Source organism: Falco biarmicus, chromosome 4, assembly GCF_023638135.1.
Source record: "Falco biarmicus isolate bFalBia1 chromosome 4, bFalBia1.pri, whole genome shotgun sequence".
Classification (NCBI taxonomy): Eukaryota; Metazoa; Chordata; class Aves; order Falconiformes; family Falconidae; genus Falco; species Falco biarmicus.
In genome coordinates, this window is record NC_079291.1 from 62,767,169 (window position 1) to 62,907,107 (window position 139,939).

At 52.1% G+C, this 139,939-nt stretch overlaps 6 protein-coding genes and 1 long non-coding RNA gene across 7 annotated transcripts; 1 reads left to right on the top strand and 6 right to left on the bottom strand.

The window, feature by feature from the left end:
• Window positions 1–6,083: 6,083 nt before the first annotated feature.
• Window positions 6,084–57,192, bottom strand: LOC130147366 (acrosin-like). The gene is made up of 5 exons (XM_056334379.1): window positions 57,042–57,192; window positions 56,536–56,736; window positions 7,509–7,774; window positions 7,077–7,222; window positions 6,084–6,611 (listed from the first exon to the last, which is right to left on the bottom strand). Exons 1-5 carry the CDS (start codon window positions 57,128–57,130, stop codon window positions 6,270–6,272), a joined length of 1,044 nt encoding a protein of 347 aa, XP_056190354.1. The 5' UTR covers window positions 57,131–57,192; the 3' UTR covers window positions 6,084–6,269.
• Window positions 57,193–62,856: 5,664 nt separating this feature from the next.
• LOC130147615 (acrosin-like) lies at window positions 62,857–64,861 on the top strand. Its single transcript, XM_056335053.1, has 4 exons — window positions 62,857–63,017; window positions 63,356–63,621; window positions 63,890–64,053; window positions 64,520–64,861. The coding sequence occupies exons 1-4, from the start codon at window positions 62,857–62,859 to the stop codon at window positions 64,859–64,861; spliced, it is 933 nt and encodes a 310-aa protein (XP_056191028.1).
• Window positions 64,862–77,024: 12,163 nt separating this feature from the next.
• Window positions 77,025–78,182, bottom strand: LOC130147377 (uncharacterized). The gene is made up of 2 exons (XR_008821226.1): window positions 78,019–78,182; window positions 77,025–77,552 (listed from the first exon to the last, which is right to left on the bottom strand). It is a non-coding gene; the product is annotated as an uncharacterized LOC130147377 (long non-coding RNA).
• A 146-nt stretch (window positions 78,183–78,328) lies between these two features.
• On the bottom strand, window positions 78,329–79,548 carry LOC130147616 (acrosin-like). Its single transcript, XM_056335054.1, has 2 exons — window positions 79,054–79,548; window positions 78,329–78,716 (listed from the first exon to the last, which is right to left on the bottom strand). The coding sequence occupies exons 1-2, from the start codon at window positions 79,212–79,214 to the stop codon at window positions 78,329–78,331; spliced, it is 549 nt and encodes a 182-aa protein (XP_056191029.1). The 5' UTR covers window positions 79,215–79,548.
• Window positions 79,549–91,870: 12,322 nt separating this feature from the next.
• LOC130147367 (acrosin-like) lies at window positions 91,871–94,036 on the bottom strand. The gene is made up of 4 exons (XM_056334380.1): window positions 93,746–94,036; window positions 93,143–93,408; window positions 92,711–92,856; window positions 91,871–92,244 (listed from the first exon to the last, which is right to left on the bottom strand). The coding sequence occupies exons 1-4, from the start codon at window positions 93,904–93,906 to the stop codon at window positions 91,903–91,905; spliced, it is 915 nt and encodes a 304-aa protein (XP_056190355.1). The 5' UTR covers window positions 93,907–94,036; the 3' UTR covers window positions 91,871–91,902.
• An 11,957-nt stretch (window positions 94,037–105,993) lies between these two features.
• On the bottom strand, window positions 105,994–106,894 carry LOC130147617 (acrosin-like). The gene is made up of 2 exons (XM_056335055.1): window positions 106,720–106,894; window positions 105,994–106,381 (listed from the first exon to the last, which is right to left on the bottom strand). Exons 1-2 carry the CDS (start codon window positions 106,878–106,880, stop codon window positions 105,994–105,996), a joined length of 549 nt encoding a protein of 182 aa, XP_056191030.1. The 5' UTR covers window positions 106,881–106,894.
• Window positions 106,895–126,548: 19,654 nt separating this feature from the next.
• Window positions 126,549–134,560, bottom strand: LOC130147618 (acrosin-like). Its single transcript, XM_056335056.1, has 8 exons — window positions 134,391–134,560; window positions 133,787–134,052; window positions 133,355–133,518; window positions 132,554–132,889; window positions 130,347–130,428; window positions 129,924–130,039; window positions 127,055–127,147; window positions 126,549–126,662 (listed from the first exon to the last, which is right to left on the bottom strand). Exons 1-8 carry the CDS (start codon window positions 134,549–134,551, stop codon window positions 126,549–126,551), a joined length of 1,332 nt encoding a protein of 443 aa, XP_056191031.1. The 5' UTR covers window positions 134,552–134,560.
• Window positions 134,561–139,939: the final 5,379 nt, after the last annotated feature.

Sequence of the window (139,939 nt, forward strand, 5' to 3'; positions counted from 1 at the left end):
GGATGTTTATTAGGCAACTCACCTTAAATTTGAGAGGAGATTTAATGATTACAGTGGCTGTAGGAACACGGAGAAAAACCCAGTAACCTTTTTAACTGACACGGGAGCACAAATCACTGCACTGATGCATAGTGAGGTGGAGCAATGTGGAATTTTGACTTTGTATAAAAACCTGATTGTCTTAAATGCTTTAGGGAAAACTCTGTCAGTACCTATGGCCTTGGTAACATTATGGTTGCCTGGGGAGGCAGAACCAGTTAGCACCAAGGTTGCAATAGGCCCTTTTCTGACAAATCTTTTGGTCATAGATATATTGAGGGGCAGACAGTGGTATGAGCCAGGGGAATTCATGGTCCTTTGGCATTTCTCAGATCAGAGAATTAGCTGAAACGTCCTGGGCAGAAGTGCGCCTGCTGCAAGCAGCACCTACCCTCCCCGCTTCCAGGATGACTAATGTGAAAGCCTGTCCCTTGCCATTAGGGGCCCAGGAGGGGATAGCTCCTGTGATCGAGGATCTTAAACAGCAGGGCATTTTAACACTCACCCTCTCCCCATACAATTCCCCAGTGTGGCCAGTTCGTAAATCAAAGGGGAAGAGGAGACTGACTGTAGATTATCCTTGACTTAATGCAGACACTGGTCCCTTGACAGCAGCAGTGCCTAATGGAGCTGAGCTCACCTCACTCATTCAGGAGCAGGCTCATGCGGTGATGGCCACAGCTGATGTGAAAGAGATGTTTGTCATGGGTCCCCTGCAAGAGGAGGACCGTGATCGTTTTGCTTTCACATGGGAGGGACAGCAGTATACCTTTACTCGCCTCCCTCAGGGATATAAACATTTTCCCACCTTAGCACATCATGCTTTGGCATAAGAATGAGCCCAAACTCTTCCAGAACTGGGAGTTAGAGTTATCAATACATCGATGATGTTTTCATAGGAGGGGATGAAATTATTCCAGAACAGGTGACACAAGGAAAGATTATACGGCACTTAGAGTCTCTGGGACTCCAGGTACCAGGGGAAAAGATACAAATTGCTGCAAATGAAGTGAATTTTTTAGGGATACAGTGGAGAGGAGGTTCAGCCTGTATTCCTCAGGACACCCTCTCAACACTAGAGCAGGTAAAAGTTCCAGAAAATAAAAAGGAGCTGCAGCATGCCTTAGGCTTATTGGTCTTTTGGAGAAACCACATCCCAGACTTTGCAATAGTTGCACGGCCCTTATATGACCTGCTGCGAAAAGGAGCAGCTTGGGAATGGGCTCCAGCCCACAATGAAGCGTTACAGCTTTTGGTGTTGGAAGCAAACACCCACCAGGCTTTGGGTCCTATTCACCCCACTGACCCTGTCCAGACTGAGTGGGGGTTTGCACACTCAGGATTGTCCATTCATTTCTGGCAAAAGGGACCAGAAGGTTCTCCCGCCCAATCGAATTTTACTCCAGGAGCTTTAAGGATGCTGAGAAACGAGACTCTAATTGGGAAAAAGGATTGTTTGTAGTGAGTGTTGCTTTCAGAGAAGCGGAGCGAACCATACGCCAACAGCCTCTAATTTTAAGGGGACTTTTAAAGGTAATTAAAGCTATGTTAGCAGGAACTCCCCCCCTAACGGGGTGGGCCAAAGAGATACTGTCAGAAAATGTCATGCTAAGATTGAACGTATTTGTAGTGTCCTAACTGTCACTGAAGGCACCCCTAGACAGGTAAAGATCTGTGAGGAAGTAACAAATCCTCTGGAGGGGATACCCCTCCCCCTCCCGTATTAAAAGTCACTCCTGCTGTTTCAGAGGAGTTGCCTCTGTTAAGAGAGGAGATACCGAGCTGTAGCTATTAATGTAGATGCTAACAGAGAAATCATTACCAAAGGTGAGGGCAGTGCCCAAGTGGGAGAGTTAGTGGCAGTGTGGAGTGTGTTTAATAGCGAGGAAGGGGCTAAGGCTCCGGTGCACATTTACACTGACTCGTTTGCAGCATTCAAAGGATGAACGGGATGGCTTCCTTTCTGGGAACAGAATAACTGGGAAGTAAACCGAGTGCCAGTGTGGCAAAAGGAGAAGTGGCAAAAAAACTTAGATCTTGCCAAACATGGGGACTTTGTGGTAGCATGGGTACCGTCTCTGTGGGAAAGAGGAACTCTGGCAGGTGAATGGAATAACAGGGCAGATGAGCTGGCCAGAATTGCCCCTTTGCAGCAGGAAAATCAAACCGGGGAAAACTGGGACAGACTTTTGGAATGGCTGCAAGTTAAGCGTGCTCACTGAGGGTCTACTGATTTATACAAAGAGGCACACGCCAGAGGTTGGCCTGTCACTTGGGAATCTTGAAAAACCTCTATTTCAGCTTGTGAACAATGCAGACTTGGACTAGAGCCACAAGCCATGGAAGATTCCCCCCTTCATTTGAGAGACAAAAAGTGTCTCTGGGAAACTTGGCAGATAGATTATACGGGACCTTTCCAAAGGTCACAAGGGAAGCAGTACGTATTAGTAGGTGTGGAAGTGATTCCTGGCCTAGTTCAAAGTGTTTCCACGAGCGACTGGGGAAAATACAGTGCCAGCCCTGAAAATTTGGTTTAGTTTCCTCCTCAAACCTGATTCCATTCAGTCGGACAATGGCAGTCATTTTACTGCTGCCAAAGCCGGAGTGGGGGAGGGAAGAGGGAATCAAGTGGGGATTCCACACCCCATATTATCCCCAAGCTAACGGGACAGTAGAACGAACTCATGGACTCTTAAATCGATTTCTGAAACCTCACAAGCCACGTTGGGTGGAACGCCTTTGGGATGCAGTTACCCCAGTTAATGATCGCTGGGGAATAAATGGATGTCCCCGACTGAATGCCTTTTCTCCTAAACCCCCGACTTTGACCCCAAAGTCTCAGACTCTCAGTACTCCCGGAGAACAATTTTTTTCTCCTGGACAGCCTGTGTTGGTAGAAATGACAGCCATTGGAGCTGTTCCTCTCGTGCTCACTGGACCTCTTAATAAAGATGCTTGGAAAGCCAAAGATGCTCATGGAAAAGAATATAACATCAACACCAGGTGGATTACTCCATCCTTCTGCTTCCGGTTCCTTTGAACAAACCGAGTCTGATTTTCTTTTCTTTTCCGGGTGAGGACTCTGGAGCCTACCTGAGAAAAAAAACCACCCATATGAAGCTGCCGAATGCCTGCGTGGCTTCATCAGTATTTGCCTTGTTAATATTTTTAGGATGTTTGGCATACCATTGCAGATATTGTTTTGGTCGACCATTGTCGCCATGTTTAATAGCCAAGGAAAGTCCTGTGCCCCCCTCACTCTCAGAGCGTGGCAAAATGAATGTATAGCTTTAGGCCAGCAGGTGGCTGATGTCTTTGATCTGACTAATTGTTGGATATGTGGGAGTCCTTTAGGATTTAAAGATTGGCCATGGACATCAAAACCACTATCCCCAAAATGGCCCGTGAGTAACTGGAGTGACATAACCATCGGTAATAACTCATTCTACTGAAATGAAGAGCTAAATGCGGCAAATGAAGAGACGGGACGCAGCTTGATGCAAGCAAGTTGTCCGTTTATTAGTGATTTTCTTACACATATACACGTTTCTACCTTCTACATATTACACACTGATTGGTTAAATCTTAAGCGTAAAAAACACTGATTGGTTGATATTTAAGGCACACCGTTAAAACAATAGGAACTTATTGGTTTACCTTGACATAGCAACAATTTCTATTCCAAAATTAGGGGGCTTCTTTCTACGCGGCTTTCTTGATTAACAAAGTTACATATCGGCGCTATGCGTTCCCTTACCTGGCTACTTGTTTCTCTGTCCGTCTGGTTGCCTCCTCAACTGTAACGGCGCAGGGGTCTGCAGTTAGCTTGTTCCTTTGTTCCCAGGGCTAGTGCCCTACAAGTTCTAACAAGTCTCTGTTCATCAGGCTATCAGTACTTGGACTCTTGTCCTTGAGGCATTGTCCTACAGCTTGGTAATGTCCCCAACGCACAGTTTGCTATCCCAGCACTCCGATAGTCAGAGGTGTCACCGAGCCGAAGCAGCCACGGAGCCTTCAGGCTGAGCGTGGTCAGTTGTGGGCAGAAGGGGGTCTGCTGGCTCTGCGACAGGGATCCCATGTGGAGCAACCTGCGGTGATGCAGTTGGAGGCAGACTGAAAAAACACTATGTCTGCGTGGCTGGGTTTGGACAAAATGGACTTTCTTGTTTATACAAATTTTTTATATATCTTAGATAGTACATATGTCAGTCCCTGATAGGTTTTTGTGTTCGTCTTCTTGCTTGCTATTTGCTGTTGCTGTAGGTGCCCGTAGGCTGTGGTTCTAAATTCCAGTTCTTCACATCCTGTTGACATACCTGACAATTTGTGGCTGTCTTAGAGGTACAGGACTAAGTATTTGAAGTCAACTAACTTGTCTGCAGGTCCTCTGCATTCCCCAACATTTCCCCCTTTTTGTTTCTGAACAGCTAGTACCATTTTTGCCGTGTGCTGCAGGGCCCTTGCAAAGACGACGGCAACCAAGGCATTATCAAACAAAGAATACTGCCAATTGAGTGAATTGATGCCCCAAAGGATGACATTTTCTCAGATTTTGATAACGTGTTGCTGCAATGGGGTGCCTAAAATCCATGCAGCTCATACCATCACAATCCTCTCAGCCGTGTCCTTGAGCCAACATCAAAAGGGCAATAGTTGCTCTGTTTTGTATGTCATAGTGGCAAATTTGACTCACGTTCTTAACTGTAGAGGGATGTTTAAAGGACCGAGGACATATGTTACCATTGTCTGGGTTGGAGAACCCAGGCCTGTTAGTTGAAGCTGCAGAGCAGCTTTAACTTGTCCTGGGAACAAGCAGTGGGAGAAGGAAAACAAGCTATGCACAAACAAGAAGCCAGGTGCAGAGCAAGTCCTGGGAACCGCGAAATCAGAACACTCTGATCAGGCGCCTGCAGCATGCTCACCAATCAGGGACACGGACACCTACATGGCCCAGAGACTTTTATCCAATCAGCTGTGTGTAAAGTCGGGTGAGCGGTCGATTTAAGTTATAAAAATGACCTGTTTGTTTAATAAAGGGAGCACGGCATGTAGCCATATTGGTGTGATTGTCATGACTTGGCCAACATTCCACGAGGGACCCTCTTTGCCTAACAAACAAGGTGATTTAACTCTTGAATGCTTTCCCTGCTGTTGCTCCGGATAAGAGAAGAACCACCCCTAAACAGGTAAAGATCCGTGAGGAAGAAAAAAAATCCTCTGGAGGGGGATACCCCTCCCCCTTCCGTATTAAAAGTCATTCAGCATCTGTCAGCAGGTGGTGAGCAGTTGTACTGTGCATCACTTGGGTTTTTTTTCTCCTTTTCCCTTTTCCTTTGGATTTTACCCCTTTCCTCCACCTTTCCATCCTAATTGTTACTATTATCATTGTTATTACTGATGTTCTTACCTCTTTATTCTGTTTAAATTATGAAATTGCTCTTATCTCAACCCTCAAGTTTTACATTCCTTTCTGATTCTCCTCCCCAGCCCTCCGGATGAGGGGGAGTGAGCAGGCGGCTGCGTGGTGCTTGGTTGCCGGCCGGCATTAAACCATGAGACGAGAGGATGAGGCTACTGAAACAGAAACACAGCCTCACTCCCTGGATTCATAAGCACAGCGTGTTCGTAGATGCCTCAGATAGTCTAGTAATTAAGTCCATGTCATATGTGGGGCTCAAAGCCAAGGCTCCCTCACCAGTGCCTGGTGCAAGCCTTGGGTCTTTCTAGATCTGTGTTTCCTGGGCCCTGAGAGTCCACGTTCAAGTTCGCTTGCGCCTCATACAGACGCACACAGGGATCCCACCAGGAGCGGGCCTAAGGCAGTCTGTGCTTCCAGCTGCCATCCCCAAGGCCCTGAGCCCCGCAATGACCTGCCTTCCCTTGTTCCACTGCACCCTCATCCTTCTTGCTGAGCAGGCAGAGCTTCAGCCCTTTGCTGTGACCCTTTGTGCCCGACTTGTCTGCCTGCAGCCTGCTTCCTCCGGCAGGTGCCGGGCGTGGAAGTCCTGGCCTTGCACACGAGACTGAAGAGGACTGGCGCCTGGTTAGCCACAGAACTGAAACACTTTATTGCAGGGACTCAGCCAGCTGAGCTCTTCCGTTGAGAGGAGCGCGGGCAGGACAGAGCAGGCCTTTGACACTGAGGCTGCCTTTGCATCAGCAGGCATTGCCCCAGCGGGAAATGGTGGTGGTGCACTGCAGCCAGCCCTGGATCCTCTCCGTCCTGCTGATCAAACCTTTTCTCCTATTAGGAACTGCACCAACTTCTGCAGCCAAGAAAGGAAATCCCACAGCTTCTGCACTGGAAGTGGGCAGGGTGTAAACCTTCCTGCTTCTGTTGGTGTTGGCCTGTGAACGGGGGTGGAGGTGAAGGCTGGCTGCGGCCTTGCAGTAGTCGCTACTGCTGTGTGCAGGCCCATCTGTTCCAGGATCCAGTTGTAGAAGTGCTGGGTGGAGGTGTAGACTCCGGGCTTCTTTGCTCTCGCACAGCCCATCCCCCAGCTGGTCAGGCCAACAAGCCAGAAGTAGTCAGCGCTCTTGTCTTGGCACACAAGAGGCCCACCGCTGTCCCCCTGCAGCAGAGGAGAGAGGATGAAGGGGTTGTTGGGTGGCCACCGTCAGCCCAGTGGCTGGCTCCTTCCCTCTCATGGCACTTCCAGAGCTGTATTTAGTGGCCAGCCAAGCTCTGGAGAAGCTTTCCTGGGCGGAGGTGGCGGGCCTGTAAGGCAGGGCTCGCTCTCCCTGCAGCACAGTTGTCCTGCAGGTGCTGCAGAAGGATGTTGCACGTTTGGGATGGTGAAGCTCTGGGCTGCCAAGGGCACTGGGTGGGCTTTGTGGACATAGTGCCAGGCCTCTGGGACAAGGCAGGCAGGCCCTGGGCAAAGGCGTGCAAAAGGGGAAGGGGGGTAAGGCCCTCAGCAGTGGGGACACAGCAATGGGAGTGTGAGTGGCCAGGAAAAGCCCGTGACGGTGCAGGTTTGGGCGGTTGTGGCGGGGCTGCCCGTGCTGCCGGGGCTTGGCTTGTAGCACGCTCCTACCTGGCAGGTGTCGATGCCACCCTGCGGATAGCCAGCACAGATGTTGTGGGTGTGGATGGCCCCTCTGTACCAGCCGCTGCTGTTACAGACCCCGGCATCAATGAGGTGGACCTGGGCCTCCTGCAGCACATACGCCGATCCTCCAGCTGTGAAGAGCACAGAAAGGAATGAACTCCCAGCAGCTCATTGCCAGTTCTCCTTCCCTGCGTGACTGAAGCCCTATCCCGGGGCTTGGCTTTGCATGTGGGGAGGCGCTGGACCGCTCCTTCCTTTCTGCCTTGCTCTGGGTCAGTGGCTCACGCCCCCCTCTCTAAGAGGCATACGTCCCCACAGCCTGATTCTGGCTTTCGCCTCTGCCGTCAGGAAGAGCAACCTGCCTCCCCAAGCTGGCCAAGCTTGCGCTCTCAACGTGACTATATTTTGGGAGCTCACCTCTTGCAGTCCTGGCACCCCAGCCACTGACGTAGCACTCTGTCAGCTCCGAGACTCTCAGCGAGGCATCGGGCACGCAGGCAAGCTGTACATAGCTGTTGCACTGGACAGGCTGCTCCAGTTCCAGCAAGGCAATGTCGTTTCTCCACGTGATATTATTGAAGTGCTGGTGAACCAGCAGCTGCCTGATGTTGCGCACCTGGGCCTCAGGTCCCAGCTGGGTCAGCTGGGTGGCACCTACCACCACCTGCCACATGGTGATGTTCCTGGAAGGCAGATGGAGAGAGGGCTCAGAGGGAGCAGAGCCACATGCTGCAGCAGCACAGCAGTCGCCCTGCCTGCTGCTTGGCAAGGCAGAGAGGAAAGCAGTGCTTGGGAGGGTGCGACAGACCACGTGCTCCTTGGGCTCAAGCAGTGTCGAGCTGGAGGCTGCTGGGAAGCAGTGGCATGAGCCCAGCCTTCTCCTGAGCAGCCTCTCAGGTGGCTGCGGAGTGCCCAGGCACTGGGCGTACTGCAGGGCAACGGGACGGGAGCAGCACGTGCTTTTGCACTCAGGGCACCTGCTAGAGTGTGGGGCTAGCCCTGAACCCTGGTCCTCCTTACCTGTCCTCGAAGAAGCAGTGGGCTGCTGTGAGGACCCACTGTGGGCTGATGAGGGAGCCCCCGCAGATGTGCGCCGTGCCTCCTTCCAAGAGAGCCTCGATGCTGACGATCCAGGGCCAGGCCCCTGGCTGGGCATCTGTGCCACCCACAACGCGCGACATGCCGTAGTGAAAAGCCGCAGGCCGAAGGCCGCAGGTGCCTCTGTAACCAGAAACTCCATTCTGGTTAGCTCCATGGAAGCTTGTGCCATTCCGGCTAAAGGCCAGCTGTCTTCCCTCCCCTCAAGGCATGGCCAGAAGGGCCGAGGAAACCCGTGGGGTGTGTGCCCGCTCCCCTTTCCCTGCTTTCTGCTTCAGCCCGTAGACGAGTTGTGCCGGCAGCCTGGGTGATGGCAAGGAGCTGAGCCTCCCAGATGGCCTTCAAGAGCCACTGGGGTGGCCATGGGGGACAAGCAGGACCCCTCCAGAGAAGCTCACAAGGGTTGCCCAATGTCCCTCCCAGAGCCTCGGGCCACTTACCCACAGCTATCCCATGTGCCATGCACAGGACAGCACATGGCCAGCAGGACAACGAGGAGGAGGAGAACATCCATCACTACCAGCAACATGTGGCAGCTGCAAGAACGAAGGCTTGTCGCCACCCCTACGGCCACCGACAGAGTGCCCGCAGGATTCCCGTTCCTGGGGTACCCTTGGACACGGGGCTGATGTCACAGAGTGCCTGGTTCCAGGTGCTGGGCGTGGTGGCGGTGGGGGAGGGATGGGGGGCAACAGGAGGGGTTCCAAGCAGGACTGGAGGCGGAAGCTGGGATCGCACACCCCTGACAGAGCCCCACGCAATGCCCTGCTTGCACGATCAGGGTGGGCAGGCCCCGTGGCAGGCAGCAGCGCCTGGCTCCCAGCTCTGCCTGCTAACAGCTCACAGGGCAACACCCAGCGTGGCCTCGCAGCCTCTTTGGGGAGTTCCCTGCCGCCCTGCTCTCTGCAGCCCTGTGCCACCGGCTCCTTCCCAATAAACAGACACACAACAAAGAACACAATGACTACAGCAGCATGTGCGTGCTTGGGTGTTGAAGAGCCAATCTGTTGATGGCCATGGCACCAAGCAGTGCTCGGCAAGCCAAATAAGCCAAGCACAGCCCAGCAACGTCAACCTTCCTGCACAAAGCACAGTGAAATGCAGGTGCAGCACACTCCTCACTGGCCATGTCAGCCACAGCAACGCGCTCTGGCAGGTGTTGTATCCTTGCTGTCTTTGAGTTTGATTGCAGGTCTGGGCGCACACTGAGCATCCACTTGTGGCAAGGGCAATCAACGTGAAGCTCTAGAGAGAGAAGTATGCTCCTGCTCGCAGCCCAACGTGCCATCACTGTTCATGGCTTTGGTGAATCCTGCATCAGTCTTGTCTCATGAGTCTGCATTCTGCCGCTGACTGAAGGAGCCTTGCTCACTCTCCTGCTGGAGTGCAGGAGAGAAGCAGGAGCCAGGCACGTGCATTGCATTTGCACAGCAGGGCTAGGTCCCTGGAGGGTCGAGAGCCGTGGCTTGAAGGATGGCAGCCTCCAAGCTTGTGAAAGGTGCGGCAGCTCCCTGCTGCCATCCTGGCTTCTGTGGTGAGGCATAAGGCGCACAGCGGAGGGAGCAATCGGGTCCCGAGGAGGAGGACCACGCAGGCTCTGTCTGAAAGTGGAAGAGCTGCTCTCAAGGCCCTTGAGGTGCAGCAGGGCTTCCTAGGCCCCAGAACTGGCCTCCAAGCAAGCGGGCTCAAGGCTGCTTTGTGTTTTGAAAAGGGACCGGCTGCCGGTTCCCATGTGTCTGCTGAGAGCAGGCAGAAGGCGGCCTTGGAGAAGACAACTTGTCTGCTGGGGAAACCCTGCTCTTTCAGCACCAGTTTTGGCAGGTGGCTAGCGGAGAATGCCGTCAGAGGTGGCCACACTTCACAGATGCTTGAAGGAAGAGACTGGGGTCATTTGGCGGAGAGGACTCTGGCAGGGACAGCAGTTCCCAGGCAAGCTCGTCAGTAATGGCACACAAGTCCAAGGTGACCTAGCTAACAACACCCAAAGACCACGTGTGTTGACAGATGGGGCAAACCTGGGAGCAAAGGGGGGAAAAAATAACTGGGGTTGGCCCCGTGTCTGGGAGGAGAGCAGGGCTGAGAGAGGCAGGACTCAGGGAAGATGAGGGGCATGTATAAGCACGGCAAATGGAGAGAAGGGGGGATCAAGGAGCTGGTCACACAGAAGCAAAGTGCTGGCTGCCTTGCTTGCCTGAGCCCTGCGCCTCATCACCACAGTACCCACTGGCTTCTTTCGGAGAGCCACCCCAAAGCCCTTCCTGTGTGGTCCCATTCTGCACCTGCCACACGGTGGGTCCCCAGGCCTGGCTGCTAGCAAAGGCCGACGGCAAGACAGGCCACAGGCAGCCAGCACTTGGAAAGCCCCAGTGTCTCGGGCCAGCTGCTGCTGGGAGCCCTGTGCGCGTTCACAGCTCACTAGTGAACCTGAAGCTGGACGAGGTGACAAGCAAGAGGGGAGAGAGAGCCTCTCAGGCATGTGGATGGCCTGCGGTGTCAGCCGACGTGCCTGCTCAGCCCCAGCGTCCCCACCTTGCAAGAGGACCAGGCCTGCCAACCACTGGCCACCTCTCCACCTCCCAGAGGCAGGAAGGACTTGGAGGTGCTTGAGCATGCATGCCCTCAGCTGCTGCCCACCTAGGCATGCCCCCCCTGCGGGAGCTGCAGAAGGGCCTGCCTCTGAAGCTGCCAGGACCGTCCTCCTCTTGCTCTGTGCTTGGGCCCCGGCAAGCCATGGTGCTGCAGCTCCCAGCTCTGTTCCTACCCAGGACTGCAGGGCATGCCTCCAGCTGAACTGGGATCTCTGGAAACATGGGCATGCCCTTTGCTTCCTCTTGATCATGCAGTGAAAGGAGTTCTTATGGCTCTGCGGATGATGCTGGAGCATGCTCCCTCCCCAAACAAGTCCGGCTTTCTGTCCAGAGGCCTCAGGTGTACCTCGTAGCACAGAGCGCAAAGTCCACTCCCCTGCACTCCTAGCAGGCTTGGTAATGTCCCCAACGCACAGTTTGCTACCCCAGCACTCCGATAGTCAGAGGTGTCACCGAGCCGAAGCCACTGCGGAGCCCTCTAGCGTGAGCGTGGTCAGTTGTGGGCGGAAGGGGGTCTGGTAGCTCTGCGACAGGGATCCCATGTGGAGCAACCTGCGGTGACGCAGTTGGAGGCAGACTGAAAAAACACTATGTCTTCATGGCTGGGTTTGGACAAAATGGCCTTTCTTGTTTATACAAATTTTTTATATATCTTAGATAGTACATGTGTCAGTCCCTGACAGGTTTTTGTTTTCTTCTTCTTGCTTGCTATTTGCTGTTGCTGTAGGTGCCCGTAGGCTGTGGTTTTAAATTCCAGTTCTTCACATCCTGTTGACATACCTGACAATTTGTGGCTGTCTTAGAGGTACAGGACTAAGTATTTGAAGTCAACTAACTTGTCTGCAGGTCCTCTGCATTCCCCAACATTCCCCCCTTTTGTTTCTGAACAGCTAGTACCATATTTTGCCGTGTGCTGCAGGGCCCTTGCAAAGACGACGGCAACCAAGGCATTATCAAACAAAGAATACTGCCAATTGAGTGAATTGATGCCCCAAAGGATGACATTTTCTCAGATTTTGATAACGTGTTGCTGCAATGGGGTGCCTAAAATCCATGCAGCTCATACCATCACAATCCTCTCAGCCGTGTCCTTGAGCCAACATCAAAAGGGCAATAGTTGCTCTGTTTTGTATGTCATAGTGGCAAATTTGACTCACGTTCTTAACTGTAGAGGGATGTTTAAAGGACCAAGGACATATGTTACCATTGTCTGGGTTGGAGAACCCAGGCCTGTTAGTTGAAGCTGCAGAGCAGCTTTAACTTGTCCTGGGAACAAGCAGTGGGAGAAGGAAAACAAGCTATGCACAAACAAGAAGCCAGGTGCAGAGCAAGTCCTGGGAACCGCGAAATTAGCACACTCTCAGCGGCACACTAAGATCAGGTGCCTGCAGCATGCTCACCAATCAGCGACACGGACCCCTACATGGCCCAGAGACTTTTATCCAATCAGCTGTGTGTAAAGTCGATTGAGCAGTCGGTTTAAGTAATAAAAATGACCTGTTTGTTTAATAAAGGGACTACAGCATGTAGCCATATTGGTGTGATTGTCATGACTTGGCCGACTCCACGAGGGACCCTCTTTGCCTAACAAACAAGGTGATTTAACTCTTGAATGCTTTCCCTGCTGTTGCTCCGGATAAGAGAAGGACCACTGCAATACGTTCCCATCAGTTCCATAAATCAACCACATCATTACATGCTTCATCCAAAGTTATATTGTCTTTGAGCACATTATGCTTATCAACATGTTGACGTGTTGATTTGTGCGGGTGTCATGGTCCCATCATGGCCTCCTACTACTACAGCATCTACATAAAAACAACTATCAACATTCAAAGTGCAAACAATATCAACCTCTTTTGGATTAACATTATACAGAGGTAATCATCCCAAATAACAAGGCTTTCAGTAACATTCTCCGTTCCCCACATTCTTTGTCAAAATCTTACATTCACTTTTTTGCAACAATGTCTGCAAGTCAGTTTTGAGGAAGGGCACACCAAACAAGGACTGGTTCAGTAAGGAGACCACACATTAGTGTTTGCGTTGACTGGCGGCAGCAGTGCTCCCATGGTCTGGCACGCTAAGCCTAGGCCGCACACAGCGAGCAGGTATCCATCGCAGACCTTCAGCTGTAGAAACACAAGCATAACTCTCCCCCAAGTTAACAATTCACACAGTCCCAACCAATGCCCGGTACAAGGGTCTTTCATGCGTACTAAGGCGCCTTTGTGCTTTTGCTGCTTGTCACCAATTGACACCATGTGCTGCACAATGGGAGGCACTGCATGGTCAGCAGAGATTTTCAGAAAGTGTAAAACATAACATGCTTTCTCTAATCGTGCCTCTGGGGTCATTCCCTTCATTCCCCCTTTGCGTTTTCCAAGGTGGCATTTAAGAGTACCATTCATGCGTTCAGCGATGGCTTGGCCCCTAGGGGAATGGGGAATACCAAATTAGTGGGAGATCCCCCATTGGGAAAGGAACTGACTGACGGGCCTGGAATTATAGGCAGGTCCACGGTCCGTTTTGATTTCAAGAGGGACACCGAGCACAGAAAAAGCACGTTGCCAGTGCCGAATGACGTCACGACTGGTCTCACCTGTGTGGGCAGTAGCAATCATTGCACTAGAATATGTATCTCTTTTTACCATGGACATATTTTTGTCTGCCAAACTCACTGTAATCAGTTACATCTGTTTGCCAGAGCTGTAAAGCTTGAAGGCCTCTAGGATTAACTCCCTAATTTGGCACAGAAGTAACATTTTGACAGTGTGGGCAGGCTGCAACAATGCTGCGTGCAGCTGCCTCAGAGAGACCCTATTGGCCAAATTGATGATACAAGGATCGCCAATTCAGATGATAGAATTGGTGGGCTAACATGGCTTGCTGATGGACGTCAGGAACAGGCGCCGACAGAGCTGTAGGACAAGGCCTCAAGGACAAAATAGAGCTCTGCAATAGATTTTTTGCTTCTGGCACAAGGTCATGGTTGTGAAGAGTTTGAAGGGATGTGTTGCATGAACCTTTCAGATCATTTGGAATCAATTCATGCTAGCATCCAAAGATTAAAGGATGGAGTTTCTCATCTTCAACAATGTGATGCTTGGGATTGGTTAGATAAACTGTTTAGTGGTTGGGGCATTTCAGGATGGTTAAGCAGTTTAGTTAAGATGATTATATATGCTTTAGTTGCTTTTTTGTTTGTTTTATTACTTATAGCTTGTATTTTACAATGCTTACAAAAATTAATAACTTGTTCGATTTCAGGGGTTCTTTTTGTGCAACAGGAAAAGGGAGATGTAGGACAAGGCCTCAAGGACAAGAGTCCAAGTACTGATAGCCTGATGAATAGAGACTTGTTAGAACTTGTAGGGCACAAGCCCTGGGAACAAAGGAACAAGCTAACTGCAGACCCCTGCGCCGTTACAGTTGAGGAGGCAACCAGGCGGACAGAGAAACAAGTAGCCAGGTAAGGGAATGCATAGCGCCGATAAGTAACTTTGCTAATCAAGAAAGCCGCGTAGAAAGAAACTCCCTAACTTTGGAATTGAATCTGTTGCTATGTCAAGGTAAACCAATAAGTTCCTATTGTTTTAACGGTGTGCCTTAAATATCAACCAATCAGTGTTTTTTACGCTTAAGATTTAACCAATCAGAGTGTAATATGTAGAAGGTAGAAACGTATATATGTGTAAGAAAATCACTAATAAATGGACAACTTGCTTGCATCAAGCTGCATCCCATCTCTTCATTCGCCGCACAGAGCCACAGAAACTAGAGCATCAACTCTAGCATTGCCTTCAATTACAAAACCAGGTAGGGAAGTATGGCTATTAACACGCATAACATAATACGGAGAATGGCGTTTCTGAATCTCTTCCCAAACTAAAATCAAAATTGCAACAAGCTTGGGATTGTTGACATGGCCAAGGACAGCCCTGTCTAACTTGGGAAGGAGGGCTGCCACATATGCCGAATCAGTAACAAGATTAAGGGGGCCTGGAAAATACTGAAATGCCAAAGCCGCAGCCTGTAACTCTATGACTTGCGGGGATCCTTCCTGATATACAATTTGGGAATGCCATTGCCCATGTTTTTTCCAAGCGACTGCGTCTTTTCCCGTTTTTCCAGACCCGCCTGTGAACACTGACCTTTGACCGGTCAGTCTCTGCATCACCTTTGCATCATGATATACAATTTGGGAATGCCATTGCCCATGTTTTTTCCAAGCGACTGCGTCTTTTCCCGTTTTTCCAGACCCGCCTGTGAACACTGACCTTTGACCGGTCAGTCTCTGCATCACCTTTGGATGATGCAGATCACCTTTGACCGGTCGTCTCTGACTCCGTTGCCGTGGCTGCAATGTTAGATTTACAGTCATTTTCAAAAGTGGATGAGGTGGAAATGTGGTACTGAACTTGCCCTGGAAAACTGGCTAAAGCCATTTGAAGGGCAGTAGAGTTTAATAGCGCCCATTCAACATAGAATTGTTGTACAGGGATAATTACAGTTGGTGGATTAAGTCCAGTCAACTCTAAACATCTTTTTCGGATTTTTATGATCAAATCGGCAACAAGTTCGTACAATTCAACAGCACTTTTCTTAGGCTGCAAAGGCAGAAACAACCACTCAGGTACATGCAGTGGATCTTGCCAAGCCTGTTTCCGCTGCGCCAACATAGCATAAGGGGAAGATTGGTCCATTAAAATAAAACCACTTAAAGGAAGCGTGATATCTACACGCCACACATGTCGTGAAGAGATCAACTGTTGACTTCTTTCACAAGTGCCAAGGCTGCAGGCATTAAATACCTTGGGGCTAAAAGATCTGTGTCTCCTTTTAAAAGCTGCAAAAGAGGATGCATTTGTTCATTAGTAAGGCCTAAATAAGGCCGTAGCCAATTTAGCATTCCTGCAAGTTTTTGGACATCATTCAAAGTCTTTACATCCAGATTCAATTTGATAGGTTGTGGAGACACAGTTCCCTTCAGCACATTCATGCCCAGATATTTCCAGGGCTCTTGCCTCTGAACTTCTTCAGGAGCTACATTCAATCCAAATTCTGCTAAACTATGTCTGGCACCCTTCTCAGCTGTCTCCAGCAGCTCTTTGGACGGTGCTGCTAGCAAAATGTCATCCGTGTCATGATTAACAGTAAACATTTTGGTATTTGTCTCTCACTGAGCTCAGGGCTTGGGCTATAAACCATTGACAAATGGTTGGCGAGTTTCTCATGCCCTGAGGCAGCACGGTCCAGTGGTACCTTGTTGTGGGCTCAGAGTTAGTTCCAGTTGGTACTGTAAAAGCAAACTTTGCTTTCTCTTTTGGATCTAAAGGAATGGTAAATAAACCAATCTTTCAGATCAATAACTAAAATATCCCATTCCGTTGGTATGGTGGTGGCAGATGGCAGCCCTGGCTGCAAGGACCCCATAGGGGCCATCACTGCATTGACTTTACGCAGGTCATGCAACAATCGCCATTTACCAGACTTCTTTTTTATCACAACTACAGGGGTGTTCTACGGGCTATGTGATTCTTCAGTGTGGCCCGCGTCTAACTGTTCCTTAACCAATTCATGCAGGGCACACAGCTTTTCCTGGGGCAGGGGCCACTGCTCTCCCCATACTGGTTTGTTGACTCGGAAGGCACTTGGACACAATTTATACGACCAATGTGATCAAGTTAGTGCTGATTTATTAAAAGGCTTACAGCAATTTATACTCTTAACAAAAGACACACACGCCACGCATGCGTTGCTATTCAGAGGTGATGGGCTAAAGCTACTTGTCCACGCGTACTCTAGTCATCTATGATTGGTCCTGGCGTAGTGTCTACGTGCTGCTCTCTTGTCACGTAGCATCCTGCTTTATAACTCTCCTCGAGTTGTAGGGTACGATTCCACATGTCAACATCATGGACGTTACCTGTGGTAGAGAGGGGGCGGCTCACAGTGTGGGCACTGGGCACAAGGGATGGTCCATGTGAATAGTGAATGCTGTACCACTTATCTAAAGGATGACGCACCTATGTTTATTTATAGTTGGGAAATGTCCAAGGACCCTTATTGCCACATGACAATGCACAGACTAAGTCCTTGGGTTGGTTTTCTTTAGAAGGGACATTTTGGCTTAGATTCCTGTTGTACATGCAACGTGGCGAAGATGAAGATTTAAACATGGCCGCTAAGGAATAGAGTCTGCGCAGAGACAACTCCTCAAGGACATTGCGCAGGCACGAGATATGTAAATGAATTCTCTGAATAATAATGAATATGTAAACGACTACTTGGAAAACTAATGAATAGGTATGAGTAGCTTGTATAAAGGGGGGGACTGAAAAGTCCCCTCGGTGTGCGTGACTTTGGTGGAGTGATCCCCCATGCACCCAGCACTGCTGAAAAAAGATAACCTCTGCTCACTCGAATATTGGTGATTGATACTTTAAATCACATGCCACGGCCTGAGAGAGGAGAAACAGCACGAGGTTTGTCCCTGAGAGCCGAGTGGGAGAGGAGGTGCCAGGGACGCCCAGCAGCTGTGCCCCGTGCATGGCCACCAAGGGCAGGGACAGCCCCCCGGGCCTCCTGGGCACAGGGGCTGCCTCGGGGCCGGCACCCCAACGCCCTTCCTCTCAAGGGTGCTGGGCAGGGGCAGGGCTGTGCGTGTCACCCCATGTCACAGTGCCATCATTCAGCAACACAGCAGTCACAGTGCCCCGGGGGAGTATAAAAGGGGCATCATCTGTGTCCCCCGGCCAGTGCTGGCCTGGCACCAGGCTGAAGACACCTGAGAGGTAGTCCTTGACGGGCCGGTGGGATTCCCTGGGTGGGGTGAGGGAGGGAGACTGGAACCTGGATGAGGCTGCTGGTGGGGCCACATCCAAAGCTCAGCTGAGGTCTGGAAATCCTTCTCAGCTGGACAACCATGGCAAGGCCAAGGGAATGTCTTCTTGAGGAGCACGGCAGAGTACACTGTCCTCATCCCCTGTGAAGCCAGGGGCAGCAGCCATAAGTTATGGGATGCACAGATGCTGGTGGGATCCTAGAGCTTTGGAGCACCCACTGGTGCCCTCCCAGGTGCAGGAAGGATTCTGGCCCCTGAAGTCGATGGGACCAGGGATATTTGGCCACTCTCAGAAGCCCCTGAGATGGCTCTAGGTCAGAGGGAGAGGCTTGGCATCTCCCAGGAGGCACGACCAGCCCGTGGGACGAGGAGGCAGGTCTCGCTCACATGCTCGGGGAACAGCCCATCACCAGGGCTGGGGTCAGGAGGGAATTTTCCCTGGGGCACATGGGCACTGGCCCCTGGGGGTTATTTGCTTTCCCCTGCAGCACTGAGCACAACCGCTTGTCAGGGCTCCACGGGTCCCTTGGGCCAGGTCACCACCTGCTGCTCATGCCCCACAAAGATGGCCTCTCGTGCCCTGCAGCTGGAGGGAGGAAGGCTTTTTTTCCCCCGCGGTGGGCTAGCAAGTGTCCCTCCCCAGGGTTCCTTTGCCTTTCTCTGCAGCACTGAGTAGGGCCCGTGGCCAGGGCTGCTTTGGGCCATGCTGGCAGGGTGCCTGCTGCTCGTGCTCCAGGAAGGTGGCCCTCATGTCCCGCATCTGGGGGGAGGAACCTTTCGAGGCTCCCGGTGGGGCTGCCAGTGTAGCCCCCATGGGTTGCTGCTTTGCCTCTGTAGCACTGAGCACAGCCCCTGGGCAGGGCTCCTCGGGGCCCTTTGAGCCAGGTTCTCGCCCTCTGCTCTCGCACCTCTGAGGCACCATCGTGCCCTGGCGCTCTGGCTCTCTTGCCCATCGCGAGCTTTAGCAGGAGCGAGCTGTGCAAAAGTCTCATTGATATTCAACCTACAGTGAACGCCAGGAACAGAAGGGAACAGAAGTGTCACGCTGTGCGGTGCCTGGAGTTCTGCGTGAGAAGCTGTGAGCGGGGTTGGAGGGGTCCCTCCAGGAGAGCAGCTCTCTGCAGGGCAGGGCCCCGGCCCAGCCAGGAGGCAGGGGCAGGCACAGGCACAGCTACAACACGGCTCAGGCAGGGACTGAAGGGCCCCGGCTGAGCTGAGACACGTCCCCTGCACCCTTGGCAGGAGATGAGGGCGCTGGGGGTCCCAGGGGAGGCTGGTCCCAGCCACTGAGGCCTATGAGCACCCCCAGGACCCTGGCACCCGTAGACCTGCACTGCCCTAGGCTCTCTTTTAGGCAGTGCTGCCTGGCTGCTTTGGAGACGGAGTGTTGGGCCAGATGGACCACGTCTCTGAGGGAGCACTGTTGTTCTCAGGCTCTTGAGGTTTAGCTTGTTTGTTTGAGGGAAACACATCAGGAGTTACTAAAAATGAGTACAAGCAGGAAAAAAAAGTCCCCAGGGAAATGAGCAAGTACTCCTCACCTGAAAAGTTTGCAGCCCTTCAGCTGAGGAGCATGTCCTGCTTCAGACTGAAGGCTTGGTCTTTGAGCCTCCCTAGGGTCAGACAAGTGAGGGTTTGCCATCCTGTGGAAACCCAGTGAAACTGGATGGACACAGAACACTTTCAAAAGACACACTTTACACTTGCATTTTGCAAATTTCTGCAGATTGTCCAGTTCTCTTGAGTTGATCCACAACTCTACCGCCATCAGGAGATATGTGCCTCCTGCCCACAACCTGACAGAGGAGGCGATGCCTAGGCTGGGACGTGAGTGCCCATGCAATCCCTTCTGCTAGTGCAGGGCTGGAAAGAAATGTCTTCAGAGATTTCCTTGGCAAGTATTGGTAAGGAAAAGAGGAGGAAGGAAAGAGGAGAGCGGAGAAGAGGGAAGAAGAGAGAAGAGAAGATGAAAGATGAGAGTGGCGAGCAGGGAAGAGCAGAGAGGAGGGAAGAGGAAAGCAAATAGAGGAGGAGAGCAAAGAGGATGGAAGAGAGTGGAGAGTACAGAAGAGGAAAGCAGAGTAGAGAAGAGAGATGGGAAGAGGAGAGCAGAGTGAAAATTAGAATGGAGAAATAGGAAGAGGAGAGTGGAGCGGTGGTAGGAGGAGAGCGGAGAGACAGAAGAGGAGGGCGGAGAGGAGAGAAGAGGAGAGAAGAAAGAAGAGAGGGGAGAAGAGGGTAAATGAGAGTGGAGTAAAAAAGAGGAGAGCAGAGAGGGGTGACAAGGAGAACAAAGAAGCTGAAAAAGGAGAGCAGAGAAGTTGGAAGAGGATTGCAGAGAGGACGGAAGAGGAGGCAATAGGCAAGAGGAGGGAAGAAGAGAGCTTATAGAAGGGAAGAGGAGAGCAGTTAAGATGAAAGAGGAGAGTGAAGAGGAGGGAAACTGAGAGCAGAGAGGAGGGAAGATGAGAGCAGAGAGGAAGGAAGATGGGAGTGGATAAAAAGAGCAAGACTGTGGAGAAAATGGAAGAAGTGGAAGAGGAAAGCACAGATGAGAGAAGAGGAGAGCCATGTGGAGAGAAAAGGAGAGCAAAGCAGAGAGAAGAGGAGAGCGGAGAAGGTGGAAGAGAATTGCAGAGAGGATGGAAGAGGAGGCAATAGGAAAACAAAGGTGATGGAAGAGGAGAACAGAGTTATGGTAGGAGAGCAGAGAGAACGGAAGAGGAGTGCAGACAGGAGGGAGGAGAAGTGTGGACAGGAGGGAAGAAGAGTGCGGAGAAAAGGGAAGAGTAGAGTGGAAAGGAGGCATGAGGAGAGCAGAGAGGAGCGAAGAGGGAAGACGAAAGCAAAGAGGATGGAAGAGGAGAGCAGACAGCGGAGATGGATAACAGGGAAGAGGAGAATGGAAAAAGTGGAAAAGACAGGAGAGCGTAGAGGCGGGCAGAGTTGTACAGAATGAAGAGGAGATCGGAGCAGAGAGGAGAGTCGAGTGCAAAGGAGAGCAGAGAGGAGGGAAGAGGAGAGTTGAGCGGAGGGAAGAGGAGAGAGGAGATAAAAGTAAGTAGAGAGTGGAGAAGATGGAAGAGGAGATCAGAGAAGATGGATGAGGAGGCAAGATGGGTGTGGAGAGGAGGGAACAGGTATGCAAAGATAAGAGAAGAGGAGTGTGGAGAGGAGGGAAGAGGAAAGCAAAGCTGATGGAAGAGGTAAGTGTAGAGGAGTGAAGAGGAGAGCAGAGTGAAGAGGAGACCGTAGAAGAGGTAAGAGGAGTGCGGTAAAGAGGTAAGAGGAGTACGCAGAGGATGGATGAGGAGAGCATAAAATGCGTGAGGAGATGTGAGAAGATGGAAGAGGAGATAAGAGGAGATAGATGACGAGAGTAGAGAAGAGGACGGAAGAAGAGGGTGGAGAAGACATAGGTGGAGAGTGGAGAGGACGGAAGAAGAGAGCGGTGAGGAGGAAGCGGAGAGCAAAGCTGATGCAGAAAGTGTAGAGGAGTAAAGAGGAGAGAGAAGTGTAGAGGAGAGCGGAGAGGAGGGAAGAGGAGAGCAGAGAAAATGAAAGAGGAGAGCGGAGAGGAGGGAAGAGGAAAGTGGAGATGAATGGGGAGGAGAGCGCAGTATATAAAAGAAGAACGGTGAAGATGGGAGAGAAGAGCAGAGAAAATGGAAGAGGAGGAAAAGGAAAAGAAGAGAAATAGGAAAAGGAGAGCCATGTGGAGTAAATATGAGAGCAAGCTGAAGGAAGAGGAGAGCAGAGTGGAGGGAAGATAAGAGCGGAGATTAGTGAAGAGGAGAGCAGATGGAAGAGGTAATGGAGAATAGTGAAGTGGAGAGCAGATTGAAGAGGAGACAGGAGAGGAGGTAAGAGGAGAGCATAGAAGATGGATGAGGAGAGCGTAGATGATGGATGAGGAAAGCATAGAAGATGGACGAGGAGATATGAGTAGATGGAAGAGATCAGAGAAGATGGATGAGGAGAGCAGAGAAGAGGACGGAAGAGGAGGTTGGAGAGGACATAGGTTGAGAGTGGAGCGGATGGAAGAGTAGAACGGTGAGGGAAGAGGAGAGCAAAGCTGATGGATGACCTAAGTGGAGGGGCATAAAGATTAAAGGGGTGCCTCTAGCTGGGCAGGTGCCCCTGCCCCTGCTGACTGCCCCGTCCTAGGCTGTCAGAGCTGCCCGTTGCTGGCTCCCACCCCTTAAAAAACCTTAACCATAAGTACGCCAAAAACACTTAACCCTTAAAACCCTAAACTTTAATAACCTTACAAATGCTAAAAACACTTAAACGACTTAACACTAAAATACCAAACCCTAAAAACCCTTAACCCTAAAAAAGCTAACACTTCTTTAACACTAAGAACTCCATTAAACGCTACTAAATACTACATTAAATACTAAAACCCCTTAAGCCTAAAAAACCTTAACCACAGAAACCCTTAAACCTAAAAATCCTTAAAACCCTTAAGCCTAAACCCCCTTAACAGTAAAAACCTTTAAACCCAATAACTCTTAAGCTTAAAACGCCCAAAATCCCCTAACTCTAAAACCACTTCACATTAAAAATATTGAAAATCCTAAAAACCATTAACGTAAAACGCCTAAAACCCATTAAACCAAAACCCCCTAAACATCTTGACCTTAAAAACAGTAAAAACTCTTAACCCTAAAATTTTTAAAACACTTAACCCTATATAACCTATAACCCTAAAACCTCTTAAAAACCCTACAAATTCTTAAACCTAAAACCCCTTTAATGCTAACAACACTATGAACCCTTAACCCTAAAAAAAATATTAACCCCAAAACCCCTAAAAAGGCAAAAGCCCTTTAACTTTAAAACAACTTCAGAGGCAAAAAGCATTAACCCCAGGAAAGCTTAACCTTAAAAACCTTAAAAACCCTTAACCCTAAAACCCCTTAAAGCTCAAAATCTTAAAACCCCTAAAACCCAATAACATGTAAACCCTAAAAACCCTAACAACACTTGACACTTAAAACCCTAAAAACCCTTAACCATTAAACCCCTTAATCTTAAAAACCTTAATAATGCTTAAGCCCTAATACCCTTCATCATTAAAACCATTAACCCTAAAACCCATAAAAACCATTAACCCTAAAACCCCTTAACACTAAAATCCCTAACACTTCTTAACGCTAAAAACCCGTTAACACCCATAACACTAAAAAAACTAAATTCACTTAATCCTAAAACCCAAAAACCTCTTTAAACATAAAAATTGTCAAAACCCTAAAGCCTAAAAACACTTATCCCTGAAAATGCTTAACTCCAAAAACACTAAACATGAAAAACCCTAAAAAGACTAAATACCCTTAACCCTACAGCCCATTAACAGTAAAAATCCGTAACCCCCAAAGCACTTAACCCTGCAAACCAAAATCCCCTTTAACCCTAAAAAACCTAAAGCCCCTAAACCCTAAAAATGCTAAAGTCCAAAACCACATAACCCTAAAACCCTAAAAGCCCTTAACTTTACAGGTCAAATATGTGTCTTATTTTCTACACCTGTGCCTCCTGTTACAATTCCAAAAAATCCACGCCTTGCTCAGCTTGTGCCTTTTGTGAGTTGTGCTCCCCGAGCAGAGCCCAGGAGGCAGGGTGAGGAAGGACTGGGCTCCACAGGAATACCTCAAGTGCCTTGCACACAAGAACTATCTCCACAAGGACCCAACCTGACCTAGGAATTACTGGATGGATAAAATATTTGTTTCTGCACGAGATAAAGGTATTAATTGCCATTGTAATCTTTTTAATGATATACAGCTCTGTGTGGAATTGCTTTATGAGAATTATGAACCAAATGATAAAAGGATTCTGCATTGCTCAAAAAACAAAAATGGGGATTTGTGGAGCGGCTAGAAGACAATGGGCACATTATGAGCAATCCAGACCGAGTAACTTTATTGTAACAGCAGGCGGAAGTTACAGCAAGTTGCAGCTGTTGTGAAGGACACGTGAAAGGCTAAGAGAGACAAAGAAACTGTGTACAAGGACAAGGAGATTGTGAAACAGTGTATGTGGCAAGAAGATAAGGAAGTTGGACTGAAAAATGATGAGCTAAGATGTGAAACAGGATGTCTACCTGACAAGAGAGCAGCACGTAGACACTACGCCAGGACCAATCATAGATGACTAGAGTACGCGTGGACAAGTAGCTTTAGCCCATCGCCTCTGAATAGCAACGCATGCGTGGCGTGTGTGTCTTTTGTTAAGAGTATAAATTGCTGTAAGCCTTTTAATAAATCAGCACTAACTTGATCACATTGGTCGTATAAATTGTGTCCAAGTGCCTTCCGAGTCAACAAACCAGTATGGGGAGAGCAGTGGCCCCTGCCCCAGGAAAAGCTGTGTGCCCTGCATGAATTGGTTAAGGAACAGTTAGACGCGGGCCACACTGAAGAATCACATAGCCCGTAGAACACCCCTGTAGTTGTGATAAAAAAGAAGTCTGGTAAATGGCGATTGTTGCATGACCTGCGTAAAGTCAATGCAGTGATGGCCCCTATGGGGTCCTTGCAGCCAGGGCTGCCATCTGCCACCACCATACCAACGGAATGGGATATTTTAGTTATTGATCTGAAAGATTGGTTTATTTACCATTCCTTTAGATCCAAAAGAGAAAGCAAAGTTTGCTTTTACAGTACCAACTGGAACTACTCTGAGCCCACAACAAGGTACCACTGGACCGTGCTGCCTCAGGGCATGAGAAACTCGCCAACCATTTGTCAATGGTTTATAGCCCAAGCCCTGAGCTCAGTGAGAGACAAATACCAAAATGTTTACTGTTAATCATGACACGGATGACATTTTGCTAGCAGCACCGTCCAAAGAGCTGCTGGAGACAGCTGAGAAGGGTGCCAGACATAGTTTAGCAGAATTTGGATTGAATGTAGCTCCTGAAGAAGTTCAGAGGCAAGAGCCCTGGAAATATCTGGGCATGAATGTGCTGAAGGGAACTGTGTCTCCACAACCTATCAAATTGAATCTGGATGTAAAGACTTTGAATGATGTCCAAAAACTTGCAGGAATGCTAAATTGGCTACGGCCTTATTTAGGCCTTACTAATGAACAAATGCATCCTCTTTTGCAGCTTTTAAAAGGAGACACAGATCTTTTAGCCCCAAGGTATTTAATGCCTGCAGCCTTGGCACTTGTGAAAGAAGTCAACAGTTGATCTCTTCACGACATGTGTGGCGTGTAGATATCACGCTTCCTTTAAGTGGTTTTATTTTAATGGACCAATCTTCCCCTTATGCTATGTTGGCGCAGCGGAAACAGGCTTGGCAAGATCCACTGCATGTACCTGAGTGGTTGTTTCTGCCTTTGCAGCCTAAGAAAAGTGCTGTTGAATTGTACGAACTTGTTGCCGATTTGATCATAAAAATCCGAAAAAGATGTTTAGAGTTGACTGGACTTAATCCACCAACTGTAATTATCCCTGTACAACAATTCTATGTTGAATGGGCGCTATTAAACTCTACTGCCCTTCAAATGGCTTTAGCCAGTTTTCCAGGGCAAGTTCAGTACCACATTTCCACCTCATCCACTTTTGAAAATGACTGTAAATCTAACATTGCAGCCACGGCAACGGAGTCAGAGACGACCGGTCAAAGGTGATCTGCATCATCCAAAGGTGATGCAGAGACTGACCGGTCAAAGGTCAGTGTTCACAGGCGGGTCTGGAAAAACGGGAAAAGACGCAGTCGCTTGGAAAAAACATGGGCAATGGCATTCCCAAATTGTATATCATGATGCAAAGGTGATGCAGAGACTGACCGGTCAAAGGTCAGTGTTCACAGGCGGGTCTGGAAAAACGGGAAAAGACGCAGTCGCTTGGAAAAAACATGGGCAATGGCATTCCCAAATTGTATATCAGGAAGGATCCCCGCAAGTCATAGAGTTACAGGCTGCGGCTTTGGCATTTCAGTATTTTCCAGGCCCCCTTAATCTTGTTACTGATTCGGCATATGTGGCAGCCCTCCTTCCCAAGTTAGACAGGGCTGTCCTTGGCCATGTCAACAATCCCAAGCTTGTTGCAATTTTGATTTTAGTTTGGGAAGAGATTCAGAAACGCCATTCTCCGTATTATGTTATGCGTGTTAATAGCCATACTTCCCTACCTGGTTTTGTAATTGAAGGCAATGCTAGAGTTGATGCTCTAGTTTCTGTGGCTCTGTGCGGCGAATGAAGAGATGGGATGCAGCTTGATGCAAGCAAGTTGTCCATTTATTAGTGATTTTCTTACACATATATACGTTTCTACCTTCTACATATTACACTCTGATTGGTTAAATCTTAAGCGTAAAAAACACTGATTGGTTGATATTTAAGGCACACCGTTAAAACAATAGGAACTTATTGGTTTACCTTGACATAGCAACAGATTCAATTCCAAAGTTAGGGAGTTTCTTTCTACGCGGCTTTCTTGATTAGCAAAGTTACTTATCGGCGCTATGCATTCCCTTACCTGGCTACTTGTTTCTCTGTCCGCCTGGTTGCCTCCTCAACTGTAACGGCGCAGGGGTCTGCAGTTAGCTTGTTCCTTTGTTCCCAGGGCTTGTGCCCTACAAGTTCTAACAAGTCTCTATTCATCAGGCTATCAGTACTTGGACTCTTGTCCTTGAGGCCTTGTCCTACATCTCCCTTTTCCTGTTGCACAAAAAGAACCCCTGAAATCGAACAAGTTATTAATTTTTGTAAGCATTGTAAAATACAAGCTATAAGTAATAAAACAAACAAAAAAGCAACTAAAGCATATATAATCATCTTAACTAAACTGCTTAACCATCCTGAAATGCCCCAACCACTAAACAGTTTATCTAACCAATCCCAAGCATCACATTGTTGAAGATGAGAAACTCCATCCTTTAATCTTTGGATGCTAGCATGAATTGATTCCAAATGATCTGAAAGGTTCATGCAACACATCCCTTCAAACTCTTCACAACCATGACCTTGTGCCAGAAGCAAAAAATCTATTGCAGAGCTCTATTTTGTCCTTGAGGCCTTGTCCTACAGCTCTGTCGGCGCCTGTTCCTGACGTCCATCAGCAAGCCATGTTAGCCCACCAATTCTATCATCTGAATTGGCGATCCTTGTATCATCAATTTGGCCAATAGGGTCTCTCTCAGGCAGCTGCACGCAGCATTGTTGCAGCCTGCCCACACTGTCAAAATGTTACTTCTGTGCCAAATTAGGGAGTTAATCCTAGAGGCCTTCAAGCTTTACAGCTCTGGCAAACAGATGTAACTGATTACAGTGAGTTTGGCAGACAAAAATATGTCCATGGTAAAAAGAGATACATATTCTAGTGCAATGATTGCTACTGCCCACACAGGTGAGACCAGTCGTGACGTCATTCGGCACTGGCAACGTGCTTTTTCTGTGCTCGGTGTCCCTCTTGAAATCAAAACGGACCGTGGACCTGCCTATAATTCCAGGCCCGTCAGTCAGTTCCTTTCCCAATGGGGGATCTCCCACTAATTTGGTATTCCCCATTCCCCTAGGGGCCAAGCCATCGCTGAACGCATGAATGGTACTCTTAAATGCCACCTTGGAAAACGCAAAGGGGGAATGAAGGGAATGACCCCAGAGGCACGATTAGAGAAAGCATGTTATGTTTTACACTTTCTGAAAATCTCTGCTGACCATGCAGTGCCTCCCATTGTGCAGCACATGGTGTCAATTGGTGACAAGCCGCAAAAGCACAAAGGCGCCTTAGTACGCATGAAAGACCCTTGTACCGGGCATTGGTTGGGACTGTGTGAATTGTTAACTTGGGGGAGAGTTATGCTTGTGTTTCTACAGCTGAAGGTCTGCGATGGATACCTGCTCGCTGTGTGCGGCCTAGGCTTAGCGTGCCAGACCATGGGAGCACTGCTGCCGCCAGTCAACGCAAACACTAATGTGTGGTCTCCTTACTGAACCAGTCCTTGTTTGGTGTGCCCTTCCTCAAAACTGACTTGCAGACATTGTTGCAAAAAAGTGAATGTAAGATTTTGACAAAGAATGTGGGGAACGGAGAATGTTACTGAAAGCCTTGTTATTTGGGATGATTACCTCTGTATAATGTTAATCCAAAAGAGGTTGATATTGTTTGCACTTTGAATGTTGATAGTTGTTTTTATGTAGATGCTGTAGTAGTAGGAGGCCATGATGGGACCATGACACCCGCACAAATCAACACGTCAACATGTTGATAAGCATAATGTGCTCAAAGACAATATAACTTTGGATGAAGCATGTAATGATGTGGTTGATTTATGGAACTGATGGGAACGTATTGCAGTGGTTCTTCTCTTATCCGGAGCAACAGCAGGGAAAGCATTCAAGAGTTAAATCACCTTGTTTGTTAGGCAAAGAGGGTCCCTCGTGGAGTTGGCCAAGTCATGACAATCACACCAATATGGCTACATGCTGTAGTCCCTTTATTAAACAAACAGGTCATTTTTATTACTTAAACCGACTGCTCAATCGACTTTACACACAGCTGATTGGATAAAAGTCTCTGGGCCATGTAGGGGTCCGTGTCGCTGATTGGTGAGCATGCTGCAGGCACCTGATCTTAGTGTGCCGCTGAGAGTGTGCTAATTTCGCGGTTCCCAGGACTTGCTCTGCACCTGGCTTCTTGTTTGTGCATAGCTTGTTTTCCTTCTCCCACTGCTTGTTCCCAGGACAAGTTAAAGCTGCTCTGCAGCTTCAACTAACAGGCCTGGGTTCTCCAACCCAGACAATGGTAACATATGTCCTTGGTCCTTTAAACATCCCTCTACAGTTAAGAACGTGAGTCAAATTTGCCACTATGACATACAAAACAGAGCAACTATTGCCCTTTTGATGTTGGCTCAAGGACACGGCTGAGAGAATTGTGATGGTATGAGCTGCATGGATTTTAGGCACCCCATTGCAGCAACACGTTATCAAAATCTGAGAAAATGTCATCCTTTGGGGCATCAATTCACTCAATTGGCAGTATTCTTTGTTTGATAATGCCTTGGTTGCCGTCGTCTTTGCAAGGGCCCTGCAGCACACGGCAAAATATGGTACTAGCTGTTCAGAAACAAAAGGGGGGAATGTTGGGGAATGCAGAGGACCTGCAGACAAGTTAGTTGACTTCAAATACTTAGTCCTGTACCTCTAAGACAGCCACAAATTGTCAGGTATGTCAACAGGATGTGAAGAACTGGAATTTAAAACCACAGCCTACGGGCACCTACAGCAACAGCAAATAGCAAGCAAGAAGAAGAACACAAAAACCTGTCAGGGACTGACACATGTACTATCTAAGATATATAAAAAATTTGTATAAACAAGAAAGGCCATTTTGTCCAAACCCAGCCATGAAGACATAGTGTTTTTTCAGTCTGCCTCCAACTGCGTCACCGCAGGTTGCTCCACATGGGATCCCTGTCGCAGAGCTACCAGACCCCCTTCCGCCCACAACTGACCACGCTCACGCTAGAGGGCTCCGCAGTGGCTTCGGCTCGGTGACACCTCTGACTATCGGAGTGCTGGGGTAGCAAACTGTGCATTGGGGACATTACCAAGCCTGCTAGGAGTGCAGGGGAGTGGACTTTGCGCTCTGTGCTACGAGGTACACCTGAGGCCTCTGGACAGAAAGCCGGACTTGTTTGGGGAGGGAGCATGCTCCAGCATCATCCGCAGAGCCATAAGAACTCCTTTCACTGCATGATCAAGAGGAAGCAAAGGGCATGCCCATGTTTCCAGAGATCCCAGTTCAGCTGGAGGCATGCCCTGCAGTCCTGGGTAGGAACAGAGCTGGGAGCTGCAGCACCATGGCTTGCCGGGGCCCAAGCACAGAGCAAGAGGAGGACGGTCCTGGCAGCTTCAGAGGCAGGCCCTTCTGCAGCTCCCGCAGGGGGGGCATGCCTAGGTGGGCAGCAGCTGAGGGCATGCATGCTCAAGCACCTCCAAGTCCTTCCTGCCTCTGGGAGGTGGAGAGGTGGCCAGTGGTTGGCAGGCCTGGTCCTCTTGCAAGGTGGGGACGCTGGGGCTGAGCAGGCACGTCGGCTGACACCGCAGGCCATCCACATGCCTGAGAGGCTCTCTCTCCCCTCTTGCTTGTCACCTCGTCCAGCTTCAGGTTCACTAGTGAGCTGTGCACGCGCACAGGGCTCCCAGCAGCAGCTGGCCCGAGACACTGGGGCTTTCCAAGTGCTGGCTGCCTGTGGCCTGTCTTGCCGTCGGCCTTTGCTAGCAGCCAGGCCTGGGGACCCACCGTGTGGCAGGTGCAGAATGGGACCACACAGGAAGGGCTTTGGGGTGGCTCTCCGAAAGAAGCCAGTGGGTACTGTGGTGATTAGGCGCAGGGCTCAGGCAAGCAAGGCAGCCAGCACTTTGCTTCTGTGTGACCAGCTCCTTGATCCCCCCTTCTCTCCATTTGCCGTGCTTATACATGCCCCTCATCTTCCCTGAGTCCTGCCTCTCTCAGCCCTGCTCTCCTCCCAGACACGGGGCCAAGCCCGGTTATTTCCCACCCCCCGCTTTGCTCCCAGGTTTGCCCCATCTGTCAACACACGTGGTCTTTGGGTGTTGTTAGCTAGGTCACCTTGGACTTGTGTGCCATTACTGACGAGCTTGCCTGGGAACTGCTGTCCCTGCCAGAGTCCTCTCCGCCAAATGACCCCAGTCTCTTCCTTCAAGCATCTGTGAAGTGTGGCCACCTCTGACGGCATTCTCCGCTAGCCACCTGCCAAAACTGGTGCTGAAAGAGCAGGGTTTCCCCAGCAGACAAGTTGTCTTCTCCAAGGCCGCCTTCTGCCTGCTCTCAGCAGACACATGGGAACCGGCTGCCGGTCCCTTTTCAAAACACAAAGCAGCCTTGAGCCCGCTTGCTTGGAGGCCAGTTCTGGGGCCTAGGAAGCCCTGCTGCACCTCAAGGGCCTTGAGAGCAGCTCTTCCACTTTCAGACAGAGCCTGCGTGGTCCTCCTCCTCGGGACCCGATTGCTCCCTCCGCTGTGCGCCTTATGCCTCACCACAGAAGCCAGGATGGCAGCAGGGAGCTGCCGCACCTTTCACAAGCTTGGAGGCTGCCATCCTTCAAGCCACGGCTCTCGACCCTCCAGGGACCTAGCCCTGCTGTGCAAATGCAATGCACGTGCCTGGCTCCTGCTTCTCTCCTGCACTCCAGCAGGAGAGTGAGCAAGGCTCCTTCAGTCAGCGGCAGAATGCAGACTCATGAGACAAGACTGATGCAGGATTCACCAAAGCCATGAACAGTGATGGCACGTTGGGCTGCGAGCAGGAGCATACTTCTCTCTCTAGAGCTTCACGTTGATTGCCCTTGCCACAAGTGGATGCTCAGTGTGCGCCCAGACCTGCAATCAAACTCAAAGACAGCAAGGATACAACACCTGCCAGAGCGCGTTGCTGTGGCTGACATGGCCAGTGAGGAGTGTGCTGCACCTGCATTTCACTGTGCTTTGTGCAGGAAGGTTGACGTTGCTGGGCTGTGCTTGGCTTATTTGGCTTGCTGAGCACTGCTTGGTGCCATGGCCATCAACAGATTGGCTCTTCAACACCCAAGCACGCACATGCTGCTGTAGTCATTGTGTTCTTTGTTGTGTGTCTGTTTATTGGGAAGGAGCCGGTGGCACAGGGCTGCAGAGAGCAGGGCGGCAGGGAACTCCCCAAAGAGGCTGCGAGGCCACGCTGGGTGTTGCCCTGTGAGCTGTTAGCAGGCAGAGCTGGGAGCCAGGCGCTGCTGCCTGCCACGGGGCCTGCCCACCCTGATCGTGCAAGCAGGGCATTGCGTGGGGCTCTGTCAGGGGTGTGCGATCCCAGCTTCCGCCTCCAGTCCTGCTTGGAACCCCTCCTGTTGCCCCCCATCCCTCCCCCACCGCCACCACGCCCAGCACCCGGAACCAGGCACTCTGTGACATCAGCCCCGCGTCCAAGGGAACCCCAGGCAACAGGAATATTGCGGGCAGTACATCGTCGGCCGTACTGGTGGTGACAAGCCCTTGTTCTTTCAGCTGCCACATGTTGCTGGTAGTGATGGATGTTCTCCTCCTCGTTGTACTGCTGGCCGTGTGCTGTCCTGTGCACGGCACATGGGATAGCTGTGGGTAAGTGGCCCCAGGCTCTGGGAGGGAGATTGGGCAACCCTTGTGAGCTTCTCTGGAGGGGTCCTGCTTATCCCCCATGGCCTCCCCAGTGGCTCTTGAAGGCCATCTGGGAGGCTCAGCTCCTTGCCAGCATCCAGGCTGCTGGCACAGCTCGTCTATGGGCTGAAGCAGAAAGCAAGGAAAGGGGAGCGGGCACGCACCCCACGGGTTTCCTCGGGCCCTCTGGCCATGCCTTTAAGGGAGGGAAGATGGCTGGCCTTTAGCCGGAATGGCGCAGGCTTCCATGGAGCTAACCAGAATGGGGTTTCTGGTTACAGAGGCACCTGCGGCCTTCGGCCTGCGGCTTTGAACTACAGTATGTCACACGTCGTGGGTGTCCGAAATGCCCAGCCAGGGGCCTGGCCCTGGATTGTCAGCATCGAGGCTCCCTTGGAAGGAGGCACGGCGCACATCTGCGGGGGTTCCCTCATCAGCCCACAGTGGGTCCTCACAGCAGCCCACTGCTTCATCGAGGCCAGGTAAGGAGGACCAGGGTTCAGGGCTAGCCCCACACTCTAGCAGGTGCCCTGAGCACAGCAGCACGTGCTGCAGCATGTCCTGTTGCCCTGCAGTACACCCAGTGCCTGGGCACTCCACAGCCACCTGAGAGGCTGCTCAGGAGAAGGCTGGGCTCATGCCACTGCTTCCCAGCAGCCTCCAGCTCGACACTGCTTGAGCCCAAGAAGCACGTGCTCTGTCGCACCCTCCCTAGTGCTGCTCTTCTCTCTTCCTTGCCAAGCAGAAGGCAGGGCAACTGCTGTGCTGCTGCAGCATGTGGCTCTGCTCCCTCTGAGCCCTCTCTCCATCTGCCTTCCAGGAACATCACCATGTGGCAGGTGGTGGTAGGTGCCACCCAGCTGACCCAGCTGGGACCTGAGGCCCAGGTGCGCAACATCAAGCAGCTGCTGGTTCACCAGCACTTCAGTAATATCACACGGAGGAACGACATTGCCTTGCTGGAACTGGAGCAGCCTGTCCAGTGCAACAGCTATGTACAGCTTGCCTGCGTGCCCGATGCCTCGCTGAGAGTCTCGGAGCTGACAGAGTGCTACGTCAGTGGCTGGGGTGCCAGGACTGCAAGAGGTGAGCTCCCAAAATGTAGTCACGTTGCGAGCGCAAGCTTGGCCAGCTTGGGGAGGCAGGTTGCTCTTCCTGACGGCAGAGGAGAAAGCCAGAATCAGGCTGTGGGGACGTATGCCTCTTAGAGAGGGGGGCGTGAGCCACTGACCCAGAGCAAGGCAGAAAGGAAGGAGCGGTCCAGCGCCTCCCCACATGCAAAGCCAAGCCCCGGGATAGGGCTTCAGTCACGCAGGGAAGGAGAACTGGCAATGAGCTGCTGGGTGTTCATTCCTTTCTGTGCTCTTCACAGCTGGAGGATCGGCGTATGTGCTGCAGGAGGCCCAGGTCCACCTCATTGATGCCGGGGTCTGTAACAGCAGCGGCTGGTACAGAGGGGCCATCCACACCCACAACATCTGTGCTGGCTATCCGCAGGGTGGCATCGACACCTGCCAGGTAGGAGCGTGCTACAAGCCAAGCCCCGGCAGCACGGGCAGCCCCGCCACAACCGCCCAAACCTGCACCGTCACGGGCTTTTCCTGGCCACTCACACTCCCATTGCTGTGTCCCCACTGCTGAGGGCCTTACCCCCCTTCCCCTTTTGCACGCCTTTGCCCAGGGCCTGCCTGCCTTGTCCCAGAGGCCTGGCACTATGTCCACAAAGCCCACCCAGTGCCCTTGGCAGCCCAGAGCTTCACCATCCCAAACGTGCAACATCCTTCTGCAGCACCTGCAGGACAACTGTGCTGCAGGGAGAGCGAGCCCTGCCTTACAGGCCCACCGCCCCCTCCCAGGAAAGCTTCTCCAGAGCTTGGCTGGCCACTAAATACAGCTCTGGAAGTGCCATGAGAGGGAAGGAGCCAGCCACTGGGCTGACGGTGGCCACCCAACAACCCCTTCATCCTCTCTCCTCTGCTGCAGGGGGACAGCGGTGGGCCTCTTGTGTGCCAAGACAAGAGCGCTGACTACTTCTGGCTTGTTGGCCTGACCAGCTGGGGGATGGGCTGTGCGAGAGCAAAGAAGCCCGGAGTCTACACCTCCACCCAGCACTTCTACAACTGGATCCTGGAACAGATGGGCCTGCACACAGCAGTAGCGACTACTGCAAGGCCGCAGCCAGCCTTCACCTCCACCCCCGTTCACAGGCCAACACCAACAGAAGCAGGAAGGTTTACACCCTGCCCACTTCCAGTGCAGAAGCTGTGGGATTTCCTTTCTTGGCTGCAGAAGTTGGTGCAGTTCCTAATAGGAGAAAAAGTTTGATCACCGGGACGGAGAGGATCCAGGGCTGGCTGCAGCGCACCACCACCACCATTTCCCGCTGGGGCAATGCCTGCTGATGCAAAGGCAGCCTCAGTGTCAAAGGCCTGCTCTGTCCTGCCCGCGCTCCTCTCAACGGAAGAGCTCAGCTGGCTGAGTCCCTGCAATAAAGTGTTTCAGTTCTGTGGCTAACCAGGCGCCAGTCCTCTTCAGTCTCGTGTGCAAGGCCAGGACTTCCACGCCCGGCACCTGCCGGAGGAAGCAGGCTGCAGGCAGACTGCAGGAGCGGGCTGGAAACTAGGACCATGCGTTGCAATCAGTTAGCTGAGGGGAATGTGCTCGAGCTTTTCTAGACAGCAATTAACATGATGAGACATGTTTACAGAGCACAGGGGAGTGGGAGACAGATGGCGCCAAGGATGGCGCCAAGGAGCGGTAACACCTTGCTGTTAATTGATGATAGTTAACCACCAATCAGGGATTGCCTGGTATGCAAGGCTTAGCTTCAAGAACCAGTTTTAAACGTGCAGCTTTTGAAAGTGTATATAAGCTCATGCTTTGGTACAATAAATGGACATTTGCTTGCATCAAGCTGTGTCCCGTCTCTTCATTCGCCGCAAATTGGTGACCCCGACGTGATCCGTTTAAGGATCTAACGTGAAGGGCTTTCGAATCGCCTAACTGAGCGACATGCAGCGAATCCCACAGAACTTTGAATGATCCGCTGAAAGGAAGCAGGAGCCGGCCGGCCAGAAATCCCTCCGGAGCTGAGAGGTGAGCTGTGGGAAATCCGTAATGGGGAATCAGGTTTCGTCCTCAGAAAGAGACGTATATGAGCTTATGCAAGGTCTCCTTAACAAACATAAGAAAAGTATTTCTGGGCAAGACCTTAAAGCAATGCTCAAGTGGGTGCAAGTAAATATGCCCACAGTGACTGCATCTACAATTTTTACGCTGGAACGTTGGGACGACACAGGGGTGAAATTGTGGGATTCTGCGACAAAAGGCAATACTGAGTCCCACTGTCTGCTCTCTTCATGGAGAGTTATTTTTGAGACTATGAAAGCACAGGAAGAAAAGGCAGAGGAAGGAGAGCAGGAGGAATCGCAAGCTCCTATAGCTCTTTCCTTATCAGCCTCTAAGTCACAGTGCTCTAGAAACCTGGGTGTCAATGCAGTGGAGTATCCGCCAGAAGAAGATCCCTTTGACCCGGGACCAGTAGACCCTGAACAAGAACCTGATTTATAGCCTCCTGATCTGCGTGATGTGTGGGCAAAAATAAAGAAACAAGCCTTAAAGGAGGAGGATTTAGAAATGGCTAAAACTATAGTTGCTCCGGTCTTGTATTCTCAGGGTCGGGCAGGGGGAGCACGATGGGAGGCTCTTTCTTTTTCGGTTGTTAAAGAGCTGCACCACACGGTTACGGAACATGGTATGTCTTCTCCCTAGTTTATAAGTCTGTTATCTTCTGTGTTTGATACTTATGTCATGACTCCTCATGATTTGAAATCTTTAGCACGATTGCTACTAACCCCAACTCAGTACACGTTATGGGAGTCGCATTGGAGAGGGGGACTGCAAGCACTCCTGCTCACGTATGTCAATCACAATGATGCTGCATTAGCTGCACTGACAATAGAGCATCGTACGGGCACCGGTGCACATGCTGATCCTGTAGCGCAGGCTCAACACTGCCCCCGTGCGGCTCTCGAGGCAATTAGAGAAGAGGCCAAAAAGGCTTTTTTCCAGGTTCCTGACGTACAAAAGCCACAAAAAGCTTTTACTAACATCACTCAGGAGTCTCGAGAACCTTATATGCAGTTTATTGATAGACTAAAACAGGCTTTGGAACGTCAAGTAGATAATGCGGAAGCTCAGGATATATTGTTAACAAAACTAGCTGTTGAAAATGCTAATGTTGATTGTAAAAGGCTATTGAAGTCTCTTCCCAACCCGAACCCCACTTTGGTGGAAATAGTGAAAGCATGGAACCGAATCGGTACGGTTGACCACAAGTTTGAAGCTATGGCTGCTGCTTTTGCAGCGATGCGTGGTGTGGGGAATTGCTATGGTTGTGGTAAGCCTGGTCATCTAAAGAGAAATTGTCTTGCTTGGGCTGCAGGGAATAGACAACAACCTCCTGGTCCTGGAGTTTGTCCGACATGTCAGAAAGGGCGTCATTATGCTAATCAATGTCGATCTAAGTATGACTTCCAGGGACAACCGATACAGGGAAACCGACCGCGGAGCGCGGGGCAGCGACGCGCGCAGACACAAGCGCCACAGCTGACATTTCAACAACCTCGGAGAGAAGCACCAACACCTCAAGTCCCTGTCCAGCAACCTCAGGCAGCGCCGGATTGGACCTGGCAACCTCACACACAGTAACACTGCTCGATTCCTCGGTTCATTTATTATCAACAAATGTCAAAGGACCATTACCCCCCGATACACAAGCTCTATTAATTGGTAGATCTTCCACAACATCGTCTGGTCTCTTTGTTTTACCAGGTGTTATTGACTCTGACAGCGTGGACGAAATCAAAATCATGGCATGGACTCCGTTTCCACCTTGTACGATACCTCAGGGTAGTCGAATAGCGCAATTGATTCTGATTCCGGCAAGGGTAAGCTCTCTTATCACTGATCATCCTCCGCAGAGGAGAGCAGGTTTTGGATCCACAGGGTTACCTCACATTTTGTGGGTACAATCTATTTCTCCACAGCGACCTATGTATCAGTGTACCCTTATTTACAATGACCAACAAATAGCACTAAATGGAATCATTGACACTGGAGCTGATGTCACAGTAATTTCTCAAGCCAAATGGCCTCCGCAATGGCCACTGACTAATGTCTCTCAGACACTGGCTGGGATAGGGGGGACCGGTAATAGTCGTCAGAGTTTGGAACTAATTCGAATTCAAGGACCAGAGGGACATGTGGCTTCTGTTAAACCTTTTGTGCTACCAGTCCCTATGGTTTTGTGGGGACGTGACGTATTGTCACAATGGGGGATGTCTATCCAAACACATTTTTAGATGGGGCCATTGAAGTGCGCGACACCCTAAAAATAACCTGGAAAACTGATGCTCCTATTTGGGTGGATCAATGGCCCCTTCCTTTGGAAAAACTTCGCGCACTTCAAAACTTAGTCTCAGAACAACTGTCCCAAGGACACATTGAACCTTCTACTAGCCCATGGAATTCACCAGGTTTTGTTATTAAAAAACAAACTGGCAAGTGGCGCTTGCTCCATGATCTCAGAAAAATTAATGATGCTATGGAAGATATGGGAGCCCTCCAACCCGGGCTCCCGTCCCCAACTATGATCCCTCGACATTGGCATCTAACTGTCATAGATCTTAAAGATTGTTTTTTCAGTATCCCGTTGCATCCAGATGATGCCCCAAAATTTGCCTTTTCAATTCCAAGCATCAACATGCAAGCTCCGTTGCACAGATATCAGTGGGTTGTACTGCCACAAGGTATGAAAAATAGCCCTACAATGTGTCAATGGTATGTTGCGAAAATACTCAGTCCTGTCCGAAACGCTATGCCTACTGTGTTATTGTATCATTATGTGGATGAACTTTTAGTGGCAGCACAACATCACAAAGTCATGGAGGAAGCTGTAGCCCTTGTCGCAGATGCCGTGAATTCGGCAGGTCTCTCTATAGCACCAGAAAAAGTCCAGAAGTTTCCCCCTTGGAAATATCTGGGCTGGTGAATAAGAGCACAAACTATTGTTCCTCAACCATTGCAGATCAATACCAATGTAAAAAACCTGCACGATGCACAAAAATTACTGGGAACAATAAATTGGGTTCGACCACTACTGGGAATTTCTAATACAGACTTGGGTCCTCTGTTTGACCTACTTAAAAGGGGACACTAATCTTTGTTCCCCACGTAATCTTAACTCTGAAGCAGATGCATCTTTACAAAAGGTTGCCTCAGCTATTGCTTCTCGACAGGCCCACCGATGGGCCCCTGAACTACCTTTTAACTTGATTATTTTAAACCCTGTACGACAGCCTCATGCCCTGATATTGCAATGGGACCTTCAGAACTCAGACCCCCTGTTAATTATTGAATGGATCTTTTTACCTAACCAGTCTACAAAAACTATTTTGGCACAACATGAAATGTTTGCCTCTCTGATTGTTAAAGCTAGATCACGCCTGTTAACCTTATCAGGGAAGGATTTTGTCTGTATTTGTCTACCAATAACAACGGTATACTTACAATGGCTTTATCAGCAATCAGACACCTTTGTTATGGCACTTGCTGACTATACAGGTCAACTAAGTTCTCATCCACCTTCACACACACTGTTTAACATTGACTTTTGTCTGATGTTAAAACCCAAAAGAAGCGAACAACCCTTACAGGCACTTACTGTCTTTACAGATGGATCAGGCAAATCACATAAATCTGTTCTCCTATGGTGGGATGATCAACGGAGACGATGGGACTCGGACATAGAGACAGTCTCCGGTTCACCTCAAATAGGAGAACTGAATGCAGTTGTTTGCGTTTTCCGAAAATGGAACGTACCACTCAAGCTTGTTACTGATTCAGCTTATGTTGCAGGTATTGTTACACGAGCCAAAGCTTCTGTGCTGCGGAATGTTTCACATTCACAACTTTTTACCCTGTTACAGGAACTTATTTTCCTTTTGGACTCTCGATCTGCACCTTATTTTGTTATGCATATTAGATCTCATACCTCACTACCTGGTTTTCTGGCAGAAGGCAATCGACGAGCTGATCTGTTGATGTTACCAGTTCAAGTATTGCCAGACCGCATTGCACAAGCTAAACTGAGTCGCTCTTTTTTCCATCAAAATGCTGGAGCTCTTAAGCGACAGTTTGACCTTACTTCTCAACAAGCGTCAAATATTATTGCTGTCTGTCCTGATTGTCAAAAACATTCTTTCCCATCAATTGCTGCAGGACTTAACCCTAGAGGATTACAAAGCCTACAATTATGGCAAACAGATGTCACACATTATTCTGAATTTGGTAACCTTAAATATATCCACTCTTCCATTGATACATTTTCAGGTGCCTTGTTTGCCTCTTGTCACACAGGAGAAAAGGCCCGAGATGTTCGTAGACATTTAATGCGTGCTTTTGCTACTTTGGGTATTCCCTCAAAGATAAAGACAGATAATGGTCCAGCTTATGTTTCAACAACTATAAAAACCTTTTTTGCCCTATGGGGTATAACTCATATTACTGGCATTCCTCATTCCCCCACCGGTCAATCTCTCGTTGAACGGTCTCATCAGTCTCTAAAACGTCTATTACAACAACAAAAAGGGGGAATGGCTATTCCGGAGGAACGGTTACAGAAAGCATTGTATGTTTTTAATTTTTTAAATTGTTCTTTAATAGATAACAACCCACCGACAGTTCGACATTTTACTGCAAATACCTCCTTCGAGGCACGGGTTAAAGCCCCAGTATTGGTTCGAGAACCAGAAACAGGTAAAATTATGGGACCATATCCTCTTGTTACATGGGGAAAAGGTTACGCTTGTGTCTCCACAGAAAGAGGACCCAGATGGATCCCAGCAAAGAATGCACGACCTTTCCCTGAACCTTTACCGCAGACAACTGATACCGACACCGACCCTACAGAATGAAATAAAAACTGCGTGATGATTTCTGTTTTGCATTAATGTCAGGTAACCAAATTCAGGATCTAGCATCTAGATTTCGCTTTTTACAGCGCTCGGAACGGACAATATCGCCCTGGATTAAACCACTTAACAAAGGGAATACGTTTGGACCAGACCAGATCCCCAACGCACTGACGGCACCACTAGCAGATATTATCTTCCATTACATCGACTTTCAACGACACTGTCATGAACCAGATTGGACAGCGTCTCGATTTCTACAGTTATGTTGCTATGAGCGTGGACCATCTTGTCAACCGTGGATCAAGATTCATTGTGAACTCTGTGATCACGATCGCTGGCGAGTTGTAAGACTAAGGGACAGATGGGGTCATTGGATGTGCTCTGAGTGTAATAATCAGATATTAAGGTTTAATCATATACAGTGGGCTGAACGTTTTATGGGAAAACCTCTTTTGGAATTAGAGGGAGTTATAGGGTTGGGTTCTGAGATTTTTCCAAACTTAGTTTTTGCAAATTTTTTATCATTGATTGAAAGCCTAGAAGTACGGGCTATTGCACGGTTGTTGTTTCAATATATTGTATTAGCAAGCAGAATTTATATTATTAACAAGAACATTATTGTAGGATTAGAGAGTGGACGATCAATTGCAGTGCCTCGGTCGTGGACAGTACGACCAGAAGAATGGCTGGTTGTAAAACGACAATGGAAAAAGAAAAAGAGAAACAAGCGTTGTCAGTAATATGGATAATGATGCTCATACCTGGACCTTGGCCTATTGAAGGTAGCTCTTCTCCCCCTTTTCTACCAAAGGTAAATGTTTGGGTCACGTTGGCGAACTTGACTGGACAGGATACTCTGTGTCTTGCTATGGCCACTCCGGATCAGCCTTTTTCCACATGTCTTGTGGGCTTACCATTAGATGAATGGCCTATACCTAGGGACCTTCAAAGTCTTTTTCCACCCAAAAACGTATCAAAAAATGTGACAGACAATTGGGATGTATGGATACCCCATCTCCCACTGGCTACTCTGGAACCGCAGGAAACTGAACTCCTTGGTTCAGTACAAATGGATTTTTGCATAAAATTTAACTACACGGGAAAGAATCAGTCTAGGGCATGGGACGTTTCCCCTATTCATCCTGTTTTTAGAAATGCAAGTACCTGGTGTAATTACACTGCTAACAACTTGTCTAAATCTAGCAATACTCCGCTCTCACTACCTGCTGGAGTATTTTTTATTTGTGGTGATCGAGCATGGCCTGTCATTCCTTCTCATATAAAAGGAGGTCCATGTAGCTTAGGGCGACTTTCCGTCCTGACTCCTAACACATCTATGATTTTACAACATCGCTACTGTCGAAGGACAAAGCGTGGCGTTCATGCATTTGCCTCCAATTGTGATGATAACATGCAATTTTGGTCCTTTGGCCAACGCTTTATTGCATCTCTTCGGTTGCCTGGAGCTGCTGCAGGAAAGGCTCTAGCAACATTAGATAAGCTTGGCTGTTGGCTTGCCAAACAAACCAATGCCACAAGCAGTGCCCTGTCTGGTCTTTTATTAGATGTTGATAGTGTTTGCCACGCGACATTACAGAATAGAGCTGCAATAGATTTTTTGCTTCTGGCACAAGGTCATGGTTGTGAAGAGTTTGAAGGGATGTGTTGCATGAACCTTTCAGATCATTCGGAATCAATTCATGCTAGCATCCAAAGATTAAAGGATGGAGTTTCTCATCTTCAACAACGTGATACTTGGGATTGGTTAGATAAACTGTTTAGTGGTTGGGGCATTTCAGGATGTTTAAGAAGTTTAGTGAAGATGGTTATATATAGATGGTTATATATGCTTTAGTTGCTTTTTTGTTTGTTTTATTACTTATACCTTATCTTTTACAATGCTTGCAAAAATTAACAACTCGTCCGATTTCAGGGGTTCTTTTTGTGCAACAGGAAAAGGGAGATGTAGGACAAGGCCTCAAGGACAAGAGTCCAAGTACTGATAGCCTGATGAATAGAGACTTGTTAGAACTTGTAGGGCACTAGCCCTGGGAACAAAGGAACAAGGTAACTGCAGACCCCTGAGCCGTTACAGTTGAGGAGGCAACCAGACGGACAGAGAAACAAGTAGCCAGGTAAGGGAACGCATAGCGCCGATAAGTAACTTTGTTAATCAAGAAAGCCGGGTAGAAAGAAGCCCCCTAATTTTGGAATAGAAATTGTTGCTAGGTCAAGGTAAACCAATAAGTTCCTATTGTTTTAACGGTGTGCCTTAAATATCAACCAATCAGTGTTTTTTACGCTTAAGATTTAACCAATCAGTGTGTAATATGTAGAAGGTAGAAACGTATATATGTGTAAGAAAATCACTAATAAACGGACAACTTGCTTGCATCAAGCTGCATCCCGTCTCTTCATTTGCCGCACCAAGCCTGCTAGGAGTGCAGGGGAGTTGCGCTCTGTGCTACGAGGAACACCTGAGGCCTCTGGACAGAAAGCCGGACTTGTTTGGGGAGGGAGCATGCTCCAGCATCATCCGCAGAGCCATAAGAACTCCTTTCACTGCATGATCAAGAGGAAGCAAAGGGCATGCCCATGTTTCCAGAGATCCCAGTTCAGCTGGAGGCATGCCCTGCAGTCCTGGGTAGGAACAGAGCTGGGAGCTGCAGCACCATGGCTTGCCGGGGCCCAAGCACAGAGCAAGAGGAGGACGGTCCTGGCAGCTTCAGAGGCAGGCCCTTCTGCAGCTCCCGCAGGGGGGGCATGCCTAGGTGGGCAGCAGCTGAGGGCATGCATGCTCAAGCACCTCCAAGTCCTTCCTGCCTCTGGGAGGTGGAGAGGTGGCCAGTGGTTGGCAGGCCTGGTCCTCTTGCAAGGTGGGGACGCTGGGGCTGAGCAGGCACGTCGGCTGACACCGCAGGCCATCCACATGCCTGAGAGGCTCTCTCTCCCCTCTTGCTTGTCACCTCGTCCAGCTTCAGGTTCACTAGTGAGCTGTGCACGCGCACAGGGCTCCCAGCAGCAGCTGGCCCGAGACACTGGGGCTTTCCAAGTGCTGGCTGCCTGTGGCCTGTCTTGCCGTCGGCCTTTGCTAGCAGCCAGGCCTGGGGACCCACCGTGTGGCAGGTGCAGAATGGGACCACACAGGAAGGGCTTTGGGGTGGCTCTCCGAAAGAAGCCAGTGGGTACTGTGGTGATTAGGCGCAGGGCTCAGGCAAGCAAGGCAGCCAGCACTTTGCTTCTGTGTGACCGGCTCCTTGATCCCCCCTTCTCTCCATTTGCCGTGCTTATACGTGCCCCTCATCTTCCCTGAGTCCTGCCTCTCTCAGCCCTGCTCTCCTCCCAGACACGGGGCCAACCCCAGTTATTTCCAACCCCCCCCTTTGCTCCCAGGTTTGCCCCATCTGTCAACACACGTGGTCTTTGGGTGTTGTTAGCTAGGTCACCTTGGACTTGTGTGCCATTACTGACGGGCTTGCCTGGGAACTGCTGTCCCTGCCAGGGTCCTCTCCACCAAATGACCCCAATCTCTTCCTTCAAGCGTCTGTGAAGTGTGGCCACCTCTGACGGCATTCTCTGCTAGCCACCTGCCAAAACCGGTGCTGAAAGAGCAGGGTTTCCCCAGCAGACAAGTTGTCTTCTCCAAGGCTGCCTTCTGCCTGCTCTCAGCAGACACGTGGGAACCGGCTGCCGGTCCCTTTTCAAAACACAAAGCAGCCTTGAGCCCGCTTGCTTGGAGGCCAGTTCTGGGGCCTAGGAAGCCCTGCTGCACCTCAAGGGCCTTGAGAGCAGCTCTTCCACTTTCAGACAGAGCCTGCGTGGTCCTCCTCCTCGGGACCCGATTGCTCCCTCCGCTGTGCGCCTTATGCCTCGCCACAGAAGCCAGGATGGCAGCAGGGAGCTGCCGCACCTTTCACAAGCTTGGAGGCTGCCAACCTTCAAGCCATTGCCCTCGACCCTCCAGGGACCTAGCCCTGCTGTGCAAATGCAATGCACGTGCCTGGCTCCTGCTTCTCTCCTGCACTCCAGCAGGAGAGTGAGCAAGGCTCCTTCAGTAAGCGGCAGAAGACAGACTGACGAGGTGAGACTGATGCAAGCTCTTGCAAAGCTGTGAACAATGGCACGTTGGGCTGCGAGCAGGAGCATCCTTCTCTCTCTAGAGCTTCACGTTGATTGCCCTTGCCACAAGTGCCATGGTCAGTGGGTGCCCAGAACAGCAATCCAACCCACAGACAGCAAGGATATGACACCTGCCAGAGCGCGTTGCTGTGGCTGACATAGCCAGTGAGGAGTGTGCTGCACCTGCATTTCACTGTGCTTTGTGCAGGAAGGTTGATGTTGCTGGGCTGTGCTTGGCTTATTTGGCTTGTCCAGCACTGCTTGGTGCCACGGCCATCAACAGATTGGCTCTTCAACACCCAAGCACGCGCATGCTGCTGTAGTCATTGTGTTCTTTGTTGTGTGTCTGTTTGTTGGGAAGGAGCCGGTGGCACAGGGCTGCAGAGAGCAGGGCGGCAGGGAACTCCCCAAAGAGGCTGTGAGGCCACGCTGGGTGTTGCCCTGTGAGCTGTTAGCAGGCAGAGCTGGGAGCCAGGCGCTGCTGCCTGCCACGGGGCCTGCCCGCCCTGATCGTGCAAGCAGGGCATTGCGTGGGGCTCTGTCAGGGGTGTGCGATCCCAGCTTCCGCCTCCAGTCCTGCTTGGAACCCCTCCTGTTGCCCCCCATCCCTCCCCCACCGCCACCACGCCCAGCACCTGGAACCAGACACTCTGTGACATCAGCCCCGCATCCAAGAGAACCCCAGGCAACAGGAATCCTGCGGGCACTCTGTCGGTGGCCGTAGTGGTGGCGACAAGCCTTCGTTCTTGCAGCTGCCACATGTTGCTGGTAGTGATGGATGTTCTCCTCCTCCTCGTTGTCCTGCTGGCCATGTGCTGTCCTGTGCACGGCACATGGGATAGCTGTGGGTAAGTGGCCCGAGGCTCTGGGAGGGACATTGGGCAACCCTTGTGAGCTTCTCTGGAGGGGTCCTGCTTGTCCCCCATGGTCACCCTAGAGGTTCTTGAAGGCCATCTGGGAGGCTCAGGTCCCTGACAGCATCCAGGCTGCTGGCACAACTCGTCTACGGGCTGAAGCAGAAAGCGGGGAAAGGGGAGCGGGCGCATGCCCCACGGGTTTCCTCGGCCCTTCTGGCCATGCCTTGAGGGGAGGGAAGACAGCTGGCCTTTAGCCGGAATGGCACAAGCTTCCATGGAGCTAACCAGAATGGAGTTTCTGGTTACAGAGGCACCTGCGGCCTTCGGCCTGCGGCTTTTCACTACGGCATGTCGCGCATTGTGGGTGGCACAGATGCCCAGCCAGGGGCCTGGCCCTGGATCGTCAGCATCGAGGCTCCCTTGGAAGGAGGCACGGCACACATCTGCGGGGGCTCCCTCATCAGCCCACAGTGGGTCCTCACATCAGCCCACTGCTTCATCGAGGCCAGGTAAGGAGGACCAGGGTTCAGGGCTAGCCCCACACTCTAGCAGGTGCCCTGAGCACAGCAGCACGTGCTGCAGCATGTCCTGTTGCCCTGCAGTAAGCCCAGTGCCTGGGCACTCCGCAGCCACCTGAGAGGCTGCTCAGGAGAAGGCTGGCTCATGCCACTGCTTCCCAGCAGCCTCCAGCTCGACACTGCTTGAGCCCAAGGAGCACGTGGTCTGTCGCACCCTCCCAAGCACTGCTTTCCTCTCTGCCTTGCCAAGCAGCAGGCAGGGCGACTGCTGTGCTGCTGCAGCATGTGGCTCTGCTCCCTCTGAGCCCTCTCTCCATCTGCCTTCCAGGAACATCACCACGTGGAACGTGGTGGTAGGTGCCACCCGGCTGACCCAGCTGGGACCTGAGGCCCAGGTGTGCAACATCAAGCAGCTGCTGGTTCACCAGCACTTCAGTAATATCACACGGAGGAACGACATTGCCTTGCTGGAACTGGAGCAGCCTGTCCAGTGCAACAGCTACGTACAGCTTGCCTGCGTGCCCGATGCCTCGCTGAGAGTCTCGGAGCTGACAGAGTGCTACGTCAGTGGCTGGGGTGCCAGGACTGCAAGAGGTGAGCTCCCAAAATGTAGTCACGTTGCGAGCGCAAGCTTGGCCAGCTTGGGGAGGCAGGTTGCTCTTCCTGACGGCAGAGGCGAAAGCCAGAATCAGGCTGTGGGGACGTATGCCTCTTAGAGAGGGGGGCGTGAGCCACTGACCCAGAGCAAGGCAGAAAGGAAGGAGCGGTCCAGCGCCTCCCCACATGCAAAGCCAAGCCCCGGGATAGGGCTTCAGTCACGCAGGGAAGGAGAACTGGCAATGAGCTGCTGGGAGTTCATTCCTTTCTGTGCTCTTCACAGCTGGAGGATCGGCGTATGTGCTGCAGGAGGCCCAGGTCCACCTCATTGATGCCAGGGTCTGTAACAGCAGCGGCTGGTACAGAGGGGCCATCCACACCCACAACATCTGTGCTGGCTATCCGCAGGGTGGCATCGACACCTGCCAGGTAGGAGCGTGCTACAAGCCAAGCCCCGGCAGCACGGGCAGCCCCGCCACAACCGCCCAAACCTGCACCGTCACGGGCTTTTCCTGGCCACTCACACTCCCATTGCTGTGTCCCTACTGCTGAGGGCCTTACCCCCCTTCCCCTTTTGCACGCCTTTGCCCAGGGCCTGCCTGCCTTGTCCCAGAGGCCTGGCACTATGTTTACAAATCCCACCCAGTGCCCTTGGCAGCCCAGAGCTTCTCCATCCCATACGTGCAACATCCTTCTGCAGCACCTGCAGGATAACTGTGCTGCAGGGAGAGCGAGCCCTGCCTTACAGGCCCACCACCCCCTCCCAGGAAAGCTTCTCCAGAGCTTGGCTGGCCACTAAATACAGCTCTGGAAGTGCCATGAGAGGGAAGGAGCCAGCCACTGGGCTGACGGTGGCCACCCAACAACCCCTTCATCCTCTCTCCTCTGCTGCAGGGGGACAGCGGTGGGCCTCTTGTGTGCCAAGACAAGAGCGCTGACTACTTCTGGCTTGTTGGCCTGACCAGCTGGGGGATGGGCTGTGCGAGAGCAAAGAAGCCCGGAGTCTACACCTCCACCCAGCACTTCTACAACTGGATCCTGGAACAGATGGGCCTGCACACAGCAGTAGCGACTACTGCAAGGCCGCAGCCAGCCTTCACCTCCACCCCCGTTCACAGGCCAACACCAACAGAAGCAGGAAGGTTTATACCCTGCCCTCTTCCAGTGCAGAAGCTGTGGGATTTCCTTTCTTGGCTGCAGAAGTTGGTGCAGTTCCTAATAGGAGAAAAAGTTTGATCACCGGGACGGAGAGGATCCAGGGCTGGCTGCAGCGCACCACCACCATTTCCCGCTGGGGCAATGCCTGCTGATGCAAAGGCAGCCTCAGTGTCAAAGGCCTGCTCTGTCCTGCCCGCGCTCCTCTCAACGGAAGAGCTCAGCTGGCTGAGTCCCTGCAATAAAGTGTTTCAGTTCTGTGGCTAACCAGGCGCCAGTCCTCTTCAGTCTCATGTGCAAGGCCAGGACTTCCACGCCCGGCACCTGCCGGAGGAAGCAGGCTGCAGGCAAACAAGTCGGGCACAAAGGGTCACAGCAAAGGGCTGAAGCTCTGCCTGCTCAGCAAGAAGGATGAGGGTGCAGTGGAACAAGGGAAGGCAGGTCATTGCGGGGCTCAGGGCCTTGGGGATGGCAGCTGGAAGCACAGACTGCCTTAGGCCCGCTCCTGGTGGGATCCCTGTGTGCATCTGTATGAGGCGCAAGCGAACTTGAACGCGGACTCTCAGGGCCCAGGAAACACAGATCTAGAAAGACCCAAGGCTTGCACCAGGCACTGGTGAGGGAGCCTTGGCCTTGAGCCCCACATATGACATGGACTTAATTTCTAGACTGTTATCTGAGGCATCTACGAACACGCTGTGCTTATGAATCCAGGGAGTGAAGCTGTGTTTCTGTTTCAGTAGCCTCATCCTCTGGTCTCATGGTTTAATGCCGGCCGGCAACCAAGCACCACGCAGCCGCCTGCTCACTCCCCCTCATCTGGAGGGCTGGGGAGGAGAATCAGAAAGGAATGTAAAACTTGAGGGTTGAGATAAGAACAATTTCATAATTTAAACAGAATAAAGAGGTAAGAACATCAGTAATAACAATGATAATAGTAATAATTAAAATGGAAAGGTGGAGGAAAGGGGTAAAATCCAAAGGAAAAGGGAAAAGGGGAGAAAACCCCCAAGTGATGCACAGTACAACTGCTCACCACCTGCTGACTGATGCGCAGCCAGTCTCCGAGCAACGATCCCTCCCCAGCTAACCCTCCTACTTTCTATACCAAGCATGACGTCCCATGGTATGGAATACCTCTTTGGCTGGTTCAGGGCAGCTGACCTGGCTGTGTCCCTTCCCAGTCTCTTGTGCTCCCCCAGCACTCTGGCTGGCAAGGCCCAAGAATCCAAAAAGTCCTTGACTTTAGTATAAACATTACCCAGCAACAACTAAGAACATCAGTGTGGCTATCAACATTGTTCTCACATCACAGGCAAAACACAGCACTGTACTAGCCACTAAGAAGAAAATTAACTCTATCCCAGCTGAAACCAGGACATGTGGAAACCCAGGAAAGGCCTGGACTGCATTCACATGGGTGTAAGCAGCGGCTACATCTGCAGGGATACTTGTCAAGGTATTGCTTTGTCTGTGTCAATCTGTTTTGCCCTTCACATTCATTGTGGCACTCTCTCTGTGTGTATGTGCGTGTCTGGCTCTTTGGAACGCAGCTGCACACACGTGGGAAGATCCATTTAGGCTGGCATAGGAGCAGCCCCCCAGGTGCCCACCTCATTCAGATCAACCAGACCTGAAAGGAGAAATCCCACAGTGTTCAGAAGCCTGCTGGCTCTGGCTGCTCCGTAACGGAGTGGGCAAGGAAACCCAAAGCAACTCTGCAGCAGAGATCACCGGGTGGGCAGGGAGGCAGCACTTGCTCTGTCATATAAACTCCCAAATTAGGGGCCTCTGAGTGAGTGCTAAACTCTCATTTTGTGTTGAACTGCATGTTTAAAACTTGTGTGCACAAAGGTGAGGTCAAGCTGACCCCCTGTAAAGTTGTCAAAATTGATGACTGAAGAGATTCCTAATTAAGGGATTCAGCCTTTGGAAGGACGGGAGAGAACGAAGAGATGGTGAAAAGAGTGGCTCACGTCACTAGTGACATCGCAATGGCACCACGAAGCCCCGCTGGCTGTGGGCATACTCCCTGGATACCGACCGGCACCAGCCCCCAGCGGGAGGGTGACCATCTCACTGCAGCACTGGCCCCGCATCACCACCACCATGTGCCAGCGGGTCTGCTGGGCACTGCCCCCATGCAGGAGACAGAACAGGAGCCCCCGGACCAGCTGCCAGTGCTGATGATGCAGTGGCACAGGGGCAGAGGTGCTGCTGGTTTTGGCAGTGGCGTTGGTAATGGCACTGGTGCCGGCTGGCCCCACGGCCGAGGGCTGGGAGCAGTGATGGCTGCAACCGCTCAGCGCTGGTGAGGTGGAGATGTGCTGACATGTAGAGATGGGCTGAAGCGGTTGCCATCCTTTGGCCCAAAGGCACTTGCATGCTTCCACTCATTTGCCTGCCTGTGTGTGTGTGTGTTCTACCCGTTCTTTAAAAAATTGGCCAGAAAGAAAGGAAAGCATTTATGCACGCTCGACACAAAGTAAAGTTTGGCCTTGTGGCCCCTCTTGAGGCCAACCAACCGGCAGACATCCCCTAAGGATTCTCACAGGAGTCAAAGGCTTCACCATCCCCTCTCTGGAGGAAGAGGAAGTGCATGTTGCTGAAGCGACCACAGAGCATCTGCTCTGCTGTTCAGTGGATGAGCAGGTCAGCGGCAGCATGAGAAATGTTTCGAACCTGTTGACTGAACCAGTCCTTGTTTGGTGTGCCCTTCCACCTATGTATAATGTTAATCCAAAAGAAGTTGATATTCTTTTCACTTTGAATGCCAATAATTGTCTTTCTGTAGATACTAATGTAGTAGGAGGCTATGATGGGAACGTATTGCAGCGGTTCTTCTCTTATCCAGATTAACAGCAGGGAAAGCATTAAAGAGTTAAACCACCTTGTTTGGTAGGCAGTTCAGAATGTGAGTCAAAATTGCCACTGCTTTTTGTTGTTGGTTCAAGGACATGGCTGTGAGGATTTTGATGGTATGTGCTGGGTGGATTTTAGGCGCCCCATTGCAGCAACATGTTACCAAATCTGACAAAATGTCAGCCTTTTTGGCATCCATTCACTCAATTGGCAGTATTGCTTGTTTGCTATTACCTTGGTTGCTGTCATGTTGTCAAGGGCCCTGCAGAACATGGCAAACCTGGTACTAGCTGTTCAAAAACAAAAAGGGGAAATTGTAAAATTGTACGGAACAAAGACAGTGGGTTATTTTGACATTGATAATATGTCTTAGTTGGTTTTTTATTTGTTCTATTACTTCTGCCTTGTTTTTGCTCGGTTTCAGGGGTTCTTTTGTGCAACAGGAAGGGGGCGATGCAGGAGCGGGCTGGAAACTAGGACCATGAGTGGCAATCAGTTAGCGGAGGGGAATGTGCTGGAGCTTGTCTAGACAACAATTAACATGATGAGGCATGTTTGCAGAGCACAGGGGAGTGGGAGACGGATGGCGCCAAGGAAGGCGCCAAGGAGCGGTAACACCTTGTGGTTAATTGCTGGTAGTTAACCACCAATCAGGGATTGCCTAGTATGCAAGGCTTAGCTTCAAGAACCAATCTGTTTAAAACACGCAGTTTCTGAAAGTGTATAAAAACACGTGCTTCTGTACAATAAATTGACATTTGCTTGCATCAAGCTGCGCCCCGTCTCTTCATTCGCCGCACAGGATAGGGGGCTGGAGTGGCCGTAGAGCACCCGGTGGGTGAGGCTGCTGCGGAGCTGAATTTTGGCGACTTATCTCACAGGAGGCACCTGATGCCCCAGCAAACCTGAGGTCAGGCTGAGACCAGGCACAGCTCATCACGTGGCTTCTGCACCACTGAGGCAGAAAAATGGGCTCGATGGGGCAGCGCCGGGCAAGGCTGTAGGACCCCACAGGCCTGGGGCAAGAACAGCTGACCCTCCCCAGCACATCTCTGCTCCCCTGCCCTGCCCAGGCACCCCCAGACCCTCTGCCTACACCCGGAGAAGAGCCCTCCCTTGCTGTGGTATGACATCCCCAGGGGCCGGGGATGGGTCCCCGTGTCCCCTACCTGTGGCCGTGATGCTGACGTTGCTACTGCTTGATGATGGCACCCGGGTGCCCAGTGAGGCAGGGGTCAGCGGCGGCAGCAATGGGATGGCCGTAATTCTCCTGGAGAAGGCAGGAGCCACGGGTGGGTGACAGGGGGCAAACAACCAACCCTGGCTCAAAGCAGCGCCCCAAAGCCCACAGGCTTGTAGCCAAAGGCATCCCCTGCCTGCTGCTGCCACGAAAGGGTCCCCACCCCCCCCACAGGCACGTAGGGCTGCAGAGGGACCTTGGCAGGGTTGGTCCCCCCAGGCAGACACCCTCACACCTGTGGCTGCCCAGGGCGCACAGGGGTGCGAGGGGAAGGGCGCAGGCTCCCATGCCTGCCATCCAAACCAGCCCTCACACCGCTTTCATCCCTTCGTCAGCGCTAATTACCCCCCTGCGCCTTGCCAGGAGAGCAGGTCACAACCCAGCTCCCCAGCACTGCATGTCACACCCCTGCTTGGGGAGATGAGCCGTCACCCCCCAGCCTTGCTCCAGAAAGCCTCTGCACCCACTCCCACTTCTGGTTTGGGAGGGCTCTGTCCTGCACGTGCCCCCTCCTCCTGCCTCCTTTCATGTCAGGAACCTGCTACCGGTGGGAGGAAAAGGCACTGATTCCTGATCAGCATCCCCACACTTTGCTGGCTAAAGTGCTCCGATGCCAGGGTACCTCGCGAGCACCAGCTGGGATAGCTGGAAGGAACAGGGCGAGATGCCCAAAGCCATCCCCATCCCCACTGCACTCACCCAGCCGCATCATGGGCCTCTGTCGGCAGCACCTTCTCCTTGAGCTGCTCCGGCGTGTCCTTCCAGTGTGCCGTATTATCCTCTGTAATGTGTACCCTCGAGAACTTGGTGTGTGGGTTAGGAGGAAAAATCCACCGTGCATCCAGCATGGCAATAAACCACTGTCAGCTTCCTAAACTGTCCTTTGGCTCAGAGAGCTTTCTTGGTTATGATTTTCGGTAACAGAACATGGTGACCAAACGGGACCCGCTTTCCGGAATCTCGACAGACCAGAGAAATCGTGAGCACCGCAAGCACGCACCGGAGTAGTTTTGCCAGGGTTCTGAGATTCCCTGGCCAGGTGAATCTCCGTGACAGCTCTCTGGGATAACAGCGACATGGTCATAAACACTGAGGTTGCTTACAAAGAAGTCGTATCGCATTGCGGGTTGAAGTCCCCCTGGTGGGTCAGAGTCCCCCCGGGATATTTGAAGTGCACAATTGTCCAATCCATATGCTGTTACGCGGATGCCCAGAGCCCAGATTTTGCCTCACGCTCAGGTGAAACTTTGTTGGATTTTGTTTGCTGGATTTTGCCTCTGTCCAGTTTTGTTTGCAGGGTCTGGTTTAGGTATTGAGCGTTTATGATTTTGAAACTTTGTACACATGGGATCTGGTCATTCTGCTAGAGGGAGTTGGTTCTTCAGAGTTCTTTTGGGTTGTTTATTAAGATGCTGGAGCAAGTTTTGGGGTGACCCCCCCACTCAGACAAAATGGGCCGAATATTGTCATCACTGGTGGCCCTTGTATACCTTAGGTGATCAAGAGAAATGGCCTAGGAAAGGGAAGCATAATCTCCAATACAGCATGGCAGTTCATGTTCTTTTGGTACATGCAAAGGACAATGGGAAGAAGTCCCATAAGTGGGTTTGGTTTTTTGGCCTTGAGAAACAATCATGGAACAAGAAGTAAATAGACACTCATGATACTTGATGGTAATGTATTGATAATGATGGAGGGGAAGTTAATTATTAATTGCCTTGGTGTTGTTCTGCTTGTAGTGTTGGGAAAAGGTGTTTGAAAGGGGAGAATGAAGAAGAGGATGTGCAATTTCTGGTTTCAGGGCAGTGTTGCTGGTAATAGGGAGAGATTTTGCTGAAGGTAAAAGAATGGTGTTGGGGAAAGCTCAGGAAGAGGATGCGAGGATAAATGGCTTTCGCTGCTTTGTTTGTGGGGCAGTCAGAGCTGCCTCCCTGCCCACCCGGTGATCTCTGCTGCAGAGTTGCTTTGGGTTTCCTTGCCCACTCCGTTACGGAGCAGCCAGAGCCAGCAGGCTTCTGAACACTGTGGGATTTCTCCTTTCAGGTCTGGTTGATCTGAATGAGGTGGGCACCTGGGGGGCTGCTCCTATGCCAGCCTAAATGGATCTTCCCACGTGCGTGCAGCTGCATTCCAAAGAGCCAGACACGCACATACACACAGAGAGAGTGCCACAATGAATGTGAAGGGCAAAACAGATTGACACAGACAAAGCAATACCTTGACAAGTATCCCTGCAGATGTAGCCACTGCTTACACCCATGTGAATGCAGTCCAGGCCTTTCCTGGGTTTCCACATGTCCTGGTTTCAGCTGGGATAGAGTTAATTTTCTTCTTAGTGGCTAGTACAGTGCTGTGTTTTGCCTGTGATGTGAGAACAATGTTGATAGCCACACTGATGTTCTTAGTTGTTGCTGGGTAATGTTTATACTAAAGTCAAGGACTTTTTGGATTCTTGGGCCTTGCCAGCCAGAGTGCTGGGGGAGCACAAGAGACTGGGAAGGGACACAGCCAGGTCAGCTGCCCTGAACCAGCCAAAGAGGTATTCCATACCATGGGACGTCATGCTTGGTGTAGAACGTAGGAGGGTTAGCTGGGGAGGGATCGTTGCTCGGAGACTGGCTGCGCATCAGTCAGCAGGTGGTGAGCAGTTGTACTGTGCATCACTTGGGGGTTTTCTCCCCTTTTCCCTTTTCCTTTGGATTTTACCCCTTTCCTCCACCTTTCCATTTTAATTATTACTATTATCATTGTTATTACTGATGTTCTTACCTCTTTATTCTGTTTAAATTATGAAATTGTTCTTATCTCAACCCTCAAGTTTTACATTCCTTTCTGATTCTCCTCCCCCGCCCTCCGGATGAGGGGGAGTGAGCAGGCGGCTGCGTGGTGCTTGGTTGCCGGCCGGCATTAAACCATGAGACCAGAGGATGAGGCTACTGAAACAGAAACACAGCCTCACTCCCTGGATTCATAAGCACAGCGTGTTCGTAGATGCCTCAGATAACAGTCTAGAAATTAAGTCCATGTCATATGTGGGGCTCAAGGCCAAGGCTCCCTCACCAGTGCCTGGTGCAAGCCTTGGGTCTTTCTAGATCTGTGTTTCCTGGGCCCTGAGAGTCCGCGTTCAAGTTCGCTTGCGCCTCATACAGATGCACACAGGGATCCCACCAGGAGCGGGCCTAAGGCAGTCTGTGCTTCCAGCTGCCATCCCCAAGGCCCTGAGCCCCGCAATGACCTGCCTTCCCTTGTTCCACTGCACCCTCATCCTTCTTGCTGAGCAGGCAGAGCTTCAGCCCTTTGCTGTGACCCTTTGTGCCCGACTTGTCTGCCTGCAGCCTGCTTCCTTCGGCAGGTGCCGGGCGTGGAAGTCCTGGCCTTGCACACGAGACTGAAGAGGACTGGCGCCTGGTTAGCCACAGAACTGAAACACTTTATTGCAGGGACTCAGCCAGCTGAGCTCTTCCGTTGAGAGGAGCGCGGGCAGGACAGAGCAGGCCTTTGACACTGAGGCTGCCTTTGCATCAGCAGGCATTGCCCCAGCGGGAAATGGTGGTGGTGCGCTGCAGCCAGCCCTGGATCCTCTCCGTCCTGCTGATCAAACCTATTTCCTGCTTAGGTACTGCAGGAGTTCATGCAGCCAAGTAAGGAAATCCCACAGCTTCTGCACTGGAAGTGGGCAGGGTGTAAACCTTCCTGCTTCTGTTGGTGTTGGCCTGTGAACGGGGGTGGAGGTGAAGGCTGGCTGCGGCCTTGCAGTAGTCGCTACTGCTGTGTGCAGGCCCATCTGTTCCAGGATCCAGTTGTAGAAGTGCTGGGTGGAGGTGTAGACTCCAGACTTCTTTGCTCTCGCACAGCCCATGCCCCAGCTGGTCACACCAACAAGCCAGACATAGTCCGCGCTCTTCTCTTGGCACACAAGAGGCCCACCGCTGTCCCCCTGCAGCAGAGGAGAGAGGATGAAGGGGTTGTTGGGTGGCCACCGTCAGCCCAGTGGCTGGCTCCTTCCCTCTCATGGCACTTCCAGAGCTGTATTTAGTGGCCAGCCAAGCTCTGGAGAAGCTTTCCTGGGAGGGGGTGGTGGGCCTGTAAGGCAGGGCTCGCTCTCTCTGCGGCAGGTTGGTGCTGCAGGTGTGTCAGGAGGCTGTGTCTGGCTTGGGATGGTGAAGCTCTGGGCTGCCAAGGGCACTGGGTAGGCATTGTGAACAAAGTGCCAGGCCTCTGGGACAAGGCAGGCAGGCCCTGGACAAAGGCCCTACCCATGGGGAAATGGGTTTAGGCCCTCAGCGGTGGGGACACAGCAATGGGAGTGTGAGTGGCCAGGAAAAGCCCGTGACGGTGCAGGTTTGGGCGGTTGTGGCGGGGCTGCCCGTGCTGCCGGGGCTTGGCTTGTAGCACGCTCCTACCTGGCAGGTGTCGATGCCACCCTGCGGATAGCCAGCACAGATGTTGTGGGTGTGGATGGCCCCTCTGTACCAGCCGCTGCTGTTACAGACCCCGGCATCAATGAGGTGGACCTGGGCCTCCTGCAGCACATACGCCGATCCTCCAGCTGTGAAGAGCACAGAAAGGAATGAACACCCAGCAGCTCATTGCCAGTTCTCCTTCCCTGCGTGACTGAAGCCCTATCCCGGGGCTTGGCTTTGCATGTGGGGAGGCGCTGGACCGCTCCTTCCTTTCTGCCTTGCTCTGGGTCAGTGGCTCACGCCCCCCTCTCTAAGAGGCATACGTCCCCACAGCCTGATTCTGGCTTTCGCCCCTGCTGTCAGGAAGAGCAACCTGCCTCCCCAAGCTGGCCAAGCTTGCACTCGCAATGTGACTACATTTTGGGAGCTCACCTCTTGCAGTCCTGGCACCCCAGCCACTGACGTAGCACTCTGTCAGCTCCGAGACTCTCAGCGAGGCATCCGGCACGCAGGCAAGCTGTACATAGCTGTTGCACTGGACAGGCTGCTCCAGTTCCAGCAAGGCAATGTCGTTCCTCCGTGTGATATTACTGAAGTGCTGGTGAACCAGCAGCTGCTTGATGTTGCGCACCTGGGCCTCAGGTCCCAGCTGGGTCAGCCGGGTGGCACCTACCACCACGTTCCACGTGGTGATGTTCCTGGAAGGCAGATGGAGAGAGGGCTCAGAGGGAGCAGAGCCACATGCTGCAGCAGCACAGCAGTTGCCCTGCCTTCTGCTTGGCAAGGAAGAGAGAAGAGCAGCACTAGGGAGGGTGCGACAGAGCACGTGCTTCTTGGGCTCAAGGAATGTCGAACTGGAGACTGCTGGGAAGCAGTGGCATGAGCCCAGCCTTCTCCTGAGCAGCCTCTCAGGTGGCTGCGGAGTGCCCAGGCACTGGGCGTACTGCAGGGCAACAGGACATGCTGCAGCACGTGCTGCTGTGCTCAGGGCACCTGCTAGAATGTGGGGCTAGCCCTGATCCCTGGTCTTCCTTACCTGGCCTCGATGAAGCAGTGGGCTGCTGTGAGGACCCACTGTGGGCTGATGAGGGAGCCCCCGCAGATGTGTGCCATGCCTCCTTCCAAGGGAGCCTCGATGCTGACGATCCAGGGCCAGGCCCCTGGCTGGGCATTTCTGACACCCACGACGTGTGACATACTGTAGTTCAAAGCCGCAGGCCGAAGGCCGCAGGTGCCTCTGTAACCAGAAACTCCATTCTGGTTAGCTCCATGGAAGCTTGTGCCATTCCGGCTAAAGGCCAGCTGTCTTCCCTCCCCTCAAGGCATGGCCAGAGGGCCCGAGGAAACCCGTGGGGTGTGTGCCCGCTCCCCTTCCCCCGCTTTCTGCTTCAGACCATAGACGAGCTGTGCAGCTGGCAAGGAGCTGAGCCTCCCAGATGGCCTTCAAGAGCCACTGGGGTGGCCATGGGGGACAAGCAGGACCCCTCCAGAGAAGCTCACAAGGGTTGCCCAATCTCCCTCTCAAAGCCTCGGGCCACTTACCCACAGCTGTCCCATGTGCCGTGCACAGGACAGCACATGGCCAGCAGGACAACGAGGAGGAGGAGAACATCCATCACTACCAGCAACATGTGGCAGCTGCAAGAACGAAGACTTGTCGCCACCACTACGGCCACCGACAGAGTGCCCGCAGGATTCCCGTTCCTGGGGTACCCTTGGACACGGGGCTGATGTCACAGAGTGCCTGGTTCCAGGTGCTGGGCGTGGTGGCGGTGGGGGAGGGATGGGGGGCAACAGGAGGGGTTCCAAGCAGGACTGGAGGCGGAAGCTGGGATCGCACACCCCTGACAGAGCCCCACGCAATGCCCTGCTTGCACGATCAGGGTGGGCAGGCCCCGTGGCAGGCAGCAGCGCCTGGCTCCCAGCTCTGCCTGCTAACAGCTCACAGGGCAACACCCAGCGTGGCCTCGCAGCCTCTTTGGGGAGTTCCCTGCCGCCCTGCTCTCTGCAGCCCTGTGCCACCGGCTCCTTCCCAATAAACAGACACACAACAAAGAACACAATGACTACAGCAGCATGCGCGTGCTTGGGTGTTGAAGAGCCAATCTGTTGATGGCCGTGGCAGCCAAGCAGTGCTGGGCAAGCCAAATAAGCCAAGCACAGCCCAGCAACGTCAACCTTCCTGCACAAAGCACGGTGAAATGCAGGTGCAGCACACTCCTCACTGGCTATGTCAGCCACAGCAACGCGCTCTGAGGTGGCCACCTCTCCACCTCCCAGAGGCAGGAAGGACTTGGAGGTGCTTGAGCATGTATGCCCTCAGCTGCTGCCCACCTAGGCATGCCCCCCCTGCGGGAGCTGCAGAAGCGCCTGCCTCTGAAGCTGCCAGGACCGTCCTCCTCTTGCTCTGTGCTTGGGCCCCGGCAAGCCATGGTGCTGCAGCTCCCAGCTCTGTTCCTACCCAGGACTGCAGGGCATGCCTCCAGCTGAACTGGGATCTCTGGAAACATGGGCATGCCCTTTGCTTCCTCTTGATCATGCAGTGAAAGGAGTTCTTATGGCTCTGCGGATGATGCTGGAGCATGCTCCCTCCCCAAACAAGTCCGGCTTTCTGTCCAGAGGCCTCAGGTGTTCCTCGTAGCACAGAGCGCAAAGTTCACTCCCCTGCACTCCTAGCAGGCTTGGTAATGTCCCCAACGCACAGTTTGCTACCCCAGCACTCTGATAGTCAGTGGTGTCACCGAGGTGAAGCCACCGCGGAGCCCTCAGGCTGAACATGGTCAGTTGTGGGCGGAAAGGGGTCTGGTGGCTCTGCGACAGGGATCCCATGTGGAGCAACCTGCGGTGACACAGTTGGAGGCAGACTGAAAAAACACTATGTCTGCGTGGCTGGGTTTGGACAAAATGGCCTTTCTTGTTTATACAATTTTTTTATGTATCTTAGACAGTACATGTGTCAGTCCCTGACAGGTTTTTGTGTTCTTCTTCTTGCTTGCTATTTGCTGTTGCTGTAGGTGCCCGTAGGCTGTGGTTCTAAATTCAAGTCCTTCACATCCTGTTGACATACCTGACAATTTGTGGCTGTCTTATGTAGGACAAGGCCTCAAGGACAAGAGTCCAAGTGCTGATAGCCTGATGAATAGAGTTAGAACTTGTAGGGCACAAGCCCTGGGAACAAAGGAACAAGCTAACTGCAGACCCCTGAGCCATTACAGTTGAGGATGCAACCAGATGGACAGAGAAACAAGTAGCCAGATAAGGGAACGGATAGCACCGATATGTAATTTGTTAATCAAGAAAGCCACGTAGAAAGAAAACCCCTAATTTTGGAACAGAAATTGTTGCTAGGTCAAGGTAAACCAATAAGTTCCTATTGTTCTGACGGTGTGCTCTAAATATCAACCAATCAGTGTTTTTTACGCTTAAGATTTAACCAATCAGTGTGTAATATGTAGAAGGTAGAAACGTATATATGTGTAAGAAAATCACTAATAAACGGACAACTTGCTTGCATCAAGCTGCGTCCCGTCTCTTCATTTGCTGCAGTCTTAAAGGTACAGGACTAAGTCTTTGAAGTCAACTAAATTGTCTGCAGGTCCTCTGCATTCCCCAACATTTCCCCCTTTTTGTTTTTGAACAGCTAGTACCATATTTTGCCGTGTGCTGCAGGGACCTCGCAAAGATGATGGCAACCAAGGCAACAGCAATCGAAGAATACTGCCAATTGAGTGAATTGATGACCAAAAGGATGACATTTTCTCAGATTTTGATAACGTGTTTCTGCAATGGGGTGCCTAAAATCCATGCAGCACATACCATCACTATCCTCACAGCCGTGTCCTTGAGCCAACATCAAAAGGGTAATAGTTGCTCTGTTTTGTATGTCATAGTGGCCAATTTGACTCACGTTCTTAACTGCCTAACAAACAAGGTGATTTAACTCTTGAATGCTTTCCCTGCTGTTGCTCCGGATAAGAGAAGAACCACTGCAATACGTTCCCATCAGTTCCATAAATCAACCACATCATTACATGCTTCATCCAAAGTTATATTGTCTTTGAGCACATTATGCTTATCAACATGTTGACGTGTTGATTCGTGCGGGTGTCATGGTCCCATCATGGCCTCCTACTACTACAGCATCTACATAAAAACAACTATCAACATTCAAAGTGCAAACAATATCAGCCTCTTTTGGATTAACATTATACAGAGGTAATCATCCCAAATATCAAGGCTTTCAGTAACATTCTTTGTTCCCCACATTCTTTGTCAAAATCTTACATTCACTTTTTTGCAACAATGTCTGCAAGTCAGTTTTGAGGAAGGGCACACCAAACAAGGACTGGTTCAGTAAGGAGGCCACACATTAGTTGTTGCGTTGACTGGCAGCAGCAGTGCTCCCATGGTCTGGCACACTAAGCCTAGGCCGCACACAGCGAGCAGGTATCCATCACTGACCTTCAGCTGTAGAAACACAAGCATAACTCTCCCCCAAGTTAACAATTCAAGCAGTCCCAACCAATGACCGGTACGAGGGTCTTTCATGCGTACTAAGACGCCTTTGTGCTTTTGCTGCTTGTCACCAATTGACACCATGTGCCGCACAATGGGAGGCACTGCATGGTCAGCAGAGATTTTCAGAAAGTGTAAAACATAACATGCTTTCTCTAATCGTGCCCCTGGGGTCATTCCCTTCATTCCCCCTTTGCGTTTTCCAAGGTGGCATTTAAGAGTACCATTCATGCGTTCAGCGATGACTTGGCCCCTAGGGGAATGGGGAATACCAAATTTGTGGGAGATCCCCCATTGGGAAAGGAACTGACTGATGGGCCTGGAACTATAGGCAGGTCCATGGTCCGTTTTGATTTCAAGAGGGACACCGAGCACAGAAAAAGCACGTTGCCAGTGCCGAATGACGTCACGACTGGTCTCACCTGTGTGGGCAGTAGCAATCATTGCACTAGAATATGTATCTCTTTTTACCATGGACATATTTTTGTCTGCCAAACTCACTGTAATCAGTTACATCTGTTTGCCAGAGCTGTAAAGCTTGAAGGCCTCTAGGATTAACTCCCTAATTTGGCACAGAAGTAACATTTTGACAGTGTGGGCAGGCTGCAACAATGCTGCGTGCAGCTGCCTCAGAGAGACCCTATTGGCCAAATTGATGATACAAGGATCGCCAATTCAGATGATAGAATTGGTGGGCTAACATGGCTTGCTGATGGACGTCAGGAAGAGGTGCCGACAGAGCCACAGAAACTAGAGCATCAACTCTAGCATTGCCTTCAGTTACAAAACCAGGTAGGGAAGTATGGCTACTAACATGCATAACAATACAGAGAATGGTGTTTCCGAATCTCTTCCCAAACTAAAGTCAAAATTGCAACAAGCTTGGGATTGTTGACATGGCCAAGGACAGCCCTGTCTAACTTGGGAAGGAGGGCTGCCACATATGCCGAATCAGTAACAAGATTAAGAAGGCCTGGAAAATACTGAAATGCCAAAGCCGCAGCCTGTAACTCTACGACTTGTGGGGATCCTTCCTGATATACAATTTGGGAATGCCATTGCCCATGTTTTTTCCAAGCGATTGCGTCTTTTCCCATTTTTCCAGACCTGCTTGTAAACACTGTATCACCTTTGACTGGTCTTCTCTGACTTCGTTGCTGTGGCTGCAAAGTTAGATTTACAGTCATTTTCAAAATTGGATGAGGTGGATGGTGGTACTGAACTTGCCCTGGAAAATTGGCAAGAGCCACTTGAAGGGCAGTAGACTTTAATAGTGCCCATTCAACATAGAATTGTTGTACAGGGATAATTACAGTTGGTGGATTAAGTACATTCAACTCTAAACATCTTTTTCAGATTTTTATGATCAAATCGGCAACAAGTTCGTACAATTCAACAGCACTTTTCTTAGGCTGCAAAGGCAGAAACAACCACTCAGGTACATGCAGTGGATCTTGCCAAGCCTGGTTCCGCTGCGCCAACATAGCATAAGGGGAAGATTGGTCCATTAAAATAAAACCACTTAAAGGAAGCGTGATATCTACACGCCACACATGTCGTGAAGAGATCAACTGTTGACTTCTTTCACAAGTGCCAAGGCTGCAGGCATTAAATACCTTGGGGCTAAAAGATCTGTGTCTCCTTTTAAAAGCTGCAAAAGAGGATGCATTTGTTCATTAGTAAGGCCTAAATAAGGCCGTAGCCAATTTAGCATTCCTGCAAGTTTTTGGACATCATTCAAAGTCTTTACATCCAGATTCAATTTGATAGGTTGTGGAGACACAGTTCCCTTCAGCACATTCATGCCCAGATATTTCCAGGGCTCTTGTCTCTGAACTTCTTCAGGAGCTACATTCAATCCAAATTCTGCTAAACTATGTCTGGCACCCTTCTCAGCTGTCTCCAGCAGCTCTTTGGACGGTGCTGCTAGCAAAATGTCATCCGTGTCATGATTAACAGTAAACATCTTGGTATTTGTCTCTCACTGAGCTCAGGGCTTGGGCTATAAACCATTGACAAATGGTTGGTGAGTTTCTCATGCCCTGAGGCAGCACGGTCCAGTGGTACCTTGTTGTGGGCTCAGAGTAGTTCCAGTTGGTACTGTAAAAGCAAACTTTGCTTTCTCTTTTGGATCTAAAGGAATGGTAAATAAACCAATCTTTCAGATCAATAACTAAAATATCCCATTCCGTTGGCATGGTGGTGGCAGATGGCAACCCTGGCTGCAAGGCCCTCATAGGGGCCATCACTGCATTGACTTTACGCAGGTCATGCAACAATCGCCATTTACCAGACTTCTTTATATCACAACTACAGGGGTGTTCTACGGGCTATGTGATTCTTCAATGTGGCCTGCGTCTATATGGCTGTTACTGATTCGTCTAAACTAATAAGTTCCTATTGTTTTAACGGTGTGCCTTAAATATCAACCAATCAGTGTTTTTTACGCTTAAGATTTAACCAATCAGTGTGTAATATGTAGAAGGTAGAAACGTATATAATTGTAAGAAAATCACTAATAAACGGACAACTTGCTTGCATCAAGCTGCGTTCCGTCTCTTCATTTGCCGCAAGAGGTTCCTAAAAGCCATGTGGGAGGCTCAGCTCCTTGCCATCACCCAGGCTGCCGGCACAACTCGTCTACGGGCTAAAACAGAAAGCAGGGAAAGGGGAGCGGGCACACACCCCACGGGTTTCCTCGGCCCTTCTGGCCATGCCTTGAGGGGAGGGAAGACAGCTGGCCTTTAGCCGGAATGGCACAAGCTTCCATGGAGCTAACCAGAATGGAGTTTCTGGTTACAGAGGCACCTGCGGCCTTCGGCCTGCGGCTTTTCACTACGGCATGTCGCGCGTTGTGGGTGGCACAGATGCCCAGCCAGGGGCCTGGCCCTGGATCGTCAGCATCGAGGCTCCCTTGGAAGGAGGCACGGCGCACATCTGCGGGGGTTCCCTCATCAGCCCACAGTGGGTCCTCACATCAGCCCACTGCTTCATCGAGGCCAGGTAAGGAGGACCAGGGATCGGGGCTAGCCCCACACTCTAGCAGGTGCCCTGAGCACACCAGCACGTGCTGCAGCATGTCCTGTTGCCCTGCAGTACGCCCAGTGCCTGGGCACTCCGCAGCCACCTGAGAGGCTGCTCAGGAGAAGGCTGGGCTCATGCCACTGCTTCCCAGCAGTCTCCAGTTCGACATTCCTTGAGCCCAAGAAGCACGTGCTCTGTCGCACCCTCCCTAGTGCTGCTCTTCTCTCTTCCTTGCCAAGCAGAAGGCAGGGCAACTGCTGTGCTGCTGCAGCATGTGGCTCTGCTCCCTCTGAGCCCTCTCTCCATCTGCCTTCCAGGAACATCACCACGTGGAACGTGGTGGTAGGTGCCACCCGGCTGACCCAGCTGGGACCTGAGGCCCAGGTGCGCAACATCAAGCAGCTGCTGGTTCACCAGCACTTCAGTAATATCACACGGAGGAACGACATTGCCTTGCTGGAACTGGAGCAGCCTGTCCAGTGCAACAGCTATGTACAGCTTGCCTGCGTGCCGGATGCCTCGCTGAGAGTCTCGGAGCTGACAGAGTGCTACGTCAGTGGCTGGGGTGCCAGGACTGCAAGAGGTGAGCTCCCAAAATGTAGTCACATTGCGAGTGCAAGCTTGGCCAGCTTGGGGAGGCAGGTTGCTCTTCCTGACAGCAGGGGCGAAAGCCAGAATCAGGCTGTGGGGACGTATGCCTCTTAGAGAGGGGGGCGTGAGCCACTGACCCAGAGCAAGGCAGAAAGGAAGGAGCGGTCCAGCGCCTCCCCACATGCAAAGCCAAGCCCCGGGATAGGGCTTCAGTCACGCAGGGAAGGAGAACTGGCAATGAGCTGCTGGGTGTTCATTCCTTTCTGTGCTCTTCACAGCTGGAGGATCGGCGTATGTGCTGCAGGAGGCCCAGGTCCACCTCATTGATGCCGGGGTCTGTAACAGCAGCGGCTGGTACAGAGGGGCCATCCACACCCACAACATCTGTGCTGGCTATCCGCAGGGTGGCATCGACACCTGCCAGGTAGGAGCGTGCTACAAGCCAAGCCCCGGCAGCACGGGCAGCCCCGCCACAACCGCCCAAACCTGCACCGTCACGGGCTTTTCCTGGCCACTCACACTCCCATTGCTGTGTCCCCACTGCTGAGGGCCTAAACCCATTTCCCCATGGGTAGGGCCTTTGCCCAGGGCCTGCCTGCCTTGTCCCAGAGGCCTGGCACTTTGTTCACAATGCCCACCCAGTGCCCTTGGCAGCCCAGAGCTTCACCATCCCAAGCCAGACACAGCCTCCTGACACACCTGCAGCACCAACGTGCCGCAGGAAGAGCGAGCCCTGCCTTACAGGCCCACCGCCCCCTCCCAGGAAAGCTTCTCCAGAGCTTGGCTGGCCACTAAATACAGCTCTGGAAGTGCCATGAGAGGGAAGGAGCCAGCCACTGGGCTGACGGTGGCCACCCAACAACCCCTTCATCCTCTCTCCTCTGCTGCAGGGGGACAGCGGTGGGCCTCTTGTGTGCCAAGACAAGAGCGCTGACTACTTCTGGCTTGTTGGCCTGACCAGCTGGGGGATGGGCTGTGCGAGAGCAAAGAAGCCCGGAGTCTACACCTCCACCCAGCACTTCTACAACTGGATCCTGGAACAGATGGGCCTGCACACAGCAGTAGCGACTACGGCAAGGCCGCAGCCAGCCTTCACCTCCACCCCCGTTCACAGGCCAACACCAACAGAAGCAGGAAGGTTTATACCCTGCCCACTTCCAGTGCAGAAGCTGTGGGATTTCCTTTCTTGGCTGCAGAAGTTGGTGCAGTTCCTAATAGGAGAAAAGGTTTGATCACCGGGACGGAGAGGATCCAGGGCTGGCTGCAGCGCACCACCACCATTTCCCGCTGGGGCAATGCCTGCTGATGCAAAGGCAGCCTCAGTGTCAAAGGCCTGCTCTGTCCTGCCCGCGCTCCTCTCAACAGAAGAGCTCAGCTGGCTGAGTCCCTGCAATAAAGTGTTTCAGTTCTGTGGCTAACCAGGTGCCAGTCCTCTTCAGTCTCGTGTGCAAGGCCAGGACTTCCACGCCCGGCACCTGCCGGAGGAAGCAGGCTGCAGGCAGACAAGTCGGGCACAAAGGGTCACAGCAAAGGGCTGAAGCTCTGCCTGCTCAGCAAGAAGGATGAGGGTGCAGTGGAACAAGGGAAGGCAGGTCATTGCGGGGCTCAGGGCCTTGGGGATGGCAGCTGGAAGCACAGACTGCCTTAGGCCCGCTCCTGGTGGGATCCCTGTGTGCGTCTGTATGAGGCGCAAGCGAACTTGAACGTGGACTCTCAGGGCCCAGGAAACACAGATCTAGAAAGACCCAAGGCTTGCACCAGGCACTGGTGAGGGAGCCTTGGCCTTGAGCCCCACATATGACATGGACTTAATTTCTAGACTGTTATCTGAGGCATCTACGAACACGCTGTGCTTATGAATCCAGGGAGTGAGGCTGTGTTTCTGTTTCAGTAGCCTCATCCTCTGGTCTCATGGTTTAATGCCGGCCGGCAACCAAGCACCACGCAGCCGCCTGCTCACTCCTCCTCATCCGGAGGGCTGGGGAGGAGAATCAGAAAGGAATGTAAAACTTGAGGGTTGAGATAAGAACAATTTCATAATTTAAACAGAATAAAGAGGTAAGAACATCAGTAATAACAATGATAATAGTAATAATTAAAATGGAAAGGTGGAGGAAAGGGGTAAAATCCAAAGGAAAAGGGAAAAGGGGAGAAAACCCCCAAGTGATGCACAGTACAACTGCTCACCACCTGCTGACTGATGCGCAGCCAGTCTCCGAGCAACGATCCCTCCCCAGCTAACCCTCCTACTTTCTATACCAAGCATGACGTCCCATGGTATGGAATACCTCTTTGGCTGGTTCAGGGCAGCTGACCTGGCTGTGTCCCTTCCCAGTCTCTTGTGCTCCCCCAGCACTCTGGCTGGCAAGGCCCAAGAATCCAAAAAGTCCTTGACTTTAGTATAAACATTACCCAGCAACAACTAAGAACATCAGTGTGGCTATCAACATTGTTCTCACATCACAGGCAAAACACAGCACTGTACTAGCCACTAAGAAGAAAATTAACTCTATCCCAGCTGAAACCAGGACATGTGGAAACCCAGGAAAGGCCTGGACTGCATTCACATGGGTGTAAGCAGTGGCTACATCTGCAGGGATACTTGTCAAGGTATTGCTTTGTCTGTGTCAATCTGTTTTGCCCTTCACATTCATTGTGGCACTCTCTCTGTGTGTATGTGCGTGTCTGGCTCTTTGGAATGCAGCTGCACGCACGTGGGAAGATCCATTTAGGCTGGCATAGGAGCAGCCCCCCAGGTGCCCACCTCATTCAGATCAACCAGACCTGAAAGGAGAAATCCCACAGTGTTCAGAAGCCTGCTGGCTCTGGCTGCTCCGTAACGGAGTGGGCAAGGAAACCCAAAGCAACTCTGCAGCAGAGATCACCGGGTGGGCAGGGAGGCAGCTCTGACTGCCCCACAAACAAAGCAGCGAAAGCCATTTATCCTCGCATCCTCTTCCTGAGCTTTCCCCAACACCATTCTTTTACCTTCAGCAAAATCTCTCCCTATTACCAGCAACACTGCCCTGAAACCAGAAATTGCACATCCTCTTCTTCATTCTCCCCTTTCAAACACCTTTTCCCAACACTACAAGCAGAACAACACCAAGGCAATTAATAATTAACTTCCCCTCCATCATTATCAATACATTACCATCAAGTATCATGAGTGTCTATTTACTTCTTGTTCCATGATTGTTTCTCAAGGCCAAAAAACCAAACCCACTTATGGGACTTCTTCCCATTGTCCTTTGCATGTACCAAAAGAACATGAACTGCCATGCTGTATTGGAGATTATGCTTCCCTTTCCTAGGCCATTTCTCTTGATCACCTAAGATATACAAGGGCCACCAGTGATGACAATATTCGGCCCATTTTGTCTGAGTGGGGGGGTCACCCCAAAACTTGCTCCAGCATCTTAATAAACAACCCAAAAGAACTCTGAAGAACCAACTCCCTCTAGCAGAATGACCAGATCCCATGTGTACAAAGTTTCAAAATCATAAACGCTCAATACCTAAACCAGACCCTGCAAACAAAACTGGACAGAGGCAAAATCCAGCACCCTGGCAAAACTACTCCGGTGCGTGCTTGCGGTGCTCACGATTTCTCTGGTCTGTCGAGATTCCGGAAAGCGGGTCCCGTTTGGTCACCATGTTCTGTTACCGAAAATCATAACCAAGAAAGCTCTCTGAGCCAAAGGACAGTTTAGGAAGCTGACAGTGGTTTATTGCCATGCTGGATGCACGGTGGATTTTTCCTCCTAACCCACACACCAAGTTCTCGAGGGTACACATTACAGAGGATAATACGGCACACTGGAAGGACACGCTGGAGCAGCTCAAGGAGAAGGTGCTGCCGACAGAGGCCCATGATGCGGCTGGGTGAGTGCAGTGGGGATGGGGATGGCTTTGGGCATCTCGCCCTGTTCCTTCCAGCTATCCCAGCTGGTGCTCGCGAGGTACCCTGGCATCGGAGCACTTTAGCCAGCGAAGAGTGGGGATGCTGATCAGGAATCAGTGCCTTTTCCTCCCACCGGTAGCAGGTTCCTGACATGAAAGGAGGCAGGAGGAGGGGGCACGTGCAGGACAGAGCCCTCCCAAACCAGAAGTGGGAGTGGGTGCAGAGGCTTTCTGGAGCAAGGCTGGGGGGGGACGGCTCATCTCCCCAAGCAGGGGTGTGACATGCAGTGCTGGGGAGCTGGGTTGTGACCTGCTCTCCTGGCAAGGCGCAGGGGGGTAATTAGCGCTGACGAAGGGATGAAAGCGGTGTGAGGGCTGGTTTGGATGGCAGGCATGGGAGCCTGCGCCCTTCCCCTCGCACCCCTGCGCGCCCTGGGCAGCCACAGGTGTGAGGGTGTCTGCCTGGGGGGACCAACCCTGCCAAGGTCCCTCTGCAGCCCTACGTGCCTGTGGGGGGGGGTGGGGACCCTTTCGTGGCAGCAGCAGGCAGGGGATGCCTTTGGCTACAAGCCTGTGGGCTTTGGGGCGCTGCTTTGAGCCAGAGTTGGTTGTTTGCCCCCTGTCACCCACCCGTGGCTCCTGCCTTCTCCAGGAGAATTACGGCCATCCCATTGCTGCCGCCGCTGACCCCTGCCTCACTGGGCACCCGGGTGCCATCATCAAGCAGTAGCAAACTCAGCATCACAGCCACAGGTAGGGGACACGGGGACCCATCCCCGGCCCCTGGGGATGTCATACCACGGCAAGGGAGGGCTCTTCCCAGGTGTGGGCAGAGGGTCTGGGGGTGCCTGGGCAGGGCAGGGGAGCAGAGATGTGCTGGGGAGGGTCAGCTGTTCTTGCCCCAGGCCTGTGGGGTCCTACAGCCTTGCCCGGCGCTGCCCCATCGAGCCCATTTTTCTGCCTCAGTGGTGCGGAAGCCACGTGATGAGCTGTGCCTGGTCTCAGCCTGACCTCAGGTTTGCTGGGGCATCAGGTGCCTCCTGTGAGATAAGTCGCCAAAATTCAGCTCCGCAGCAGCCTCACCCACCGGGTGCTCTACGGCCACTCCAGCCCCCTATCCTGTGCGGCGAATGAAGAGACGGGGCGCAGCTTGATGCAAGCAAATGTCAATTTATTGTACAGAAGCACGTGTTTTTATACACTTTCAGAAACTGCGTGTTTTAAACAGATTGGTTCTTGAAGCTAAGCCTTGCATACTAGGCAATCCCTGATTGGTGGTTAACTACCAGCAATTAACCACAAGGTGTTACCGCTCCTTGGCGCCTTCCTTGGCGCCATCCGTCTCCCACTCCCCTGTGCTCTGCAAACATGCCTCATCATGTTAATTGTTGTCTAGACAAGCTCCAGCACATTCCCCTCCGCTAACTGATTGCCACTCATGGTCCTAGTTTCCAGCCCGCTCCTGCATCGCCCCCTTCCTGTTGCACAAAAGAACCCCTGAAACCGAACAAAAACAAGGCACAAGTAATAGAACAAATAAAAAACCAACTAAGACATATTATCAATGTCAAAATAACCCACTGTCTTTGTTCCGTACAATTTTACAATTTCCCCTTTTTGTTTTTGAACAGCTGGTACCAGGTTTGCCATGTTCTGCAGGGCCCTTGACAACATGACAGCAACCAAGGTAATAGCAAACAAGCAATACTGCCAATTGAGTGAATGGATGCCAAAAAGGCTGACATTTTGTCAGATTTGGTAACATGTTGCTGCAATGGGGCGCCTAAAATCCACCCAGCACATACCATCAAAATCCTCACAGCCATGTCCTTGAACCAACAACAAAAGCAGTGGCAATTTTGACTCACATTCTGAACTGCCTAACAAACAAGGTGATTTAACTCTTTAATGCTTTCCCTGCTGTTACTCTGGATAAGAGAAGAACCGCTGCAATACGTTCCCATCATAGCCTCCTACTACATTAGCATCTACAGAAAGACAATTATTGACATTCAAAGTATAAACAATATCAACTTCTTTTGGATTAACATTATACATAGGTGGAAGGGCACACCAAACAAGGACTGGTTCAGTCAACAGGTTCGAAACATAGCATGCTTTCTCTGAACATACGTCTGGGGTCATTCCCTTCATTCCCTCTTTTTTTATGCAACCAGAGACACTTTACCATAACAGAGAAGCTCCTATTTACATCTCTGAGCCCGGACACAAACTGCAGCTGTATGCTCCACCAGGCTCAGGGCAGAAATCGTTCATGTAGTTACATAGCTATATATCTCTACAAGTATGCAGATACCTATTAAACACTAGATAACCATCTTTATCTTTCCTAGTCTCCTTCACAATACCTAGCTGTTCTCTCATCTATTGTTAGGTCAAATAATTCTCTAGTTTCCTCTCCTATCTCTCTCTTCAGACATTTTCTATCCTCTTTTTTGCTTGTTAATTGCGACAAGGCAAGGGTTGTTTGTAGCTGGGTGACCATGACCTGCTTTATGTTACAATCAACTAAACACTGAATACAGGAAAAAAAGGTATGGGAGACATAAGGCAAACATCAATAAGGTGGTTAAAGATAATTATAATAAATCCCATAATACTTTTGAGTCATGGCCCAAAGTTTCCCAGCTGTGAGAAGAGACCAAAGGCATCCCGCCCCTGGCTCTGTTGCAGATCTTTGTTTTAAGGCTTTTGAGTTTTGTATACTTTTGTAAATTAATTCACAGTGGCCACTCAGATTCACGTAACACATCCTATCAAAGTCTTCACACTTGTGTCCCTGTGCTAATAATAAAAATCAATAGCAACTCGGTTCTGTAGCAACATATGATGGACAGAATCAACATCTGTTAATAAGCCAGAAAAAAAATATAGTATTTGTAGTATTACTTTGTTTAGCAAGCTAGCAGCCTAATTTACTAAGCAAGTTAAAAGCGAGTACTATTCTTACAGAAGAGATTAGAGAAGCAAAAATCTGTTATGCTGCATTCCAGAACTCAGCCTGAGAATTACAGTCTGCTGTGAGTTCTGCGTTACAATCATTTGACACATGTTGGGGTTGCGATTGTGAAAGTTGCCCGTTTACAGTTTTCATTGGCATTATCACAGCTAGTTGTTTTAAAAGCAACTCTTGAGCTTCCTGATGTTCGACTTGTTGCAAAATATTCTGAAGACAATCAATCAAGTTAGTATTAAAGTTAGTGACTCTCTAGGACCCTGCAAGACTGTGGCAAGACTCCCGCATCTGGACTGCCTTAATAGCCATCTCATTCATTTGCAAACAGTTGTCCCTGGGATACCTTGCCTGAATCACAGAATCAGCACAGTTAATTGCTCCAGCTAACTGCTCATAGTTAACAGCAATTCCCCGATTAAGGTTTTCAGTCAAGGCCACTACACATAGCTCACAAAAATCAAATAACCACATCATATACTGTATCAGTTAGTACCATACAAAGCAATAACTTCCAATCATGCAGTGTGAGTGTATAAAGCTCTGCCATCACTTCAAGAAGGGACATAGCAAATGTATTATGAATCCTCCCTTCCCGCACTGCTTTGCTTAATTCTTTAACAGCCTCGTATTGCGCAGGCTGCCACTCTGCAGGTTGATTTGTCTGACAAAATACTGAACATGCCCTAGCGACTCCCAAAACCTATCACTGAAGTATTTCCCACTTGCATTCCTGCCACCAATCCCTCAGACTCCCTTTCACCCTCCCCCAAAATACAATCAATGCATCAGGAGAGACAAGGGGGTGGGGGAAAGGTCTAGCTCCTTTTCCAGATCTATAGGACGTGGATCAAAAGGTTTATCAGTGTCAATGGAATCATTGTCCGAGTTGTCCTGTTCCTGTGCTTGGTCTAAACGTATTACCTTTGTTAAGTGGTTTGATCCAGGGCGATATTGTCCGTTCCGAGCGCTGTAAAAAGCGAAATCTAGATGCTAGATCCTGAATTTGGTTACCTGACGTTAATGCAAAACAGAAATCATCACGCAGTTTTTATTTCATTCTGTAGGGTCGGTGTCGGTATCAGTTGTCTGCGGTAAAGGTTCAGGGAAAGGTCGTGCATTCTTTGCTGGGATCCATCTGGGTCCTCTTTCTGTGGAGACACAAGCGTAACCTTTTCCCCATGTAACAAGAGGATATGGTCCCATAATTTTACCTGTTTCTGGTTCTCGAACCAATACTGGGGCTTTAACCCGTGCCTCGAAGGAGGTATTTGCAGTAAAATGTCGAACTGTCGGTGGGTTGTTATCTATTAAAGAACAATTTAAAAAATTAAAAACATACAATGCTTTCTGTAACCGTTCCTCCGGAATAGCCATTCCCCCTTTTTGTTGTTGTAATAGACGTTTTAGAGACTGATGAGACCGTTCAACGAGAGATTGACCGGTGGGGGAATGAGGAATGCCAGTAATATGAGTTATACCCCATAGGGCAAAAAAGGTTTTTATAGTTGTTGAAACATAAGCTGGACCATTATCTGTCTTTATCTTTGAGGGAATACCCAAAGTAGCAAAAGCACGCATTAAATGTCTACGAACATCTCGGGCCTTTTCTCCTGTGTGACAAGAGGCAAACAAGGCACCTGAAAATGTATCAATGGAAGAGTGGATATATTTAAGGTTACCAAATTCAGAATAATGTGTGACATCTGTTTGCCATAATTGTAGGCTTTGTAATCCTCTAGGGTTAAGTCCTGCAGCAATTGATGGGAAAGAATGTTTTTGACAATCAGGACAGACAGCAATAATATTTGACGCTTGTTGAGAAGTAAGGTCAAACTGTCGCTTAAGAGCTCCAGCATTTTGATGGAAAAAAGAGCGACTCAGTTTAGCTTGTGCAATGCGGTCTGGCAATACTTGAACTGGTAACGTCAACAGATCAGCTCGTCGATTGCCTTCTGCCAGAAAACCAGGTAGTGAGGTATGAGATCTAATATGCATAACAAAATAAGGTGCAGATCGAGAGTCCAAAAGGAAAATAAGTTCCTGTAACAGGGTAAAAAGTTGTGAATGTGAAACATTCCGCAGCACAGAAGCTTTGGCTCGTGTAACAATACCTGCAACATAAGCTGAATCAGTAACAAGCTTGAGTGGTACGTTCCATTTTCGGAAAACGCAAACAACTGCATTCAGTTCTCCTATTTGAGGTGAACCGGAGACTGTCTCTATGTCCGAGTCCCATCGTCTCCGTTGATCATCCCACCATAGGAGAACAGATTTATGTGATTTGCCTGATCCATCTGTAAAGACAGTAAGTGCCTGTAAGGGTTGTTCGCTTCTTTTGGGTTTTAACATCAGACAAAAGTCAATGTTAAACAGTGTGTGTGAAGGTGGATGAGAACTTAGTTGACCTGTATAGTCAGCAAGTGCCATAACAAAGGTGTCTGATTGCTGATAAAGCCATTGTAAGTATACCGTTGTTATTGGTAGACAAATACAGACAAAATCCTTCCCTGATAAGGTTAACAGGCGTGATCTAGCTTTAACAATCAGAGAGGCAAACATTTCATGTTGTGCCAAAATAGTTTTTGTAGACTGGTTAGGTAAAAAGATCCATTCAATAATTAACAGGGGGTCTGAGTTCTGAAGGTCCCATTGCAATATCAGGGCATGAGGCTGTCGTACAGGGTTTAAAATAATCAAGTTAAAAGGTAGTTCAGGGGCCCATCGGTGGGCCTGTCGAGAAGCAATAGCTGAGGCAACCTTTTGTAAAGATGCATCTGCTTCAGAGTTAAGATTACGTGGGGAACAAAGATTAGTGTCCCCTTTTAAGTAGGTCAAACAGAGGACCCAAGTCTGTATTAGAAATTCCCAGTAGTGGTCGAACCCAATTTATTGTTCCCAGTAATTTTTGTGCATCGTGCAGGTTTTTTACATTGGTATTGATCTGCAATGGTTGAGGAACAATAGTTTGTGCTCTTATTCGCCAGCCCAGATATTTCCAAGGGGGAAACTTCTGGACTTTTTCTGGTGCTATAGAGAGACCTGCCGAATTCACGGCATCTGCGACAAGGGCTACAGCTTCCTCCATGACTTTGTGATGTTGTGCTGCCACTAAAAGTTCATCCATATAATGATACAATAACACAGTAGGCATAGCGTTTCGGACAGGACTGAGTATTTTCGCAACATACCATTGACACATTGTAGGGCTATTTTTCATACCTTGTGGCAGTACAACCCACTGATATCTGTGCAACGGAGCTTGCATGTTGATGCTTGGAATTGAAAAGGCAAATTTTGGGGCATCATCTGGATGCAACGGGATACTGAAAAAACAATCTTTAAGATCTATGACAGTTAGATGCCAATGTCGAGGGATCATAGCTGGGGACGGGAGCCCGGGTTGGAGGGCTCCCATATCTTCCATAGCATCATTAATTTTTCTGAGATCATGGAGCAAGCGCCACTTGCCAGTTTGTTTTTTAATAACAAAACCTGGTGAATTCCATGGGCTAGTAGAAGGTTCAATGTGTCCTTGGGACAGTTGTTCTGAGACTAAGTTTTGAAGTGCGCGAAGTTTTTCCAAAGGAAGGGGCCATTGATCCACCCAAATAGGAGCATCAGTTTTCCAGGTTATTTTTAGGGTGTCGCGCACTTCAATGGCCCCATCTAAAAATGTGTTTGGATAGACATCCCCCATTGTGACAATACGTCACGTCCCCACAAAACCATAGGGACTGGTAGCACAAAAGGTTTAACAGAAGCCACATGTCCCTCTGGTCCTTGAATTCGAATTAGTTCCAAACTCTGACGACTGTTACCGGTCCCCCCTATCCCAGCCAGTGTCTGAGAGACATTAGTCAGTGGCCATTGCGGAGGCCATTTGGCTTGAGAAATTACTGTGACATCAGCTCCAGTGTCAATGATTCCATTTAGTGCTATTTGTTGGTCATTGTAAATAAGGGTACACTGATACATAGGTCGCTGTGGAGAAATAGATTGTACCCACAAAATGTGAGGTAACCCTGTGGATCCAAAACCTGCTCTCCTCTGCGGAGGATGATCAGTGATAAGAGAGCTTACCCTTGCCGGAATCAGAATCAATTGCGCTATTCGACTACCCTGAGGTATCGTACAAGGTGGAAACGGAGTCCATGCCATGATTTTGATTTCGTCCACGCTGTCAGAGTCAATAACACCTGGTAAAACAAAGAGACCAGACGATGTTGTGGAAGATCTACCAATTAATAGAGCTTGTGTATCGGGGGGTAATGGTCCTTTGACATTTGTTGATAATAAATGAACCGAGGAATCGAGCAGTGTTACTGTGTGTGAGGTTGCCAGGTCCAATCCGGCGCTGCCTGAGGTTGCTGGACAGGGACTTGAGGTGTCGGTGCTTCTCTCCGAGGTTGTTGAAATGTCAGCTGTGGCGCTTGTGTCTGCGCGCGTCGCTGCCCCGCGCTCCGCGGTCGGTTTCCCTGTATCGGTTGTCCCTGGAAGTCATACTTAGATCGACATTGATTAGCATAATGACGCCCTTTCTGACATGTCGGACAAACTCCAGGACCAGGAGGTTGTTGTCTATTCCCTGCAGCCCAAGCAAGACAATTTCTCTTTAGATGACCAGGCTTACCACAACCATAGCAATTCCCCACACCACGCATCGCTGCAAAAGCAGCAGCCATAGCTTCAAACTTGTGGTCAACCGTACCGATTCGGTTCCATGCTTTCACTATTTCCACCAAAGTGGGGTTCGGGTTGGGAAGAGACTTCAATAGCCTTTTACAATCAACATTAGCATTTTCAACAGCTAGTTTTGTTAACAATATATCCTGAGCTTCCGCATTATCTACTTGACGTTCCAAAGCCTGTTTTAGTCTATCAATAAACTGCATATAAGGTTCTCGAGACTCCTGAGTGATGTTAGTAAAAGCTTTTTGTGGCTTTTGTACGTCAGGAACCTGGAAAAAAGCCTTTTTGGCCTCTTCTCTAATTGCCTCGAGAGCCGCACGGGGGCAGTGTTGAGCCTGCGCTACAGGATCAGCATGTGCACCGGTGCCCGTACGATGCTCTATTGTCAGTGCAGCTAATGCAGCATCATTGTGATTGACATACGTGAGCAGGAGTGCTTGCAGTCCCCCTCTCCAATGCGACTCCCATAACGTGTACTGAGTTGGGGTTAGTAGCAATCGTGCTAAAGATTTCAAATCATGAGGAGTCATGACATAAGTATCAAACACAGAAGATAACAGACTTATAAACTAGGGAGAAGACATACCATGTTCCGTAACCGTGTGGTGCAGCTCTTTAACAACCGAAAAAGAAAGAGCCTCCCATCGTGCTCCCCCTGCCCGACCCTGAGAATACAAGACCGGAGCAACTATAGTTTTAGCCATTTCTAAATCCTCCTCCTTTAAGGCTTGTTTCTTTATTTTTGCCCACACATCACGCAGATCAGGAGGCTATAAATCAGGTTCTTGTTCAGGGTCTACTGGTCCCGGGTCAAAGGGATCTTCTTCTGGCGGATACTCCACTGCATTGACACCCAGGTTTCTAGAGCACTGTGACTTAGAGGCTGATAAGGAAAGAGCTATAGGAGCTTGCGATTCCTCCTGCTCTCCTTCCTCTGCCTTTTCTTCCTGTGCTTTCATAGTCTCAAAAATAACTCTCCATGAAGAGAGCAGACAGTGGGACTCAGTATTGCCTTTTGTCGCAGAATCCCACAATTTCACCCCTGTGTCGTCCCAACGTTCCAGCGTAAAAATTGTAGATGCAGTCACTGTGGGCATATTTACTTGCACCCACTTGAGCATTGCTTTAAGGTCTTGCCCAGAAATACTTTTCTTATGTTTGTTAAGGAGACCTTGCATAAGCTCATATACGTCTCTTTCTGAGGACGAAACCTGATTCCCCATTACGGATTTCCCACAGCTCACCTCTCAGCTCCGGAGGGATTTCTGGCCGGCTGGCTCCTGCTTCCTTTCAGCGGATCATTCAAAGTTCTGTGGGATTCGCTGCATGTCGCTCAGTTAGGCGATTCGAGAGTCCCTCCACATCAGATCCTTCACCGGATCACGTCGGGTCACCAATTTGCTGCGAATGAAGAGACGGGACGCAGCTTGATGCAAGCAAATGTCCGTTTATTGTACCAAAGCATGAGCTTATATACACTTTCAAAAGCTGCACGTTTAAAACTGGTTCTTGAAGCTAAGCCTTGTATACCAGGCAATCCCTGATTGGTGGTTAACTATCATCAATTAACAGCAAGGTGTTACTGCTCCTTGGCGCCATCCTTGGCGCCATCTGTCTCCCACTCCCCTGTGCTCTGTAAACATGTCTCATCATGTTAATTGCTGTCTAGAAAAGCTCGAGCACATTCCCCTCAGCTAACTGATTGCAACGCATGGTCCTAGTTTCCAGCCCGCTCCTGCAGTCTGCCTGCAATCTGCTTCCTCCGGCAGGTGCCGGGCGTGGAAGTCCTGGCCTTGCACACGAGACTGAAGAGGACTGGTGCCTGGTTAGCCACAGAACTGAAACACTTTATTGCAGGGACTCAGCCAGCTGAGCTCTTCCGTTGAGAGGAGCGCGGGCAGGACAGAGCAGGCCTTTGACACCGAGGCTGCCTTTGCATCAGCAGGCATTGCCCCAGCGGGAAATGGTGGTGGTGCGCTGCAGCCAGCCCTGGATCCTCTCCGTCCTGCTGATCAAACCTTTTCTCCTATTAGGAACTGCACCAACTTCTGCAGCCAAGAAAGGAAATCCCACAGCTTCTGCACTGGAAGTGGGCAGGGTGTAAACCTTCCTGCTTCTGTTGGTGTTGGCCTGTGAACGGGGGTGGAGGTGAAGGCTGGCTGCGGCCTTGCCGTAGTCGCTACTGCTGTGTGCAGGCCCATCTGTTCCAGGATCCAGTTGTAGAAGTGCTGGGTGGAGGTGTAGACTCCGGGCTTCTTTGCTCTCGCACAGCCCATCCCCCAGCTGGTCAGGCCAACAAGCCAGAAGTAGTCAGCGCTCTTGTCTTGGCACACAAGAGGCCCACCGCTGTCCCCCTGCAGCAGAGGAGAGAGGATGAAGGGGTTGTTGGGTGGCCACCGTCAGCCCAGTGGCTGGCTCCTTCCCTCTCATGGCACTTCCAGAGCTGTATTTAGTGGCCAGCCAAGCTCTGGAGAAGCTTTCCTGGGAGGGGGCGGTGGGCCTGTAAGGCAGGGCTCGCTCTCCCTGCGGCACGTTGGTGCTGCAGGTGTGTCAGGAGGCTGTGTCTGGCTTGGGATGGTGAAGCTCTGGGCTGCCAAGGGCACTGGGTGGGCATTGTGAACAAAGTGCCAGGCCTCTGGGACAAGGCAGGCAGGCCCTGGGCAAAGGCCCTACCCATGGGGAAATGGGTTTAGGCCCTCAGCAGTGGGGACACAGCAATGGGAGTGTGAGTGGCCAGGAAAAGCCCGTGACGGTGCAGGTTTGGGCGGTTGTGGCGGGGCTGCCCGTGCTGCCGGGGCTTGGCTTGTAGCACGCTCCTACCTGGCAGGTGTCGATGCCACCCTGCGGATAGCCAGCACAGATGTTGTGGGTGTGGATGGCCCCTCTGTACCAGCCGCTGCTGTTACAGACCCCGGCATCAATGAGGTGGACCTGGGCCTCCTGCAGCACATACGCCGATCCTCCAGCTGTGAAGAGCACAGAAAGGAATGAACACCCAGCAGCTCATTGCCAGTTCTCCTTCCCTGCGTGACTGAAGCCCTATCCCGGGGCTTGGCTTTGCATGTGGGGAGGCGCTGGACCGCTCCTTCCTTTCTGCCTTGCTCTGGGTCAGTGGCTCACGCCCCCCTCTCTAAGAGGCATACGTCCCCACAGCCTGATTCTGGCTTTCGCCCCTGCTGTCAGGAAGAGCAACCTGCCTCCCCAAGCTGGCCAAGCTTGCACTCGCAACGTGACTACATTTTGGGAGCTCACCTCTTGCAGTCCTGGCACCCCAGCCACTGACGTAGCACTCTGCCAGCTCCGAGACTCTCAGCGAGGCATCGGGCACGCAGGCAAGCTGTACGTAGCTGTTGCACTGGACAGGCTGCTCCAGTTCCAGCAAGGCAATGTCGTTCCTCCGTGTGATATTACTGAAGTGCTGGTGAACCAGCAGCTGCTTGATGTTGCGCACCTGGGCCTCAGGTCCCAGCTGGGTCAGCCGGGTGGCACCTACCACCACCTGCCACATGGTGATGTTCCTGGAAGGCAGATGGAGAGAGGGCTCAGAGGGAGCAGAGCCACATGCTGCAGCAGCACAGCAGTCGCCCTGCCTTCTGCTTGGCAAGGCAGAGAGGAAAGCAGTGCTTGGGAGGGTGCGACAGACCACGTGCTCCTTGGGCTCAAGCAGTGTCGAGCTGGAGGCTGCTGGGAAGCAGTGGCATGAGCCCAGCCTTCTCCTGAGCAGCCTCTCAGGTGGCTGCGGAGTGCCCAGGCACTGGGCGTACTGCAGGGCAACGGGACGGGAGCAGCACGTGCTTTTGCACTCAGGGCACCTGCTAGAGTGTGGGGCTAGCCCCGATCCCTGGTCCTCCTTACCTGGCCTCGATGAAGCAGTGGGCTGATGTGAGGACCCACTGTGGGCTGATGAGGGAACCCCCGCAGATGTGCGCCGTGCCTCCTTCCAAGGGAGCCTCGATGCTGACGATCCAGGGCCAGGCCCCTGGCTGGGCATCTGTGCCACCCACAACGCGCGACATGCCGTAGTGAAAAGCCGCAGGCCGAAGGCCGCAGGTGCCTCTGTAACCAGAAACTCCATTCTGGTTAGCTCCATGGAAGCTTGTGCCATTCCGGCTAAAGGCCAGCTGTCTTCCCTCCCCTCAAGGCATGGCCAGAAGGGCCGAGGAAACCCGTGGGGTGCGTGCCCGCTCCCCTTTCCCTGCTTTCTGCTTCAGCCCGTAGACGAGTTGTGCCGGCAGCCTGGGTGATGGCAAGGAGCTGAGCCTCCCAGATGGCCTTCAAGAGCCACTGGGGTGGCCATGGGGGACAAGCAGGACCCCTCCAGAGAAGCTCACAAGGGTTGCCCAATGTCCCTCCCAGAGCCTCGGCCACTTACCCACAGCTATCCCATGTGCCATGCACAGGACAGCACACGGCCAGCAGGACAACGAGGAGGAGGAGAACATCCATCACTACCAGCAACATGTGGCAGCTGCAAGAACGAAGACTTGTCGCCACCACTACGGCCACCGACAGAGTGCCCGCAGGATTCCCGTTCCTGGGGTACCCTTGGACACGGGGCTGATGTCACAGAGTGCCTGGTTCCAGGTGCTGGGCGTGGTGGCGGTGGGGGAGGGATGGGGGGCAACAGGAGGGGTTCCAAGCAGGACTGGAGGCGGAAGCTGGGATCGCACACCCCTGACAGAGCCCCACGCAATGCCCTGCTTGCACGATCAGGGTGGGCAGGCCCCGTGGCAGGCAGCAGCGCCTGGCTCCCAGCTCTGCCTGCTAACAGCTCACAGGGCAACACCCAGCGTGGCCTCGCAGCCTCTTTGGGGAGTTCCCTGCCGCCCTGCTCTCTGCAGCCCTGTGCCACCGGCTCCTTCCCAATAAACAGACACACAACAAAGAACACAATGACTACAGCAGCATGCGCGTGCTTGGGTGTTGAAGAGCCAATCTGTTGATGGCCGTGGCAGCCAAGCAGTGCTCGGCAATCCAAATAAGCCAAGCACAGCCCAGCAACGTCAACCTTCCTGCACAAAGCACAGTGAAATGCAGGTGCAGCACACTCCTCACTGGCTATGTCAGCCACAGCAACGCGCTCTGGCAGGCGTCGTGTCCTTGCTGTCTGTGAGTTGGATTGCTGTTCTGGGCACCCACTGACCATGGCACTTGTGGCAAGGGCAATCAACGTGAAGCTCTAGAGAGAGAAGGATGCTCCTGCTCGCAGCCCAACGTGCCATTGTTCACAGCTTTGCAAGAGCTTGCATCAGTCTCACCTCGTCAGTCTGTCTTCTGCCGCTTACTGAAGGAGCCTTGCTCACTCTCCTGCTGGAGTGCAGGAGAGAAGCAGGAGCCAGGCACGTGCATTGCATTTGCACAGCAGGGCTAGGTCCCTGGAGGGTCGAGGGCAATGGCTTGAAGGTTGGCAGCCTCCAAGCTTGTGAAAGGTGCGGCAGCTCCCTGCTGCCATCCTGGCTTCTGTGGCGAGGCATAAGGCGCACAGCGGAGGGAGCAATCGGGTCCCGAGGAGGAGGACCACGCAGGCTCTGTCTGAAAGTGGAAGAGCTGCTCTCAAGGCCCTTGAGGTGCAGCAGGGCTTCCTAGGCCCCAGAACTGGCCTCCAAGCAAGCGGGCTCAAGGCTGCTTTGTGTTTTGAAAAGGGACCGGCAGCCGGTTCCCACGTGTCTGCTGAGAGCAGGCAGAAGGCAGCCTTGGAGAAGACAACTTGTCTGCTGGGGAAACCCTGCTCTTTCAGCACCGGTTTTGGCAGGTGGCTAGCAGAGAATGCCGTCAGAGGTGGCCACACTTCACAGACGCTTGAAGGAAGAGATTGGGGTCATTTGGTGGAGAGGACCCTGGCAGGGACAGCAGTTCCCAGGCAAGCTCGTCAGTAATGGCACACAAGTCCAAGGTGACCTAGCTAACAACACCCAAAGACCACGTGTGTTGACAGATGGGGCAAACCTGGGAGCAAAGCGGGGGGTGGGAAATAACCGGGCTTGGCCCCGTGTCTGGGAGGAGAGCAGGGCTGAGAGAGGCAGGACTCAGGGAAGATGAGGGGCACGTATAAGCACGGCAAATGGAGAGAAGGGGGGATCAAGGAGCCGGTCACACAGAAGCAAAGTGCTGGCTGCCTTGCTTGCCTGAGCCCTGCGCCTAATCACCACAGTACCCACTGGCTTCTTTCGGAGAGCCACCCCAAAGCCCTTCCTGTGTGGTCCCATTCTGCACCTGCCACACGGTGGGTCCCCAGGCCTGGCTGCTAGCAAAGGCCGACGGCAAGACAGGCCACAGGCAGCCAGCACTTGGAAAGCCCCAGTGTCTCGGGCCAGCTGCTGCTGGGAGCCCTGTGCGCGTGCACAGCTCACTAGTGAACCTGAAGCTGGACGAGGTGACAAGCAAGAGGGGAGAGAGAGCCTCTCAGGCATGTGGATGGCCTGCGGTGTCAGCCGACGTGCCTGCTCAGCCCCAGCGTCCCCACCTTGCAAGAGGACCAGGCCTGCCAACCACTGGCCACCTCTCCACCTCCCAGAGGCAGGAAGGACTTGGAGGTGCTTGAGCATGCATGCCCTCAGCTGCTGCCCACCTAGGCATGCCCCCCCTGCGGGAGCTGCAGAAGGGCCTGCCTCTGAAGCTGCCAGGACCGTCCTCCTCTTGCTCTGTGCTTGGGCCCCGGCAAGCCATGGTGCTGCAGCTCCCAGCTCTGTTCCTACCCAGGACTGCAGGGCATGCCTCCAGCTGAACTGGGATCTCTGGAAACATGGGCATGCCCTTTGCTTCCTCTTGATCATGCAGTGAAAGGAGTTCTTATGGCTCTGCGGATGATGCTGGAGCATGCTCCCTCCCCAAACAAGTCCGGCTTTCTGTCCAGAGGCCTCAGGTGTTCCTCGTAGCACAGAGCGCAACTCCCCTGCACTCCTAGCAGGCTTGGTGCGGCAAATGAAGAGACGGGATGCAGCTTGATGCAAGCAAGTTGTCCGTTTATTAGTGATTTTCTTACACATATATACGTTTCTACCTTCTACATATTACACACTGATTGGTTAAATCTTAAGCGTAAAAAACACTGATTGGTTGATATTTAAGGCACACCGTTAAAACAATAGGAACTTATTGGTTTACCTTGACCTAGCAACAATTTCTATTCCAAAATTAGGGGGCTTCTTTCTACCCGGCTTTCTTGATTAACAAAGTTACTTATCGGCACTATGCGTTCCCTTATCTGGCTACTTGTTTCTCTGTCCGTCTGGTTGCCTCCTCAACTGTAACGGCTCAGGGGTCTGCAGTTAGCTTGTTCCTTTGTTCCCAGGGCTAGTGCCCTACAAGTTCTAACAAGTCTCTATTCATCAGGCTATCAGTACTTGGACTCTTGTCCTTGAGGCATTGTCCTACAGCAGCCCTAACTTTAGCCTCCGTCTGCAATATCATGACCCTATCCACTACACTATAGTGGTTGGAACCACTGATTTTTTGCCCATTCTCACCTTGGGGAGCTCGGCGAGCATGATAGGTTCCCCAAAATCATCCAGTTTATATAACTCCGGCCCATACTTTAGTGGGGGAAACATCACGAACCTCTGTAGAAGTGTGGGCACTCCTTTCACCAAAGAGGGGTTATTTTGTCCTGAGATGGCCTCACTGTATGTTCGCTGCTACTACACCCACCTCCCTTCACCCTCTGGAGGTCACACTTTTAAACTGCTTTAGAGACTCGTCTCTTGTTCAATTCTGTCGCTTAGTCCTTCTTCACCTCTTTTCCTCACGGACAAACAGAACCGCGGACTCAGACTCTGCACTCACTTCGTACCAAGGTAGGTCTCAGGCACACACACAAGAGTCTCTCATAAAGAACCTGGCAATTTCTGTTTCACTGAGAATCCTGTCCGTGACACCAATTAAAATGTTACATGCCCGTCTGAGACCGGAGCGTGGTTCTGTTTGTATTCTCGGGAACAGAATGAAGACTCAAAATGGAGTCAAGAGCCAAGGAACTTTATTTGCCCAACAAGAAATACGTGAATGCAAAGGGGGAGTGAGAGTGACAGATTAAGAGAGGAAGGAAGGAAAGAAAGAAGTTAAGAAGGAAAGGCTTACAGCAACAGCTACCACCCCGGAGCTGCCGTGTCCCGACAGTCCGATACGTTTCCATGTCCGGTGGGGGAACGTTCCGTCCAATGTTGGTTCCTTTTTTTTATAGAGTTGTTACAAGCTGTTCTGCTTAACCACACCTTCCACCTGTCACCACTGTCACCGAAATTGGGAGTCAAACCTCTTAACACCATTGCAGCATTAGAGCAGCAGGCACTCCTTAATTGCAGCGCTGGGTGCTCGGTGGCATCTCCACAAATCAGGCACACCTGTGTAGGTTTTACTGTTACATTTATACAGAAAATTACAAGGTCATACACTCCCAATTACAATGATTGGTTAGTAATTTGCATATAATTGTTATATTTGCTGTGTCATCCTTTTCTGTTACTACGCTTGCACAGGGGAAGGGTCTTCAGCTGGGCAAGGGTCTACTTGACCTGTGGGCATGATTTTTTGGTATTATAATGAAGGTAGTTCACTTCAGGACACCTTAAAAGTTAGTTTTGTTGCCAAGTGGGACAGCTGGATATCGGCCTTGCCAAGCTGTCCAATAACTCATCCCATACACAACAGAACCTGGGCGCTCTGGTTGTGGTCTGAGAGTAGGGACTAAGCTTAGTATGGTCTATAGTATAGCACAGGGATTTCAAATAACAGTCTGCGATAACAAGCAGCACAGCGATTCATACCTCACTGGTCAATAAGTATTAATGTAATTCTATCATGAAGGTTAATTCCTTAGAATCAAAATCTTCTTGTAACTAGCTGTTACATAAACACAAAATATAGGAAGATTCAGTAAAATTTTGAGATAATCTGCACCACTAGGATAAAGTAATTGTGGTAGTGGGAGATCACGATCTCCTACTCAAATGCCGCCCCCCCCCCCCGAAGAGGGGGAATCCCCCGCTCGGGGAGCATGCCCAGTCAATTTAAAATGAACTGCACCTTTAAATTGAAGCGAGAAAGCAACTAACCCACAATTAGTTAGTAGGTGTAGACTTTGGGCAGAACTAACCAACTTCACTGTATAAATATGTATTGTGAGTACAACTAAGTGTTAGTTAGGAGGAGCGATCCCCCTTGCACCCGGCGCCGCAATAAACATACCTGCGTTATAACTTATCGTGAGTTATAGAGTTTAATTCTGCACGTCACACTGGCCTAAAGCAGTGAGGGAGTCTGAGACGTGAGCAGCTCCTGGCTTCAGTTCAGCCCGCTGCCTTTAGCTTCCACTCAGGGTGGGGTTTGGAGCGGGGCCCCAAGATAACTCGGGCTGTGCTCCTGGGCATGACCCAGGGGGCACCCGCACCACCCTCTGCTCACCGGTGCCCTAGTTCCACGCTTTCTACCCAAATACAGCCCAGCAAATGCCAGCCTGAGTGGGGCAAGAGCATCCCACGAGTGCTGCCCTTGCTGCTGGCAGGGCTGATGAGCAGTTGGAAGGACAGAGAAGAGCAATACCACTCACACTCTGAGCATGGGCTTCCAGTGTGAAGAGCACCGTGCCATCCTGGCTCAGAACAAGGGGCCACGCAGACACCTGCCAGGGGCTTCACACCCTTCAGCCGATGCGTTCAGTAATCCTTGCAGCACTGTACTGTGTTACTCCACCGGGCTGGTTTTTTTAAACCGGTGTTTCACATTCACCTGGCAAACACCACCCCAGAAGCTCAGAGCTCTGTCCCCACCTCCAGCATTGCGTCTGACCTCAGCCCAGGGGGGTGGCTGGTGCGTGACTGCGGCTGTGGTGCTGTTTCCTTCAAAACACAGTTGCTTGAAGTTTTCTGGGGTTTTGCTTTTCATTCAAAAATAATGTAGGAAACAAAATCACTTGTTTAACACCAGCTGTCCTGGCCTTTTCTCTTTGCCGGGAGGACGATCCTGGCAGGGCACCAAGACTGGGAGCGAACCCCCCCATGCCACAGCAGCACCAGTGGGGACGGGAGGTGCCGGCAGCCCCAGGAAGCTGTGCCGAGTCTCAGCCCAGCCTGGAGAGGCCAGCGAGGGCTGGGGGGCTCCAGGCACAGCGGCGGCGCTGGCATGCCCCCCAGGGACGGCACAACCTCCAAGGAAAAAAGCGGAAAAGGCTCCAGCTGGGGCTACTCACCCGCTTCGGTGGTGCAGGCAGCACCCAAGGAGGGGTGGGAGGTGGGGGCTCGGTGTCTATAGGAGGTGGTGGGGGTGTTCATAGGGTGCAGCTGGGTCCCAGCATCAGCAAATGGGGCAGAGAGTGGGAGAGGGGCTGAGCTGGGGGCCATGAGCACCAAAGGCATCCTTTGCAGGATTTGTATCCTGCAAATGCCATTAGTCCTGGGGGTGCTTTGAAGCCCATTGATGCCTGAGCCCAGCCCTGGCGTGCAGGATGGTCCTTTGCTGGCTCTGCTCTGATGCCTACTGCTTTGCCCTGAGTGCTCCCAGTTATCCCAGTGCAGGTGGCACTGGGGGGACCCCAAATCCTGATGGATGTACCTGGGCACCCCCAAAGTGGTCCTTTAGCACCCATTTTTTCCCTGAAAACCCAAACCCACCGAGGGAAACATCTCTGCGGAGTGGATCCCTGGGGAATGCAGCGGGGTGGGCAAAGACGGGGTCTGTCACTGTGTGTGCAGGAGGTCTGGGGGCTTGCGTCATGCTCTCCCCCCCAGCATCCCCTGTGTACACAGCCACATGTCCCCAGCTGTGACACCCCCAGGTTCCCCCTGCCCCACTGCTTCCAGGGACGGCAGTTTCCCTGCCCGGTACCTCTCCACTCACAACACAACTTGAGACAGGTCTCAGCACACAGTGGGGCTTTCCCCCATCTGATAGGGAGTGGACTGGGGGCAAAAGGGGGCTGGGGAAAGCAACTCCAAGCCGTGGGGGTGGCATAAGGGAAAGGAGGGGACATGTCCCCCCAGGTTTGGGAGCAGGGAAGGGCTTGTGGTGTTTTGCTCTGGAGGTGGGGAGCACCAGCTGCCCTGGGCTGGGCAGCACGGCGGTCGGTACCTCCCTCTTCCCATCAATGGCAGCGCTGGAAGAGGGAGAGGGGGTTTCTCCAACAGGACAGAAGCAAACTGGTGCGGGGATGCTCATCCCTTGGCACAAGCGAGAACAAACCAGCGGGCTCCAAGTGGGATTCACTTCTGGCACTAAGCCGTGTGCGGCTGCTGCCCTTCTCCCTGAGGTCCCCATTCCCTACCATCTTCAGCAGCACCTGAGCATCATCATGACCCTGCTGCACCGCCCGGCTCCCCCAGACCCCCTTTGGGGCCATCGGCTCCCCTGGCAGGGGCCACGGGGGCCAAAAGTGGGGCTCGTGGTGGTCGGGGGGGTCAGGGGGAGCCTGGCAGCACGGGGCTGGCACAGGCCCTGGGAAGGGGTTGGACAGGGGCAATTTCCAGCAGCTCCTCTGGTGCCACGTGCCCGCAGAATAAGGGGTGCTGCCAGCCACCCCTTATGCATGAGGGGAAGATCCCAACCCAGAGCCACCCCACTCAGGCCACAGAGGCGCTGCACTGCCCGTCATCCTTTATTGCTACTGCCTTCAGCTGCTTGCTCTCCTGCTCGGTGGGGTGGGTTTGCTCGCGGACCCCCAGTCCCGCTCAGCTGCCGTGGTGCTGGAGTCACTCCGAAGGGGCTGGACGAGGAGCCCCGGTGGCGCCTGGCAGAGCTGCCCATGGAATGAGGCTGGCCTCTGCTCCAGCGAGGCCACGGTGCCTGGGGTCGAGAATCAGGGCTCAGCCCCCCTGCAGCCCTAGGGGCGGGCAATGGCTGTGTGCAGCTCTGCCAGCCCAGGACGGGGCAGGCAGCAGTGGCACCTGCCCGGCCAGAGACACCCTGAAACATGGTCCTGGCCCCCACCCTGAAGCAGACAGGCTGTAGTCCCACACTGGCCAGGGCTGCCCCACCATGGCCACCCACCTCACTCCAGCTCCAATGTGGGGACCAGTTGCCCCATGCGCCAGCCCTCCCCCTCCATCCCATTTCACCCGTCCCCATCCCACTCCAGACTCCATCCCACCCTGCCTGGCTGGGGGCATCGACCCCTGCTCGCCCCCACCCACTGGCTGACAGTAGGGTGCCCTCTCCCCCCCGGTACCCCAACAGACCATACCCAGCTGGCAGCTCAAGGACCCAACCCTCCGGGGCTGTGAGAGCAGGTGGCCGGTGTCCCGGGCATCCCTCTGCCTTGGGGACAGCTTGGCCTTGTCCCTCGGGAAGCCTGAAAGAAAGACCAGAGGGAGGCAGGCTGGGGGGCGCCAGGGTGAATATGGCTTCATGCCAACACTTCCGTCCCCTTGGCACCTGCTGGAACCCCTCCCCAAGCGTGCCTTAGCTGTACCCTCCTTGCCCACAATCACAGGCAGCTGCTTGTCCTGCCAGTCCCTGGGGATGCGGCTGTCTTGGCCCAACAGCTCCATCTTGTCGTGCTGAGGAGAGAGCAGCGTGGCTGACACATGGGGCTGAATTCAGCATCCCCAGGCAACCCTCCCACACCCAGCTCTCCCTGCGGAAACTGAGTCATGCATCCCTCCCAGTGCACAGCATCACCCTCCCAGCCTTGGTCGCCCCTCCAGATCCCTACCTTTGTCATCCCTACCTTGATGGGGCACAGGATAGGGGGCTGGAGTGGCCGTAGAGCACCCGGTGGGTGAGGCTGCTGCGGAGCTGAATTTTGGCGACTTATCTCACAGGAGGCACCTGATGCCCCAGCAAACCTGAGGTCAGGCTGAGACCAGGCACAGCTCATCACGTGGCTTCTGCACCACTGAGGCAGAAAAATGGGCTCGGTGGGGCAGCGCCGGGCAAGGCTGTAGGACCCCACAGGCCTGGGGCAAGAACAGCTGACCCTCCCCAGCACATCTCTGCTCCCCTGCCCTGCCCAGGCACCCCCAGACCCTCTGCCCACACCTGGGAAGAGCCCTCCCTTGCTGTGGTATGACATCCCCAGGGGCCGGGGATGGGTCCCCGTGTCCCCTACCTGTGGCCGTGATGCTGACGTTGCTACTGCTTGATGATGGCACCCGGGTGCCCAGTGAGGCAGGGGTCAGCGGCGGCAGCAATGGGATGGCCGTAATTCTCCTGGAGAAGGCAGGAGCCACGGGTGGGTGACAGGGGGCAAACAACCAACCCTGGCTCAAAGCAGCGCCCCAAAGCCCACAGGCTTGTAGCCAAAGGCATCCCCTGCCTGCTGCTGCCACGAAAGGGTCCCCACCCCCCCACAGGCACGTAGGGCTGCAGAGGGACCTTGGCAGGGTTGGTCCCCCCAGGCAGACACCCTCACACCTGTGGCTGCCCAGGGCGCGCAGGGGTGCGAGGGGAAGGGCGCAGGCTCCCATGCCTGCCATCCAAACCAGCCCTCACACCGCTTTCATCCCTTCGTCAGCGCTAATTACCCCCCTGCGCCTTGCCAGGAGAGCAGGTCACAACCCAGCTCCCCAGCATTGCATGTCACACCCCTGCTTGGGGAGATGAGCCGTCACCCCCCAGCCTTGCTCCAGAAAGCCTCTGCACCCACTCCCACTTCTGGTTTGGGAGGGCTCTGTCCTGCACGTGCCCCCTCCTGCTGCCTCCTTTCATGTCAGGAACCTGCTACCGGTGGGAGGAAAAGGCACTGATTCCTGATCAGCATCCCCACACTTTGCTGGCTAAAGTGCTCTGATGCCAGGGTACCTCGCGAGCACCAGCTGGGATAGCTGGAAGGAACAGGGCGAGATGCCCAAAGCCATCCCCATCCCCACTGCACTCACCCAGCCGCATCATGGGCCTCTGTCGGCAGCACCTTCTCCTTGAGCTGCTCCAGCGTGTCCTTCCAGTGTGCCGTATTATCCTCTGTAATGTGTACCCTCGAGAACTTGGTGTGTGGGTTAGGAGGAAAAATCCACCGTGCATCCAGCATGGCAATAAACCACTGTCAGCTTCCTAAACTGTCCTTTGGCTCAGAGAGCTTTCTTGGTTATGATTTTCGGTAACAGAACATGGTGACCAAACGGGACCCGCTTTCCGGAATCTCGACAGACCAGAGAAATCGTGAGCACCGCAAGCACGCACTGGAGTAGTTTTGCCAGGGTTCTGAGATTCCCTGGCCAGGTGAATCTCCGTGACAGCTCTCTGGGATAACAGCGACATGGTCATAAACACTGAGGTTGCTTACAAAGAAGTCGTATCGCATTGCGGGTTGAAGTCCCCCTGGTGGGTCAGAGTCCCCCCGGGATATTTGAAGTGCACAATTGTCCAATCCATATGCTGTTACGCGGATGCCCAGAGCCCAGATTTTGCCTCACGCTCAGGTGAAACTTTGTTGGATTTTGTTTGCTGGATTTTGCCTCTGTCCAGTTTTGTTTGCAGGGTCTGGTTTAGGTATTGAGCGTTTATGATTTTGAAACTTTGTACACATGGGATCTGGTCATTCTGCTAGAGGGAGTTGGTTCTTCAGAGTTCTTTTGGGTTGTTTATTAAGATGCTGGAGCAAGTTTTGGGGTGACCCCCCCACTCAGACAAAATGGGCCGAATATTGTCATCACTGGTGGCCCTTGTATACCTTAGGTGATCAAGAGAAATGGCCTAGGAAAGGGAAGCATAATCTCCAATACAGCATGGCAGTTCATGTTCTTTTGGTACATGCAAAGGACAATGGGAAGAAGTCCCATAAGTGGGTTTGGTTTTTTGGCCTTGAGAAACAATCATGGAACAAGAAGTAAATAGACACTCATGATACTTGATGGCAATGTATTGATAATGATGGAGGGGAAGATAATTATTAATTGCCTTGGTGTTGTTCTGCTTGTAGTGTTGGGAAAAGGTGTTTGAAAGGGGAGAATGAAGAAGAGGATGTGCAATTTCTGGTTTCAGGGCAGTGTTGCTGGTAATAGGGAGAGATTTTGCTGAAGGTAAAAGAATGGTGTTGGGGAAAGCTCAGGAAGAGGATGCGAGGATAAATGGCTTTCGCTGCTTTGTTTGTGGGGCAGTCAGAGCTGCCTCCCTGCCCACCCGGTGATCTCTGCTGCAGAGTTGCTTTGGGTTTCCTTGCCCACTCCGTTACGGAGCAGCCAGAGGCAGCAGGCTTCTGAACACTGTGGGATTTCTCCTTTCAGGTCTGGTTGATCTGAATGAGGTGGGCACCTGGGGGGCTGCTCCTATGCCAGCCTAAATGGATCTTCCCACGTGCGTGCAGCTGCATTCCAAAGAGCCAGACACGCACATACACACAGAGAGAGTGCCACAATGAATGTGAAGGGCAAAACAGATTGACACAGACAAAGCAATACCTTGACAAGTATCCCTGCAGATGTAGCCACTGCTTACACCCATGTGAATGCAGTCCAGGCCTTTCCTGGGTTTCCACATGTCCTGGTTTCAGCTGGGATAGAGTTAATTTTCTTCTTAGTGGCTAGTACAGCGCTGTGTTTTGCCTGTGATGTGAGAACAATGTTGATAGCCACACTGATGTTCTTAGTTGTTGCTGGGTAATGTTTATACTAAAGTCAAGGACTTTTTGGATTCTTGGGCCTTGCCAGCCAGAGTGCTGGGGGAGCACAAGAGACTGGGAAGGGACGCAGCCAGGTCAGCTGCCCTGAACCAGCCAAAGAGGTATTCCATACCATGGGACGTCATGCTTGGTATAGAAAGTAGGAGGGTTAGCTGGGGAGGGATCGTTGCTCGGAGACTGGCTGTGCATCAGTCAGCAGGTGGTGAGCAGTTGTACTGTGCATCACTTGGGGGTTTTCTCCCCTTTTCCCTTTTCTTTTGGATTTTACCCCTTTCCTCCACCTTTCCATTTTAATTATTACTATTATCATTGTTATTACTGATGTTCTTACCTCTTTATTCTGTTTAAATTATGAAATTGTTCTTATCTCAACCCTCAAGTTTTACATTCCTTTCTGATTCTCCTCCCCAGCCCTCCGGATGAGGGGGAGTGAGCAGGCGGCTGCGTGGTGCTTGGTTGCCGGCTGGCATTAAACCATGAGACCAGAGGATGAGGCTACTGAAACAGAAACACAGCCTCACTCCCTGGATTCATAAGCACAGCGTGTTCGTAGATGCCTCAGATAACAGTCTAGAAATTAAGTCCATGTCATATGTGGGGCTCAAGGCCAAGGCTCCCTCACCAGTGCCTGGTGCAAGCCTTGGGTCTTTCTAGATCTGTGTTTCCTGGGCCCTGAGAGTCCACGTTCAAGTTCGCTTGCGCCTCATACAGACGCACACAGGGATCCCACCAGGAGCGGGCCTAAGGCAGTCTGTGCTTCCAGCTGCCATCCCCAAGGCCCTGAGCCCCGCAATGACCTGCCTTCCCTTGTTCCACTGCACCCTCATCCTTCTTGCTGAGCAGGCAGAGCTTCAGCCCTTTGCTGTGACCCTTTGTGCCCGACTTGTCTGCCTGCAGCCTGCTTCCTCCGGCAGGTGCCGGGCGTGGAAGTCCTGGCCTTGCACACGAGACTGAAGAGGACTGGCGCCTGGTTAGCCACAGAACTGAAACACTTTATTGCAGGGACTCAGCCAGCTGAGCTCTTCCGTTGAGAGGAGCGCGGGCAGGACAGAGCAGGCCTTTGACACTGAGGCTGCCTTTGCATCAGCAGGCATTGCCCCAGCGGGAAATGGTGGTGGTGGTGCACTGCAGCCAGCCCTGGATCCTCTCCGTCCTGCTGATCAAACCTTTTCTCCTATTAGGAACTGCACCAACTTCTGCAGCCAAGAAAGGAAATCCCACAGCTTCTGCACTGGAAGTGGGCAGGGTGTAAACCTTCCTGCTTCTGTTGGTGTTGGCCTGTGAACGGGGGTGGAGGTGAAGGCTGGCTGCGGCCTTGCCGTAGTCGCTACTGCTGTGTGCAGGCCCATCTGTTCCAGGATCCAGTTGTAGAAGTGCTGGGTGGAGGTGTAGACTCCGGGCTTCTTTGCTCTCGCACAGCCCATCCCCCAGCTGGTCAGGCCAACAAGCCAGAAGTAGTCAGCGCTCTTGTCTTGGCACACAAGAGGCCCACCGCTGTCCCCCTGCAGCAGAGGAGAGAGGATGAAGGGGTTGTTGGGTGGCCACCGTCAGCCCAGTGGCTGGCTCCTTCCCTCTCATGGCACTTCCAGAGCTGTATTTAGTGGCCAGCCAAGCTCTGGAGAAGCTTTCCTGGGAGGGGGTGGTGGGCCTGTAAGGCAGGGCTCGCTCTTCCTGCGGCAGGTTGGTGCTGCAGGTGTGTCAGGAGGCTGTGTCTGGCTTGGGATGGTGAAGCTCTGGGCTGCCAAGGGCACTGGGTGGGCATTGTGAACAAAGTGCCAGGCCTCTGGGACAAGGCAGGCAGGCCCTGGGAAAAGGCCCTACCCATGGGGAAATGGGTTTAGGCCCTCAGCAGTGGGGACACAGCAATGGGAGTGTGAGTGGCCAGGAAAAGCCCGTGACGGTGCAGGTTTGGGCGGTTGTGGCGGGGCTGCCCGTGCTGCCGGGGCTTGGCTTGTAGCACGCTCCTACCTGGCAGGTGTCGATGCCACCCTGCGGATAGCCAGCACAGATGTTGTGGGTGTGGATGGCCCCTCTGTACCAGCCGCTGCTGTTACAGACCCCGGCATCAATGAGGTGGACCTGGGCCTCCTGCAGCACATATGCCGATCCTCCAGCTGTGAAGAGCACAGAAAGGAATGAACTCCCAGCAGCTCATTGCCAGTTCTCCTTCCCTGCGTGACTGAAGCCCTATCCCGGGGCTTGGCTTTGCATGTGGGGAGGCGCTGGACCGCTCCTTCCTTTCTGCCTTGCTCTGGGTCAGTGGCTCACGCCCCCCTCTCTAAGAGGCATACGTCCCCACAGCCTGATTCTGGCTTTCGCCCCTGCTGTCAGGAAGAGCAACCTGCCTCCCCAAGCTGGCCAAGCTTGCACTCGCAACGTGACTACATTTTGGGAGCTCACCTCTTGCAGTCCTGGCACCCCAGCCACTGACGTAGCACTCTGTCAGCTCCGAGACTCTCAGCGAGGCATCGGGCACGCAGGCAAGCTGTACGTAGCTGTTGCACTGGACAGGCTGCTCCAGTTCCAGCAAGGCAATGTCGTTCCTCCGTGTGATATTACTGAAGTGCTGGTGAACCAGCAGCTGCTTGATGTTGCGTGCCTGGGCCTCAGGTCCCAGCTGGGTCAGCCGGGTGGCACCTACCACCACCTGCCACATGGTGATGTTCCTGGAAGGCAGATGGAGAGAGGGCTCAGAGGGAGCAGAGCCACATGCTGCAGCAGCACAGCAGTCGCCCTGCCTTCTGCTTGGCAAGGCAGAGAGGAAAGCAGTGCTTGGGAGGGTGCGACAGACCACGTGCTCCTTGGGCTCAAGCAGTGTCGAGCTGGAGGCTGCTGGGAAGCAGTGGCATGAGCCCAGCCTTCTCCTGAGCAGCCTCTCAGGTGGCTGCGGAGTGCCCAGGCACTGGGCGTACTGCAGGGCAACGGGACGGGAGCAGCACGTGCTTTTGCACTCAGGGCACCTGCTAGAGTGTGGGGCTAGCCCCGATCCCTGGTCCTCCTTACCTGGCCTCGATGAAGCAGTGGGCTGATGTGAGGACCCACTGTGGGCTGATGAGGGAACCCCCGCAGATGTGCGCCGTGCCTCCTTCCAAGGGAGCCTCGATGCTGACGATCCAGGGCCAGGCCCCTGGCTGGGCATCTGTGCCACCCACAACGCGCGACATGCCGTAGTGAAAAGCCGCAGGCCGAAGGCCGCAGGTGCCTCTGTAACCAGAAACTCCATTCTGGTTAGCTCCATGGAAGCTTGTGCCATTCCGGCTAAAGGCCAGCTGTCTTCCCTCCCCTCAAGGCATGGCCAGAAGGGCCGAGGAAACCCGTGGGGTGCGTGCCCGCTCCCCTTTCCCTGCTTTCTGCTTCAGCCCGTAGACGAGTTGTGCCGGCAGCCTGGGTGATGGCAAGGAGCTGAGCCTCCCAGATGGCCTTCAAGAGCCACTGGGGTGGCCATGGGGGACAAGCAGGACCCCTCCAGAGAAGCTCACAAGGGTTGCCCAATGTCCCTCCCAGAGCCTCGGGCCACTTACCCACAGCTATCCCATGTGCCATGCACAGGACAGCACATGGCCAGCAGGACAACGAGGAGGAGGAGAACATCCATCACTACCAGCAACATGTGGCAGCTGCAAGAACGAAGACTTGTCGCCACCACTACGGCCACCGACAGAGTGCCCGCAGGATTCCCGTTCCTGGGGTACCCTTGGACACGGGGCTGATGTCACAGAGTGCCTGGTTCCAGGTGCTGGGCGTGGTGGCGGTGGGGGAGGGATGGGGGGCAACAGGAGGGGTTCCAAGCAGGACTGGAGGCGGAAGCTGGGATCGCACACCCCTGACAGAGCCCCACGCAATGCCCTGCTTGCACGATCAGGGTGGGCAGGCCCCGTGGCAGGCAGCAGCGCCTGGCTCCCAGCTCTGCCTGCTAACAGCTCACAGGGCAACACCCAGCGTGGCCTCGCAGCCTCTTTGGGGAGTTCCCTGCCGCCCTGCTCTCTGCAGCCCTGTGCCACCGGCTCCTTCCCAATAAACAGACACACAACAAAGAACACAATGACTACAGCAGCATGTGCGTGCTTGGGTGTTGAAGAGCCAATCTGTTGATGGCCATGGCAGCCAAGCAGTGCTCGGCAATCCAAATAAGCCAAGCACAGCCCAGCAACGTCAACCTTCCTGCACAAAGCACAGTGAAATGCAGGTGCAGCACACTCCTCACTGGCTATGTCAGCCACAGCAACGCGCTCTGGCAGGTGTCATATCCTTGCTGTCTGTGGGTTGGATTGCTGTTCTGGGCACCCACTGACCATGGCACTTGTGGCAAGGGCAATGAACGTGAAGCTCTAGAGAGAGAAGGATGCTCCTGCTCGCAGCCCAACGTGCCATTGTTCACAGCTTTGCAAGAGCTTGCATCAGTCTCACCTCGTCAGTCTGTCTTCTGCCGCTTACTGAAGGAGCCTTGCTCACTCTCCTGCTGGAGTGCAGGAGAGAAGCAGGAGCCAGGCACGTGCATTGCATTTGCACAGCAGGGCTAGGTCCCTGGAGGGTCGAGGGCAATGGCTTGAAGGTTGGCAGCCTCCAAGCTTGTGAAAGGTGCGGCAGCTCCCTGCTGCCATCCTGGCTTCTGTGGTGAGGCATAAGGCGCACAGCGGAGGGAGCAATCGGGTCCCGAGGAGGAGGACCACGCAGGCTCTGTCTGAAAGTGGAAGAGCTGCTCTCAAGGCCCTTGAGGTGCAGCAGGGCTTCCTAGGCCCCAGAACTGGCCTCCAAGCAAGCGGGCTCAAGGCTGCTTTGTGTTTTGAAAAGGGACCGGCAGCCGGTTCCCACGTGTCTGCTGAGAGCAGGCAGAAGGCAGCCTTGGAGAAGACAACTTGTCTGCTGGGGAAACCCTGCTCTTTCAGCACCGGTTTTGGCAGGTGGCTAGTGGGGAATGCCATCAGAGGTGGCCACACTTCACAGACGCTTGAAGGAAGAGATTGGGGTCATTTGGCGGAGAGGACTCTGGCAGGGACAGCAGTTCCCAGGCAAGCCCGTCAGTAATGGCACACAAGTCCAAGGTGACCTAGCTAACAACACCCAAAGACCACGTGTGTTGACAGATGGGGCAAACCTGGGAGCAAAGGGGGAAAAAATAACTGGGGTTGGCCCCGTGTCTGGGAGGAGAGCAGGGCTGAGAGAGGCAGGACTCAGGGAAGATGAGGGGCACGTATAAGCACGGCAAATGGAGAGAAGGGGGGATCAAGGAGCCGGTCACACAGAAGCAAAGTGCTGGCTGCCTTGCTTGCCTGAGCCCTGCGCCTAATCACCACAGTACCCACTGGCTTCTTTCGGAGAGCCACCCCAAAGCCCTTCCTGTGTGGTCCCATTCTGCACCTGCCACACGGTGGGTCCCCAGGCCTGGCTGCTAGCAAAGGCCGACGGCAAGACAGGCCACAGGCAGCCAGCACTTGGAAAGCCCCAGTGTCTCGGGCCAGCTGCTGCTGGGAGCCCTGTGCGCGTGCACAGCTCACTAGTGAACCTGAAGCTGGACGAGGTGACAAGCAAGAGGGGAGAGAGAGCCTCTCAGGCATGTGGATGGCCTGCGGTGTCAGCCGACGTGCCTGCTCAGCCCCAGCGTCCCCACCTTGCAAGAGGACCAGGCCTGCCAACCACTGGCCACCTCTCCACCTCCCAGAGGCAGGAAGGACTTGGAGGTGCTTGAGCATGCATGCCCTCAGCTGCTGCCCACCTAGGCATGCCCCCCCTGCGGGAGCTGCAGAAGGGCCTGCCTCTGAAGCTGCCAGGACCGTCCTCCTCTTGCTCTGTGCTTGGGCCCCGGCAAGCCATGGTGCTGCAGCTCCCAGCTCTGTTCCTACCCAGGACTGCAGGGCATGCCTCCAGCTGAACTGGGATCTCTGGAAACATGGGCATGCCCTTTGCTTCCTCTTGATCATGCAGTGAAAGGAGTTCTTATGGCTCTGCGGATGATGCTGGAGCATGCTCCCTCCCCAAACAAGTCCGGCTTTCTGTCCAGAGGCCTCAGGTGTTCCTCGTAGCACAGAGCGCAACTCCCCTGCACTCCTAGCAGGCTTGGTGCGGCAAATGAAGAGACGGGACGCAGCTTGATGCAAGCAAGTTGTCCGTTTATTAGTGATTTTCTTACACATATATACGTTTCTACCTTCTACATATTACACACTGATTGGTTAAATCTTAAGCGTAAAAAACACTGATTGGTTGATTTAAGGCACACCGTTAAAACAATAGGAACTTATTGGTTTACCTTGACCTAGCAACAATTTCTATTCCAAAATTAGGGGGCTTCTTTCTACCCGGCTTTCTTGATTAACAAAGTTACTTATCGGCGCTATGCGTTCCCTTACCTGGCTACTTGTTTCTCTGTCCGTCTGGTTGCCTCCTCAACTGTAACGGCTCAGGGGTCTGCAGTTACCTTGTTCCTTTGTTCCCAGGGCTAGTGCCCTACAAGTTCTAACAAGTCTCTATTCATCAGGCTATCAGTACTTGGACTCTTGTCCTTGAGGCCTTGTCCTACATCTCCCTTTTCCTGTTGCACAAAAAGAACCCCTGAAATCGGACGAGTTGTTAATTTTTGCAAGCATTGTAAAAGATAAGGTATAAGTAATAAAACAAACAAAAAAGCAACTAAAGCATATATAACCATCTATATATAACCATCTTCACTAAACTTCTTAAACATCCTGAAATGCCCCAACCACTAAACAGTTTATCTAACCAATCCCAAGTATCACGTTGTTGAAGATGAGAAACTCCATCCTTTAATCTTTGGATGCTAGCATGAATTGATTCCGAATGATCTGAAAGGTTCATGCAACACATCCCTTCAAACTCTTCACAACCATGACCTTGTGCCAGCAGCAAAAAATCTATTGCAGCTCTGTTCTGTAATGTCGCGTGGCAAACACTATCAACATCTAATAAAAGACCAGACAGGGCACTGCTTGTGGCATTGGTTTGTTTGGCAAGCCAACAGCCAAGCTTATCTAATGTTGCTAGAGCCTTTCCTGCAGCAGCTCCAGGCAACCGAAGAGATGCAATAAAGCGTTGGCCAAAGGACCAAAATTGCATGTTATCATCACAATTGGAGGCAAATGCATGAACGCCACGCTTTGTCCTTCGACAGTAGCGATGTTGTAAAATCATAGATGTGTTAGGAGTCAGGACGGAAAGTCGCCCTAAGCTACATGGACCTCCTTTTATATGAGAAGGAATGACAGGCCATGCTCGATCACCACAAATAAAAAATACTCCAGCAGGTAGTGAGAGCGGAGTATTGCTAGATTTAGACAAGTTGTTAGCAGTGTAATTACACCAGGTACTTGCATTTCTAAAAACAGGATGAATAGGGGAAACGTCCCATGCCCTAGACTGATTCTTTCCCGTGTAGTTAAATTTTATGCAAAAATCCATTTGTACTGAACCAAGGAGTTCAGTTTCCTGCGGTTCCAGAGTAGCCAGTGGGAGATGGGGTATCCATACATCCCAATTGTCTGTCACATTTTTTGATACGTTTTTGGGTGGAAAAAGACTTTGAAGGTCCCTAGGTATAGGCCATTCATCTAATGGTAAGCCCACAAGACATGTGGAAAAAGGCTGATCCGGAGTGGCCATAGCAAGACACAGAGTATCCTGTCCAGTCAAGTTCGCCAACGTGACCCAAACATTTACCTTTGGTAGAAAAGGGGGAGAAGAGCTACCTTCAATAGGCCAAGGTCCAGGTATGAGCATCATTATCCATATTACTGACAACGCTTGTTTCTCTTTTTCTTTTTCCATTGTCGTTTTACAACCAGCCATTCTTCTGGTCGTACTGTCCACGACCGAGGCACTGCAATTGATCGTCCACTCTCTAATCCTACAATAATGTTCTTGTTAATAATATAAATTCTGCTTGCTAATACAATATATTGAAACAACAACCGTGCAATAGCCCGTACTTCTAGGCTTTCAATCAATGATAAAAAATTTGCAAAAACTAAGTTTGGAAAAATCTCAGAACCCAACCCTATAACTCCCTCTAATTCCAAAAGAGGTTTTCCCATAAAACGTTCAGCCCACTGTATATGATTAAACCTTAATATCTGATTATTACACTCAGAGCACATCCAATGACCCCATCTGTCCCTTAGTCTTACAACTCGCCAGCGATCGTGATCACAGAGTTCACAATGAATCTTGATCCACGGTTGACAAGATGGTCCACGCTCATAGCAACATAACTGTAGAAATCGAGACGCTGTCCAATCTGGTTCATGACAGTGTCGTTGAAAGTCGATGTAATGGAAGATAATATCTGCTAGTGGTGCCGTCAGTGCGTTGGGGATCTGGTCTGGTCCAAACGTATTCCCTTTGTTAAGTGGTTTAATCCAGGGCGATATTGTCCGTTCCGAGCGCTGTAAAAAGCGAAATCTAGATGCTAGATCCTGAATTTGGTTACCTGACATTAATGCAAAACAGAAATCATCACGCAGTTTTTATTTCATTCTGTAGGGTCGGTGTCGGTATCAGTTGTCTGCGGTAAAGGTTCAGGGAAAGGTCGTGCATTCTTTGCTGGGATCCATCTGGGTCCTCTTTCTGTGGAGACACAAGCGTAACCTTTTCCCCATGTAACAAGAGGATATGGTCCCATAATTTTACCTGTTTCTGGTTCTCGAACCAATACTGGGGCTTTAACCCGTGCCTCGAAGGAGGTATTTGCAGTAAAATGTCGAACTGTCGGTGGGTTGTTATCTATTAAAGAACAATTTAAAAAATTAAAAACATACAATGCTTTCTGTAACCGTTCCTCCGGAATAGCCATTCCCCCTTTTTGTTGTTGTAATAGACGTTTTAGAGACTGATGAGACCGTTCAACGAGAGATTGACCGGTGGGGGAATGAGGAATGCCAGTAATATGAGTTATACCCCATAGGGCAAAAAAGGTTTTTATAGTTGTTGAAACATAAGCTGGACCATTATCTGTCTTTATCTTTGAGGGAATACCCAAAGTAGCAAAAGCACGCATTAAATGTCTACGAACATCTCGGGCCTTTTCTCCTGTGTGACAAGAGGCAAACAAGGCACCTGAAAATGTATCAATGGAAGAGTGGATATATTTAAGGTTACCAAATTCAGAATAATGTGTGACATCTGTTTGCCATAATTGTAGGCTTTGTAATCCTCTAGGGTTAAGTCCTGCAGCAATTGATGGGAAAGAATGTTTTTGACAATCAGGACAGACAGCAATAATATTTGACGCTTGTTGAGAAGTAAGGTCAAACTGTCGCTTAAGAGCTCCAGCATTTTGATGGAAAAAAGAGCGACTCAGTTTAGCTTGTGCAATGCGGTCTGGCAATACTTGAACTGGTAACATCAACAGATCAGCTCGTCGATTGCCTTCTGCCAGAAAACCAGGTAGTGAGGTATGAGATCTAATATGCATAACAAAATAAGGTGCAGATCGAGAGTCCAAAAGGAAAATAAGTTCCTGTAACAGGGTAAAAAGTTGTGAATGTGAAACATTCCGCAGCACAGAAGCTTTGGCTCGTGTAACAATACCTGCAACATAAGCTGAATCAGTAACAAGCTTGAGTGGTACGTTCCATTTTCGGAAAACGCAAACAACTGCATTCAGTTCTCCTATTTGAGGTGAACCGGAGACTGTCTCTATGTCCGAGTCCCATCGTCTCCGTTGATCATCCCACCATAGGAGAACAGATTTATGTGATTTGCCTGATCCATCTGTAAAGACAGTAAGTGCCTGTAAGGGTTGTTCGCTTCTTTTGGGTTTTAACATCAGACAAAAGTCAATGTTAAACAGTGTGTGTGAAGGTGGATGAGAACTTAGTTGACCTGTATAGTCAGCAAGTGCCATAACAAAGGTGTCTGATTGCTGATAAAGCCATTGTAAGTATACCGTTGTTATTGGTAGACAAATACAGACAAAATCCTTCCCTGATAAGGTTAACAGGCGTGATCTAGCTTTAACAATCAGAGAGGCAAACATTTCATGTTGTGCCAAAATAGTTTTTGTAGACTGGTTAGGTAAAAAGATCCATTCAATAATTAACAGGGGGTCTGAGTTCTGAAGGTCCCATTGCAATATCAGGGCATGAGGCTGTCGTACAGGGTTTAAAATAATCAAGTTAAAAGGTAGTTCAGGGGCCCATCGGTGGGCCTGTCGAGAAGCAATAGCTGAGGCAACCTTTTGTAAAGATGCATCTGCTTCAGAGTTAAGATTACGTGGGGAACAAAGATTAGTGTCCCCTTTTAAGTAGGTCAAACAGAGGACCCAAGTCTGTATTAGAAATTCCCAGTAGTGGTCGAACCCAATTTATTGTTCCCAGTAATTTTTGTGCATCGTGCAGGTTTTTTACATTGGTATTGATCTGCAATGGTTGAGGAACAATAGTTTGTGCTCTTATTCACCAGCCCAGATATTTCCAAGGGGGAAACTTCTGGACTTTTTCTGGTGCTATAGAGAGACCTGCCGAATTCACGGCATCTGCGACAAGGGCTACAGCTTCCTCCATGACTTTGTGATGTTGTGCTGCCACTAAAAGTTCATCCACATAATGATACAATAACACAGTAGGCATAGCGTTTCGGACAGGACTGAGTATTTTCGCAACATACCATTGACACATTGTAGGGCTATTTTTCATACCTTGTGGCAGTACAACCCACTGATATCTGTGCAACGGAGCTTGCATGTTGATGCTTGGAATTGAAAAGGCAAATTTTGGGGCATCATCTGGATGCAACGGGATACTGAAAAAACAATCTTTAAGATCTATGACAGTTAGATGCCAATGTCGAGGGATCATAGTTGGGGACGGGAGCCCGGGTTGGAGGGCTCCCATATCTTCCATAGCATCATTAATTTTTCTGAGATCATGGAGCAAGCGCCACTTGCCAGTTTGTTTTTTAATAACAAAACCTGGTGAATTCCATGGGCTAGTAGAAGGTTCAATGTGTCCTTGGGACAGTTGTTCTGAGACTAAGTTTTGAAGTGCGCGAAGTTTTTCCAAAGGAAGGGGCCATTGATCCACCCAAATAGGAGCATCAGTTTTCCAGGTTATTTTTAGGGTGTCGCGCACTTCAATGGCCCCATCTAAAAATGTGTTTGGATAGACATCCCCCATTGTGACAATACGTCACGTCCCCACAAAACCATAGGGACTGGTAGCACAAAAGGTTTAACAGAAGCCACATGTCCCTCTGGTCCTTGAATTCGAATTAGTTCCAAACTCTGACGACTATTACCGGTCCCCCCTATCCCAGCCAGTGTCTGAGAGACATTAGTCAGTGGCCATTGCGGAGGCCATTTGGCTTGAGAAATTACTGTGACATCAGCTCCAGTGTCAATGATTCCATTTAGTGCTATTTGTTGGTCATTGTAAATAAGGGTACACTGATACATAGGTCGCTGTGGAGAAATAGATTGTACCCACAAAATGTGAGGTAACCCTGTGGATCCAAAACCTGCTCTCCTCTGCGGAGGATGATCAGTGATAAGAGAGCTTACCCTTGCCGGAATCAGAATCAATTGCGCTATTCGACTACCCTGAGGTATCGTACAAGGTGGAAACGGAGTCCATGCCATGATTTTGATTTCGTCCACGCTGTCAGAGTCAATAACACCTGGTAAAACAAAGAGACCAGACGATGTTGTGGAAGATCTACCAATTAATAGAGCTTGTGTATCGGGGGGTAATGGTCCTTTGACATTTGTTGATAATAAATGAACCGAGGAATCGAGCAGTGTTACTGTGTGTGAGGTTGCCAGGTCCAATCCGGCGCTGCCTGAGGTTGCTGGACAGGGACTTGAGGTGTTGGTGCTTCTCTCCGAGGTTGTTGAAATGTCAGCTGTGGCGCTTGTGTCTGCGCGCGTCGCTGCCCCGCGCTCCGCGGTCGGTTTCCCTGTATCGGTTGTCCCTGGAAGTCATACTTAGATCGACATTGATTAGCATAATGACGCCCTTTCTGACATGTCGGACAAACTCCAGGACCAGGAGGTTGTTGTCTATTCCCTGCAGCCCAAGCAAGACAATTTCTCTTTAGATGACCAGGCTTACCACAACCATAGCAATTCCCCACACCACGCATCGCTGCAAAAGCAGCAGCCATAGCTTCAAACTTGTGGTCAACCGTACCGATTCGGTTCCATGCTTTCACTATTTCCACCAAAGTGGGGTTCGGGTTGGGAAGAGACTTCAATAGCCTTTTACAATCAACATTAGCATTTTCAACAGCTAGTTTTGTTAACAATATATCCTGAGCTTCCGCATTATCTACTTGACGTTCCAAAGCCTGTTTTAGTCTATCAATAAACTGCATATAAGGTTCTCGAGACTCCTGAGTGATGTTAGTAAAAGCTTTTTGTGGCTTTTGTACGTCAGGAACCTGGAAAAAAGCCTTTTTGGCCTCTTCTCTAATTGCCTCGAGAGCCGCACGGGGGCAGTGTTGAGCCTGCGCTACAGGATCAGCATGTGCACCGGTGCCCGTACGATGCTCTATTGTCAGTGCAGCTAATGCAGCATCATTGTGATTGACATACGTGAGCAGGAGTGCTTGCAGTCCCCCTCTCCAATGCGACTCCCATAACGTGTACTGAGTTGGGGTTAGTAGCAATCGTGCTAAAGATTTCAAATCATGAGGAGTCATGACATAAGTATCAAACACAGAAGATAACAGACTTATAAACTAGGGAGAAGACATACCATGTTCCGTAACCGTGTGGTGCAGCTCTTTAACAACCGAAAAAGAAAGAGCCTCCCATCGTGCTCCCCCTGCCCGACCCTGAGAATACAAGACCGGAGCAACTATAGTTTTAGCCATTTCTAAATCCTCCTCCTTTAAGGCTTGTTTCTTTATTTTTGCCCACACATCACGCAGATCAGGAGGCTATAAATCAGGTTCTTGTTCAGGGTCTACTGGTCCCGGGTCAAAGGGATCTTCTTCTGGCGGATACTCCACTGCATTGACACCCAGGTTTCTAGAGCACTGTGACTTAGAGGCTGATAAGGAAAGAGCTATAGGAGCTTGCGATTCCTCCTGCTCTCCTTCCTCTGCCTTTTCTTCCTGTGCTTTCATAGTCTCAAAAATAACTCTCCATGAAGAGAGCAGACAGTGGGACTCAGTATTGCCTTTTGTCGCAGAATCCCACAATTTCACCCCTGTGTCGTCCCAACGTTCCAGCGTAAAAATTGTAGATGCAGTCACTGTGGGCATATTTACTTGCACCCACTTGAGCATTGCTTTAAGGTCTTGCCCAGAAATACTTTTCTTATGTTTGTTAAGGAGACCTTGCATAAGCTCATATACGTCTCTTTCTGAGGACGAAACCTGATTCCCCATTACGGATTTCCCACAGCTCACCTCTCAGCTCCGGAGGGATTTCTGGCCGGCCGGCTCCTGCTTCCTTTCAGCGGATCATTCAAAGTTCTGTGGGATTCGCTGCATGTCGCTCAGTTAGGCGATTCGAAAGCCCTTCACGTTAGATCCTTAAACGGATCACGTCGGGGTCACCAATTTGCGGCGAATGAAGAGACGGGACACAGCTTGATGCAAGCAAATGTCCATTTATTGTACCAAAGCATGAGCTTATATACACTTTCAAAAGCTGCACGTTTAAAACTGGTTCTTGAAGCTAAGCCTTGCATACCAGGCAATCCCTGATTGGTGGTTAACTATCATCAATTAACAGCAAGGTGTTACCGCTCCTTGGCGCCATCCTTGGCGCCATCTGTCTCCCACTCCCCTGTGCTCTGTAAACATGTCTCATCATGTTAATTGCTGTCTAGAAAAGCTCGAGCACATTCCCCTCAGCTAACTGATTGCAACGCATGGTCCTAGTTTCCAGCCCGCTCCTGCAGTCTGCCTGCAGCCTGCTTCCTCCGGCAGGTGCCGGGCGTGGAAGTCCTGGCCTTGCACACGAGACTGAAGAGGACTGGCGCCTGGTTAGCCACAGAACTGAAACACTTTATTGCAGGGACTCAGCCAGCTGAGCTCTTCTGTTGAGAGGAGCGCGGGCAGGACAGAGCAGGCCTTTGACACTGAGGCTGCCTTTGCATCAGCAGGCATTGCCCCAGCGGGAAATGGTGGTGGTGGTGCGCTGCAGCCAGCCCTGGATCCTCTCCGTCCCGGTGATCAAACTTTTTCTCCTATTAGGAACTGCACCAACTTCTGCAGCCAAGAAAGGAAATCCCACAGCTTCTGCACTGGAAGTGGGCAGGGTGTAAACCTTCCTGCTTCTGTTGGTGTTGGCCTGTGAACGGGGGTGGAGGTGAAGGCTGGCTGCGGCCTTGCAGTAGTCGCTACTGCTGTGTGCAGGCCCATCTGTTCCAGGATCCAGTTGTAGAAGTGCTGGGTGGAGGTGTAGACTCCGGGCTTCTTTGCTCTCGCACAGCCCATCCCCCAGCTGGTCAGGCCAACAAGCCAGAAGTAGTCAGCGCTCTTGTCTTGGCACACAAGAGGCCCACCGCTGTCCCCCTGCAGCAGAGGAGAGAGGATGAAGGGGTTGTTGGGTGGCCACCGTCAGCCCAGTGGCTGGCTCCTTCCCTCTCATGGCACTTCCAGAGCTGTATTTAGTGGCCAGCCAAGCTCTGGAGAAGCTTTCCTGGGAGGGGGCGGTGGGCCTGTAAGGCAGGGCTCGCTCTTCCTGCGGCACGTTGGTGCTGCAGGTGTGTCAGGAGGCTGTGTCTGGCTTGGGATGGTGAAGCTCTGGGCTGCCAAGGGCACTGGGTGGGCATTGTGAACAAAGTGCCAGGCCTCTGGGACAAGGCAGGCAGGCCCTGGGCAAAGGCCCTACCCATGGGGAAATGGGTTTAGGCCCTCAGCAGTGGGGACACAGCAATGGGAGTGTGAGTGGCCAGGAAAAGCCCGTGACGGTGCAGGTTTGGGCGGTTGTGGCGGGGCTGCCCGTGCTGCCGGGGCTTGGCTTGTAGCACGCTCCTACCTGGCAGGTGTCGATGCCACCCTGCGGATAGCCAGCACAGATGTTGTGGGTGTGGATGGCCCCTCTGTACCAGCCGCTGCTGTTACAGACCCCGGCATCAATGAGGTGGACCTGGGCCTCCTGCAGCACATACGCCGATCCTCCAGCTGTGAAGAGCACAGAAAGGAATGAACTCCCAGCAGCTCATTGCCAGTTCTCCTTCCCTGCGTGACTGAAGCCCTATCCCGGGGCTTGGCTTTGCATGTGGGGAGGCGCTGGACCGCTCCTTCCTTTCTGCCTTGCTCTGGGTCAGTGGCTCACACCCCCCTCTCTAAGAGGCATACGTCCCCACAGCCTGATTCTGGCTTTCGCCCCTGCTGTCAGGAAGAGCAACCTGCCTCCCCAAGCTGGCCAAGCTTGCACTCGCAACGTGACTACATTTTGGGAGCTCACCTCTTGCAGTCCTGGCACCCCAGCCACTGACGTAGCACTCTGTCAGCTCCGAGACTCTCAGCGAGGCATCGGGCACGCAGGCAAGCTGTACGTAGCTGTTGCACTGGACAGGCTGCTCCAGTTCCAGCAAGGCAATGTCGTTCCTCCGTGTGATATTACTGAAGTGCTGGTGAACCAGCAGCTGCTTGATGTTGCGCGCCTGGGCCTCAGGTCCCAGCTGGGTCAGCCGGGTGGCACCTACCACCACCTGCCACATGGTGATGTTCCTGGAAGGCAGATGGAGAGAGGGCTCAGAGGGAGCAGAGCCACATGCTGCAGCAGCACAGCAGTCGCCCTGCCTGCTGCTTGGCAAGGCAGAGAGGAAAGCAGTGCTTGGGAGGGTGCGACAGACCACGTGCTCCTTGGGCTCAAGCAGTGTCGAGCTGGAGGCTGCTGGGAAGCAGTGGCATGAGCCCAGCCTTCTCCTGAGCAGCCTCTCAGGTGGCTGCGGAGTGCCCAGGCACTGGGCGTACTGCAGGGCAACAGGACATGCTGCAGCACGTGCTGCTGTGCTCAGGGCACCTGCTAGAGTGTGGGGCTAGCCCCGATCCCTGGTCCTCCTTACCTGGCCTCGATGAAGCAGTGGGCTGATGTGAGGACCCACTGTGGGCTGATGAGGGAACCCCCGCAGATGTGCGCCGTGCCTCCTTCCAAGGGAGCCTCGATGCTGACGATCCAGGGCCAGGCCCCTGGCTGGGCATCTGTGCCACCCACAATGCGCGACATGCCGTAGTGAAAAGCCGCAGGCCGAAGGCCGCAGGTGCCTCTGTAACCAGAAACTCCATTCTGGTTAGCTCCATGGAAGCTTGTGCCATTCCGGCTAAAGGCCAGCTGTCTTCCCTCCCCTCAAGGCATGGCCAGAAGGGCCGAGGAAACCCGTGGGGTGTGTGCCCACTCCCCTTTCCCTGCTTTCTGCTTCAGCCCGTAGACGAGTTGTGCCGGCAGCCTGGGTGATGGCAAGGAGCTGAGCCTCCCAGATGGCCTTCAAGAGCCACTGGGGTGGCCATGGGGGACAAGCAGGACCCCTCCAGAGAAGCTCACAAGGGTTGCCCAATGTCCCTCCCAGAGCCTCGGCCACTTACCCACAGCTATCCCATGTGCCATGCACAGGACAGCACATGGCCAGCAGGACAACGAGGAGGAGGAGAACATCCATCACTACCAGCAACATGTGGCAGCTGCAAGAACGAAGACTTGTCGCCACCACTACGGCCACCGACAGAGTGCCCGCAGGATTCCCGTTCCTGGGGTTCCCTTGGACACGGGGCTGATGTCACAGAGTGCCTGGTTCCAGGTGCTGGGCGTGGTGGCGGTGGGGGAGGGATGGGGGGCAACAGGAGGGGTTCCAAGCAGGACTGGAGGCGGAAGCTGGGATCGCACACCCCTGACAGAGCCCCACGCAATGCCCTGCTTGCACGATCAGGGCGGGCAGGCCCCGTGGCAGGCAGCAGCGCCTGGCTCCCAGCTCTGCCTGCTAACAGCTCACAGGGCAACACCCAGCGTGGCCTCGCAGCCTCTTTGGGGAGTTCCCTGCCGCCCTGCTCTCTGCAGCCCTGTGCCACCGGCTCCTTCCCAATAAACAGACACACAACAAAGAACACAATGACTACAGCAGCATGCGCATGCTTGGGTGTTGAAGAGCCAATCTGTTGATGGCCGTGGCAGCCAAGCAGTGCTGGGCAAGCCAAATAAGCCAAGCACAGCCCAGCAACGTCAACCTTCCTGCACAAAGCACAGTGAAATGCAGGTGCAGCACACTCCTCACTGGCTATGTCAGCCACAGCAACGCGCTCTGGCAGGCGTCGTGTCCTTGCTGTCTGTGAGTTGGATTGCTGTTCTGGGCACCCACTGACCATGGCACTTGTGGCAAGGGCAATCAACGTGAAGCTCTAGAGAGAGAAGGATGCTCCTGCTCGCAGCCCAACGTGCCATTGTTCACAGCTTTGCAAGAGCTTGCATCAGTCTCACCTCGTCAGTCTGTCTTCTGCCGCTTACTGAAGGAGCCTTGCTCACTCTCCTGCTGGAGTGCAGGAGAGAAGCAGGAGCCAGGCACGTGCATTGCATTTGCACAGCAGGGCTAGGTCCCTGGAGGGTCGAGGGCAATGGCTTGAAGGTTGGCAGCCTCCAAGCTTGTGAAAGGTGCGGCAGCTCCCTGCTGCCATCCTGGCTTCTGTGGTGAGGCATAAGGCGCACAGCGGAGGGAGCAATCGGGTCCCGAGGAGGAGGACCACGCAGGCTCTGTCTGAAAGTGGAAGAGCTGCTCTCAAGGCCCTTGAGGTGCAGCAGGGCTTCCTAGGCCCCAGAACTGGCCTCCAAGCAAGCGGGCTCAAGGCTGCTTTGTGTTTTGAAAAGGGACCGGCAGCCGGTTCCCACGTGTCTGCTGAGAGCAGGCAGAAGGCAGCCTTGGAGAAGACAACTTGTCTGCTGGGGAAACCCTGCTCTTTCAGCACCGGTTTTGGCAGGTGGCTAGTGGGGAATGCCATCAGAGGTGGCCACACTTCACAGACGCTTGAAGGAAGAGATTGGGGTCATTTGGCGGAGAGGACTCTGGCAGGGACAGCAGTTCCCAGGCAAGCCCGTCAGTAATGGCACACAAGTCCAAGGTGACCTAGCTAACAACACCCAAAGACCACGTGTGTTGACAGATGGGGCAAACCTGGGAGCAAAGGGGGGGGTGGGAAATAACCGGGCTTGGCCCCGTGTCTGGGAGGAGAGCAGGGCTGAGAGAGGCAGGACTCAGGGAAGATGAGGGGCACGTATAAGCACGGCAAATGGAGAGAAGGGGGGATCAAGGAGCCGGTCACACAGAAGCAAAGTGCTGGCTGCCTTGCTTGCCTGAGCCCTGCGCCTAATCACCACAGTACCCACTGGCTTCTTTCGGAGAGCCACCCCAAAGCCCTTCCTGTGTGGTCCCATTCTGCACCTGCCACACGGTGGGTCCCCAGGCCTGGCTGCTAGCAAAGGCCGACGGCAAGACAGGCCACAGGCAGCCAGCACTTGGAAAGCCCCAGTGTCTCGGGCCAGCTGCTGCTGGGAGCCCTGTGCGCGTGCACAGCTCACTAGTGAACCTGAAGCTGGACGAGGTGACAAGCAAGAGGGGAGAGAGAGCCTCTCAGGCATGTGGATGGCCTGCGGTGTCAGCCGACGTGCCTGCTCAGCCCCAGCGTCCCCACCTTGCAAGAGGACCAGGCCTGCCAACCACTGGCCACCTCTCCACCTCCCAGAGGCAGGAAGGACTTGGAGGTGCTTGAGCATGCATGCCCTCAGCTGCTGCCCACCTAGGCATGCCCCCCCTGCGGGAGCTGCAGAAGCGCCTGCCTCTGAAGCTGCCAGGACCGTCCTCCTCTTGCTCTGTGCTTGGGCCCCGGCAAGCCATGGTGCTGCAGCTCCCAGCTCTGTTCCTACCCAGGACTGCAGGGCATGCCTCCAGCTGAACTGGGATCTCTGGAAACATGGGCATGCCCTTTGCTTCCTCTTGATCATGCAGTGAAAGGAGTTCTTATGGCTCTGCGGATGATGCTGGAGCATGCTCCCTCCCCAAACAAGTCCGGCTTTCTGTCCAGAGGCCTCAGGTGTTCCTCGTAGCACAGAGCGCAACTCCCCTGCACTCCTAGCAGGCTTGGTGCGGCAAATGAAGAGACGGGACGCAGCTTGATGCAAGCAAGTTGTCCGTTTATTAGTGATTTTCTTACACATATATACGTTTCTACCTTCTACATATTACACACTGATTGGTTAAATCTTAAGCGTAAAAAACACTGATTGGTTGATATTTAAGGCACACCGTTAAAACAATAGGAACTTATTGGTTTACCTTGACCTAGCAACAATTTCTATTCCAAAATTAGGGGGCTTCTTTCTACCCGGCTTTCTTGATTAACAAAGTTACTTATCGGCACTATGCGTTCCCTTATCTGGCTACTTGTTTCTCTGTCCGTCTGGTTGCCTCCTCAACTGTAACGGCTCAGGGGTCTGCAGTTAGCTTGTTCCTTTGTTCCCAGGGCTAGTGCCCTACAAGTTCTAACAAGTCTCTATTCATCAGGCTATCAGTACTTGGACTCTTGTCCTTGAGGCATTGTCCTACACCAGCCCTAACTTTAGCCTCCGTCTGCAATATCATGACCCTATCCACTACACTATAGTGGTTGGAACCACTGATTTTTTGCTCATTCTCACCCTTGGGGAGCTCGGCGAGCATGATAGGTTCCCCAAAATCATCCAGTTTATATAAATCTCCGCCCCATACTTTAGTGGGGGAAACATTACGAACCTCTGTAGAAGTGTGGGCACTCCTTTCACCAAAGAGGGGTTATTTTGTCCTGAGATGGCCTCACTGTATGTTCGCTGCTACTACACCCACCTCCCTTCACCCTCTGGAGGTCACACTTTTAAACTGCTTTAGAGACTCGTCTCTTGTTCAATTCTGTCGCTTAGTCCTTCTTCACCTCTTTTCCTCACGGACAAACAGAACCGCGGACTCAGACTCTGCACTCACTTCGTACCAAGGTAGGTCTCAGGCACACACACAAGAGTCTCTCATAAAGAACCTGGCAATTTCTGTTTCACTGAGAATCCTGTCCGTGACACCAATTAAAATGTTACATGCCCGTCTGAGACCGGAGCGTGGTTCTGTTTGTATTCTCGGGAACAGAATGAAGACTCAAAATGGAGTCAAGAGCCAAGGAACTTTATTTGCCCAACAAGAAATACGTGAATGCAAAGGGGGAGTGAGAGTGACAGATTAAGAGAGGAAGGAAGGAAAGAAAGAAGTTAAGAAGGAAAGGCTTACAGCAACAGCTACCACCCCGGAGCTGCCGTGTCCCGACAGTCCGATACGTTTCCATGTCCGGTGGGGGAACGTTCCGTCCAATGTTGGTTCCTTTTTTTTATAGAGTTGTTACAAGCTGTTCTGCTTAACCACACCTTCCACCTGTCACCACTGTCACCGAAATTGGGAGTCAAACCTCTTAACACCATTGCAGCATTAGAGCAGCAGGCACTCCTTAATTGCAGCGCTGGGTGCTCGGTGGCATCTCCACAAATCAGGCACACCTGTGTAGGTTTTACTGTTACATTTATACAGAAAATTACAAGGTCATACACTCCCAATTACAATGATTGGTTAGTAATTTGCATATAATTGTTATATTTGCTGTGTCATCCTTTTCTGTTACTACGCTTGCACAGGGGAAGGGTCTTCAGCTGGGCAAGGGTCTACTTGACCTGTGGGCATGATTTTTTGGTATTATAATGAAGGTAGTTCACTTCAGGACACCTTAAAAGTTAGTTTTGTTGCCAAGTGGGACAGCTGGATATCGGCCTTGCCAAGCTGTCCAATAACTCATCCCATACACAACAGAACCTGGGCGCTCTGGTTGTGGTCTGAGAGTAGGGACTAAGCTTAGTATGATCTATAGCACAGGGATTTCAAATAACAGTCTGCGATAACAAGCAGCACAGCGATTCATACCTCACTGGTCAATAAGTATTAATGTAATTCTATCATGAAGGTTAATTCCTTAGAATCAAAATCTTCTTGTAACTAGCTGTTACATAAACACAAAATATAGGAAGATTCAGTAAAATTTTGAGATAATCTGCACCACTAGGATAAAGTAATTGTGGTAGTGGGAGATCACGATCTCCTACTCAAATGCCCGCCCCCCCCCCCCCGAAGAGGGGGAATCTCCCGCTCGGGGAGCATGCCCAGTCAATTTAAAATGAACTGCACCTTTAAATTGAAGCGAGAAAGCAACTAACCCACAATTAGTTAGTAGGTGTAGACTTTGGGCAGAACTAACCAACTTCACTGTATAAATATGTATTGTGAGTACAACTAAGTGTTAGTTAGGAGGAGCGATCCCCCTTGCACCCGGCGCCGCAATAAACATACCTGCGTTATAACTTATCGTGAGTTATAGAGTTTAATTCTGCACGTCACACTGGCCTAAAGCAGTGAGGGAGTCTGAGACGTGAGCAGCTCCTGGCTTCAGTTCAGCCCGCTGCCTTTAGCTTCCACTCAGGGTGGGGTTTGGAGCGGGGCCCCAAGATAACTCGGGCTGTGCTCCTGGGCATGACCCAGGGGGCACCCGCACCACCCTCTGCTCACCGGTGCCCTAGTTCCACGCTTTCTACCCAAATACAGCCCAGCAAATGCCAGCCTGAGTGGGGCAAGAGCATCCCACGAGTGCTGCCCTTGCTGCTGGCAGGGCTGATGAGCAGTTGGAAGGACAGAGAAGAGCAATACCACTCACACTCTGAGCATGGGCTTCCAGTGTGAAGAGCACCGTGCCATCCTGGCTCAGAACAAGGGGCCACGCAGACACCTGCCAGGGGCTTCACACCCTTCAGCCGATGCGTTCAGTAATCCTTGCAGCACTGTACTGTGTTACTCCACCGGGCTGGTTTTTTTAAACCGGTGTTTCACATTCACCTGGCAAACACCACCCCAGAAGCTCAGAGCTCTGTCCCCACCTCCAGCATTGCGTCTGACCTCAGCCCAGGGGGGTGGCTGGTGCGTGACTGCGGCTGTGGTGCTGTTTCCTTCAAAACACAGTTGCTTGAAGTTTTCTGGGGTTTTGCTTTTCATTCAAAAATAATGTAGGAAACAAAATCACTTGTTTAACACCAGCTGTCCTGGCCTTTTCTCTTTGCCGGGAGGACGATCCTGGCAGGGCACCAAGACTGGGAGCGAACCCCCCCATGCCACAGCAGCACCAGTGGGGACGGGAGGTGCCGGCAGCCCCAGGAAGCTGTGCCGAGTCTCAGCCCAGCCTGGAGAGGCCAGCGAGGGCTGGGGGGCTCCAGGCACAGCGGCGGCGCTGGCATGCCCCCCAGGGACGGCACAACCTCCAAGGAAAAAAGCGGAAAAGGCTCCAGCTGGGGCTACTCACCCGCTTCGGTGGTGCAGGCAGCACCCAAGGAGGGGTGGGAGGTGGGGGCTCGGTGTCTATAGGAGGTGGTGGGGGTGTTCATAGGGTGCAGCTGGGTCCCAGCATCAGCAAATGGGGCAGAGAGTGGGAGAGGGGCTGAGCTGGGGGCCATGAGCACCAAAGGCATCCTTTGCAGGATTTGTATCCTGCAAATGCCATTAGTCCTGGGGGTGCTTTGAAGCCCATTGATGCCTGAGCCCAGCCCTGGCGTGCAGGATGGTCCTTTGCTGGCTCTGCTCTGATGCCTACTGCTTTGCCCTGAGTGCTCCCAGTTATCCCAGTGCAGGTGGCACTGGGGGGACCCCAAATCCTGATGGATGTACCTGGGCACCCCCAAAGTGGTCCTTTAGCACCCATTTTTTCCCTGAAAACCCAAACCCACCGAGGGAAACATCTCTGCGGAGTGGATCCCTGGGGAATGCAGCGGGGTGGGCAAAGACGGGGTCTGTCACTGTGTGTGCAGGAGGTCTGGGGGCTTGTGTCATGCTCTCCCCCCCAGCATCCCCTGTGTACACAGCCACATGTCCCCAGCTGTGACACCCCCAGGCTCCCCCTGCCCCACTGCTTCCAGGGACGGCAGTTTCCCTGCCCGGTACCTCTCCACTCACAACACAACTTGAGACAGGTCTCAGCACACAGTGGGGCTTTCCCCCATCTGATAGGGAGTGGACTGGGGGCAAAAGGGGGCTGGGGAAAGCAACTCCAAGCCGTGGGGGTGGCATAAGGGAAAGGAGGGGACATGTCCCCCCAGGTTTGGGAGCAGGGAAGGGCTTGTGGTGTTTTGCTCTGGAGGTGGGGAGCACCAGCTGCCCTGGGCTGGGCAGCACGGCGGTCGGTACCTCCCTCTTCCCATCAATGGCAGCGCTGGAAGAGGGAGAGGGGGTTTCTCCAACAGGACAGAAGCAAACTGGTGCGGGGATGCTCATCCCTTGGCACAAGCGAGAACAAACCAGCGGGCTCCAAGTGGGATTCACTTCTGGCACTAAGCCGTGTGCGGCTGCTGCCCTTCTCCCTGAGGTCCCCATTCCCTACCATCTTCAGCAGCACCTGAGCATCATCATGACCCTGCTGCACCGCCCGGCTCCCCCAGACCCCCTTTGGGGCCATCGGCTCCCCTGGCAGGGGCCACGGGGGCCAAAAGTGGGGCTCGTGGTGGTCGGGGGGGTCAGGGGGAGCCTGGCAGCACGGGGCTGGCACAGGCCCTGGGAAGGGGTTGGACAGGGGCAATTTCCAGCAGCTCCTCTGGTGCCACGTGCCCGCAGAATAAGGGGTGCTGCCAGCCACCCCTTATGCATGAGGGGAAGATCCCAACCCAGAGCCACCCCACTCAGGCCACAGAGGCGCTGCACTGCCCGTCATCCTTTATTGCTACTGCCTTCAGCTGCTTGCTCTCCTGCTCGGTGGGGTGGGTTTGCTCGCGGACCCCCAGTCCCGCTCAGCTGCCGTGGTGCTGGAGTCACTCCGAAGGGGCTGGACGAGGAGCCCCGGTGGCGCCTGGCAGAGCTGCCCATGGAATGAGGCTGGCCTCTGCTCCAGCGAGGCCACGGTGCCTGGGGTCGAGAATCAGGGCTCAGCCCCCCTGCAGCCCTAGGGGCGGGCAATGGCTGTGTGCAGCTCTGCCAGCCCAGGACGGGGCAGGCAGCAGTGGCACCTGCCCGGCCAGAGACACCCTGAAACATGGTCCTGGCCCCCACCCTGAAGCAGACAGGCTGTAGTCCCACACTGGCCAGGGCTGCCCCACCATGGCCACCCACCTCACTCCAGCTCCAATGTGGGGACCAGTTGCCCCATGCGCCAGCCCTCCCCCTCCATCCCATTTCACCCGTCCCCATCCCACTCCAGACTCCATCCCACCCTGCCTGGCTGGGGGCATCGACCCCTGCTCGCCCCCACCCACTGGCTGACAGTAGGGTGCCCTCTCCCCCCCGGTACCCCAACAGACCATACCCAGCTGGCAGCTCAAGGACCCAACCCTCCGGGGCTGTGAGAGCAGGTGGCCGGTGTCCCGGGCATCCCTCTGCCTTGGGGACAGCTTGGCCTTGTCCCTCGGGAAGCCTGAAAGAAAGACCAGAGGGAGGCAGGCTGGGGGGCGCCAGGGTGAATATGGCTTCATGCCAACACTTCCGTCCCCTTGGCACCTGCTGGATCCCCTCCCCAAGCGTGCCTTAGCTGTACCCTCCTTGCCCACAATCACAGGCAGCTGCTTGTCCTGCCAGTCCCTGGGGATGCGGCTGTCTTGGCCCAACAGCTCCATCTTGTCGTGCTGAGGAGAGAGCAGCGTGGCTGACACATGGGGCTGAATTCAGCATCCCCAGGCAACCCTCCCACACCCAGCTCTCCCTGCGGAAACTGAGTCATGCATCCCTCCCAGTGCACAGCATCACCCTCCCAGCCTTGGTCGCCCCTCCAGATCCCTACCTTTGTCATCCCTACCTTGATGGGGCACAGGATAGGGGGCTGGAGTGGCCGTAGAGCACCCGGTGGGTGAGGCTGCTGCGGAGCTGAATTTTGGCGACTTATCTCACAGGAGGCACCTGATGCCCCAGCAAACCTGAGGTCAGGCTGAGACCAGGCACAGCTCATCACGTGGCTTCTGCACCACTGAGGCAGAAAAATGGGCTCGATGGGGCAGCGCCGGGCAAGGCTGTAGGACCCCACAGGCCTGGGGCAAGAACAGCTGACCCTCCCCAGCACATCTCTGCTCCCCTGCCCTGCCCAGGCACCCCCAGACCCTCTGCCTACACCCGGAGAAGAGCCCTCCCTTGCTGTGGTATGACATCCCCAGGGGCCGGGGATGGGTCCCCGTGTCCCCTACCTGTGGCCGTGATGCTGACGTTGCTACTGCTTGATGATGGCACCCGGGTGCCCAGTGAGGCAGGGGTCAGCGGCGGCAGCAATGGGATGGCCGTAATTCTCCTGGAGAAGGCAGGAGCCACGGGTGGGTGACAGGGGGCAAACAACCAACCCTGGCTCAAAGCAGCGCCCCAAAGCCCACAGGCTTGTAGCCAAAGGCATCCCCTGCCTGCTGCTGCCACGAAAGGGTCCCCACCCCCCCACAGGCACGTAGGGCTGCAGAGGGACCTTGGCAGGGTTGGTCCCCCCAGGCAGACACCCTCACACCTGTGGCTGCCCAGGGCGCGCAGGGGTGCGAGGGGAAGGGCGCAGGCTCCCACGCCTGCCATCCAAATCAGCCCTCACACCGCTTTCATCCCTTCGTCAGCGCTAATTACCCCCCTGCGCCTTGCCAGGAGAGCAGGTCACAACCCAGCTCCCCAGCACTGCATGTCACACCCCTGCTTGGGGAGATGAGCCGTCCCCCCCCAGCCTTGCTCCAGAAAGCCTCTGCACCCACTCCCACTTCTGGTTTGGGAGGGCTCTGTCCTGCACGTGCCCCCTCCTCCTGCCTCCTTTCATGTCAGGAACCTGCTACCGGTGGGAGGAAAAGGCACTGATTCCTGATCAGCATCCCCACTCTTCGCTGGCTAAAGTGCTCCGATGCCAGGGTACCTCGCGAGCACCAGCTGGGATAGCTGGAAGGAACAGGGCGAGATGCCCAAAGCCATCCCCATCCCCACTGCACTCACCCAGCCGCATCATGGGCCTCTGTCGGCAGCACCTTCTCCTTGAGCTGCTCCAGCGTGTCCTTCCAGTGTGCCGTATTATCCTCTGTAATGTGTACCCTCGAGAACTTGGTGTGTGGGTTAGGAGGAAAAATCCACCGTGCATCCAGCATGGCAATAAACCACTGTCAGCTTCCTAAACTGTCCTTTGGCTCAGAGAGCTTTCTTGGTTATGATTTTCGGTAACAGAACATGGTGACCAAACGGGACCCGCTTTCCGGAATCTCGACAGACCAGAGAAATCGTGAGCCCCGCAAGCACGCACCGGAGTAGTTTTGCCAGGGTTCTGAGATTCCCTGGCCAGGTGAATCTCCGTGACAGCTCTCTGGGATAACAGCGACATGGTCATAAACACTGAGGTTGCTTACAAAGAAGTCGTATCGCATTGCGGGTTGAAGTCCCCCTGGTGGGTCAGAGTCCCCCCGGGATATTTGAAGTGCACAATTGTCCAATCCATATGCTGTTACGCGGATGCCCAGAGGCCGGATTTTGCCTCACGCTCAGGTGAAACTTTGTTGGATTTTGTTTGCTGGATTTTGCCTCTGTCCAGTTTTGTTTGCAGGGTCTGGTTTAGGTATTGAGCGTTTATGATTTTGAAACTTTGTACACATGGGATCTGGTCTTTCTGCTAGATGGATTTGGTTCTTCAGAGTTCTTTTGGGTTGTTTATTAAGATGCTGGAGCAAGTTTTGGGGTGACCCCCCCACTCAGACAAAATGGGCCGAATATTGTCATCACTGGTGGCCCTTGTATACCTTAGGTGATCAAGAGAAATGGCCTAGGAAAGGGAAGCATAATCTCCAATACAGCATGGCAGTTCATGTTCTTTTGGTACATGCAAAGGACAATGGGAAGAAGTCCCATAAGTGGGTTTGGTTTTTTGGCCTTGAGAAACAATCATGGAACAAGAAGTAAATAGACACTCATGATACTTGATGGTAATGTATTGATAATGATGGAGGGGAAGTTAATTATTAATTGCCTTGGTGTTGTTCTGCTTGTAGTGTTGGGAAAAGGTGTTTGAAAGGGGAGAATGAAGAAGAGGATGTGCAATTTCTGGTTTCAGGGCAGTGTTGCTGGTAATAGGGAGAGATTTTGCTGAAGGTAAAAGAATGGTGTTGGGGAAAGCTCAGGAAGAGGATGCGAGGATAAATGGCTTTCGCTGCTTTGTTTGTGGGGCAGTCAGAGCTGCCTCCCTGCCCACCCGGTGATCTCTGCTGCAGAGTTGCTTTGGGTTTCCTTGCCCACTCCGTTACGGAGCAGCCAGAGGCAGCAGGCTTCTGAACACTGTGGGATTTCTCCTTTCAGGTCTGGTTGATCTGAATGAGGTGGGCACCTGGGGGGCTGCTCCTATGCCAGCCTAAATGGATCTTCCCACGTGCGTGCAGCTGCATTCCAAAGAGCCAGACACGCACATACACACAGAGAGAGTGCCACAATGAATGTGAAGGGCAAAACAGATTGACACAGACAAAGCAATACCTTGACAAGTATCCCTGCAGATGTAGCCACTGCTTACACCCATGTGAATGCAGTCCAGGCCTTTCCTGGGTTTCCACATGTCCTGGTTTCAGCTGGGATAGAGTTAATTTTCTTCTTAGTGGCTAGTACAGCGCTGTGTTTTGCCTGTGATGTGAGAACAATGTTGATAGCCACACTGATGTTCTTAGTTGTTGCTGGGTAATGTTTATACTAAAGTCAAGGACTTTTTGGATTCTTGGGCCTTGCCAGCCAGAGTGCTGGGGGAGCACAAGAGACTGGGAAGGGACGCAGCCAGGTCAGCTGCCCTGAACCAGCCAAAGAGGTATTCCATACCATGGGACGTCATGCTTGGTATAGAAAGTAGGAGGGTTAGCTGGGGAGGGACCGTTGCTCGGAGACTGGCTGCGCATCAGTCAGCAGGTGGTGAGCAGTTGTACTGTGCATCACTTGGGGGTTTTCTCCCCTTTTCCCTTTTCCTTTGGATTTTACCCCTTTCCTCCACCTTTCCATTTTAATTATTACTATTATCATTGTTATTACTGATGTTCTTACCTCTTTATTCTGTTTAAATTATGAAATTGTTCTTATCTCAACCCTCAAGTTTTACATTCCTTTCTGATTCTCCTCCCCAGCCCTCCGGATGAGGGGGAGTGAGCAGGCGGCTGCGTGGTGCTTGGTTGCCGGCCGGCATTAAACCATGAGACCAGAGGATGAGGCTACTGAAACAGAAACACAGCCTCACTCCCTGGATTCATAAGCACAGCGTGTTCGTAGATGCCTCAGATAACAGTCTAGAAATTAAGTCCATGTCATATGTGGGGCTCAAGGCCAAGGCTCCCTCACCAGTGCCTGGTGCAAGCCTTGGGTCTTTCTAGATCTGTGTTTCCTGGGCCCTGAGAGTCCACGTTCAAGTTCGCTTGCGCCTCATACAGACGCACACAGGGATCCCACCAGGAGCGGGCCTAAGGCAGTCTGTGCTTCCAGCTGCCATCCCCAAGGCCCTGAGCCCCGCAATGACCTGCCTTCCCTTGTTCCACTGCACCCTCATCCTTCTTGCTGAGCAGGCAGAGCTTCAGCCCTTTGCTGTGACCCTTTGTGCCCGACTTGTCTGCCTGCAGCCTGCTTCCTTCGGCAGGTGCCGGGCGTGGAAGTCCTGGCCTTGCACACGAGACTGAAGAGGACTGGCGCCTGGTTAGCCACAGAACTGAAACACTTTATTGCAGGGACTCAGCCAGCTGAGCTCTTCCGTTGAGAGGAGCGCGGGCAGGACAGAGCAGGCCTTTGACACTGAGGCTGCCTTTGCATCAGCAGGCATTGCCCCAGCGGGAAATGGTGGTGGTGCACTGCAGCCAGCCCTGGATCCTCTCCGTCCTGCTGATCAAACCTTTTCTCCTATTAGGAACTGCACCAACTTCTGCAGCCAAGAAAGGAAATCCCACAGCTTCTGCACTGGAAGTGGGCAGGGTGTAAACCTTCCTGCTTCTGTTGGTGTTGGCCTGTGAACGGGGGTGGAGGTGAAGGCTGGCTGCGGCCTTGCCGTAGTCGCTACTGCTGTGTGCAGGCCCATCTGTTCCAGGATCCAGTTGTAGAAGTGCTGGGTGGAGGTGTAGACTCCGGGCTTCTTTGCTCTCGCACAGCCCATCCCCCAGCTGGTCAGGCCAACAAGCCAGAAGTAGTCAGCGCTCTTGTCTTGGCACACAAGAGGCCCACCGCTGTCCCCCTGCAGCAGAGGAGAGAGGATGAAGGGGTTGTTGGGTGGCCACCGTCAGCCCAGTGGCTGGCTCCTTCCCTCTCATGGCACTTCCAGAGCTGTATTTAGTGGCCAGCCAAGCTCTGGAGAAGCTTTCCTGGGAGGGGGCGGTGGGCCTGTAAGGCAGGGCTCACTCTTCCTGCGGCACGTTGGTGCTGCAGGTGTGTCAGGAGGCTGTGTCTGGCTTGGGATGGTGAAGCTCTGGGCTTCCAAGGGCACTGGGTAGGCATTGTGAACAAAGTGCCAGGCCTCTGGGACAAGGCAGGCAGGCCCTGGACAAAGGCCCTACCCATGGGGAAATGGGTTTAGGCCCTCAGCAGTGGGGACACAGCAATGGGAGTGTGAGTGGCCAGGAAAAGCCCGTGACGGTGCAGGTTTGGGCGGTTGTGGCGGGGCTGCCCGTGCTGCCGGGGCTTGGCTTGTAGCACGCTCCTACCTGGCAGGTGTCAATGCCACCCTGCGGATAGCCAGCACAGATGTTGTGGGTGTGGATGGCCCCTCTGTACCAGCCGCTGCTGTTACAGACCCCGGCATCAATGAGGTGGACCTGGGCCTCCTGCAGCACATATGCCGATCCTCCAGCTGTGAAGAGCACAGAAAGGAATGAACTCCCAGCAGCTCATTGCCAGTTCTCCTTCCCTGCGTGACTGAAGCCCTATCCCGGGGCTTGGCTTTGCATGTGGGGAGGCGCTGGACCGCTCCTTCCTTTCTGCCTTGCTCTGGGTCAGTGGCTCACGCCCCCCTCTCTAAGAGGCATACGTCCCCACAGCCTGATTCTGGCTTTCGCCCCTGCTGTCAGGAAGAGCAACCTGCCTCCCCAAGCTGGCCAAGCTTGCACTCGCAACGTGATTACATTTTGGGAGCTCACCTCTTGCAGTCCTGGCACCCCAGCCACTGACGTAGCACTCTGTCAGCTCCGAGACTCTCAGCGAGGCATCGGGCACGCAGGCAAGCTGTACGTAGCTGTTGCACTGGACAGGCTGCTCCAGTTCCAGCAAGGCAATGTCGTTCCTCCGTGTGATATTACTGAAGTGCTGGTGAACCAGCAGCTGCTTGATGTTGCGTGCCTGGGCCTCAGGTCCCAGCTGGGTCAGCCGGGTGGCACCTACCACCACCTGCCACATGGTGATGTTCCTGGAAGGCAGATGGAGAGAGGGCTCAGAGGGAGCAGAGCCACATGCTGCAGCAGCACAGCAGTCGCCCTGCCTTCTGCTTGGCAAGGCAGAGAGGAAAGCAGTGCTTGGGAGGGTGCGACAGACCACGTGCTCCTTGGGCTCAAGCAGTGTCGAGCTGGAGGCTGCTGGGAAGCAGTGGCATGAGCCCAGCCTTCTCCTGAGCAGCCTCTCAGGTGGCTGCGGAGTGCCCAGGCACTGGGCGTACTGCAGGGCAACAGGACATGCTGCAGCACGTGCTGCTGTGCTCAGGGCACCTGCTAGAGTGTGGGGCTAGCCCCGATCCCTGGTCCTCCTTACCTGGCCTCGATGAAGCAGTGGGCTGATGTGAGGACCCACTGTGGGCTGATGAGGGAACCCCCGCAGATGTGTGCCGTGCCTCCTTCCAAGGGAGCCTCGATGCTGACGATCCAGGGCCAGGCCCCTGGCTGGGCATCTGTGCCACCCACAACGCGCGACATGCCGTAGTGAAAAGCCGCAGGCCGAAGGCCACAGGTGCCTCTGTAACCAGAAACTCCATTCTGGTTAGCTCCATGGAAGCTTGTGCCATTCCGGCTAAAGGCCAGCTGTCTTCCCTCCCCTCAAGGCATGGCCAGAAGGGCCGAGGAAACCCGTGGGGTGCGTGCCCGCTCCCTTTACCCTGCTTTCTGCTTCAGCCCGTAGACGAGTTGTGCCGGCAGCCTGGGTGATGGCAAGGAGCTGAGCCTCCCAGATGGCCTTCAAGAGCCACTGGGGTGGCCATGGGGGACAAGCAGGACCCCTCCAGAGAAGCTCACAAGGGTTGCCCAATGTCCCTCCCAGAGCCTCGGGCCACTTACCCACAGCTATCCCATGTGCCATGCACAGGACAGCACATGGCCAGCAGGACAACGAGGAGGAGGAGAACATCCATCACTACCAGCAACATGTGGCAGCTGCAAGAACGAAGGCTTGTCGCCACCACTACGGCCACCGACAGAGTGCCCGCAGGATTCCTGTTGCCTGGGGTTCCCTTGGACACGGGGCTGATGTCACAGAGTGCCTGGTTCCAGGTGCTGGGCGTGGTGGCGGTGGGGGAGGGATGGGGGGCAACAGGAGGGGTTCCAAGCAGGACTGGAGGCGGAAGCTGGGATCACACACCCCTGACAGAGCCCCACGCAATGCCCTGCTTGCACGATCAGGGTGGGCAGGCCCCGTGGCAGGCAGCAGCGCCTGGCTCCCAGCTCTGCCTGCTAACAGCTCACAGGGCAACACCCAGCGTGGCCTCGCAGCCTCTTTGGGGAGTTCCCTGCCGCCCTGCTCTCTGCAGCCCTGTGCCACCGGCTCCTTCCCAATAAACAGACACACAACAAAGAACACAATGACTACAGCAGCATGTGCGTGCTTGGGTGTTGAAGAGCCAATCTGTTGATGGCCATGGCAGCCAAGCAGTGCTCGGCAATCCAAATAAGCCAAGCACAGCCCAGCAACGTCAACCTTCCTGCACAAAGCACAGTGAAATGCAGGTGCAGCACACTCCTCACTGGCTATGTCAGCCACAGCAACGCGCTCTGGCAGGTGTCATATCCTTGCTGTCTGTGGGTTGGATTGCTGTTCTGGGCACCCACTGACCATGGCACTTGTGGCAAGGGCAATGAACGTGAAGCTCTAGAGAGAGAAGGATGCTCCTGCTCGCAGCCCAACGTGCCATTGTTCACAGCTTTGCAAGAGCTTGCATCAGTCTCACCTCGTCAGTCTGTCTTCTGCCGCTTACTGAAGGAGCCTTGCTCACTCTCCTGCTGGAGTGCAGGAGAGAAGCAGGAGCCAGGCACGTGCATTGCATTTGCACAGCAGGGCTAGGTCCCTGGAGGGTCGAGGGCAATGGCTTGAAGGTTGGCAGCCTCCAAGCTTGTGAAAGGTGCGGCAGCTCCCTGCTGCCATCCTGGCTTCTGTGGTGAGGCATAAGGCGCACAGCGGAGGGAGCAATCGGGTCCCGAGGAGGAGGACCACGCAGGCTCTGTCTGAAAGTGGAAGAGCTGCTCTCAAGGCCCTTGAGGTGCAGCAGGGCTTCCTAGGCCCCAGAACTGGCCTCCAAGCAAGCGGGCTCAAGGCTGCTTTGTGTTTTGAAAAGGGACCGGCAGCCGGTTCCCACGTGTCTGCTGAGAGCAGGCAGAAGGCAGCCTTGGAGAAGACAACTTGTCTGCTGGGGAAACCCTGCTCTTTCAGCACCGGTTTTGGCAGGTGGCTAGTGGGGAATGCCGTCAGAGGTGGCCACACTTCACAGACGCTTGAAGGAAGAGATTGGGGTCATTTGGTGGAGAGGACTCTGGCAGGGACAGCAGTTCCCAGGCAAGCCCGTCAGTAATGGCACACAAGTCCAAGGTGACCTAGCTAACAACACCCAAAGACCACGTGTGTTGACAGATGGGGCAAACCTGGGAGCAAAGGGGGGGGTGGGAAATAACTGGGGTTGGCCCCGTGTCTGGGAGGAGAGCAGGGCTGAGAGAGGCAGGACTCAGGGAAGATGAGGGGCACGTATAAGCACGGCAAATGGAGAGAAGGGGGGATCAAGGAGCCGGTCACACAGAAGCAAAGTGCTGGCTGCCTTGCTTGCCTGAGCCCTGCGCCTAATCACCACAGTACCCACTGGCTTCTTTCGGAGAGCCACCCCAAAGCCCTTCCTGTGTGGTCCCATTCTGCACCTGCCACACGGTGGGTCCCCAGGCCTGGCTGCTAGCAAAGGCCGACGGCAAGACAGGCCACAGGCAGCCAGCACTTGGAAAGCCCCAGTGTCTCGGGCCAGCTGCTGCTGGGAGCCCTGTGCGCGTGCACAGCTCACTAGTGAACCTGAAGCTGGACGAGGTGACAAGCAAGAGGGGAGAGAGAGCCTCTCAGGCATGTGGATGGCCTGCGGTGTCAGCCGACGTGCCTGCTCAGCCCCAGCGTCCCCACCTTGCAAGAGGACCAGGCCTGCCAACCACTGGCCACCTCTCCACCTCCCAGAGGCAGGAAGGACTTGGAGGTGCTTGAGCATGCATGCCCTCAGCTGCTGCCCACCTAGGCATGCCCCCCCTGCGGGAGCTGCAGAAGCGCCTGCCTCTGAAGCTGCCAGGACCGTCCTCCTCTTGCTCTGTGCTTGGGCCCCGGCAAGCCATGGTGCTGCAGCTCCCAGCTCTGTTCCTACCCAGGACTGCAGGGCATGCCTCCAGCTGAACTGGGATCTCTGGAAACATGGGCATGCCCTTTGCTTCCTCTTGATCATGCAGTGAAAGGAGTTCTTATGGCTCTGCGGATGATGCTGGAGCATGCTCCCTCCCCAAACAAGTCCGGCTTTCTGTCCAGAGGCCTCAGGTGTTCCTCGTAGCACAGAGCGCAACTCCCCTGCACTCCTAGCAGGCTTGGTGCGGCAAATGAAGAGACGGGACGCAGCTTGATGCAAGCAAGTTGTCCGTTTATTAGTGATTTTCTTACACATATATACGTTTCTACCTTCTACATATTACACACTGATTGGTTAAATCTTAAGCGTAAAAAACACTGATTGGTTGATATTTAAGGCACACCGTTAAAACAATAGGAACTTATTGGTTTACCTTGACCTAGCAACAATTTCTATTCCAAAATTAGGGGGCTTCTTTCTACCCGGCTTTCTTGATTAACAAAGTTACTTATCGGCGCTATGCGTTCCCTTACCTGGCTACTTGTTTCTCTGTCCGTCTGGTTGCCTCCTCAACTGTAACGGCGCAGGGGTCTGCAGTTAGCTTGTTCCTTTGTTCCCAGGGCTAGTGCCCTACAAGTTCTAACAAGTCTCTATTCATCAGGCTATCAGTACTTGGACTCTTGTCCTTGAGGCCTTGTCCTACATCTCCCTTTTCCTGTTGCACAAAAAGAACCCCTGAAATCGGACGAGTTGTTAATTTTTGCAAGCATTGTAAAAGATAAGGTATAAGTAATAAAACAAACAAAAAAGCAACTAAAGCATATATAACCATCTATATATAACCATCTTCACTAAACTTCTTAAACATCCTGAAATGCCCCAACCACTAAACAGTTTATCTAACCAATCCCAAGTATCACGTTGTTGAAGATGAGAAACTCCATCCTTTAATCTTTGGATGCTAGCATGAATTGATTCCGAATGATCTGAAAGGTTCATGCAACACATCCCTTCAAACTCTTCACAACCATGACCTTGTGCCAGCAGCAAAAAATCTATTGCAGCTCTATTCTGTAATGTCGCGTGGCAAACACTATCAACATCTAATAAAAGACCAGACAGGGCACTGCTTGTGGCATTGGTTTGTTTGGCAAGCCAACAGCCAAGCTTATCTAATGTTGCTAGAGCCTTTCCTGCAGCAGCTCCAGGCAACCGAAGAGATGCAATAAAGCGTTGGCCAAAGGACCAAAATTGCATGTTATCATCACAATTGGAGGCAAATGCATGAACGCCACGCTTTGTCCTTCGACAGTAGCGATGTTGTAAAATCATAGATGTGTTAGGAGTCAGGACGGAAAGTCGCCCTAAGCTACACGGACCTCCTTTTATATGAGAAGGAATGACAGGCCATGCTCGATCACCACAAATAAAAAATACTCCAGCAGGTAGTGAGAGCGGAGTATTGCTAGATTTAGACAAGTTGTTAGCAGTGTAATTACACCAGGTACTTGCATTTCTAAAAACAGGATGAATAGGGGAAACGTCCCATGCCCTAGACTGATTCTTTCCCGTGTAGTTAAATTTTATGCAAAAATCCATTTGTACTGAACCAAGGAGTTCAGTTTCCTGCGGTTCCAGAGTAGCCAGTGGGAGATGGGGTATCCATACATCCCAATTGTCTGTCACATTTTTTGATACGTTTTTGGGTGGAAAAAGACTTTGAAGGTCCCTAGGTATAGGCCATTCATCTAATGGTAAGCCCACAAGACATGTGGAAAAAGGCTGATCCGGAGTGGCCATAGCAAGACACAGAGTATCCTGTCCAGTCAAGTTCGCCAACGTGACCCAAACATTTACCTTTGGTAGAAAAGGGGGAGAAGAGCTACCTTCAATAGGCCAAGGTCCAGGTATGAGCATCATTATCCATATTACTGACAACGCTTGTTTCTCTTTTTCTTTTTCCATTGTCGTTTTACAACCAGCCATTCTTCTGGTCGTACTGTCCACGACCGAGGCACTGCAATTGATCGTCCACTCTCTAATCCTACAATAATGTTCTTGTTAATAATATAAATTCTGCTTGCTAATACAATATATTGAAACAACAACCGTGCAATAGCCCGTACTTCTAGGCTTTCAATCAATGATAAAAAATTTGCAAAAACTAAGTTTGGAAAAATCTCAGAACCCAACCCTATAACTCCCTCTAATTCCAAAAGAGGTTTTCCCATAAAACGTTCAGCCCACTGTATATGATTAAACCTTAATATCTGATTATTACACTCAGAGCACATCCAATGACCCCATCTGTCCCTTAGTCTTACAACTCGCCAGCGATTGTGATCACAGAGTTCACAATGAATCTTGATCCACGGTTGACAAGATGGTCCACGCTCATAGCAACATAACTGTAGAAATCGAGACGCTGTCCAATCTGGTTCATGACAGTGTCGTTGAAAGTCGATGTAATGGAAGATAATATCTGCTAGTGGTGCCGTCAGTGCGTTGGGGATCTGGTCTGGTCCAAACGTATTCCCTTTGTTAAGTGGTTTAATCCAGGGCGATATTGTCCGTTCCGAGCGCTGTAAAAAGCGAAATCTAGATGCTAGATCCTGAATTTGGTTACCTGACATTAATGCAAAACAGAAATCATCACGCAGTTTTTATTTCATTCTGTAGGGTCGGTGTCGGTATCAGTTGTCTGCGGTAAAGGTTCAGGGAAAGGTCGTGCATTCTTTGCTGGGATCCATCTGGGTCCTCTTTCTGTGGAGACACAAGCGTAACCTTTTCCCCATGTAACAAGAGGATATGGTCCCATAATTTTACCTGTTTCTGGTTCTCGAACCAATACTGGGGCTTTAACCCGTGCCTCGAAGGAGGTATTTGCAGTAAAATGTCGAACTGTCGGTGGGTTGTTATCTATTAAAGAACAATTTAAAAAATTAAAAACATACAATGCTTTCTGTAACCGTTCCTCCGGAATAGCCATTCCCCCTTTTTGTTGTTGTAATAGACGTTTTAGAGACTGATGAGACCGTTCAACGAGAGATTGACCGGTGGGGGAATGAGGAATGCCAGTAATATGAGTTATACCCCATAGGGCAAAAAAGGTTTTTATAGTTGTTGAAACATAAGCTGGACCATTATCTGTCTTTATCTTTGAGGGAATACCCAAAGTAGCAAAAGCACGCATTAAATGTCTACGAACATCTCGGGCCTTTTCTCCTGTGTGACAAGAGGCAAACAAGGCACCTGAAAATGTATCAATGGAAGAGTGGATATATTTAAGGTTACCAAATTCAGAATAATGTGTGACATCTGTTTGCCATAATTGTAGGCTTTGTAATCCTCTAGGGTTAAGTCCTGCAGCAATTGATGGGAAAGAATGTTTTTGACAATCAGGACAGACAGCAATAATATTTGACGCTTGTTGAGAAGTAAGGTCAAACTGTCGCTTAAGAGCTCCAGCATTTTGATGGAAAAAAGAGCGACTCAGTTTAGCTTGTGCAATGCGGTCTGGCAATACTTGAACTGGTAACGTCAACAGATCAGCTCGTCGATTGCCTTCTGCCAGAAAACCAGGTAGTGAGGTATGAGATCTAATATGCATAACAAAATAAGGTGCAGATCGAGAGTCCAAAAGGAAAATAAGTTCCTGTAACAGGGTAAAAAGTTGTGAATGTGAAACATTCCGCAGCACAGAAGCTTTGGCTCGTGTAACAATACCTGCAACATAAGCTGAATCAGTAACAAGCTTGAGTGGTACGTTCCATTTTCGGAAAACGCAAACAACTGCATTCAGTTCTCCTATTTGAGGTGAACCGGAGACTGTCTCTATGTCCGAGTCCCATCGTCTCCGTTGATCATCCCACCATAGGAGAACAGATTTATGTGATTTGCCTGATCCATCTGTAAAGACAGTAAGTGCCTGTAAGGGTTGTTCGCTTCTTTTGGGTTTTAACATCAGACAAAAGTCAATGTTAAACAGTGTGTGTGAAGGTGGATGAGAACTTAGTTGACCTGTATAGTCAGCAAGTGCCATAACAAAGGTGTCTGATTGCTGATAAAGCCATTGTAAGTATACCGTTGTTATTGGTAGACAAATACAGACAAAATCCTTCCCTGATAAGGTTAACAGGCGTGATCTAGCTTTAACAATCAGAGAGGCAAACATTTCATGTTGTGCCAAAATAGTTTTTGTAGACTGGTTAGGTAAAAAGATCCATTCAATAATTAACAGGGGGTCTGAGTTCTGAAGGTCCCATTGCAATATCAGGGCATGAGGCTGTCGTACAGGGTTTAAAATAATCAAGTTAAAAGGTAGTTCAGGGGCCCATCGGTGGGCCTGTCGAGAAGCAATAGCTGAGGCAACCTTTTGTAAAGATGCATCTGCTTCAGAGTTAAGATTACGTGGGGAACAAAGATTAGTGTCCCCTTTTAAGTAGGTCAAACAGAGGACCCAAGTCTGTATTAGAAATTCCCAGTAGTGGTCGAACCCAATTTATTGTTCCCAGTAATTTTTGTGCATCGTGCAGGTTTTTTACATTGGTATTGATCTGCAATGGTTGAGGAACAATAGTTTGTGCTCTTATTCACCAGCCCAGATATTTCCAAGGGGGAAACTTCTGGACTTTTTCTGGTGCTATAGAGAGACCTGCCGAATTCACGGCATCTGCGACAAGGGCTACAGCTTCCTCCATGACTTTGTGATGTTGTGCTGCCACTAAAAGTTCATCCATATAATGATACAATAACACAGTAGGCATAGCGTTTCGGACAGGACTGAGTATTTTCGCAACATACCATTGACACATTGTAGGGCTATTTTTCATACCTTGTGGCAGTACAACCCACTGATATCTGTGCAACGGAGCTTGCATGTTGATGCTTGGAATTGAAAAGGCAAATTTTGGGGCATCATCTGGATGCAACGGGATACTGAAAAAACAATCTTTAAGATCTATGACAGTTAGATGCCAATGTCGAGGGATCATAGTTGGGGACGGGAGCCCGGGTTGGAGGGCTCCCATATCTTCCATAGCATCATTAATTTTTCTGAGATCATGGAGCAAGCGCCACTTGCCAGTTTGGTTTTTAATAACAAAACCTGGTGAATTCCATGGGCTAGTAGAAGGTTCAATGTGTCCTTGGGACAGTTGTTCTGAGACTAAGTTTTGAAGTGCGCGAAGTTTTTCCAAAGGAAGGGGCCATTGATCCACCCAAATAGGAGCATCAGTTTTCCAGGTTATTTTTAGGGTGTCACGCACTTCAATGGCCCCATCTAAAAATGTGTTTGGATAGACATCCCCCATTGTGACAATACGTCACGTCCCCACAAAACCATAGGGACTGGTAGCACAAAAGGTTTAACAGAAGCCACATGTCCCTCTGGTCCTTGAATTCGAATTAGTTCCAAACTCTGACGACTGTTACCGGTCCCCCCTATCCCAGCCAGTGTCTGAGAGACATTAGTCAGTGGCCATTGCGGAGGCCATTTGGCTTGAGAAATTACTGTGACATCAGCTCCAGTGTCAATGATTCCATTTAGTGCTATTTGTTGGTCATTGTAAATAAGGGTACACTGATACATAGGTCGCTGTGGAGAAATAGATTGTACCCACAAAATGTGAGGTAACCCTGTGGATCCAAAACCTGCTCTCCTCTGCGGAGGATGATCAGTGATAAGAGAGCTTACCCTTGCCGGAATCAGAATCAATTGCGCTATTCGACTACCCTGAGGTATCGTACAAGGTGGAAACGGAGTCCATGCCATGATTTTGATTTCGTCCACGCTGTCAGAGTCAATAACACCTGGTAAAACAAAGAGACCAGACGATGTTGTGGAAGATCTACCTATTAATAGAGCTTGTGTATCGGGGGGTAATGGTCCTTTGACATTTGTTGATAATAAATGAACCGAGGAATCGAGCAGTGTTACTGTGTGTGAGGTTGCCAGGTCCAATCCGGCGCTGCCTGAGGTTGCTGGACAGGGACTTGAGGTGTCGGTGCTTCTCTCCGAGGTTGTTGAAATGTCAGCTGTGGCGCTTGTGTCTGCGCGCGTCGCTGCCCCGCGCTCCGCGGTCGGTTTCCCTGTATCGGTTGTCCCTGGAAGTCATACTTAGATCGACATTGATTAGCATAATGACGCCCTTTCTGACATGTCGGACAAACTCCAGGACCAGGAGGTTGTTGTCTATTCCCTGCAGCCCAAGCAAGACAATTTCTCTTTAGATGACCAGGCTTACCACAACCATAGCAATTCCCCACACCACGCATCGCTGCAAAAGCAGCAGCCATAGCTTCAAACTTGTGGTCAACCGTACCGATTCGGTTCCATGCTTTCACTATTTCCACCAAAGTGGGGTTCGGGTTGGGAAGAGACTTCAATAGCCTTTTACAATCAACATTAGCATTTTCAACAGGTAGTTTTTTTAACAATATATCCTGAGCTTCCGCATTATCTACTTGACGTTCCAAAGCCTGTTTTAGTCTATCAATAAACTGCATATAAGGTTCTCGAGACTCCTGAGTGATGTTAGTAAAAGCTTTTTGTGGCTTTTGTACGTCAGGAACCTGGAAAAAAGCCTTTTTGGCCTCTTCTCTAATTGCCTCGAGAGCCGCACGGGGGCAGTGTTGAGCCTGCGCTACAGGATCAGCATGTGCACCGGTGCCCGTACGATGCTCTATTGTCAGTGCAGCTAATGCAGCATCATTGTGATTGACATACGTGAGCAGGAGTGCTTGCAGTCCCCCTCTCCAATGCGACTCCCATAACGTGTACTGAGTTGGGGTTAGTAGCAATCGTGCTAAAGATTTCAAATCATGAGGAGTCATGACATAAGTATCAAACACAGAAGATAACAGACTTATAAACTAGGGAGAAGACATACCATGTTCCGTAACCGTGTGGTGCAGCTCTTTAACAACCGAAAAAGAAAGAGCCTCCCATCGTGCTCCCCCTGCCCGACCCTGAGAATACAAGACCGGAGCAACTATAGTTTTAGCCATTTCTAAATCCTCCTCCTTTAAGGCTTGTTTCTTTATTTTTGCCCACACATCACGCAGATCAGGAGGCTATAAATCAGGTTCTTGTTCAGGGTCTACTGGTCCCGGGTCAAAGGGATCTTCTTCTGGCGGATACTCCACTGCATTGACACCCAGGTTTCTAGAGCACTGTGACTTAGAGGCTGATAAGGAAAGAGCTATAGGAGCTTGCGATTCCTCCTGCTCTCCTTCCTCTGCCTTTTCTTCCTGTGCTTTCATAGTCTCAAAAATAACTCTCCATGAAGAGAGCAGACAGTGGGACTCAGTATTGCCTTTTGTCGCAGAATCCCACAATTTCACCCCTGTGTCGTCCCAACGTTCCAGCGTAAAAATTGTAGATGCAGTCACTGTGGGCATATTTACTTGCACCCACTTGAGCATTGCTTTAAGGTCTTGCCCAGAAATACTTTTCTTATGTTTGTTAAGGAGACCTTGCATAAGCTCATATACGTCTCTTTCTGAGGACGAAACCTGATTCCCCATTACGGATTTCCCACAGCTCACCTCTCAGCTCCGGAGGGATTTCTGGCCGGCCAGCTCCTGCTTCCTTTCAGCGGATCATTCAAAGTTCTGTGGGATTCGCTGCATGTCGCTCAGTTAGGCGATTCGAAAGCCCTTCACGTTAGATCCTTAAACGGATCACGTCGGGGTCACCAATTTGCGGCGAATGAAGAGACGGGACACAGCTTGATGCAAGCAAATGTCCATTTATTGTACCAAAGCATGAGCTTATATACACTTTCAAAAGCTGCACGTTTAAAACTGGTTCTTGAAGCTAAGCCTTGCATACCAGGCAATCCCTGATTGGTGGTTAACTATCATCAATTAACAGCAAGGTGTTACCGCTCCTTGGCGCCATCCTTGGCGCCATCTGTCTCCCACTCCCCTGTGCTCTGTAAACATGTCTCATCATGTTAATTGCTGTCTAGAAAAGCTCGAGCACATTCCCCTCAGCTAACTGATTGCAACGCATGGTCCTAGTTTCCAGCCCGCTCCTGCAGTCTGCCTGCAGCCTGCTTCCTCTGGCAGGTGCCGGGCGTGGAAGTCCTGGCCTTGCACACGAGACTGAAGAGGACTGGCGCCTGGTTAGCCACAGAACTGAAACACTTTATTGCAGGGACTCAGCCAGCTGAGCTCTTCTGTTGAGAGGAGCGCGGGCAGGACAGAGCAGGCCTTTGACACTGAGGCTGCCTTTGCATCAGCAGGCATTGCCCCAGCGGGAAATGGTGGTGGTGGTGCGCTGCAGCCAGCCCTGGATCCTCTCCGTCCCGGTGATCAAACTTTTTCTCCTATTAGGAACTGCACCAACTTCTGCAGCCAAGAAAGGAAATCCCACAGCTTCTGCACTGGAAGTGGGCAGGGTGTAAACCTTCCTGCTTCTGTTGGTGTTGGCCTGTGAACGGGGGTGGAGGTGAAGGCTGGCTGCGGCCTTGCAGTAGTCGCTACTGCTGTGTGCAGGCCCATCTGTTCCAGGATCCAGTTGTAGAAGTGCTGGGTGGAGGTGTAGACTCCGGGCTTCTTTGCTCTCGCACAGCCCATCCCCCAGCTGGTCAGGCCAACAAGCCAGAAGTAGTCAGCGCTCTTGTCTTGGCACACAAGAGGCCCACCGCTGTCCCCCTGCAGCAGAGGAGAGAGGATGAAGGGGTTGTTGGGTGGCCACCGTCAGCCCAGTGGCTGGCTCCTTCCCTCTCATGGCACTTCCAGAGCTGTATTTAGTGGCCAGCCAAGCTCTGGAGAAGCTTTCCTGGGAGGGGGTGGTGGGCCTGTAAGGCAGGGCTCGCTCTCCCTGCAGCACAGTTGTCCTGCAGGTGCTGCAGAAGGATGTTGCACGTTTGGGATGGTGAAGCTCTGGGCTGCCAAGGGCACTGGGTGGGCTTTGTGGACATAGTGCCAGGCCTCTGGGACAAGGCAGGCAGGCCCTGGACAAAGGCGTGCAAAAGGGGAAGGGGGGTAAGGCCCTCAGCAGTGGGGACACAGCAATGGGAGTGTGAGTGGCCAGGAAAAGCCCGTGACGGTGCAGGTTTGGGCGGTTGTGGCGGGGCTGCCCGTGCTGCCGGGGCTTGGCTTGTAGCACGCTCCTACCTGGCAGGTGTCGATGCCACCCTGCGGATAGCCAGCACAGATGTTGTGGGTGTGGATGGCCCCTCTGTACCAGCCGCTGCTGTTACAGACCCCGGCATCAATGAGGTGGACCTGGGCCTCCTGCAGCACATACGCCGATCCTCCAGCTGTGAAGAGCACAGAAAGGAATGAACACCCAGCAGCTCATTGCCAGTTCTCCTTCCCTGCGTGACTGAAGCCCTATCCCGGGGCTTGGCTTTGCATGTGGGGAGGCGCTGGACCGCTCCTTCCTTTCTGCCTTGCTCTGGGTCAGTGGCTCACACCCCCCTCTCTAAGAGGCATACGTCCCCACAGCCTGATTCTGGCATTCGCCTCTGCCGTCAGGAAGAGCAACCTGCCTCCCCAAGCTGGCCAAGCTTGCACTCGCAACGTGACTACATTTTGGGAGCTCACCTCTTGCAGTCCTGGCACCCCAGCCACTGACGTAGCACTCTGTCAGCTCCGAGACTCTCAGCGAGGCATCCGGCACGCAGGCAAGCTGTACGTAGCTGTTGCACTGGACAGGCTGCTCCAGTTCCAGCAAGGCAATGTCGTTCCTCCGTGTGATATTACTGAAGTGCTGGTGAACCAGCAGCTGCTTGATGTTGCGCACCTGGGCCTCAGGTCCCAGCTGGGTCAGCCGGGTGGCACCTACCACCACCTGCCACATGGTGATGTTCCTGGAAGGCAGATGGAGAGAGGGCTCAGAGGGAGCAGAGCCACATGCTGCAGCAGCACAGCAGTCGCCCTGCCTTCTGCTTGGCAAGGCAGAGAGGAAAGCAGTGCTTGGGAGGGTGCGACAGACCACGTGCTCCTTGGGCTCAAGCAGTGTTGAGCCGGAGGCTGCTGGGAAGCAGTGGCATGAGCCCAGCCTTCTCCTGAGCAGCCTCTCAGGTGGCTGCGGAGTGCCCAGGCACTGGGCGTACTGCAGGGCAACAGGACATGCTGCAGCACGTGCTGCTGTGCTCAGGGCACCTGCTAGAGTGTGGGGCTAGCCCCGATCCCTGGTCCTCCTTACCTGGCCTCGATGAAGCAGTGGGCTGATGTGAGGACCCACTGTGGGCTGATGAGGGAACCCCCGCAGATGTGCGCCGTGCCTCCTTCCAAGGGAGCCTCGATGCTGACGATCCAGGGCCAGGCCCCTGGCTGGGCATCTGTGCCACCCACAATGCGCGACATGCCGTAGTGAAAAGCCGCAGGCCGAAGGCCGCAGGTGCCTCTGTAACCAGAAACTCCATTCTGGTTAGCTCCATGGAAGCTTGTGCCATTCCGGCTAAAGGCCAGCTGTCTTCCCTCCCCTCAAGGCATGGCCAGAAGGGCCAAGGAAACCCGTGGGGCATGCGCCCGCTCCCCTTTCCCCGCTTTCTGCTTCAGCCCGTAGACGAGTTGTGCCAGCAGCCTGGATGCTGTCAGGGACCTGAGCCTCCCAGATGGCCTTCAAGAACCTCTAGGGTGACCATGGGGGACAAGCAGGACCCCTCCAGAGATGCTCACAAGGGTTGCCCAATGTCCCTCCCAGAGCCTCGGGCCACTTACCCACAGCTATCCCATGTGCCGTGCACAGGACAGCACACGGCCAGCAGGACAACGAGGAGGAGGAGAACATCCATCACTACCAGCAACATGTGGCAGCTGCAAGAACGAAGACTTGTCGCCACCACTACGGCCACCGACAGAGTGCCCGCAGGATTCCCATTCCTGGGGTACCCTTGGACACGGGGCTGATGTCACAGAGTGCCTGGTTCCAGGTGCTGGGCGTGGTGGCGGTGGGGGAGGGATGGGGGGCAACAGGAGGGGTTCCAAGCAGGACTGGAGGCGGAAGCTGGGATCGCACACCCCTGACAGAGCCCCACGCAATGCCCTGCTTGCACGATCAGGGTGGGCAGGCCCCGTGGCAGGCAGCAGCGCCTGGCTCCCAGCTCTGCCTGCTAACAGCTCACAGGGCAACACCCAGCGTGGCCTCGCAGCCTCTTTGGGGAGTTCCCTGCCGCCCTGCTCTCTGCAGCCCTGTGCCACCGGCTCCTTCCCAATAAACAGACACACAACAAAGAACACAATGACTACAGCAGCATGTGCGTGCTTGGGTGTTGAAGAGCCAATCTGTTGATGGCCGTGGCAGCCAAGCAGTGCTCGGCAATCCAAATAAGCCAAGCACAGCCCAGCAACGTCAACCTTCCTGCACAAAGCACAGTGAAATGCAGGTGCAGCACACTCCTCACTGGCTATGTCAGCCACAGCAACGCGCTCTGGCAGGTGTCATATCCTTGCTGTCTGTGGGTTGGATTGCTGTTCTGGGCACCCACTGACCATGGCACTTGTGGCAAGGGCAATCAACGTGAAGCTCTAGAGAGAGAAGGATGCTCCTGCTCGCAGCCCAACGTGCCATTGTTCACAGCTTTGCAAGAGCTTGCATCAGTCTCACCTCGTCAGTCTGTCTTCTGCCGCTTACTGAAGGAGCCTTGCTCACTCTCCTGCTGGAGTGCAGGAGAGAAGCAGGAGCCAGGCACGTGCATTGCATTTGCACAGCAGGGCTAGGTCCCTGGAGGGTCGAGGGCAATGGCTTGAAGGTTGGCAGCCTCCAAGCTTGTGAAAGGTGCGGCAGCTCCCTGCTGCCATCCTGGCTTCTGTGGTGAGGCATAAGGCGCACAGCGGAGGGAGCAATCGGGTCCCGAGGAGGAGGACCACGCAGGCTCTGTCTGAAAGTGGAAGAGCTGCTCTCAAGGCCCTTGAGGTGCAGCAGGGCTTCCTAGGCCCCAGAACTGGCCTCCAAGCAAGCGGGCTCAAGGCTGCTTTGTGTTTTGAAAAGGGACCGGCAGCCGGTTCCCACGTGTCTGCTGAGAGCAGGCAGAAGGCGGCCTTGGAGAAGACAACTTGTCTGCTGGGGAAACCCTGCTCTTTCAGCACCGGTTTTGGCAGGTGGCTAGTGGGGAATGCCATCAGAGGTGGCCACACTTCACAGACGCTTGAAGGAAGAGATTGGGGTCATTTGGCGGAGAGGACTCTGGCAGGGACAGCAGTTCCCAGGCAAGCTCGTCAGTAATGGCACACAAGTCCAAGGTGACCTAGCTAACAACACCCAAAGACCACATGTGTTGACAGATGGGGCAAACCTGGGAGCAAAGGGGGGAAAAAATAACTGGGGTTGGCCCCGTGTCTGGGAGGAGAGCAGGGCTGAGAGAGGCAGGACTCAGGGAAGATGAGGGGCACGTATAAGCACGGCAAATGGAGAGAAGGGGGGATCAAGGAGCCGGTCACACAGAAGCAAAGTGCTGGCTGCCTTGCTTGCCTGAGCCCTGCGCCTAATCACCACAGTACCCACTGGCTTCTTTTGGAGAGCCACCCCAAAGCCCTTCCTGTGTGGTCCCATTCTGCACCTGCCACACGGTGGGTCCCCAGGCCTGGCTGCTAGCAAAGGCCGACGGCAAGACAGGCCACAGGCAGCCAGCACTTGGAAAGCCCCAGTGTCTCGGGCCAGCTGCTGCTGGGAGCCCTGTGCGCGTGCACAGCTCACTAGTGAACTTGAAGCTGGACGAGGTGACAAGCAAGAGGGGAGAGAGAGCCTCTCAGGCATGTGGATGGCCTGCGGTGTCAGCCGACGTGCCTGCTCAGCCCCAGCGTCCCCACCTTGCAAGAGGACCAGGCCTGCCAACCACTGGCCACCTCTCCACCTCCCAGAGGCAGGAAGGACTTGGAGGTGCTTGAGCATGCATGCCCTCAGCTGCTGCCCACCTAGGCATGCCCCCCCTGCGGGAGCTGCAGAAGGGCCTGCCTCTGAAGCTGCCAGGACCGTCCTCCTCTTGCTCTGTGCTTGGGCCCCGGCAAGCCATGGTGCTGCAGCTCCCAGCTCTGTTCCTACCCAGGACTGCAGGGCATGCCTCCAGCTGAACTGGGATCTCTGGAAACATGGGCATGCCCTTTGCTTCCTCTTGATCATGCAGTGAAAGGAGTTCTTATGGCTCTGCGGATGATGCTGGAGCATGCTCCCTCCCCAAACAAGTCTGGCTTTCTGTCCAGAGGCCTTAGGTGTTCCTCGTAGCACAGAGCGCAACTCCCCTGCACTCCTAGCAGGCTTGGTGCGGCAAATGAAGAGACGGGACGCAGCTTGATGCAAGCAAGTTGTCCGTTTATTAGTGATTTTCTTACACATATATACGTTTCTACCTTCTACATATTACACACTGATTGGTTAAATCTTAAGCGTAAAAAACACTGATTGGTTGATATTTAAGGCACACCGTTAAAACAATAGGAACTTATTGGTTTACCTTGACCTAGCAACAATTTCTATTCCAAAATTAGGGGGCTTCTTTCTACCCGGCTTTCTTGATTAACAAAGTTACTTATCGGCACTATGCGTTCCCTTATCTGGCTACTTGTTTCTCTGTCCGTCTGGTTGCCTCCTCAACTGTAACGGCTCAGGGGTCTGCAGTTAGCTTGTTCCTTTGTTCCCAGGGCTAGTGCCCTACAAGTTCTAACAAGTCTCTATTCATCAGGCTATCAGTACTTGGACTCTTGTCCTTGAGGCATTGTCCTACACCAGCCCTAACTTTAGCCTCCGTCTGCAATATCATGACCCTATCCACTACACTATAGTGGTTGGAACCACTGATTTTTTGCCCATTCTCACCCTGGGAAGCTCGGCGAGCATGATAGGTTCCCCAAAATCATCCAGTTTATATAACTCCGGCCCATACTTTAGTGGGGGAAACATCACGAACCTCTGTAGAAGTGTGGGCACTCCTTTCACCAAAGAGGGGTTATTTTGTCCTGAGATGGCCTCACTGTATGTTCGCTGCTACTACACCCACCTCCCTTCACCCTCTGGAGGTCACACTTTTAAACTGCTTTAGAGACTCGTCTCTTGTTCAATTCTGTCGCTTAGTCCTTCTTCACCTCTTTTCCTCACGGACAAACAGAACCGCGGACTCAGACTCTGCACTCACTTCGTACCAAGGTAGGTCTCAGGCACACACACAAGAGTCTCTCATAAAGAACCTGGCAATTTCTGTTTCACTGAGAATCCTGTCCGTGACACCAATTAAAATGTTACATGCCCGTCTGAGACCGGAGCGTGGTTCTGTTTGTATTCTCGGGAACAGAATGAAGACTCAAAATGGAGTCAAGAGCCAAGGAACTTTATTTGCCCAACAAGAAATACGTGAATGCAAAGGGGGAGTGAGAGTGACAGATTAAGAGAGGAAGGAAGGAAAGAAAGAAGTTAAGAAGGAAAGGCTTACAGCAACAGCTACCACCCCGGAGCTGCCGTGTCCCGACAGTCCGATACGTTTCCATGTCCGGTGGGGGAACGTTCCGTCCAATGTTGGTTCCTTTTTTTTATAGAGTTGTTACAAGCTGTTCTGCTTAACCACACCTTCCACCTGTCACCACTGTCACCGAAATTGGGAGTCAAACCTCTTAACACCATTGCAGCATTAGAGCAGCAGGCACTCCTTAATTGCAGCGCTGGGTGCTCGGTGGCATCTCCACAAATCAGGCACACCTGTGTAGGTTTTACTGTTACATTTATACAGAAAATTACAAGGTCATACACTCCCAATTACAATGATTGGTTAGTAATTTGCATATAATTGTTATATTTGCTGTGTCATCCTTTTCTGTTACTACGCTTGCACAGGGGAAGGGTCTTCAGCTGGGCAAGGGTCTACTTGACCTGTGGGCATGATTTTTTGGTATTATAATGAAGGTAGTTCACTTCAGGACACCTTAAAAGTTAGTTTTGTTGCCAAGTGGGACAGCTGGATATCGGCCTTGCCAAGCTGTCCAATAACTCATCCCATACACAACAGAACCTGGGCGCTCTGGTTGTGGTCTGAGAGTAAGGACTAAGCTTAGTATGGTCTATAGTATAGCACAGGGATTTCAAATAACAGTCTGCGATAACAAGCAGCACAGCGATTCATACCTCACTGGTCAATAAGTATTAATGTAATTCTATCATGAAGGTTAATTCCTTAGAATCAAAATCTTCTTGTAACTAGCTGTTACATAAACACAAAATATAGGAAGATTCAGTAAAATTTTGAGATAATCTGCACCACTAGGATAAAGTAATTGTAGTAGTGGGAGATCACGATCTCCTACTCAAATGCCCGCCCCCCCCCCCCGCCCCGAAGAGGGGGAATCTCCCGCTCGGGGAGCATGCCCAGTCAATTTAAAATGAACTGCACCTTTAAATTGAAGCGAGAAAGCAACTAACCCACAATTAGTTAGTAGGTGTAGACTTTGGGCAGAACTAACCAACTTCACTGTATAAATATGTATTGTGAGTACAACTAAGTGTTAGTTAGGAGGAGCGATCCCCCTTGCACCCGGCGCCGCAATAAACATACCTGCGTTATAACTTATCGTGAGTTATAGAGTTTAATTCTGCACGTCACACTGGCCTAAAGCAGTGAGGGAGTCTGAGACGTGAGCAGCTCCTGGCTTCAGTTCAGCCCGCTGCCTTTAGCTTCCACTCAGGGTGGGGTTTGGAGCGGGGCCCCAAGATAACTCGGGCTGTGCTCCTGGGCATGACCCAGGGGGCACCCGCACCACCCTCTGCTCACC

Coding starts and splice junctions, on each gene's coding strand:
- LOC130147617 (XM_056335055.1), bottom strand. CDS start 106,880: ATGTCGCGCATTGTGGGTGGCACAGATGCCCAGCCAGGGGCCTGGCCC. Junction 106,382..106,719: donor CACTGCTTCATCGAGGCCAG/GTAAGGAGGACC, acceptor TCTGCCTTCCAG/GAACATCACCATGTGGCAGG.
- LOC130147615 (XM_056335053.1), top strand. CDS start 62,857: ATGTCGCGCGTTGTGGGTGGCACAGATGCCCAGCCAGGGGCCTGGCCC. Junction 63,018..63,355: donor CACTGCTTCATCGAGGCCAG/GTAAGGAGGACC, acceptor TCTGCCTTCCAG/GAACATCACCACGTGGAACG. Junction 63,622..63,889: donor GGGTGCCAGGACTGCAAGAG/GTGAGCTCCCAA, acceptor GGTGTTCATTCC/TTTCTGTGCTCTTCACAGCT.
- LOC130147366 (XM_056334379.1), bottom strand. CDS start 57,130: ATGTTGCTGGTAGTGATGGATGTTCTCCTCCTCCTCGTTGTCCTGCTG. Junction 56,737..57,041: donor GGCACATGGGACAGCTGTGG/GTAAGTGGCCCG, acceptor TTCTGGTTACAG/AGGCACCTGCGGCCTTCGGC. Junction 6,612..7,076: donor GTGGCATCGACACCTGCCAG/GTAGGAGCGTGC, acceptor CCTCTGCTGCAG/GGGGACAGCGGTGGGCCTCT.
- LOC130147367 (XM_056334380.1), bottom strand. CDS start 93,906: ATGTCGCGCGTTGTGGGTGGCACAGATGCCCAGCCAGGGGCCTGGCCC. Junction 93,409..93,745: donor CACTGCTTCATCGAGGCCAG/GTAAGGAGGACC, acceptor TCTGCCTTCCAG/GAACATCACCATGTGGCAGG. Junction 92,245..92,710: donor GTGGCATCGACACCTGCCAG/GTAGGAGCGTGC, acceptor CCTCTGCTGCAG/GGGGACAGCGGTGGGCCTCT.
- LOC130147616 (XM_056335054.1), bottom strand. CDS start 79,214: ATGTCGCGCGTTGTGGGTGGCACAGATGCCCAGCCAGGGGCCTGGCCC. Junction 78,717..79,053: donor CACTGCTTCATCGAGGCCAG/GTAAGGAGGACC, acceptor TCTGCCTTCCAG/GAACATCACCATGTGGCAGG.
- LOC130147618 (XM_056335056.1), bottom strand. CDS start 134,551: ATGTCGCGCATTGTGGGTGGCACAGATGCCCAGCCAGGGGCCTGGCCC. Junction 127,148..129,923: donor TGATTCTGATTCCGGCAAGG/GTAAGCTCTCTT, acceptor GTTCTTTAATAG/ATAACAACCCACCGACAGTT. Junction 126,663..127,054: donor GGTTCGAGAACCAGAAACAG/GTAAAATTATGG, acceptor GTCATGAACCAG/ATTGGACAGCGTCTCGATTT.